This window comes from Theobroma umbraticum, unplaced genomic scaffold (genome assembly GCF_002168275.2).
Source record: "Theobroma umbraticum cultivar Fairchild unplaced genomic scaffold, ASM216827v3 scaffold_86.0, whole genome shotgun sequence".
NCBI lineage: Eukaryota > Viridiplantae > Streptophyta > Magnoliopsida > Malvales > Malvaceae > Theobroma > Theobroma umbraticum.
This window is the reverse complement of record NW_018397263.1, coordinates 932,038-1,063,370: the sequence shown is the minus strand read 5'-3', so window position 1 is coordinate 1,063,370 and position 131,333 is coordinate 932,038. Positions and strand designations below refer to the sequence as shown.

Here is a 131,333-nt window from a genome sequence, read left to right as displayed (position 1 = left end):
GGAGACTGCTTTGGAACTGAAAGGTATCCCTTTTGAGTATATAGAAGAGGATGTCTCTGACGACAAGTTTTAAGAGTCCTTTGCTTCTGAAATACAATCCAATTCACAAGAAAGTACCTGTGTTCCTGCACAACGGAAAACCAATCCTGGAGTCTCTTATTATTCTTGAATACGTTGATGAAACTTGGAAAGACAATCCCATTTTGCCTGAAGATCCTCAGGAAAGAGCCATGGCCCGTTTCTGGGCTAGGTTCATAGATGAGAAGGTAAGAAGTAAGATTCAATTGTGAATTATTGGAATCACTGCTTTTAAATTTGGTAAGTGGGAGATAAATCTGGATTTTTGGTTTCTTATTTGCTTGTGTGTTTGTGTTTGTGTTTTAGTGCATGCCTTCAGTGTGGAAAGCTCTTTTAGGCACAGGGGAAGAGCGAGAGAAGGCCCTGGAAGAAGTAAGGGAGTGTCTGAAAACACTTGAAAGTGTACTCAATGGAAAGAGATTCTTTGGAGGAGAGACAATCGGACTGCTTGACATTGCTGCCAACTTCATCGCCTTTTGGCTTAGGGTCATTCATGAAGTTTCAGGACTAGAGTTTCTGACAGCAGACAAATGCCCTGCGTTGATCAAATGGTGTGACGAGTTTGTAAGCTGCAATCCTGTTAAGGAACACCTGCCTCCTAGAGATAAACTGATTGCCTTTATGAAAAACTGGCTATCTGGTGATGGATGGACAGATTAATGCTATCCCAAATCAACCATTTTCCATATGATTTTATGGCAAAAATAGTTCTTGATCAGCTCATGCTTTTGTTCTAGAATCTGTTTTCTTCACTCTGTGTGTTGTAATCTCTCTGCAGTTTGCAACTTCTAAGAATAAAATTAGAGCTTGTTTGACTTAATTTTTCTTTTAACTTAAAAGTTATGAAGTTTTTATGGAAGATAATAGTTTTTAAAATTAAGTTAAAATTATTTGATAAAATATTTGATAAAATAAATTATATAAATTTTAAATTTAGTTAAAATTACTATAACGAGTATCCATGTCATCTTTAATTATTTAATAAATCAAAACAAAACGAGTGTATTTCGTATTTATATACAATATTAAGTAAAAAAATCTAATAAATTCATAAAAAAAATGGAACAACTCTTAAAGTTATATAGTACTAATAATATTATATTTTTTAGTGAAGAAAAGAGAAAATTTTTAAATAATATTTGAATATAACTTTAAATTTTGGGTTTTTTATATTTTTATGAGAATAAAAAAAATTAAAATTTTGCTATTTGGTTGTTGGGCTTTCAATTTTTTTTAATAGTTTTTATAAAGAGAAATAGAGAAGAAAGAGATCATGATTTTGTGTTGAAAAAAGATAGATTTACAGAAAAAGGAAAAAAGGAGAGGGATATTGATTGAAGAGTAGAGATATTTTTTGAAAAATTGATATATTTTTAAAAGAAAACGAAAAAAGGTTTTTATTAGAGTTTTTTAATTTTTTATTAATTTTATTTTTTTAAAAAAATATTTAAATTCTTATTTGATCTGATTTTTATTTTAAAAAATAGATAAATTGAAAATCAGACCAGGTTTCTGCATTTAATATCAAAGCATATATTATTGCATTCTACAGTTCTGATAAGGGCTGGCTGTCAAGACTCAAGATAGGGTTGGACTTGGATATCCCAAGAAAAAAGAGCACCGAAGGCCCAATTTTTAAGTCTTCAAGCTGACGCACCATCTTGCCTCATGCTTTATCTTAATTTACTATTAGCACAATTGAACTTTCTTCGATGTTTCATTGCGTTGACTTGCTGTTCCGACGACTTTGCTCTCAGTCGACGGTCACTGATTAAATAACGATGTTGACAGCAAGCCTGCCTTCCTCCCTAAGAAAACTAGGAAATCCTCCCTCTATAAGTAGCATCAAACCAAAGTATCCTTCCAAGTGCAGAAGACGTAAAAAGTTCCATAATGGCTGAAGAAGTGAAGGTTTTTGGAGCTTGGGGAAGCCCTTTTAGCCGCAGGGTAGAGCTTGCTTTGCAATTGAAAGGTGTTCAATATGAGTACATAGAGGAGGATGTCCCTAAAAACAAGAGCCCTTTGCTTTTGAAATACAATCCTGTTCACAAAAAAGTTCCTGTCCTCCTCCACAATGGAAAACCAATTGCTGAGTCGCTCGTTATACTTGAATATATTGAGGAAACTTGGAAGGGCAATCCCATTCTGCCAGAGGATCCTTACGATAAAGCCATGGCTCGTTTCTGGGCTAAGTTCATCGATGAGAAGGTAAGACTTTGATCATTTAACTACTCTTTTGGTCTACTTTTTTTAAGATTTCAAACAGCTCAGATTCAGAAATAGGTCTGGTCACCTGGCAAAACTTATATTTGGGTTGAATTGACCCATTCAAACTTACATAACGACCAAGTAAGGGCACTAAATGAGAACAGAAGATTTCTATTCTCGAAACCGTAGGATCTATCAGCTTTGGTCTCACTGTTTTAGTTCTTTTTGTGGCGTGCATGTAGTGCTTGCCTGCGATATGGAAAGCAGGGTGGAGCCCAGAGAGTGAGCGAGAAAAGCCATTGGAAGAAAGCTTGCGAGTGTCTAAAAACGCTTGAAAGTGCGCTGGGTGAAAGAGATTCTTTGGGGAGATACAGTCGGAATGGTAGACATTGCTGCCAACTTTATTGGCTACTGGCTCAGGCTCATCCAAGAAGCCACAGGGATGGAGTTGCTGTCAGCTGAGAAATTTCCCGGGTTGTTCAAATGGACCGACGAGTTCGTGAGCTGCAGCGTTGTCAAGGGCAGCCTGCCTCCCAGAGATAAACTGTTGGCCTTCTTCAAAGCTCGCATTGCTGCAGCCATGGATCAAGCTCAAACCAATGCCTCCAAATGAACCTGTTTTTCCCTTTTCCCCCAATAATTGTCGCGTGCTTGCCCCTGTTTCTATCACCTGGTTTTGTGTCGTGATCTTAGTTTACTCCAAATGTTCCAAGACCGCATCAGTAGCGTGTTCATCGTTTGTTGTTCTTGTTTTCGAGTCAGATATCAAGTACACTTTAGAGATATAGTGTTATACTGAACATCTCACATATGTGAATATGATCACTATTAATAATTTGAGTTTAAATTTTTGTAAGTCACGTTATTTCAGTTTAAAAAGTTATTGAGTCAGTATTTAGTTTTGGATCGTTATAAATAGTATCAAAATCTACGTTAGTTTAATATGAACTTTTTGATATGAACTTTTAATTTGATATGAACTTTCACATTGCTGAAAAAATTTTAATCTTGTAAATGCCATGTGTAACTTTAATAAAGACATCAAAGATAAAAATTTAAGTGAATAAGATTATGATACTTAACATTTAACATTTGATGTGATGTGTGATTTTAATAAAAATATCAAAAATAAATATTTAAATAAATAAAATTATAATATGTAATATTTCACATATAATATGACTTATATAACCATTCAAATCTATCGCTATATATCTACCACGGCTAGTAATTTAAATTTAAATTTTTAAAAATTACGTGATTTATATTTAAAAAATTATTCAATACTTGAATCGTTACATATATTATCATTTAAATGTTGAGTTTCTCAATGTCTTTTTTTTTTTTCATAATTTACGCCATATTCAGAAAACAGAGCAGCTTCACAGCTGACAAAATCATGCGCTAGATGAAGGATAATTCAATTAAAAACAGAACAAAAAAAATGTAAATGGTTGGCAATGTAGGCAGTGTGGCAGGTGGCACAAGTTCATGGATCTAGATCTTTCCATCAGCCCATGTGATATGGCGGAAATTAGTAAAGAAAAAGCAAAGTATCTGAACGTTTGAAAAAGAGTTCATAATGTGGGCAAAGACAAAACCTTTTATTATTAAATTCCATGCCTTGAGAAGTTTTTCAGCACCATGAAGGGCTATGATTTCATTTGTAGGAACACAAAATCAATACCAAAGGAATAGATTAACCGACAAAGTACCACATTCAAGAATTTGGTAACACAACCTTTAACTCCTTAAGCTACTAGAAAACATGATCAACCAGATAGGAACAGCACATCGAGCCGATTCAAAGCATACACTCGGAAGGAACAGCCGTTCATCAGATTATTTTTCGTAAATGAAAGACGAAATATATGAACTTATCAGTGCTTCTTGGAGCTTGATTCCTTAACGATGGTAACAGGGCAAGGAGCATGTGTCATAACGTAGTTGCTCACACTCCCCAAGATGATCCTGTTTTTCCCATCAAGCCAACCCAAAGCTCAAAACATCAGTGACAACTGAGACAATGAAAGGAACATAAAAACAGATGGCCATTTTCTTACCTTTGAACGGTTCCAAGTCCTCTGTTTCCCATGACCAAAGAGTCAAGTTTCAGATCCTCAACAGCATCAAGAATTTTTTCCCTAGAATCTCCTCCCCAGAACAGTTTCGTTACAATGTGTATCTGCAATAGCAAACATGTACATCAGCCTCAGACAGGATAAAATGATGATCAACAAGAGGACTTAATTTGAAAGGTTAAAAAAAAAGGGGAGAAGTGAACCTCTTTTTGTCTTGAAGCAGTGTCAAGCATGTCAAGAATTTCAATATCAGTTTTAACATCGTACTTCTTCATAATCTCTGGCTCTCTAAACTCTGTCAAAGGAATAAGAGCTGCAAGAATCGGAAAACAACCCAAGGTTTAGATCAGATCAGAACATATATAAAAAAAAAAAGAAGAAGAAGAAGCTGCATCTATGTCAGAAAAAGAAAGAAACTTACGAGAACCGGATTTAGCCCAGAGAGCGTTGTGAGACTCGTCGAGAGATTTGGGGTTGATGTGGATGATGTAAAGGGTGTCTCCCTTGTCAGCCAAGTTATCTACAGCCCATTGTAGAGCGCTCTTGCTGCTCGGTGAGAAGTCCATAGCCACCCCAATCTTCCTATCTTTCGCCATTCTCTTTCTTCGCAAGAAGAATCAACAAGTTTCCTGTCTGAACGTTGATGATAAAAGCCAAAAAAAAAAACAAAGTTCTGCAATGCTGAAGGACGGTTTCAAGACTGAGTTGGTCGAAAGCGCATGAATTTATATGGAAAGACAAAAAGGGCGATGGGGAAGGAGAAAGGTTTAATCTGGGCCGTCAACGTGTAAATCAAGCCTTGTGATGGATGGTATGATGACAGTAAGCTTGCTTGGCGTCCATTGGATGATGGCGTGAAGATATTCTTTTTCTTAGTTATTTACGTTGAATATTTTTGCACGCAAGTATTCAACGGTTGCCTCTAGGATTTCCATGTGATCAAGATATGAATGGAAATATTCCTCTTATCTGTACACTGTACAGTGTCAATGACCTTCTTTATTGGCAAACTTTGCTCATATATAAAAAAATTATTAAGCTTAAAACCCTAAAAATGGATCATCAAATCAAATATCAATTGATTTTTTTTGTCACATGACATATAACCTCGTCATGTAACAATCGACATGATCAAACGCATTAGATATTCTAGTCTTGTCAACAGGTTAATTCGTACATCACGTGAGTGAAAAAAATTAAACTGTGATTAAATTTTTATTATCGAAATATATTAAAAAATAAAATGATATTCTTGTTCTTTTGGGAAGAAATGCTAACACCAATACTGTTTTGAGTATGACCCTGTAACTCAGGCCTGTAAAAGAATTGCAAGTGGGGTTGCAGTGGGAATTCTGAAGGAAAAAATGGCTCACTCTTCTTGCTTAATAAGTCAAATTCCAATGAGCAAACTAATGATGGAAAAGCCCATGGACGATGAAATTTTGTTCAAACTGTGCTGCTGCAGTAAATTGCTTGGATTGTTGAGGGCTAGCAGGCTAGATAAGGGACTATAAAAAGTTAATTCTGATAGAATTGTTGTTTTGAGACATGAAGTTTTGTGATTGATATTTGCTCAAACTAGCAAAGTTTCTATCGCAGATCAATGGCATCCTGGTAATTAGATGGTCTAGGTTTGGGGTGGCAGGAAGCTACTTCGAACCTTCCCTTGTCAAAGCTGTCATACTCCTCATGCCTTATCCAAAAATAAAATAAAATAAAAACATTGTCTTCAATAATGCATTGGAAGAAGGCAAGTAGGTGAAATTTAGGGTTTAGAATAATGCCATTTGATTTGGTTTAAAACTCAGTCCTCAAGGCCTAGGAAAAGTATTGTTGGGGGTGATGTATATGATAAACATTAGGCTTATAGTTATAGACATGAAGATAAGTTTGATTAGAGGAGGCAGAAGTGGTCAACTTAAGCAGTTGGGTGTAATAATCTAATCAATTTGAAATTGACTGGAAAAATCAAAACAAACGATCAAGAATCTGACCCAAGTTAACTGGTCGAAACTAATTTTTTGGGAGCTCCCAACTGCCGGTCAGCTCTGTGTGTGTCCCAGGTTTTGTATAAAAGTCCAGGAAGCCTGGGGCTAGGAGCCAGGGGCTGAGGGACACGCCTTTGGCCCATAGTATAAGATCTCCTGCCCGAACCCTGGGCCAGAAAACCGAACGCAAATGATCGGCTCATATGCTGTGATCTGCTTAACACAAGTATTCCCATGCAGGGTTTTGCTTTGATAATGGGCCGTGCTCACCATCCCAGATCAGCATTCTAAATATGGTTCGGGTGTCTTCTGATGCTCATGAAGAAGCCCAAAATTGGCATTCCCCCATTGCAATTGTGCATCAACAGAGTTCTTGTGAATCAGTCATGAAAGCTGGGTGAAGATTCTTGTCGATGTGGCCATCAAAGATGAAGCTACTTCCACAGCTTTCTGTTATTCCTGACCATGAAGGGGAAGCTTTTGCAATGCCTGGAGCTACTTCATTCCTCCAGGCTAATGAAACAATCGCTCTGAAACAAGATGCAAATCCTGTGCTAATTGGAATTCAACAAGTGTGCTCCCAAGGACTGAATCATGTTGTGTTTTTTATCAGGCAGATGCCTCATCGTGTCCTCGATTTGAACTTCAGCTGTAGGAAGTGGTCACCCAAGCCTTGAAACCCAAGTAATTGGAGCCAACATATCGTCCTTTTTTTCATATACAACAAGGAGAAAAGGCTCAAAACAAAGAAGGAAACAAAAACAAACACAAGAGTTGAATAATGACACATTGGATAAGCAATCTAAAGTTAGCTTTGCCCAGTTGAAAACGAAGAAATGATCCCCTCCCCCTTCAAAAAAATATCTACAGTAATTAAATCGGTAGAAAAGTAATATTTTTTATATTTAAAATTAAAAAAATATTTAAATTTTACTTTTTAAACAGAAAAATTATATACTAATCAATAAATTAAATATTTAAATTTTAAAAAAATAATGTTATTATCACTGTCATTATCATCTGCAGTAGACCTAAGAAGACTGAGGCATTACTGTTTGTTGATGTTAATTAGTTCTAATGATTGTGCCAAGGTTCGGTTACAAACTTTGATCCTTGGCCCCATTTTGCATGATTTGGAATGTACCCCACCAGTAGATTTTGATGATTTTATTATCAAAAAATTGGATAAAGGGGATTACCTTGCTTTTTAACAATTAAGCTGGATTCCCTTCTGTTTCCCACTTAAATCAGCAGGTTTGGTAGAGGTGCTAGCGGATTGTGTGCTTGGGGGGGTTAGTCAAAGTGGTAGCTGCAAATGCCTAGCCAAGGAGACAGATGGTCAACGTTTTGGCTTAAAAAGAATCCCCCCTCTCCCCCAAGAGTTAACACTCCCAACCAAAAAAAAAAAGAGGGAAACGACAAGCTTCAGACACAAAACACATTCCTCCCCGCTAATCAAGGTGACATGTTCCTCGATATTCTCCTCTCTCCACACCTTGGAAAAACCCTTTCGAGGGGTTCCATTATCCAACTCTGTTTTCCTGTTAATTTTTTTTCATTAATGATTGATTACCAGGTAATCAGACATGTTTAGGCTCATACAGCTGGTCTCCGACACGCGCCAGTCACTGCACTTAAACCGGCCATTTTGTTGTTAACCAACCTTTTTGGTTTTGTTTTTTTATATATTTCCATGGTGCTTTGTTTGCTTAACATTTCTCCTCAAAATCTGCCACGCCCCAAGTGCCCCCAACAACATAGATCTTTCAGAATTTTTACTCTACTGCTTCTGGATTTAGTGGATTGGATTATATGCATATTCCTATTCTTGCCTTTCTTTTAGAAAGTGCTCTAAGCTGAACCTCACTGTTTCAATCACAAGACAAAATCTTTTTCCAATTGTCATCCCGTGACATACTAAAGTTGGAGAAACAAATATGAATTTGGGGAAACAAGACTGATGAAACTGAAAACAGTGTTTCCCATTCGATAAAAAGCAATGGTGGAAACCAAGATAGCTTATCAGAGGGGAACTTGTTCAAGGAAATCAGGCTTTGAAGAGAAATGGGGTCTTCCAGCTTCTACATTTCCTTTCATTTTTTTCTGTCTCTATTAGGTGACACTTAAGGCATAAAAAAACTTGCATTATCACTCTCTGATCATCCATGAACTGTTCCATTCATTTAACTAAAATCTGCTAACAACCCATCGTAGGGCATTTGGCAGGTGAAATTGTTCCCTGCCACGTTCTCCCCTATCTTTTTTACAAGCAATGGGCGATGCCCCCCTGATTTCAAAAGACCCCGAGACCCCCATCTCTCTCACTTTTCTTTCTTTCTTTTTCTTCTATCCCAGGTACGCATGCGAGAGAGCTACGAAAAAAGAAAAGGAATTTATTTTGATTAGTGATAAGATCAAGTGACTTTCCGTAGAGGCCAAATTTATTACTAATTGAAGATCCCATGTGCAATTTCTGCTCATCCCAATTTGGTCCCTGACGATTCAAATTTGGATATACAGCCTAACGTGTCTGTCGGAAGCATCAGGAAGATCAATCCTTTTTTTATTTTGTGGATATGAGCTTGCAAAACTGAAAAGGAACCGTGTCAGGATCTTCCCACCAATAAGAATTCAAGGGAAAAAGTTTAAAGAAAACGTAAGCAGGATGTATCTGTACCTTTAATTAAAGAAAAAGAAATGGCCATGGGGTCTTCTTCTACTCTTCTTCGATTGATTTGAGTTCGATCGATCAATCCCTGTATCTGTTACTTTATCTTTTCTTTATGGTACTTAGGTTTGACTCAAGGGTAGCCCTCCTTTTGCACCCCCACTAAGCTTATCTCGTCCCATAATCTTTATTTTATTTTACTTTCTAAGATTTGGGTTTTTGATCATTCTGCCGATGATGGGTGTTTGTTGACATTGATCACGCCATTAAGACCAGCTTGGAAAGTGGAAACCATGGTTCATGCTAGGATTTGAGCTGCTCCATTATTTTGCTTCCGACCCTCCCTCGATAGTCATTAAGTCTCTCCAAGCATGTGAAGAATTGGGACCTACATATATACATTTATTCATTTATGTCAAGTGAGTTGGACTAATCAAAGTGTCATATATAAGGCGAGTACTGGACAACAACATGTAGAGCTTATCATTGTGATATAACATAATTATAGCTAGGCAAATAGGTGTAAAAGAATCAGCTCGACTTAGATGTAGAATAGACTTATACCAGCAAAGTTTTAGGAATTATAAACCAGGTTAACTAGTGAGTAAGAGATGGTTCGGTACAGAGTATAGAGGGTGACCTACCGTAACATGTCCAGCCTTGAAAAGCAAAAAAAAAAAAAGAAGGAAAAGGGGGAGACAAGGGAAGGAGGGAGGGGAATAATGCAGGCAAGCTTAAGGGTCACTCAATGAAATCCATAAACAAATTAGGATAGGATACACCTATTCATTATTGATTGTTTGCACCGCCCTCCCTCCATGCCCTGTCATTGAGAACCCCGATAGTCCCCACCTCCCTACCTGGACTCCACTCACTCACTACCACCACCACCACTCACGGCTTCAATTATATGATCCTTCAACATAACATGTTTGACAAATTATCACCAAATCAGCTCATGAAAATGACATTTGCTTTTCTTCTCTAATGTTTGCATACTCTCCTTTTGGTTTGTTTAACTACTAGTACCATGTTTATTCAATACATTTGAGTATAAACGACACCAACTGGTTCTTAATATTAGAGTCATGATAAAGTTATTTTACGCCTGTTAAGTTACGGATATCTTAAACATATAAATATAATAAAAATTATTTTACTTATTAGTACCATGTTAATTCAACATGATATCAACACAATATATTATCCATCTCGTTATTTTTCTTTTCCTAATATATTGTCATGTGATAAATTAATTATTTGTACATGTGATGAGAAGTATTAAAATAAGTGATAAAAAAATTTTACATCTATTGAGTTAAGGGTTTTGTGTTAATTAATTTTAAATTAAATTTTTAACTAAGGGAGTTGGGAATTTATAAATGGTCAAGAACAGCATGCAACCAAATAAATGAGTGATGGTAGTATTAGTTAAGAATTAAAGATTGTGATTGAAAAATTGATGGAAAGGGAAAAAAGAGTAAATGCATAGTTAGAGAAAGAGCAAGACATTCATTTGTCAACTAGATCCTTTGGTCTACCTTCTTTAGGGTAGCCGTTTTGGGTCCCATTTAATGTTGGATAAAAAGAAAAATGGAGTTATTTGTGGGTCCTGTTCCTGGGATCTGCATAACCCGACCACATGCCATAAGTGTGTCACCATTATGACTCAAAAATATTTGGGTTACTATGATTTTCCTTTTCTTTTTTTAATTTGATCCACTCTAGATTTATAATATTTATATTTTTCACTTAGTCATAAAATATCCTTCTACAAATTTATAAAAAAGTAAAAACTTTTTTTAAAATAAATATTTTTAAAATTATGAGTATTTATATGTTTAAAATTTTTAATTTTTATTTCAAATTTAAGGGTTCGTTTGTTTTGCAGTAAAATATTTTTCAAAAAACGTTTTCAAAACTTATACTTGTTTGACAGACAAAAAATTAATTCAAAATGTAAGACATTTTTCAGAGAACAATAGAAATACTTTTTTACTAAATTTATAACTATAAGTTTGATTAATATTAATATTTAATTTTAAAATATTTATATTTAAATTATACAATACTATTAAAATTAAAAAATATTATTTTAATGAAACCATTCAATACAATTAAATTTTTTATTTATAAATGAAATAAAACTTACTAATAATTATAATAAAAAATATTTCAATAATCATCATTTGATGAATATACATTTATAATAGGCTTGAATGTTACTAATAAGTAAAATAAAAAATATTTCAATAATTGTTATTTAATGAATACATATTTATAAGTATAGATTTTGGATATCTAATACAATTGATGAATATTTTTATTTTTATAGTTATTATAAAAAAGTGATAAGATGAAATTTTTTTTGAAAATTAGAATTTATTTTCATTACAGATTTATGCTTTAACATTTCGAGAAATATCATTATTGATTTTATCCATTTTCATTTTCATTCTTAATTTTGATCCAAAATTAGTGAAAATCAAATATCAATATTGTTTTATTAACTCTTATTTATTATTTTAACACCTAAATAACTTTACCAGGTTGGAAAATATTTTTCATAAAATGATCAAAACAACGAAAAATATTTTTAATAGTTTATCAAAATAACAGAAAACATTAAATTTTTCTATAAAATATTTTACTAAAAAAAAAATTCTTTTAATAAGTCATTTTTCTATTACCAAACGGATCCTAATTATTAACCTAATTCAAGACATTGTATGAATGCGCTTTAATCATTCCTAATATAGGTATGATGATACAGAAAATTAGGAGTGCAACATTAATCATTACTTATTGACACTAATTAAGGTGATATTTAAAGTCTATATATAATTAATGCATTATTTGTTTATGAATTAATGAAAATAGTACATTAAATGTAAAAATATTCACTAAAATTATATGTAAACTATTTTTAGTGTTTGTAGGCAACCATTAACCGAACCTTAAAAAGAAAAAATACAAATTTTGGAGGCAAAGAATATTTATTGCATTCCTCCGAAATAATAAATGAATTTAAACCGCTAGCGGTTGACAGTTTTTTAATTTATGGAAAATACAAATCCTAGGGCCCACTACATGCTAGATAATTGTTCCCCCTCCAAGAGGTTGGAGAGTACTCTATTTATAATTAAGAATTTGAGCCTTTTGGGCAAAAAAAAAAAAGAATAAATATGCACTACTCCGATTGTTGATTAGAAAACTACCAAGTACTTTTTTTTTTCTTAGGAGTTAGGACCAATTTCTTAAATTTAATGAAAAAATCAAGTGAGTTTTCTTAAATTATAAAAAAATTAAATAAATTTTTATATTTTTATTACGAACGGATAAATATAAAAACCTTAATTCAGTGTTTGACAAGATTCAAGAGGATAAGAATAAATATTGAAACCCTAATAGATAAAAGATGAATAGAAAACGTGGATTCGATAATTGATAAGCTTTGAGAAAATGTGGGACAAATATCAGAGCCTCCATTGGTGTCGAAATGAAATTTAATAAAATTTTATATTTATATTTAAATTAAATTAATTTTTAATTAATTATTATTAATTAAAATTATATTTATTATTTTTACTTTATGTAATGATAAATTTACCGCATTCTCTTTCCCGAAGAAAATCGGTTCAAAACTCATATGGCTTCCTTTTGCACCATCACGTGTTCCCTTTGTCTAAATTCTTTTATAATACTTTCTTCGTCTAAAGAGTTTTAAAGTCTAAATTCTAAATTATAATACTTTCTTTCTCTTTGTCTCTTTCTTTTTTTTTTTTTTGTTCACATCAGACAAAAGGAAAAACATGTTACCTACATTTTACGAACATGATGAAGAAGGGTGCACGCCTCATTTTTATTGCAAATTTTCTATGATTGAATCTATCTTCTATATTTGTTTTATTAATTAAAGTTATATTCCCCTAATCACTTATCCAAAAAGTGAAAAGAAAGGAAAGAAAATGCTTGTAAGTAAAAAGCACAGTTACTTTCACATACAACTAGAACAAAGAGAGAGAAAGTAAAGATTCCAATTAATCAAGATTCAACAGCTATAATTAATTTATAAATTTGAGATCAATTAAGATAGAATTTAACAAGTAATTTATGGGTTTCTTGTACAATTTCAAACTTGTCTAATAATTTAATCGGTTGGATTTTATAAATTCTAAAAGTCAAATTAATCAAATTTTTGTAAAAAAAAATAAATTTATCTCGATCAATTATTTCTATTTGAATGGTAAGTATTTTTAGATATGTTTGAAAATATTAATGATATATACGTATAATATATTTAATAATCATATTTTTCAATTTATTCAATTATAAATTTTAAGTAAAACAAAAATAAATAAAAAACTATTTCTCGTATTTATTAATATTGAAATAAAAAAAGTTAGATATCAATTAATTGAATTTAATTAATTTGATGTCGTTTTCTTATTTATATTTTCAATGCTACTCCTTATAACCTATAGAGATCTTTTCGTAGGGTTTGCATGCTGCTGCCGCCGCCGCCTATTGAAAAGATCTGTTCCACCGCACTTTGGAGAAAAGAGCTTGCCTTTGCTTGGGAATTTTAACCTTCTAATCCAAGAATAACCCAAAAGCGGTGGTGCATGTGGTTTTGGCGACGGATGCGCACGTATGATAATTTTATTTCCCACGAATCCACATCCCAACAAGCCTTTTCCCATTTGCTTAAGGGTGAAGACTTGAACCACCAATCACAAAAGAATTGGGGACGGAAAAAGATTTTTGCCGTCGGTTAAATTGCAATTTCCTTATGAACAATTTGTCACTACCTTTTGCTCTCTTTTTGTTTTAGGCATGTTTTTCAAGCTTTAATTAGCTGGACATGGCCTACTTCGATGTGAATAATCGGTGGCGAATTTGAGGCAACACTCAAACCCAAATCTTCCCATTTGAAAAATAAGAAACTAAACAATCTATGGTGACGAATCAGTCAAAGAGACTGTTACTAATAGTATGAAAACAACGTTCCTCCATTATCTTTCGGCGGAAAAGTTCAAATTACTTTCTTCCTCTTTATTATTTTCAATTTTTTTTGAAATAATTTTGAAAATTAATATTTTTTACATTATGAAAAAATTTAAAATTTAATATAAATTTCATTAAAATCTAAATTAAAAAATAAATAAATAACGTGGGATTACGGGAACAGGAAAAGTTCACGTCCAGTCACGCCGATCCATTAGAGAGTTTTTCAATATCACGCGCTACACTAGGGAGGTAAAGGCCACGAAACCTTTGATTCAGTTTTCCTGCCAACCAATGAACGGTGAGGATGGCGAGTAGTCTGACTTCCAAACATTGATCGAGATTGAAGGTGTACGGTCTATGAGTAGGTCATGAGCTGTCCCTTTTCGCAGGTGAGGATGTCCCTACCACAAATTTTAGGGGACGGATTTGAAAAGGCCTTATGAAATGGAGTTGATGGAAAAGATGGTGTTGCGTCCACGAGAGGGAGCGCCGTCTAACGCCGGCGAATAGCCGGGGTGGGGAGAAGGGGAAGAGGACACGCCGTAATGATGCGTACAGACAACGACTCACGTTCAAACAAAACGGAGGGAAGGAAAAAGCCAAATAAAAAAAAAAGGTTTGACCAAAGACAGATCAGACAGTTAAAAACTGCCGAATCAAATGAACAGATGCATCTTCGCCACGTCAGATTCTTTCGGTTGGGTTACTCATACTTTTTAGTGGATACTACATTATTTATAGTTAAGATGTAAATTACATTTTAATCTATCATTGCAAAACTAAATATAATTAAGGAGAATGCTAATAAAATGTTTATTGCATCGGTTTAAAGTGACTTTCAAGAAAAAATTTATAATTAATACATTAATTTTATATTCTATTCTCGTGTGGCTTTTATATTAAACAAAATAATAATTTTAATAATTTGATAATTATGATATTAAATTGTTAATTGCTTTTTCTTTAGAGGCATTACACATTAATTGATCTTGTAAATGGTGTACTTAATATTAATAACATTAAAAATTAGAGTTTAGGATTAAAACTAAAACAAAGAAAAATATATGTCATTGTCAAATTGTTTGAATTGCACTTTGATCATCAACCATAAAAAAAATGTGCATTAATTCTTAGTCCATTTTAATGATATCGGGACCAATAATTTATCGATCAAAATATGAATTTAATTTTTGTAATATATGAAAATGTTGAATTTAATCAATTTTTAATTATTTGTACAATTTTAAAATTTATTAACCTTTATTCAATTATTATATCATTAAGGTTCATTGCAATAAATATTAATGTGACATTGATTATATATTATGATATTGACACGGTTGATGTTGATATGATAAACCCCTATCCAGATGTGGTATCGACATGCGTTTACATATTTTCACGTTCTTAATTCAACTAACCTAATTGTACTCCGCTTTAATTTCTTTTGCCAATTTCTTTCATGTCTCTAGCTTTCTCCCATTAGAACATGGAACAAGGATCTTAAAGATTCTTCAATCCTTAAGAGCCTTGCGTTTCCAATACACCCATCTAGTTGTCATTTTCTCTCATTTTCCTTTGGCTTGTAGTTTTCAATGCAAGCACTTTTTTTCTCTTTCTTTCTAAAACCATGACCACTACAATAAGCATTTGAGAGGGTTTCCATGTTCATTGGCAGAAGCATCAATGTAACAAAAAGGGTAAGGGCCAAATCATAAAAATAGGGTGGGAATAAAGCATAACTTGAAGGTGAAGGATGAAGGTTCCTCCTCTGTCATCGTTTCACATGCAATAACCTATTACACATTGCATGCCTTTTTACACCCTTGGAATTCAAGAATTCACATCGACCAACATACTTGTGCTAAACATTACAATCATGCTTTAAAGACAAAAAAAAAAAAACTTAAGGTGGCATATTTTATCAACATTGTTATACTTTATTGATTTCAGTTTGAACCAAAACTTAATTAAAAAAATTAAACCGTTATCATTAAATTTTATATAAACAGTAATTAAACAGTAATTACATAAAATCATAAATCGAGTCAACTTTGATTTGATTTAAAGTAAAAATTAATGATAAACCGCCATCTCTTGCCCTCACATTTGATTTGTCTCTGGGCTGATGTTGAATGATTCTTTTTTGCTTGCATGATGTATGATACAGTGAGCTAACATGACCCGAGTGCTAGAGTTTTTGACTACGTCAATTACCAACGCAAATACGTTATCTTTGTTAGGTCATACGTTGCACAGGCAAAAATACTAATTGAAATTTTTGTTAAAAATTAAGGGTTTGTTTGATTTTAAACAGAAAACAAAAAATAATTGAGGAGTTTTTTATTGTTTATATAAAAGGGATTGCGAATACCCTACTCCACCTGTCTCTATCCACCGTGCTAAAGATCTTCTTGCTGCAACGCGGAGCTGATACGGCCGTAGGCTTTAGCTGAAAACGGATGTGCTCATGCCACTTTTCTCATCTACCAAATAGGGATCAGAGAACATTATCAGCAGGGTTCTTACACAGTCCTTTTGCAGGCAGAATTAAATGGCTTAATTGCTTGTAACGTGAACCAGGTCAATATCCTAAATTGTGGAGGGCAAATGAGTAAACAATGTTCTAAGAAAATGACAAAAGTAACTTGTGTGCAGAGGTTGGTGTCCCCCGCCTGCCAAGTGGACAGTGCGGCCAGGACAAGTGTCTGCTGTGCTGCCGAGCCATAGCTATCTTGTGAATTGGGTGATTTTTGTTTAATATACCTTAGAAAAATTTGCAAAACAAAAGAATAGTTAAATTTCACTTATTAATTATGTCCACGATAATGTACTTGTTGTTTTTAATATATTAGTACCTGAATTTTATTATTTGATATTGAAACTCTGGGTATCGAAATTAAAAGAGAATGGACAAAATCAACTTCAAGACATGTTATAATAGTCATTATTTTTGAAGTTTATTTTACTTCATTAGGTATGTAAATAATAATGTGTGAATCAATTTCAAGAATACAATACAATTAACATCTAATTTTATTTTACACTTATATGATTAGACCGTTAAACACGACCATAGAATTGTAAAGTTGTCACTGTCTTATAGTTTATTTTCTGCAACAAATAAATTATAAGGGATTTGGATCAAATTGGTAAATATTAGAAATTTAAAATGTTTATGTTTTTTTCTCAATTTTTCATTCAGATGATATAATTTCTTATTTTTCAAATTGATTGCTAGGAAGTTTTTATATAAACTGGTAAGTATCTCTTTATTAAAGACACAATCTTTCGTTGAAACACTTTTTTGGTTTTGAATGCAAAGCGTTGCAGTTATAAAATATAATTTTTGGATTATAAGTATTTTTTCAATAATCACATTGTTAAGTGACAATCTTTAATATTATAAGACATAACTTTTTCATTAAATGTGTTTTTTTAATAGTTACATTATTAAGTGACAACTTTTCATTTTAAAAATACACTAATATTTGATAACATATTCAAATTTATAAATATTCAATTAAAATTTTAAATTGTTATTCAAATTTATAAATGAATATTCTAAATATTACTCATTGAATCTTTGATTAAAATAAATTTAAAATCAATTTTTGTGAATTTTATCAATGAAAATTAAATTAATACATTAAAATTTGTTTATAAAAAGATATATTAAAGTTAAAACAATAAATAAATTTTAGTAATTATTAAATTAATTATAAAAATTTTGTAATTGATTTCTAGTAATGTGTGTTCTAAGATCACTATCCAAAACAGGTAATAATTTTACTACTTTAACTCAATTATAAGATGTCTTAATCTTACTTAATCATGTATTATAATTCAAGGTACTTGATTACATGCTACCAATTGATATCTCTATCACTTATATATACTTTTAATACTTTTGTATGATATTATGTGAATTTTTTTTAAAATTAACATCATATAAATATTTTTGTTCCCGTAAGTATTAAATTATTAATTTCATATTGCAAAAGAATTAAAATATTTGTAATTTAAAATTAATTTATTTATATTTAAAAGTAATTAATTTTTTAATTTTATTAAATAAAATTAACCATCTAATCTCTTAACGTGTTGCGATAGAAATTATTCGGGACGACGCTCGTGAAGGAAAAATATCGTTAAAGTGTTAAGTAAAGAAAAAAATCCTAAAAATCCTTATGAAAAAAGTTTAAAATAGAAATAAAAAAATTGAGGCCCTGTCACATGCTGTCCAAGTGCTCTCTATACCTCAATCGGGTCCCACTCTCTTCTACTCTCTCTCTCTCGCTCTAAACGCTTACCTGGCTGCAACTCGCCCCATGGGCCCCACACAAAGACCCGGGCCGTGTGATCACCTTAGTCTAGGAGCGAGTGGGGGACTCGGTCCCGCTTTTTCTGCAATCCTCTCTGTTTCTTTGCTTTTTCTCACTCTATAAACACAAATGCATTTCCGTGGCTACCTCTCTTGCTCGTTGACAGTTACTACTCTCTCAACACTGAGTTAATTTTTTTCTTTTTTAAACAAAATTTTTGAAGAATCAGAGCTTCGTTTTCCTGTTTGATTTTTAGCTCTTTTGCTTTGGCTGGGGCCCGGAGTCTGCCATAGCCAGCAAAACCCAACAGGGAGGCACTGCTTGTTATTAAATCTTAACGAAGCAGCAAACGCCCATTACCCTCTACTCGTCAATTCCCCACCCTCCCTTCCCCATTCCATCCTTTTCTCCTTACCTGATATTTTTCCTTGTTACTCTAAAGCTTCTTTTCTTTACTTTTTCTTCTTCTTGTTTTCTCATGGCGGATGTTTTAGACGATGGGGAGTTTTGGCTTCCACCTGAGTTTTTAACCGACGATGACTTGTTCTTGGACAAGAGTAAAGCTGAGAACAATCACAAGAATCCCAAGGATGGGTTTGGATTAGAGCTTGACGGTTCCAAGTCTTGGTTTCCGTACGAGTTTCGTCACGGGTTTGGGTCTTTTGGGTTCTCTTCGGATCTGAGTTCCCCGATTGAGTCCGTCGTGGGTTCTACCGAAACAGAGAGTGACGAAGAAGATTACCTCGCTGGCTTAACTCGCCAAATGGCTCACTCCACTCTCGAAGACGACCCTCGCCGAAACGACCGCGTGTTTGCCTCTGAAAACTCGAAGGTATGTTGAAGAAGCAAAAGCGAAGCTTCTCCACTAAGTTTTCAGTTTTAAGGATTCATTTCTTATTTCTGTTCGTTGTTCTGTTTTTGGTTTTTAGGGTTGGGTCTTGTCCCGTTCGCCGCAGTCGACGCTCTGTGCGATAGGGAGCGGTTGCGGTTGCAAGCAAGGGTCCAGCCGTGGAAGCCCGAACTGTCAATCTCGAGTTTCGTCGCCGCCGGGAACATGGGATCTGCTGTATGCGGCTGCAGGGGAAGTAGCAAGGATGCGAATGAATGAAGAATCATACGGTGGATTCAACAACAGGGGTCTATTGGGTCCACCAGCCAGGAAACCTTCTCCAAACCTCGATGTTTCGGGCTATTACCCTCCTCACCAGTCACTTTCTCACCAGAAGTTGCAGGCCGCTCAAGTAAAACACCTAAAAAATTGACTTGAAAATGCTTTGTCCAGATTCTTCTTTTTCCTCTGCAGGGTATTAATTCGGTTTGTTTTATTTTTGTTGTTTTGCAGTTTCAGCAACTGAAGCAACAGCAGCTAATGAAACAACAGAACGCTTCGGTTTGGGGGGTACAGAAGCAGCAGCATCAGCACCACCACCATGTGGTCCAAAACAGAGGGAGGAATAGTAATAGTAATAGGCCTTTGGGTTTGTCCCCATCTGCATGGCCCCCTCTGCAGCAGCCGCAGCAGCAGCAGCAGCAACCCCAGCCACAAAACGGGTCGGGTATGAGGGCTGTTTTCTTGGGTAACCCAACTGCCAAAAGGGAATGTGCTGGAACTGGCGTTTTCTTGCCTCGCCGTATAGGCACCCCTGGTGAAACCCGCAAGAAGCCAGGTCCATACTCTTTTTTCTTTTTGTTGTTATTTCAATGTATTGCTGTCTTTGAATTTTGTGGATCTGATTTGCTTTTCTTTGTTTCTTGTCAGCTTGCTCTACTGTGTTGCTTCCAGCTAGAGTGGTTCAAGCCTTGAACTTGAATCTCGATGAGATTGGTGCTCAACCCCAGCTTCATCCTCGGTTCAACGCAAGTTTCACTGCTGATAGTGGTAAAAATCTCTTTCTCAAATCTGTTTTTCTAATTCAAGTTACTTTTGAGTTTTGGTTTTTGACAAATATTTCTATTTCATAGATGCTGCTTTGAGGCTTCGAAGTGGTGGGAATGTCTTTTCAAATCACAAGCAACGCAATTTCAGGCCACAGCAAGGGATGAGCCAAGAAGTCCGGTTACCGCAGGAGTGGACATATTGACTCATCTATGCTTCTGCTGGTTTTTTTTTCTTTTTTGGGAGTTTTGTTTGGGAAATGGGAAGGAATTTTAAGGTTAGAAGAAAGGAAGAGAAATGGAAATTATTAGTTTGCTATAGGGAAATAGTAGGAGTATAGAGGTATAGGATTAAGAAAGAAAATTTGGTTGTCATGAAGATGAAAATGAAATGGTTTTTTGGGTTAGGCTTAGGTGAAAATAAAGGGTTTTTTGCCAAGGATATGCCTAGTTTCAGGGAAAAAGGTAATGGTGCAGTACAGCAGCAGCAAGCAGCTTTTGTTTATTCAGTTGGGCTGGGGAAAACAGGAAAAGTTTGGGGAACAAATATACAAATGGGTTACTCTTTTTGTAATCTGGGTTGCAGTCAATAAGTCTCAATTTTGTTGAAATTGAAATGTTAATGAAAGGAATGGGGCACAATATCCCCTCCAGGGTAGCTCCCCATCTTTTGCAGAACATGACTCTACTCTCTTGAGCACATGAATTGATCTTATTCCTTACTGTTTTTCATGTTGTTATCATTCTGAGCTTGTAGAATTTTCCCCTTCACCATCCTTTCCCACCCACTCAATGCCCGTGAAAGTAATAATAAAAAAGAGAATGGATTTGTTTGTCCCTTTGCTTCGTGATATTTAATTGAGGGTCAAAGCAGCAATTGGAAAAATTTGCCTCACTGTGTTCTTAGCACTAGATTCTCTCTTTCTAGAGCAACGTGCATTCTTTGAACTAATGGTCTCTAAGGTCTTTACTTAGTGCATTGCATGTTTAATTAATTAAAGAAAATGGTGTCTGGTAAGTGTACTAATTGTCTATGGAAGCTGGAACTTCATCTTCTATTAACAGGATCTTTCTTTGCTTTCCCCAAGGCACCTGCAGCTGGATTTTCACTTTCTTCTGTACAAATCAGATTCTTTCTTCTATGTAAATTCTAAAATGAAATACCCAATGCTCCATTGATGCGAAACTGAAAAAGGTTTCTACTCATACACAGTAAAAATGATGAATTTTTTCCTTAAGAGGGAAGCATGCATGATAATTGGCACTGTGGGGCGGTATAAGCCCCGTAAGGGCTTAAGCTGTAGTTGAGTGGATGGACCGGACCAAGGCCTAAGGTGACCTTTTACACGTGTCGGACATTAAGTTTACCTTCTCTCCTTTATGATCTTCCCCATATCCTTTCTCTTTATTGAAGAGGAGCCAGTGATCTTTTATTTCTTTCTAGTTTTACTCCCCCAACCCGCACCACCCTGCACCGTATAGCCAGCATGCACCAGCTGCTGTACAAGGTGCTCGACCACGTCCCAAGCCAAGCACCTTCGTGGCTAAAGTGCGCACCCACCTCTTTTTCACGCGCCCAAGTTTCGCGTATGTTGCGTGTGTGTGTGAAGGTCGGTTGATGTGTCCTTAGTGGTGGTAGAGTAGTGCTGGGTTCTGACTCGAGTGTATATGCGTGTGTGGGTTACATGTTCGTGTGCTTTGGGTCTCAATTTGACTTCGTCTGCCACGCCCCCCACCCCCCCTCCTCACCGTTCGTATCTCGTTTTGCCCTTTCCTTTCAATATATTTGCCATGGATTCATTGATTATGGGATCTTACCAGATTTTTGATTTGGGAAAACCCCAACAGAAAGCAACGACGACCTTCATCCTTGCCTTTTTTATCAAAAGCCAAATTTGGGGTACAATTTTAATGGCTTTCACATCCCACTCTGTCTATTCCTGGCTTCGCTACTCACATCTAAACAGGGCCTAAAATCAATCGGGGCAGCATTTCAAGGACGTTTTTACCCATTCCTTTAATCCTTTTCTCTGAAAATGAATGAATCTCTCAGTACTTTGGAACTATCTCCACCTTAAGCTTTCATATTGCATTAGCAAAAGGCATGGCTTTCTGACCCACGGCTGATGGAACAGAAACCAACCCCCTGTCATGTTATCCCACAGTAAAATAATGAAATAAAAATAACTATAATCCTCTACAAGGCATTTATTCTGACATCGAGAGAGACTAATGTAAGGGCACCTCCTTTATGGTAAAATTTTTTTCTATGAATAAAGAGTCAATATTATAAAACGTTGTACAATTGCGTGACTTAAAGTAAATTTTTAATATATAAATATGATTTTTTTTTATTTATCAAGTGTCACAAATTTTATATTAATAAGAATAACATAAATAATAATCTTTAATTCATGGAGATTTGACTTACGTACAAACATGGTTTTCTTTTCCAATGTCAAATTTATATTACAAAGGCTTGAATTGGGTTTTCAGCAGTTAGCACTTGGACTTCCCTTCCTGGTAAACTTTGATTGGAATTTTGTGGGGGAATCGTCCTCTGAATTTTCTTGCTTGCAAGCTCGACCAGGTTTCTTCCACTTGGGTGGAAAGTAAATGGCTAAAAGAATATCTTAATTCTCCCTGGATATCATGTGTGAGCAACAGGGTCGAAGGCAGGGCCACTCCTTGCCAATGGAAAAAGCAATTTTAACAAAATTCAAAGGGTTGCTCAACCAACCAACCAACCTGTCATTAGGGAGCTCCTCGGACAGCATTAAAAACAGAACAAAAAGAGAAAAAAAAAAGGAAAAGAGAAAATAATGGAGTCTGGGTGATGTTGATGGTAGGTTATTGCTGACAGAGAAGGTAGTTTGAACCTTTCAAACAATCAAAAAGCCTTTAATATTTAGCGTACAGTTTTGTTTCATAGCACAGAACATGGGGGTTGGGCTTACGTATGTATTCCATTACGTACATGTTTGATGAAGAAAAATTCTATTAACCTAATGCTACGGCCTAGTAATGATGTTTCATGCTTGGTTTAACTTACCAATATTAATGGAGGCTGATGTGGCTTTAGCTTCTTGAAATGGGAAATCTAATTCACTTGATTTTTAATATTCAAGTACTGATTCAAGATGGGTGCATAATATTTTTATTATCATAGTAGGATTTAAATCTTACGTTTCTTTAAAAATAAAATTTAATATATTTTCGTTTATTAGGTTTTATCGTGACTCATGATATAGATTATATCAAATCCCATATTTAAGTTTAAAAGTGTAAAAATTAAAATTCGGTTTCATTCGTATTAACAAGACAAACGAGATTTTCTATCTTCAAGTTTTGATTCAGTGATATGTGCATAATACTTTTTATATTTTGAATAAGATTTGAATTCATCCACTTTTAAGAATTAAAAAAAATCAAATTACATTTATGTTGATAAGATGAACCATTTTAAATGATTTCTTATAGTCGAATTTTCATTTAGTAATTGATGCGTAATGCTTTTTATTATTTAGCACGATAAGATCAGTTGATTTCTTTTGTGGACGTCGAATCCAATATCTAGGCCCAAAGGCCCAAAAAAAATCTAAGACGAACAGTTTTTTAGGCCTGGGTTGGGTGGACCGAAACTAGACGCCCTAGGCTGGCGGCTGAGTGCTGGCAAACAGTATAGCGCCAAATACGTGCGCCATATCACGTGCATTGATCAACACCGCATCATGATCAGGACTCTGCGGAATTTCAACAACATCAACCGCTACTATTGGTCATGATCTTTTCATTTCTTTTTTTGTAATAGATCAGAGCCCAAATATCAGCAGCCGGATTTGGTCGTGCAATCCATCCGGACGCTTGGAAATATCGACAACGACAATTGGTCAATCGCTCTTCAACATTCAAATTTCAGGTAATTAATTTTATTTTATTTCATTTTTTGTTTTTAGAAAGTTTGCATGTCAATCCAAAGTCGCAAGGCTTTCCGTTCTTAAGTTTAGTTTCTTTGCTCACTGAGAAGAGGGAATTGAAAATTTTCGAACTGTTAATTGGTGATATCGAAGCTCAATTGAATATAACTATTTTACTTGAAATTAAGCTTAATTTGAAGTTTGTAGTAAAATCTTGGTCAAATTCTTGAGTTAACGATGGCGGTAGAGGAAGATGCTGAGCAGAGCTATTTACCGCAGAAGAAGAAATCGGAATCTGACGAAGACAAGAGGTAACTTATATTGTTCTTTTTTTTATTTCCTTTATATTTTAAAGTGTTTTTGAGAAAAATTTTACGATTTTGAATTTGGATGTGGGAATTAATAGGAGAAAGAAAATTATTCCTGGAAGCTTAATGAAAGCTTTGATGAGACCTGGAGGAGGTGAATCAAATCCTTCAGATGGTGATCAGGTTTTTTATCCTTTAGTTCTATCTGTTTCTGTTTCAACTGTGCATAATTGGACAGCGAAATGTGGGATTGTTTGTGGTGTTTGGAAAGCAACGCAAAGGGCTGAGTGGTGAATTTGGAGTTCATATCGTGATGTTTTGTAGGTTATTTATCATTGCACGGTTAGGACATTGGATGGAGTTGTCGTCGAGTCTACGAGATCAGAATATGGAGGTGAATATACTGTAAGAATTTGAGTGGATTTAACTTTTGATTGATATGTTAGGGTGAGTGAAAATTATGTATGCTTGGCCTTCTGGTGAATGGTGGAATGTTAAGTTTGATAAGTAAGCCTTAAGTAAAGGATTGTGTACGGTAAATTGTCTAATGTTATATGCTTTTTCATATTGAATTGACATTTGTTTATGTATCAGGGAAAGGTATTCCGGTAAGAGATGTATTGGGCAAGAGCAAAATGATATTGGGGTTGTTGGAAGGAATTCCATCAATGTTGAAGGGTGAAGTGTCAATGGTATCATGTTCATGGTTTTTTGAACTATATTTGTGTTTGTTGGTCCAAAATATGTAAATAAAATTGAAAATAAAGGAACTATTTTGGAATTTCCTTTATTTCTTAAAATCTGGGGATATCTCTTGTTTCAGTTCAAAATGAAACCTCAAATGCACTATGCTGAGGATGACTGTCCAGTTCCAGTTCCAAGTAATTTCCCAAAAGATGATGACCTCCATTTCGAGATTGAGTTGATAGATTTCTCCAAAGTCAAGGCAAGAATGCTGCAAATTCTATAATTGTCGTTTTGTTATAACCTTTTAGCATCACAATTTTGATTCCTCTACACAAAGTTAGTGTTCTCATACATGCTTTCTAAGTAATTTCAGTAGTATTCATCAGAATTCTTTCTGATGTTTGAGGTGCTGCTGATGTCTAGCTGTCATTCATTGATTTTCGTGTAACCTCTCTTTGTAGTTCTAATGTCATGTTATTTTTATGCCCATTTTCAGGTCGTTTGTGATGATTTGGGAGTTTTGAAGAAGGTATAGTGGCACAGTACCGCTTAATGTTGGCTAGAAATATCATGGTAGTTGGAATTATGTACGGGGGATTGGAAATTTTTGTACTGTTTGACACGCTTTGATATTGCGAATGTACAGACTAATCTTTAATTCTTTCTGCAACAAGAATTGGTGCCATCAACATCATCATTTTTGGTTTACTCTACTCTGTTGCTACATGAACTTTTATTCTTGCTCCCATATTTGCACCCCATTTGTTTTAGTCTGAAAGATATCCTGTAACTAGTAGTTATGTAATATTGGTAGGTAGTAGATGAAGGACAGGGTTGGGAATCACCGAGGGAACCATATGAAGTAAAAGCTTGGTAATAATTTATTCTCAAGCCTTTTGCATGTTCTTTTGTGGGCATTGCACTAAATTTCGTGAATGTTTTGATCATTTGTCAGATGTATCATATAATATTTTTTCAGGATTTCTGCAAAGACAGGTGACGGGGAGTTGATTTTGTCACACACAGAAGGAGAACCATATTTCTTTACTTTTGGGAAATCTGAGGTAGGAAATTTGTCTTCTATTTTGGATTTTGTTTTTACTTGGTCATCCTGGTTTTCTGTATGTTATAATGTGCTCTATCAGAGTTTGCGATAAGTAGCAATCGCACCAGAAATTTGATAGTTTTGGTTCCTGCTCATTTGACCCAACATGATGTAGTGAGTTGTTGTGAATACTGAACTTAGGCATATAAGTTTTTGTTTGGTGGAAATTTGTGTTTGGTTTCATAGGCAGTTGGATACTACCCTTTTCATGTTGTCATGCTTAAGCTCCTTTTGATATAGGATTTGTCCTTGATCTCATAAAATTTAGGTACCTAAAGGTCTGGAGATAGGAATAGGAACCATGGCACGGAAAGAGAAGGCGGTAATTTATGTTAGAAATCAATACTTAACTCCATCTCCCCTTCTGCCTGAGATAGAAGGTTATGAAGAAGTTCATTTTGAGGTGGAGCTTGACCATTTCATCCAGGTAAGTCATTGCTCTCATATTGCTCATAAATGTTTTATCATAATGTAACCGACTTGGTGAATGTAATTGAACTCTCAAATGTTGGGATTTATAGGTGAGAGACATGCTGGGAGATGGGCGCCTAATTAAACGACGGCTACAGGATGGAAAAGGTGCTATATTTGGTCAAACTTTGGCTCAGAGAGATATCTTTGTTCTTTTCTCTTCACTTTTCTCAACCTTGTGCTACACTATAGCTATGTTTTATTGATGCAATGTGAGAATTACACAAGGAAAAATCTGTTGTCAACATATTGTTAATTCTTGCTCCTATAGCTTTCAATTCTTGTGACATTGTCAATTTATATATCCATTCTTGTGAGAGCTTTATTTTGAAAATATACATTTAACAATTTTCACACTCATTCTTTGTTGACAGAAAGATTCATAGGATGATGCTTTGCTAGCTATGCACTTTATTTGCTAGTTACTGCCTCCATTTCAAATTTCCTTTAATTGAGTCTCTTTTTTGAATGATTAAGATCCTGTTTATTGGCTGGATAGATGGTGATTTTCTTTGTTCTTTGAAATGACCAGGGGAGTTTCCTATGGATTGCCCACTTCATGATAGTCTTTTACGTGTCCATTATAGGGGCATACTTCTGAATGAAGAAAAGACAGTCTTCTATGATACAAGAGCTGATAACCAGGGTGACCCTTTGGAGTTTAGTTCCGGAGAAGGGATGGTGAGTTCACCCTTCTAAAGTTGAAAAGATATCTTGAAAGATATTCTTTTTGTCTGTGTATTTCATTTTGTGCTGGTTGAAATAAATTGATATAACAATGCCCATGACCTACAAGTTGTTTTGATCCTGACAATTATGCTAAGACTCTGATTTTACTTTAATCTAGTAAGCTTTTATTTTGCCTTACAGGTGCCTGAGGGATTTGAAATGTGTGTCCGCCTGATGCTCCCGGGAGAGATTGCACTTGTCACATGCCCTCCTGATTATGCATATGACAAATTTTCAAGGTTGCTCTTTTCTTTATTTTATTAAAAAATTTTTGCTGTGTTATTTTATTTGTGCGCGACTTGAATGCCTCTCTTCCTATTTGGTTAGGCCACCTAATGTTCCTGAAGGTGCTCACGTTCAGTGGGAAATTGAGCTTCTTGGTTTTGAGATGCCAAAGGTAACGAAGTCATACCTTTTGAGAATGTCATTCTGAAATAGGTTGCTTTCAAATATGACTTTCAATATAATATGGTTGTTAAATTGTCAATATGCACCAAGACACTGTTATAAGAATGGAGTGTCCTGGTTTTTTTTCTTTTACCTCTCTTAGTGCCTAACTTAAATATCTATTACAGGATTGGACTGGTTTGAACTTTCAGAGTATAATGGATGAAGCAGAAAAAATTAGAGTCACGGTATGTGGCTTATTATATGTTGCATTCTGCCTCAATGAGCCATTTTTCATTTATTGGATGTCTGGTGATGGACTTTAGGTTCCCATGTCCATGTGTATGCTTGCAAGCTGTTGCAGTGATGCAATATCCTTCTGTTTGTTGTGCTGTGTGGCCATTAATATGCCATTGCCAGGAATATTTAACTGTCATGCTATCATTTTTCTACAGGGTAACAGACTCTACAAAGAAGGAAAATTTGAACTTGCCAAGGCAAAGTACGAAAAGGTTGTATGGTTACCATGTTTCATAGATCTTAGATCACCTTTGTGATGGTAGACTATTTGTTCTATCATTTGGTTGATGTATTAAGCATCTAACCGAAGACACAAGCCCAATACTAACAATTATAACAAATACAGAAAACAAGTATGGTAATAAATGATAAAAAACAAATTACAAATGGAGTACTAAATAACCCAGGATTGATTACCACACTTAACATCCACTCCAAATTGAATTGGTAATGGATCGAGAATCTGAGCCTAAATAAGCTTGCAGATGTTCATGTGAAACCAGTTACAATGTTTCTACTATGTTACATTTAAGTGCACAATGAATTAAATTCCATGTGTTGCTTTATATGTAGGTGCTTCGGGAATTCAATCATGTTAATCCACAAACTGATGAGGAAGGAAAAGTGTTTTTAGACACTAGAGTAAGTGCCATCCTGCCTCATGTAACTGAAAATTTATTCTATTCTATGATTTGTCAGCTGTTAAATGATGTTAAATAGCATGATTTCCAAGTTTGTTAATTTCCTTTTCCTGTTTTATTGCTGGAAGAATCTATTACATCTGAATGTGGCCTTGTGCTTCCTCAAAATGGGAGAATGCAGAAAGTCAATCGAGGCCTGTAATAAGGTGTGTAATGACTTCAAATTGGAACCTTCTCTTTTCTCTCTCTTCAATGGGAAGATGAAATTTTTTATGATTTTATTGGTCTTTATGAGAAGGGATACATCATTATGATCATAAATAACCGATGGTAAGATGTTAGCGGAAATAAGTTGTTGATTGGTTTCTGAATTTTTGCAAGGATGACTTGAATACACCAAGTTTTGAGGTTCAAAGTTGAACACAGGGAAGAAATAAAGAGAGAAACAACCAAGATAGTAGATCTGAAACTTTTACTTCAACATGAGCTGCCTTCTGTTTGACTTGTTTGCTTATCAAAACAATTGATCTTCAGGGGATTTTATTGAATTGGGATCTTGATATCTGTTGGTGGAACTATGTAGGTTTTAGATGCAACCCCTGTACACGCGAAGGCTCTATACCGTCGTGGAATGGCTTACATGGCAGCTGGTGATTTTGAGGAAGCAAGAAGTGATTTCCAAATGGTAGTGATCATGTAGTTCTTTAAGTTTAGTGGTCTAAGACTGGACTCTTGACCAATCTCTAATCCTTGTTTCTGGATACTATTAGATGATCAAAGTCGATAAGTCCGCAGAACCAGATGCAACAGCTGCTCTAGCGAAACTGAAGAAGCAAGAGCAGGTGCGTTTATCAGCCAGTACATTTTCTTTGCCATTCAAACGCATAGTGGAAATGTGGGGAATTCATTTTGTATCTCTCTACCAATTCATGAGCAGGAAGTAGAGAGGAAGGCTCGGAAACAATTCAAAGGACTATTCGACAAGAAGCCTGGAGAAATTGCAGAAGCTCAAGTTGAAGATAGAGGTGGAGATCAGGCCAGCGGTAGTGAAAACCAGAAGAACAGTGAGTCGTCATCATCATCATCAGATGGGGATGATGAGTCTCATGATGTTCATGGAGCTGCTGCTGGTCAACCTCGACTTGGCTGGCTTTACAACTTGTGGCCTACCGGTGGAAAACTACTTTCAGCTCTAGGGCTTCAAAGATGTACCATACTTTGACATTCTAAGGTCGGACCCTAAAACTTGTTTTCCTTATCCAAAAATGGCATTTTCACAAGAAAAAATAATAACAAAGTAAAGGAAGGAGACCAAGCAATGTTCAAACCCAAAAATTTTCTGAAATTCTTTAGAAATACAATTATAATTATTTTTCCGTTTATGCCCAAACTAACCGCCGTAGCGGCTGCGAGCCAAGCTGAGGCAATCCAGCCAATGCAAAATCTCGGCGTTGGGGTCCCTTTCAATCACAACATCAGAAACGGTGACCTGCAGCTTTCCTCTGTAGCAGGTGATCCTGCCCCGTACTCTGGCGACTTTCCCAATCTGGACATCGGAGGCGAAACGTTTTGCCGCCTGGGAAATAACTCGAACCGTCGCCGGTTGGCGGGATGAGAAGTAAGGGGAGGTAAGGTGGTTCAGCCAGAGGACGCAAGTGACATTGGCGGTGCCATCGTCGAGCGTGAACTTGAGAAACTTGTTGGGTTTTTGGTCCCGAGAAGTGATTACACCCAGGATTTCGGCGCGTGAGATTGGCTTGTCTTTGAGATAGAAAGTGGATGAGTTGTTGGGGGACGGAGTTAGAGACAGGAGATCGAAGCCTAGGAGCTTCACATGGGTCTTGTGCAGTACATCCATCAGTAACAAAAGGAAAAGACAACTGAGAGAAGAAGACTGGTTACTTGGTTTGGGCTCTATGGCTGGGCTTTATAAATATGGTGGGAGGGTTTAACGTTGTTCCAATTTCCGAGGACTAATTTATTTTGCACAAATTAATGGTACATATTTGCAATTGAATTAGCAAATAATGAAATTTATTGCAACAAATACTAAGTATAATCAAGGGAAGGGAACGGTGAACCCAAACAAATTGCAAACGATCATATAATTATGGATGCTAAAGTGCTTACATCGATAATCATATACTATAATTAGTTTAATCATGTCTGGTTTAACGAAATGAGGATTTTATTTATGATTCAAATTTTGGAAGAGAATTACCATTCTCTAACAAGTCTTTCGAATTTGATCAAAACAGAAATAGAAAGATTGTTTTATGTATCATTTTATCTCGAAAAACCATTTGTATAAAAGAGAGAATATAACCGACGATTCGGAAGGGTCGGATTTATAACTATGGGGAAAGAAAAGGGGATTCAGAAATTTGTATAGTTGTTCTTGCTGCTGATTTTGGGAAACGGAAATGCCCATCTACAATAAAGTTCGCGAGCTAAACGAGACTTTGGGTTATTTCAGCAAGTTGGGAATCATAATCAAAATTTTCAATTCTTGAGTCTTTTGTCCTTTTTTGGATAAATTATTTCATCATTTGACACTTGGAAGCCTGTTGGTTGTTAATCCTTGGCCATTGCCAGTCACTTGTCTCTTCTTTTAGTCCCGTGATCGTTAATCTAGAACAAAAAATAATTATTTCAACAGCTGTCAAGGGTCGCTAAAAAACAAGCATTGAAATATTCCACCGGCGACAGGGTTTTTTCTCACGGTAGATTAGCCCTATTCATACTAGGGTTGATATTAACAATGTCTTAATCCTTGGGGCAAAAACAACAAAAATTCAGATCCATCCCCATAAAGTATAACAAAGAACCCTGCAAAGAGAACATTTGGCGAATGAAAATTGCTTGAATAAATGACAGACAAAGCTACGATCAACCTGATTATATGTTCTTGATACCAAAGAGAGTATGACAAACTCGATTTGATTTACAATCTATAAGTTAAAGCTCAGGCAACATGGCTGGCATACCGTAACATCAAATCTTAGAAGCGATGCCGTCGGGAGACATGAACCGCTGCTCGGTGGTTTCCTTGGCCTGCAGAGCACGAAGCTTGACGATGAAGAACCCGATAGCATGACCAGCAACGGCGGCTATGAAGATTCCAAGATTGTAGGACATGACAGAGAGCATAACCATGTAAGCAAAGCACATTCGGACGGCATAAACACTGGCCTGAATGAAAGCTCCGAGGACAGGTTTGGTGCCAGGTATCACCGCTGGTAACATAGACAAAGTCTCGAAGGCGGCGCCTAGCAACAGCACGAAGAAGAGGGCCAGTACATACATGCCGGAGTTGCTTTCCGGCCACCCGGAGAATAGAACTATCACATCTTTACCCCAGTAGAAGCTCATATGCATATCCATTGATTTCATGCTACCGTTTGACATTGACCCTGCCGGCATAGGCATGTCCATCCCACCATGATCAGACATTTTCAGGGACAGAGGGAAGGAGAAAAACTCTGAGAAAATTGGAGAAAGTGACACGCTACTTTTCTTTTGGGAGTATCTATTTTAAATATAAAGAAGCAGGAAATAACGACGAATTAACACCTTGGAGATAATGACCAATTGGTACCCTTTGCAGATTCTTCCCTTCCCCTTTACTTAATTTTCTCAATGTTTTGTTTGTTTCTGCCACTTTGAAGTACTAGTTCATAAATGGTGGAGCACTATTTACAACAATAAATTTTTCTGTAGGTGAACTCATAATGTTATGATTCTTTCTCAAGATTATTTTAGCAAACAGTTTACAGTATATGATTCTGATACCAATTGGTGTTCACCATCACCTGGTTATCACAAATTGAAGCTACAAGGTCTACATCAAATAGCTAGTTGGGGGAGGAAAATTATCAACTTCCCCACTTCGTACGATGTTGTTTGATGGGATGTGAACTTTCTTGTCCGTTGCAGTCTCTGTTTGAAGTTGAATAAGTTGGCAGAGACGTTCTAGCTAGTAGATTATTTTTACTTAATTATTATTATTCTTGTACCACCCCATCAGCTAATAATGTTGCATACAAGTTGATCTTTCCTCCAAATTTCTGCATTAAATATGAATTAAAGAGATAGATAGTACTATGTAGATTTGACTAATGTGAAGCTTTTAACCCAATCCTATCTTCTTCTTTTTTAGGTTTGGTAAAGAACCAAACTCTGTATATTTATGAGTAATTATTTTAATCTATAGCAACTTAATTGGGCCCTCTCCCTGTAGATTTGGGAAGAGATCAGCATGTCCAAGAAAGCTGTGGCCCTTAATAGAAGGGCCCTAATACAAGCTGATGCCCCTTCCACTCTTCCTCTTCCTTCCTAATCTTTCTTCAATCCTTTTGGTCAATCATTTGTTTTACCACTGGAGGAAGAATGTAAATATTTCTCCTTTATTTTTTCTTTTTGGATGAATAAACATCAAATGTTAAATACTATAATTTTTGGTTCGGGAAAAGTACAATTAAATGCACAAGATGAGTATATGTCATAAACCATTTTAAATTGATACCAAATACGTGAAAGTGCACCTTCAATTCTCATGTTCTTGTACTTTGTTTGCAACTTATAATTGTATAGAAATTTCATATTTTTAAAGGTAATTATTTTGATAATTGACTTAATTGTGATTAATTACACCAAATATCACATACAGTAATATAATTAATTTAACAATGGGTTCTTATAATCACATAAAGAACAATATGAACTGCTATTTGACCTTGGATGGCCATGGATTGCATAAGGTTTATTTGGTCTTCTGCTTATAGCATTAACATGGTTTATTTTCATGGAAATTGTGCACTCCCAGTGTTTCAAACAAAACCCTTTTCTCCATATGTTAAGTTTGAAAACAAAATCTTAAGTGAAATCATCAATGGTGAAGAATTTGGTGGAGACGACACCAATTTCACAAAGCTTAATCACATCAATGTTCTTGTTATCCAGTGCTGAAGAAAAAGGGGTTTCTCGGATGATATCCTGGCAACTTCTCGTGGCATTAGCAGCGTTGTTCAGATCATCGACCATGCTGTCGATGGAATCGGAGTTCAAGTCATCGTTAGCCGACGAAAGCTCCCGGATCGTCTTGTTGTTATCAAGCTGACATCTCTGGAGAAGCCGGCGGTCGGTGGAGCTGGAAGAATTCTTGAGCAGCAGGCTAGCTATGAGGACTCGGGCGTCGGTTGCTTTGACTTGTGCAAAACGCAAGGCGGTATTAGCGATCTCCCCCGCCGTCGCCGACGGGGCAGATGCTGCGCTCGGAAATAGAGTGTCCACACAGAATTTGTAGTCCGAGGTGTGGTTGCAGACCTCGTTCACAAGGTCTTTTCCACGCAAAGGTTCATCTGCATATGAAGGATGGATGATGATCATAAAGATCAGTAGCAACAATGGAGAGAGAATCTGACAGAGGAGAGTTAGAGAAATAGATTGAAATCGGACCATTTCTTGGAGAAAGATGAGACAATGGAGGCACGCAGATTGCGTTTTTTATTTTGCTTTCTTCATTTCAGGCTTTCAACTTGCACGAGTATAGAGCCATTAAATTCTTTAAATAGTCTGAAAACGTGGTTCGGAGGCCCACACAAATTTCAGGCAACACATGTGATCTTAACCCTAGTTAAACTCACTATCAATTATCGTAGTCGTGACACATATATACTATACGGCTATACCTATATACATTCACTCTATACATATGATCACTTGATCTCATGATGAGGAATTAAGTTGATCATCCCAACAACTTAAACTTGTTTAATTATTTAATTCTTGTAACTGCTTTCGGAATCAATGGGTTGCAAGTTTTCATGGTTGTAAAAGAAGGGAGATTATCATCCTATAATAGTAGGGAATTCTCTTATTAATTGTAAATTAAAGGAATTAATATTTAATTACAATAATAAATTTACCTTTTTGGGTTGCATAGAAACTTGACAAGCTTATCAATTTTGACACCATCATCCCCATATAGGATTATAATCTTGATTATAGAGGTTGGTTTGATCATGTTTTCTTAAGTTTTGATTTTGATTTTTGAGCGTTATAACCTTAATTTATACTAAAAAATGAGAAAAAATTGACTAAATTTCCCTAAAGGTTAAACAATGTATAAAAGTAAATATTGGTTTTTTATTAAATAATAATTTGCAAGATCATACCCAATATAAAATAAAGCGAGCTATATCTTCATCTCAAAATCTTTATATTATTGACACATCTAAAATATAAAATAAAATTATTTTAAATTCAAATCTACTTAATTCCGTGTCATATTTAAATTTATCAAATTTAGTATAATCGAGGAAGATCAAATATTTTGTTCATTTTGTAACCCTTAAATCCAAATTACCAACTTAGTATTGAAACTTTTTTTTCCCTAACATTAAAAGAAAAGTGGCATTTAATTTTTTTTTTATAACAATTCATGAGAGAAAATGAATGCAAAATTCTTATGAGGTTGTTCAAAACGGCATAAAATATTAAAGATGAGGAACCAAAATCCAGGTAATCCCAAATTACAAGAAATTAACTTCTCTCAATCAAAACACACGCACACTAAGTAAAGAGTAAACACACGGAAAATCAATAACCCCCTCAATTTCCACTCACACTCAGCATTTTCCTACTTCCTGGGAGGAAGGTCCGGCTTCTTCTCCGACCCGCCGGACTTTCTAAAAGCCCGACTCCCGAAAACCAAGAACCCCACCGCGTGTCCGAAAACGGCCGCGAGGAAAACGCCGCCATTAAACGACATGATAGCCAGCATCACCATGTAGCTGAGCCCTGCACGCACGGTGTGCATCGCCGTCTGAAAGAACCCAGCGGCGACCTTGTTGGCTCCAGGCTTGATGATGCTGCAGTAAGAGAGCCACTCCACGGTCACTGCCAAGGCGAACACGAACATCAAGGCCAACGCGTACATGCCCGAATTGGAACCAGGCCAACCCGAGAAGAGGATTTCGGATTTGTGTCCCCAGTAGAAACTCATGTGCAACAGCGACTTCCGATGCACGTGGAGTCCCGTTGTGTTCCAAGCCGATGTCGTTTCCACCATGTTCACCATCGACTTCATTTACTTCCTTTTCCTCTGTTTTTTCTTATTGTTTTGTATTTGGGAAAGAAGAGAAGCAGGGTTTTAAAGAGGGAACAGAAGAAAATACAGATTCTTTCTTCTTTTTTTCTTCATTTCTAAAGCTGGGTTTATTGAGTTTGCATGGTTCCACGCTCATTTCCAGGGCAGGTCGCTTACTCTTCCATGGTTATAATCTTCCAGGGGGATGTTGATTTGTCATGTTTTTGGCTTGTACGTGCTTGGAAGGGGCGTGGGGGAAGGATTGAAGGAGAAAAAGAGAAGTGTACTTTAGAATCCTGCAAAACTCGATCCCAAGCAATCCCCCTGGAACTGACATTTTCCAAGTTCGCACGGACCGAATGACTGCCATGGCAGAGATAGGAAGCTACTTTATCTTTTTGTAATAATCTCCAGCTTAAACAATTCCAGCCAATGACGCATTGAAGCAGAGATTTTAGATTTTATTCTGTCTTTATCAACTAATTTCCCTGCTTTATGATTAATTAACTAAAACCTGTGAAGTGCATGTCTATCTGTGGGTCGCCAATGGAAGGCAAAGAGAACAGATGGGCATGGTGTTGGTACATGGGCTCTGGTCCTTTTTGAGTTTTAGCCAGTGTAAACACTGTAGAAATTTCTCAGCCAGGGCCCAAGGCAGGAACATCATCTTCTTCTTCTGTTTGATTTTCAAGATAGTCGGCTCACTGAGAAAATGTAATGGAGTACATGGTTATTATATTCCCAATAGTAATAGTCTAACATGCATGTAATGGAAGTTATAATTACAACATCTAGAATACAATTTATTAACAGAAAATAGAAAAGAAAACCATAGCATTTAGTATATAATTTGGCTAGAATTATGAGAGTTTATGTAATGTAATAGCATTTAGTATAGTATCTATACATTATTATTTTATATAATTTAAAATAAATATTTTTAAAATTAGGGATATTTATTCTTTTTAAGATTTGTATTTTTTTAAATTTATTTATTAACAAAAAATGATATTGATTAATTCACTCGTTGTGTACTAATAATGTATCATTTTTTAGTTAATTGACAGTGTGCAATACATCAAACATAAATTCTATACTTAATTGCCTTCATAAACTCAATGATGTTTTTGTCGCTAACAAGTTGAATTCAAATAAATTTTGCATATAGTAAATCCATCATAACCCTAATATTAAACTAGAGATTAGCTAATAATTAGAGGAACATTACTAGTATTTATTAATTATATTTATTTTAATAATAATATATAAGAGCAATATACATGCACACTCAGATCACATTTCTTTATTTTATATGATCATGAAGACTTAATAGTCGGGCTTTAACTCTCAAATCTCTCATTTCCCTCATGAAATTCTTAAAGCAGAAGCAGAATCTCTCACACTAGCCAAGGATCTGAATGGTTCTTCTCTGATTGCCTTTCCTGGCTTCCTTTTTAGGAACTGTCACTGTGAGCACCCCGTTCTCCAAATATGCCGTCAGCTTATCAACCTTTGCATCCTCAGGCAACCTGAACCGCCTCACGAACGAGCCGCTGCTCCGTTCCACGCGGTGCCAATTGTCGCTCTTCACTTCTTTCTCCGAGCTCTTCTCCCCGCTGATGCAGAGGATCCTTCCGTCCTCCAATTCCAACTTCACTTCGTTCCTGTTCAGCCCTGGAAGATCCGCTTTGAACACGTGAGCTTCTGGGGTCTCTTTCCAGTCCAGGTTCGCCAGCGCGAACGGTGACCCGGACGAGAAAGCAGGACGAGGCGCAACCAGAGCGCCCCCGAAGTTAAATTCCTGGAACGGATCCCAGGCTTGCTGGTAGAAAGGCTCGTGCAAATAGCAACTCGGAACCTTCGACATCTTTGTGAAACAACTAGCTAAGGAGACGTCTAGGTACTAAGGTGACAGTTAACCCTTGAAATGAAACAAATTAATGATATAAATGTTGATGCTATATTGCTATGAAAGGCTAAGATATTGGGATCAGTATTTATAAGGGAACAATGGAATTCTAAATGTACAACAATCTATGGTATAATGCTAATTGTGTGTCCATGATATTTCGAGAGAGGAATCCTCTTTTAAAGAAGATGGAAATGATGCCTGGCCAGAATAGAATTTATGGATGAAAGGATGTAGACGAATATGGCATCCGAATATATGTTGCCCCCTCAATGTTAACTGGAGTTCCTGTTCGCGAGAGGATAACCCTTTTTAGAACAGAATATGTTGCTAAATTGGCCCGAGGGTAAGGCTGATGCAAGGAACATTGACGCCATGTTATATGCGTAACTTTAGGACCGACTTAACCCATACTAATTGGGTTTGAAAGACACTGAAAAGCGACAAAAGAGAAGACCGATGAGCCATGGCAGGGATCTTAAGTTGCTTTGGAAGTCCAAGCTTTCTAGAGGTAGTAAGTAAGCCCGTAGGTGTTAGCACATGAAATAAATCATAGCCAGGCCCTGGTCCATGAGCCAAACCTTCTCGTCTGCCCTGTGAATGGAATGGCCACGCAAAGAGGAAGATTGTAGATGTAACTTGGTGGAAGATTTCAGAAGACACATGAAGAATGGCCCCGGAATCCTACAAGCCAAACTCTATATATTTAATCGCATCCAAGCTTTTTTTTCTCTCATTCAGTGAAAGAACTAGCATTAAGAGTTCTCTAAAATCTTTTTTGTATCACTACTTCCGAAACAACGAAGAAAATGTTCCTAATTTAATCTATTTTTGGCAACAGGATTGTCTTCGATCCATTCTCTTCAGATATCTGGGCATCTTTAAATTCCAACGATGAGATATCAACATTTGCCAATGCCCAAATCGATTGGAAAGAGACCCAGAGGCTCATGTAATCAAGGCTGATCTTCCTGGACTGAAAAAAGAAGAAGTGAAATTGGAAATCGATGAAGGAAAGGTTCTTCAGTTAAGTGGAGAAAGAAGACAAGAATGAAAAGTAGCGCCGTATTAAGAAGTGGTGCCGTATAGAGAGGGGACGCGGAAAGTTCCTTAGGAGATTCAGGTTACCAGAAAATGCAAAAGTTGATGAAGTGAAAGTAATAATGGAAAATGGAGTGCTGACTCTGACAATACCAAAGGTGGAAAAAAAGAAGTCAGAGCTCAAATGCAATGATATCAGCAACTAGATTAGGAAAGCTTTCCAGCATATGAAAAAAATAAATAAGTAATGGAGTGATTGTGTTTATATCATTTGTTTAGTTTGTTTTTTTTTGCCAAAGCAGCTCTTATGCTAATGGGTAAATTCTTTATGTTTTTTAATGTTTCGCCTGTCACTGATTTGATGATAATGATCTATGATGGTTTTCAGTTCATTTCTACTTTTCCTTTTAGTATGGGAGATGTTTTTCTTAGTTTTAATATGGAAGATGGATATTCATTTTGAGGTTTTTTTGAAAGCAGGTGGGCATGAATATTTTCTACCCCTTCACCTGGCTGAATGTGTTGCCACTTCACCTTTTTTATTGTGTTATGTGCCTGAAATGTGTTGCCACTTCACCTTTTTTCTTGTGTTCTGTGGCTGAAATGTATTACCATTTAAGACCCAGGGACTAATTGCTTTTTTTTTGGCTGTATTGTGTGAACCATTTGGGATTAGCAGCTGAAGGGATTTCTCTTTACCTATCTGCCTTTTTCTGGCAAAACCCCTTTGCAAGCTTTTTCAATAAAATATTCATGCCCGTCAAGAAAAAAAGTGTATTAAGTCTTCTGCTTAACAATGGTTTTCCTGGTTTTCCATTGATTGCATGTCTTCAGACACTTCACAAGCCGAAGGAATCATTGATCCTATATGACTTCTATCAACTTTTCCAAGTTTTTTTTTTGAAAAATAGACATTTCATTTCAACACAACAGAGATTTAAATCAAATTCCTGTAAGAGTACAATAACAGCACCAGATTTTAAGTTGTTAATAGACCCATATCAATTTAAATCCAGGCTTTACAAGAAAACCACACAGCAAAAGTATCCCTTTGCCAACATTACGAAGATCCATCTTACACTATTTTAAGGCTGCTTGGTAATCTTTTGCTAGCAACATTACGTAGGAATGAGTGACCGTATATCAGTAATCAACCGCTGCAGGTTGCAATACGAAGATCCACCTTCCTGGACACTCTCTTCTGCCCGTCTTGCAATCGGATCCATTGACTTCATTATACTCCATCTCGCTTATCTTCCATTAGATCATTCACCAGTTTCTCAACCGTTGATCTGTCACATGTATCTTTCATATCAAAACCAATCCTCCATAATGCACTCACACATCTGCTGTTGACTTGCTGGTCAGCACCCGTGGGCCAACAAATCATGGGCACCCTCGCGTATATGCTCTCCAGGGTTGAATTCCATCCGCTATGGGTCAAGAACCCTCCGACGGCCGGATGGGCTAAGACCATTTCTTGAGGCACCCAACTCACTATCAACCCTTTCTCCGGCGACATGTTTTCAAGCTCCATTAGGATTTGTCCTGGACTTGAATCATCTTCTTGTTGTCCAACAATGGGGTTGGGTCGAATGACCCACAAGAAAGGCCTGCAGCTATTGAGTAAACCCTGCCCAATCTCAAGGATTTGGCTGCGAGATAAACTTGCCAAACTCCCAAAGCTAACAAAAATGACTGATCCCGATGGTTGAGCATCCAGCCATGTAATGCAGCTTGTGTCTTCTTTGCAGATGGTAACATTGATTGAATGTAAAGGATTTGAATTCTTAATACAATAGTTATTAAGCAGACCATGCAAAGGACCAGTGGTGTAAATTTTAAAAGGCAAAAAGGAGCTAAGTTTAGAGATTACTGGGGCTTCGAGTTTGTCAAAGGTGTTAAGTATCAGACCATATGCCTGAGACACAGCTGAGGATCCATAATTAGTACTGATTTCTATGACTTGTTTGCAAGCTGCGTCAAGCCTGCAAAAACCTGATAGATCCCGGCGTCGAACAGACATTCCCAATCCTGGAATGGAAGTGACCGGCTTGTCCATATCTTTATCTGTTAAACAGAATATGATTTAATTTCTCACTCTTCACACAATTAAAATTAAAAGTCAAGAGATTTAGATGGTCGCAGCAACTATATGCATGCCTATAACCTCGTAATGGAACTTCCCCTTCTTCGATGAGCTTCAAGAGATGAAAGTCCATCCACATGTAGTGAGCACACCCTACTTGATAGGCGAAGACAGGAATATTCCCAAACTCCTTGGTAACATCCAGGGCGGAAGAACACATGATTAGCCAATCTGCTATGATGCACGTGGGAGGCCGCCGCCCTGTTTTTGGCTCCAACAACTCACTCAAAGCTGGCTTCGCCGCAGCTTTTATAGAGAGCAAACAGTCAACAAAACCTTGTTCGGACAGTCTGTGTTGATCAAGACCGAGTGGGACATTATCAGGGTAGGACAAGAGCTGAAAATTAGGACACTGGCGACGGAATGCTGGAATGTCCAAGGAAAGAAGGAGAAGGTCGTGGTTGCGTTGAGTGTTTAGGAAGGTGACTCGGAAATTGGCATGACTGAGAAGTTCTGCTAGCCTGAACATGGGCTTGATGTGGCCCTGGAAAGGGCAGGGCAAGAAGACTACTTGAGGAACCTGGGGTTCTGGTTGCTCCATTATTTGACAATAATTTGCTTTGGGCTATTGGTTGCTCAATTCCGGATGATAACACCCAAATATACGTAGAAAACTTCTAGGAAACATCAATATCTGAACATGCAGACATGAGGCTCCACACAGTATTGTCGGCTATCTGATTATGATCCACGAGACTGGAATTGGAGGACAAACAGCAATACATTTCCTCTGGTTTTCATCTTTTAATTAAATTAAGTTGATGTAGGAATATATTATTATATTATAATTTTGTAAAAACTATAAATATAATAGAATTTTTTTATTTAATTTAATTTTAGGCTAATTTTAATTTAATGAAATTTCTAAATATTGGTGATTTACTTTAGTAGGAATTTTAATCTTATCACAGTTGATTTCTTTTACAGCATCCAAGTATCTTTCCAGCACTTCACATCATAAACATTTTCCCAACTGTTTTATTTAAAAGAGTAGGTACCAGCGTCATAAGTGCTTTCCTAACTCTCCAATATGGTTTTTATAATTTGAATATTCCACTTACAAATTCTTGACGTTGGGACATTGGATTAACATTAATTGAAGAACCTATCTGTCGAACTTGTACTCCATGGGGTGAAAAGATACTGCCAAACATCAGAAATCAAAATCTTAATAATTCTAATAGCAATTCAGCATTAATCTAATTTTGTTAATTGTAGCAAGATTCGGATAATAATTACTGGACCAGCAGTGCTTAATTCCCAGTCTGATATTTGATCAGAGCTTTCAGATACATTGACATTATTAGGTGTTCAATCAATTTCCCCAGGTTGCTATCAGAAGAGCCACCTTCCTTGACATTATCCTGAGCTTGCTTTGCAATCTCGTCCATTGATCTCATAGTTTCTTCTCTTTTATACTCTCCATGAAGCCTCTCACCAGGAATGCCTAGGTTACACGCAATTGAATATGATTAAAGCACAAGAATGGTATGTATTATCCAGCTTTGTAATACTCGATTCTAGCAGTCATATCGAGTTTTTAACCTTTTTTTTAATATTATATGTATAAAGTAAATGATGGTGGACGTATTCAGTATTTATGAAGGTGACTTGGGTGCTAGCATAACTAAGAAGCTCCGCTAGTTTGAGCATGGGTTTGACACGGCCTTGGACAGGAAAGGGCAAGAAGACAGCGTGGGGTGCTTGAAGTTCTTGCTGCTGTTGCTTCTTTTTGATAGATTTTTTACTATAGTTAAGCTCCTGGATTTTGAACTTTGGAAGAATGAACTTTATGTATACATATGCAAGATAATTGAAACCAAACTTGTACTCCATCATAACACGTTATTGAGTTTCTAGTTCTTGAATTAGCATCTCTAAGTTCCTAGAGGAAGACCCGCCATGGCTAACACGCTCTCGAGCCAGCTTCGACATTCCATCCACTGATCTCATAACCTCCACCCTTCGATCTTCCATCAATGCCCTTACCATCTTCTCCACCGTTGACCTATCACACGTGTCCTTCAAATCAAGTCCAATCTTCCACACCTCACTCACACATCTGCTGTTGACCAATTGGTCAGGTAGTTTAGGCCAACATAGCATGGGGACACCAGCCACCATGCTTTCAAGGGTCGAGTTCCAACCGCAGTGGGTCAAGAACCCACCCACCGATGGATGAGCCAAGACCTCCTCTTGGGGCGCCCAATCCACAAGCAACCCCTTTTCTTTTGACCCCAGATCGAGCTCTCGTGCAATCATTTGGTCATGGTCCTTCTCTCCTGCGATCATGTCTGGTCTAAGGACCCACAGGAACCGCTTACAGCTGTTCACCAGCCCGTGCCAGAACTCCAATAATTCTTCTCTTGTTAAAACCACATAGCTTCCGAAACTCACATAAACAACAGATCTTGGCGGTTGTGAGTCAAGCCAAGTGATGCAGTTGTGGTCTGCTTCCCTCAGGTGGCCGTTAGATGATGAATGTTGTGATAGATCTCCAAGACGAGCTTTCCAGAGAGCATGGAGAGGTCCAATAGTGTAAACCTTAGGAAGAAGGGGGATCATTTGAGAGAGAACAGGAGCTTCCAGGGAGTCAAATGTATTGAAGATAACGGCAAAAGCTCGAGTCATGGCTTGAGTCTCGCTTACAAAGAATTGAAAGTTAGGGTCTTCCAATTGTTTCAACCCGAAAGAATAAGGCCGATCATGCAGTCTTAAACTGCCTTGCATTTCTGGAACGCTGCCAACTTCCTGACTCATGTCACTATCTGTAAGAATTTTATCTTGCTAAAATTTTTCAAATATAGTACTAAAAATAAATGTAGAATTGAAGTTGAGCAGTTTAAAAGCTTACCTGAAAATTGAAGCTCTCCTTGTTGAATGAGCTTGGGAACACAAAGATAAGACCACAAGCAACAACTACTTATAGTTCCAAAGATAATAACTTTTATTTGTAACTCTTCTGCAACATCAATGGCAAAAGACAAAATCCCATCTGCTATTATGCAACTAACGGGAGGAATATCAGATTTGTGGGACAAAGAGATAAGCAAATCCCGGAGAAGTGGCTTGGTAACATTCTTGATTGAGTGCACTAAGTGCATGAAGTGTACAAGGTTACGTGGATGTTCTTCAGGGAGTCCATCGGATATAGACTGGAAATGAAGGGTGGGGAACCGAGTGGAGAGGTCTTGGAGGTTGCTTAAACGGCGGTGACTATGGTGGTTGCTGAGGAAAGCGACCCGGAGACCAGCTTGACAGAGGAGCTCTGCTAGGCAGAGCATGGGTTTGATGTGGCCTTGGGCAGGGAAGGGCAAGACCAGAACATGTGGTTGCCTCATCTCAAAGTCACGACTATTGGATAACGGTAACATGTCTTTCTATGAACACATGTAATGTTAAATTAAGCATCAAAATTTGAAAAAAAGATTAAGCATTAATGCATTATCATTTCTCTGATTAAAACATAGGTTCCAATACATTGTTTTATAATGACAATACAATGTTATTACCAGTGAAGTGATAATACCTTCAGATCACTTCTTGCCTTCAGAATTGTTGTGAGCTAAATGACTCCTTAACCGTATGTCATCAATCAATTTGTCGAGGTTGCAGAAAGAAGACCCCCCTTCCTTGACAGCTTCATGAGCCAACTTTTTAATCTCATTCACTGATTTCATGATCTCTTCTCTTTTATCCTCCATCAGATCTCTCACCAGTTTCTCAATCAATGATCTATCACACGAATCTTTCATGTCAAAACCAATTTTCCACACATCACTCACAAACCTGCTGTTCATTTGCTGGTCACCGATTGCAGGCCAACAGATCATGGGCACGCCTGCAAATATACTCTCCAAGGTTGAGTTCCATCCGCTATGAGTCAAGAACCCACCAATGGCTGGATGTGTCAAGACCTGTTCTTGAGGTGCCCAACTCACCAGCAGCCCTTTGTCTCCCGTCATGTCTTTAAGCTTCCCCAAGATTAAGCTTGGACCATCCTCTCCAATAACTGAGTCTTCTCGAATGACCCACAAAAAGGGTTTACCACAATTAACCAAGCCATGCCACAACTCGAACATCTGGTCACGCGTCAAGATGATTACACTACCAAAGCTAACAAAAATAACTGAATTTGACAGCTGAGAATCAAGCCATGTCATGCAACTTGTGTCTTCTTTCCATAGAATATTTTCACCTGATGCTAAAGGTATCAGGTCATTGATGCGGACGGTAGAAAGACCATGCAAAGGGCCGACAGTGTAGACTTTGGTAAAATGAGAACCAAGTTTAGCTATCACGGGTGCTTCAAGTTCATCAAAGGTATTGAGTATCAAACCAGATGCCCGTGGCAAGACTAAGGTTTGATCGTTGATAAAGGATTCCAAAGCTGGATCATTGGCTCTCTTGATCCTGAAAATTCCTGGAAGATCACGGCGTCGAACAACATTCTCCAGTCCCGGAATGCAAGTGACTAGCTTGTCCATGTCTTCATCGGCAACTAAAATCAAAGGTTTGATTGCAATTCAAAGAGAAATGAAACAATCTCGAAAACAAAAGGATGGCATATAAGCAACATCATTGCTTCAGTATCTCAAATTAAAAGCTGGATAAGCATTACACCAAAAAAAATTGGGTATTCAATAATTAATGCTAGGACTGGCATGTGAAATACAACAAGATTGTTAGTCATATGCTGTATATAGTTAGGATAGAACTTATCTTTTTCTTTTTACTTAATTATAGTAAATAATTAAGGTTTGTTTTCTAGTTTTAAAACTGATTCCTAGACAAAACCAATTAATCCAAAAGGAAAACATGAAATCCACTAAGAAAAAGACTGTCTAAACGTGTATTTCAAGAATCTGAACCACAAAAGCACTGATCAAAGCATAAAAAAAGTACTTATTGAAGATACTTAAGAAGATTTGATCCCCAACTAACCTTGAAAAGGAACATCCCCTTCTTCCACGAGCTTTGGTAGATTAAAGTAAGCCCAGATGCAACAAGCACTCAATGTTCGCAAAGGGAAGAAAGGAATCTCAAATTGCTCTGAAACATCAATAACAGGAGATGACAATAACCCATCTGCTATTATGCACGTTGCAGGCTGTCGCCGTCCCTTTTCCTGGTTGAAAGAAATCAAAAGCTCACCGAGCGCTGGCTTGATCACAGACCCTAAAGACAATATCTTGTCATGGAGGCTAAATAGGCCAGGGGGTGGACGATCGCGTGACGGACGAACAGGGTCAGGCATGGACAAGAACTCAAATTCCGGGTGCCGACGGTGGAATGCAGGCATATCCATGGAGAGAAGGAGACGATCGTGGATCTGCTGAGGGTTTAGGAAGGTGACTTGGAAACTGGCATGGCTGAGAAGCTCTGCCAGGCTGAGCATGGGTTTGATGTGGCCAAGAGAAGGGAAAGGCAACAAGACTACGTGTGGTACTCGGGGTTGTGTTTGCTCCATTTTGATTCTCCAAGGAATTTCGCTTTAGCTAGCTCCTGGGTTCTAATCTGCAGTAGTGTAAATGATGTTAATAGTTTAATTTGCTTCAAACCGATCGTATACAGACAAGGAGGTTCTTTCTTACAGTTACAGGAACATGATGAGGTTCTCTGACAATGGTTGGAGCTGACAGAATTTTCTAACTGCATAAAAGTAAAGCTGATAGAGTTTAGTATGGTAGTTTGGCTATTGGTGAACTGCGGGCCAGAGACTTTCTGACAGAATTTGGCCTTTTTCTGAAAGGGTAGAATGAATTTTTAAATACCAATTCACTAATCAAAGCATAACTTCTAAAGTGACTGGCCCCCTGCCTTTATGCAACTCAGTACATCTTATTTAGGATCTTCTTTGTTTCAACTGGTGAAATGCTAATGCCTTCTAATCACTTCTTGCCTTTCGAGCAAAATGACTCATGCACGTCTGGGCCGCCTCCCTCGGTGCTGTCTTCTTCCTCTCTTCTTCCTCAGCCGTTTCAGGCCATCCTCTGATCTCCCTCAGATTTACGTGATTCATAGCTGAGATATGGCAATCGAGAGTTTTGTTGATATAGATTTGGACAATATTTATAGGATGCCTACTAACGTTTATTATTTAGGATACATTGTTTTATAATTGGTGAAATGCTAATGCCTTCTATCACTTCTTTCCTTCCGAGCAAAATGACTCATAGACCAAATGTCATCAATCAATTTCTCAAGGTTGGAGAAAGAAGAGCCCCCCTCCTTGACAGTTTCATGAGCCAGCTTCTTAATCTCATTCACTGATTTCATGATCTCTTCTCTTTTATCCTCCATCAGGCTTCTCACCATTTTCTCAATCGTTGATCTGTCACAGGTATCTTTCATGTCAAGACCGATTTTCCACACATCACTCACGAACCTGCTGTTGATTTGTTGGTCACCAATTGCAGGCCAACAAATCATGGGTACACCTGCATATACACTCTCCAAGGTCGAGTTCCATCCGCTGTGGGTTAAGAACACACCGACAGCTGGGTGAGCCAAGACCTCTTCTTGAGGAGCCCAACTCACCATCAATCCTTTGTTGTCTTCTATCATGGCTTTCAGCTCCCCTAGGATCAGGCTTGGATCAGGCTCTCCTGTAATTGAGTCTGGTCGAATGACCCACAAAAATGGATAACCACTATTCACCAAGCCATGTCCGAACTCAAGCATTTTGTCTCGTGTCAAGCCTATTACACTCCCAAAGCTAACAAAAACAACTGATCTTGACGGCTGAGAATCAAGCCAAGATATGCAACCTCTATCTTCTTTCCAGAGAATACTGTTGCTTGATGCTGAAGTTGTTAGGTCCTTCGTGCAGGCATTGGAGAGACCATGTAAAGGACCGACAGTGTATATTTTGTTAAAAACAGCACCCAGTTTAGATATCATGGGTCCTTCAAGTCCATCAAAAGTGTTGATTATCAACGCAAATGCTCGTGGCATGACTAAGGTTTGGTCGTTGATAAAGAATTCCAAGCCTGGATCATGAGCTCTCTCAATCCTGAAATTTCCGGGAAGATCTTGACGTCGAACAACATTCTCTAGTCCTGGAATGCAAGTGACTGGCTTGTCCATGTCCTTATCTGCAACACCATACAAGTTAAAACCAAGGTAAATGATAATGAATCATTAAAGAGTTTTTTTTTTTCTTAATTGCATCATAGATTCTGTTAAATTCAGACTTGATGGGATACACAACATTGCTAATTATCATGTAAAGAGGGAGCTAAGTGTAAATTGGGGTCTGGGAGATAACATTTTTGTTTGATGTTCCATCTTTTCCATTGTTTGCCTGCTTCTGCAGGTTGCTTCCTCTGTAGCAGGCAATTTCCTGCTTTTCTTAGATAAATACAAATCTCAATTATCCAAACAGAGATACCACAAGAATGCCAGATCAAGGTAAGTGGTTAGCTTGCCGCTTCTTTCCTTAATTATATACAAGTAATCAAGAATCTGATTGTTTACCATTTCATTATCAGAGCGTGCATACAATTATCTTATTCTTGTTGGTGATTTATCTAGTTTTCTGCTATTCCTTAGAGAAAATCAACCTAGCAACTTAAACACGAAATCCTTTGAGAAAACAACTAGCTGAAAATGTGATGAGAATTGCTTTGATCCAACTAACCTTGTACCACTGGAACATCCCCTTCTTCAACGAGCTTAGGTACATGGAAGTAAGTCCAGATGCAACAAGCACTCGATGGACGGAAAGCGAAGACAGGAACCTGAAATTCCTCTGCAACATCAATAACAGAAGAAGACAATATCCCATCTTCTATAATGCACGTAGCGGGCTGCCACCGTCCCTTTTTCTTGCGAAGGGAAATCAAAAGCTGACGGAGCGCTGGCTTGATCACAGGACCTGTAGCCAATAAAAAATCACCCAGACTCATAGTGCCCGAGCGTGGACGATCACGTGGTACAACATCTGGGATCGTCAAGAACTGAAACTCAGGGTAGAGTGCCAGCAAGTCGGTGGAGAGGAGACGATCATGGATGTGTTGCATGTTTATGAAGGTGACTTGGAAACTGGCATGGCTGAGAAGCTCTGCTAGCTTGAGCATGGGTTTGATGTGGCCAAGTCCAGGGATGGCCAAGAACACCACGTGGGGTACTTGTGGTTCTGCTTGTGACATTTTTGATTCTTTGAAGGAATTTTGCCTTAGCTCCCTGGTTTTCACAAGAATCGTTAAGTAGATCCAGCACGTGCATTACTTAGTTTGACTTCGGCCTCGCGGCGCAAAGGCCAACGTTAATTTGGATCCACATGTTTTGGTTTGTTGCGTGGCTACGGCAAGGTATAGCTTGGCTCGACGTAAAATATTTTTCAAAAATATTTTTTTATAGGTCAATAAAAAAACTCCACTAACGATATAAAGTGTGCACCCATGAGATGATCTAAATAATAATAAATATTTTTGATTATTTATTTAAGTAACAAAAAATTTAAATTTTTAAATAAACTATATAAATTTTTTAATTTTTAGTCATAATTGTATAAAATTTATTAATTTTTAAAATAAATACTTTTTTCAAAAAAAATCTACGTGGAACATAAAAATATAATTGTTAATTATTGTCGTTAATTTTATAACTTATCAATAATGAAAAAATGATTTTATTTTTTATTAATTTTAAAAATTATAAAATTATATATATTTTATTAAAGCCTACACTACTTTCGCCAGCAGACCATTGCCCCCAGGGAGCACCAACAGCACCGATGTGGTGGCTAGTCGATAAGAAACGTCTTCAATCAATTTGAAAGAAAGAAAAGAGTAAAAAGAAGAGTATTTTAAACATTTAATGTTTAAGTATTAACATTATTTATATATTTAAATAAAATATTTATTTTAAAAATTAATAAATTTGTATAAAATTATAATTAAAAATTGAAAAGTCTATATATTTTACCTTAAAATTTTCTATAAAATATTTCATGAGGTAATTTTTCTTTGTTTTTTATTACTAAACGGACTTTAAATGTGTTGGGTTGGGCTTGCTAATCAATCAGGCTGAACCAAAATCTGAAGACCCCAAAGGAAATACGTACTCTCAAAAGGGTCAGATCAAGGTGCCAATGGTGCAGAGCTGGACTCTGGTCCTCCCACATGACACTCAGGCCTGAATTGTCCTGTCATTCAATGGGGTACCATTTGTCCTTTTTTTTTTTTTTAAGACAAAAATTTGATGAAATTCATAACATTTTACTCGGTATATATCCAATATTATAGTGGATTTTGTCGAACAAGTTGCAAAGATAGCTGCTAAAAACTAAAACCCCAAAAGAATCCATCTTAGATTTGTTACTTTGTCTTCTTATCTAACTATTTAGGATTCATGAATCCCATTCCTCACCAATTTAGAAATCTCTAAACAAAACAATTGGTTTTATATTTAATACATTATCAGAACATAATATCAACAACACATCAAAGGCAAAAATTTAAAAAATTAAAAAAAAATAAAAAGACAATAATTAATCATTTCATAAGTAACAATTTTGGCTTTAACCCACCAATTCCAACAAAAGAATTTGTAATAATGAAAGATCTGATTTCTCAAATTGGTGAGACAAAAGGAATTTTATTTTATTTTTGGATAGGAATAAGTTAGAATGAATATTTTTCACTATTAATCTTTAATAAAGTGTGTTAAATCGCCTACAATGCCTTTATTTTTTTTTTCCCATTAAAGGTGAAAGGTTGAATGCATGCCAAGATTGGAATAAGACAATCCTAAAAGAGGGACAGAGAAAGAAAAGAATTGCGAACAAAGATTCCCATTAAAGATACTTCCCAGAATTTTCCCCACAATTTTATTATTTTTTTTTAATTTTTGTGGGGCTAAGCTTGCCTTGGGCTTTTTGAAAAAAAAAAAATTAAAGTCTATATAGTTAGTAAGCCTTTGTTGAATATTTCGACCATTTTATTTTATTTTATTTTTTCTGTCTCATGATGATTGTCAACACTCTTTTTATCTTATAACTTTTTAATCAAGATGACTTTTTTAATCTTAGTTTTGTGTTATCAAAAGAAAAAAAATCATTTATGCATTAACAACTATTAAAAAAGAAATTAAATTGTTACGGAATTAACGAGATTTAAAACTCCGAATACATGAAAATGTTAGAGTTTATTTATATCAAGAAAATTATTTTTTTAATTTTTAATTTTTGTTTATATTCTAAATACAAGGACTTGGAAAATAAAAAGAAATAAAATTTTTTAATGCGATAAAAAAAGTTGAAAAATAATTCAAATAATCAATCATTTCATTTACTTCATGAAATCATTTATTATAATGTAAAAAAAAAGAAAAATTAAGAATATAATTTGTAAACTCCAATTACATTTCTTATTATTTTAATTATTTTTCTCACACAATATTTTATGTTAATTCTGTGAGTAAGTTCTACTATTAAAAAAAGGTAAATTATTAATTTGAAATAAAATTACCATAAATATAACTAAATATATTAATTTTTAAATTAAGAATATTTTGATAATTTTATTAAATAAAATTAATAAACATAATTGTTTACAAAAATAAAATACAATTTATTTATAAAAAATAATTAAAAAATTTTGAAATCATGACGAGTATGGTTAAAGTTTTTTTTATATATATAATTAGTGAAGCCCCAAATTTGTTTAAAAAACCGTGCAACGTAATTTAAGGGAACCAAGAGTCAGAGGAGGAACAAAATCACAACTATGGAAGGCAGTAAAGACAAATACTAAGAGTCAGTAATCCAAGACTTTCAGCCTATCCAATTGGGCGCCTAAGCCTCTCTAATCGGTGCATGCAAGCCATCTCATCATAATAATTAAACGCAATAATAAAGAGAAGGGAGCCCGCTGATGTAGACCCACCCCGCGGGGTGGCGCGTAGGACCCACACAAGTCCATCGGGATTCGTCCCCACGGTGAAGAATTGGTCTTTAAAGTCACGGCTAGCGGGTCCCACATTTCTCGCCAAATCCCCCGCCATCTTTGATTGTCCCCCTCCCCGCCTTTTAACCGTTCGATCTACAAATATATAGTCAAATCAAAGACACGCTGATATAACGCCAAACGTTATTACTCCCTACTCTCTCTTTCTCTCGCTCAGTCACTCGCTCACTCTGTCTCCTCTTCCAACCCCGGTTTTTTTCTCTGGCAGTGATTGTTTGCCGCTTTTTCCTTCTGTATTTTGTTGTTTGGATGGAGTGAAAGAAGAAAGGAAAATCGGCGATTGCTTTGGACAAGAGGATTGTTTTGTTCTTTGTTTTGAGTTGGCGGTAATTGTTAATTCTTTACTTTGCTTAGAATCTACGTCGAGTTTGTTTGTTTTGTTTTTCTTTTTTTTTGGCGTTCGGGATTATCGCCGACTTGCTTTTCTTTCTGTAATCGAGATCGGCGAGTTTTTCGAGACTCGCGTCACTCTCTTCAACCTGCATTGCCTCCATTTCTAGCTGGTAACGATTCCATTTTTCTTTTTTGCTTGATTAACTTCGCTTTGTTTTTTCTTTTCTTGTTAGTTTAATGCTCCGTTTGATTGCTGAGAAACAAGAAAGAAAATCAAGAGTAATGAAGAAGGAGTATTTTTATTTATTTATTTTATTCATTTGTTTCAGATGGACATTATAAGATTAAGAAATGGATGCTTGTTGCTAGCTGCTGGTTTGGAAGAGTGGAAAACTTTATTTCTTGTTTTCTGTTGCATTTTCCGTTATTTTCTCAACTGCCAAACATATGCTGGATTTGGTGATCCTTGATTAATATTCTTTTTTTGGATCTGTGAGATTCTTTTTGTTTTCCACGGGAATCGAATGCGGATGGTTGTGTTTGGTTGTTTGGAGAATGAATATTGATCAGAGCTTTAAATATGCTGTAGATTAAAGAGAGAAAATAAAGCGTCGATATAAATTAGTATCTTTCTTGTTTTCTTTTCTGTACTGTAAGAATTACTGGACCAATGATTGACTTTCTTGTAAATGGGAGGAAAAAAAATTCAACTTTGGGACCTTTTTTAACTGTGATTGCTAATGACATTAGTAGTGTTACAGCTGGAATCCCCTAAGTCATTTCGTTTGATCGTTTGATGTGCTCTCAAGTTACCGAAGGTTTTGTAATGTTACTTTTGTTATCTTTGAATGGAATTTTATTTTTCTTAGTTCCTTTGATTTTGTGTTTATGTGTTTTGCCATAGGGAAAATGGACCTATGGGCAGTTAAAAATGATGAGCTAGGATTTGTTTGACCACAGATGATTAGAATAAGTTTTTTTGCTGCATTTGTTGACCACAGATGATTAGGACAAGTTTTTGTTCAAATAGGTGTGGGGAGGAAATTTGACATGTTTTGCTAATGTGACTTTCAAGATGAGCAATAATGTAGTATATTATAGCATATATTATATTCAGCTATAAACCAGGTTATTCAATCAAATTGTTAAACTGCTTATGTGAGATCCTCTCTTCCTTTGCACTCTTGCAGCTAAAATGTCTTCATGAAGCACAATAATATTTGATTTCATGCCATTTGATAGAAGAACCTCTGAGGGACATGGGATTTGGTTCAGAGTCAAAAAGGAGTTCAAACCTGCAGCAAAACTCAAAGATAGTGAAGGAGAAAACTCAGTTGCCTCAAGCGAACCTGAGGTTGAAGAATCAAGGGAAGTTAAAAGGAAAGAATGGTATTGCTCTTCCATATGGTAATCTGCCAGGTGAACGAGGACAAAACCAAATCCACAGCACCTTGGTTGAAACAAAATCCTTAGGGGATTGCCAGGGGCAGCCTCACAAGGGTAAGCCAACAAAGGAGGATGAGCTTGTCAAGTACATGTCAAACTTGCCGGGTTACCTACAGCGTGTAGACATTGGAGAAAACCTTCAAGAGAAGGCATTGAATGTTGGGGTTCTAGATTGGGCACGTCTAGAGAAATGGAAGCACCACCAAAAGCGTATCCCTAAAGTAACTGGCAATGATGTATCATCCACAAGCACAATTTCATCGATGAAAACAAATACCAAGTCATCTGTCCTTTCTAGTGCAGTTCCCAAGGATACTGCAGCCAATAAAAGCAAGCAACACCAACAAACTTGCTCCAGTCTTAACTCATCTCACAAAGAAGGCCTTCCTCGAAGTGCAAAACCATCTACTCAGAAGGTTAGACACTTCCAAGATATTGAAACTGCTTCCAAGAGCACCTTGGATCAGCAGAAGAAGACATCCAAGATATATAAATCCTCTGGCACAACTTATTCACATGCAATTCTTGACAAGGGGAAGAAAAAAGAGTTAAATCAGAAAATAACTTTGGAAATGGGAAATATGTCATCAAACATGAGAAACCATGGGGTTTCACCTCTGCCAAAGGAAACTGTTAATGTTTGTGATGGTGGAGCCAAAAACAGAGTAGAGCAGAGGCAGGAAATTGATGTAAATAAAAAGGATTTGGATCCGAAGAATACTTCAGACGTGGAGGCTTCTTCATCCAAATTCAGAGATTATGCTGTTTTACTCGGTTCTAGGAAAAAGCTGGATGCTGCAGGTGACAAAACTAAGGAGACACAGGACTCAAAAATTGATCTTGCTCATCAAATTTCTCCTGGTGAACACAAGAATATCGTTCTTCTTCGACCAAGATCCGCCCGAAATAGCTTTTTTGAAGAACCCCCAGAACTATATGATGGGACTTTGAATGAAGCAAACCGGAATAGTTTTTCGTGTGACTTCCTTCAGAAGGTTCGCTGTGGGGAATTATGTTCTGAAGTTCCTCATTCTTATCCATTGCCTTCTGGAGTTGAGATGAATCCTGCAACTGACATCATGGCACAGGGTCTGGAGCCTTCATCTAATGCATCTCATGGGTCTGCATGCTCAAATAACTCAGGAAATTTAAGATCTGAAGGCAAGCATTCAGCAGAGAACAAGATTAAATCTCAGGATGCTGATGTTGAAACTTTAAAGATACTGGAAGAAGAAATGGCTGAGCTGGCAACGAGAAAAAGTAGAAGTAGTTCACCAAATCGCCGTTTTAGTTTCAGCTTAAGTCGTATGAGTAGAAGTTTCAGTTTTAAGGAAGGTTCTACTGCCCCACAATTGAGCTCCACTTATGTTTCTGTCAAGTCTGGTCCAGTGAGTTCTGATTCTTCTGGTATTTTGGACGATACAATCAGAGAGAAGGTGAATGGCCATAATAGAGCTAGGTCCAGCCCCTTAAGAAGGATGCTAGACCCGCTACTGAAGTCCAGAGGCTTGCATTCTTTTCGTCTCACTGACACTGTTCAACCTTCAAAAGGAAGCTTGAATTCCTCTAGTGCAAGGCCAGTTAATACTAACAAATCCCTTCAGGAAGAAAAGTTTGAGTCATCAATGATTCAAGCCCTTCTACAGCTTACAATAAAGAATGGACTACCACTGTTTAGATTTGTTGTGGACAATGGCAGTAACATGCTTGCAACTACCATGAAAAGTCTAGCATCATCTGCAAAGGGGGGATCTGATCAGAGTTACATATTCTCTTCTGTTAGCGAAATTAAGAAGAAGAGTGGCAGCTGGATAAGTCAAGGAAACAAGGAAAAAAGTTGTGGCTACATCTGTAATATCATCGGACAAATGAAGATTTCCAACTCTCATATTTCAGACTTGACAGCAGAGGACTCTTGTAATCAGTATCCAGTGGTAAGAGAATCTGTTCTGTTTAGTGCGGAGCAAAGACAGGCAGATCAAGCAGCAGCAAAATTTACACCAAATGCAGAGCTCGCTGCTGTCGTCATCAAAATGCCTGGTGAAAGCACTGATGTACAGCAGGGTGATAAAGACATAACCAAGAAGGGCTCTACAGATTGTTTGGCTACAGATGGGTCCTTTTGCAACCCTGCAGAAAATGCAAGCTTTAATAGTACTACTGTCATACTTCCTGGTGGTGTCCACAGCTTGCCAAAGAAAGGAATACCTTCCCCGTTGATTGACCGATGGAAATCTGGTGGATTATGTGACTGTGGAGGTTGGGATGTTGGTTGCAAATTACGTATTCTCTCCAACCAGAAGAGAAGATGCTGTAAGACTTCAAGGACATGTCAAGTATGCCTGAATCCCAATCGTCTTGATCTCTATGCCCAGGTATTCTCTTTTTCTCTAATACCTTTTGGTCCTGCACTATATTATAATGTTTCCTGCTTATCTGAATTAGTTCTTGTTTTGTACTTATTGCAGGGAGAAGCACAACAGAACAGGCCTATCTTCAGCTTGGTTCCACATAAGAATGGAATCTACGCGATTGAGTTCAGTTCATCAATCACTGCACTACAAGCCTTCTTTATTTCTGTAACAGCTATAAGCTGTCAGAAATCCTCTGATCTGCCAGAATTCAGCAACCTGCCTGAAGGAAAAGTTATAAAGGAGACCGTACTGAATGGCAACCATGGAATGGAGAACAAACCAATCAATGTACTCAGGAACATGCCTGCAAAATATGCTCCAAACCCACCTCATTCCCCTGTCGGGAGAGTCTAGATTCGAACGGGAGAGTCTAGATTCGAACGCGGGACCTGGTTTGCTTTTCAGGTATAGCTTTCTCAAGTCTTTAAAGGTGGGAAGCCAGGTTAAGTCTTTGGTTAGTGACACATACAGGGAATCGGGGTGTAGGCCGGCCTGTTAGACATTACGAGTAGATCACTTGTATAAAAGAAATAATGGCATTCAATATACCACTCACTGTTTTAATCGAGTGAGTTTTTTTCTGTAAAGTGTCAGAGAACAACAAAGTCCTACATATTATTAGCAGCAATGTTCTAGTAATATGCGGCGTGGTAATAAAGTCATTCTGGGTTCTCTTCTTTCTTGTGATTGTCAGGAATGCGACCATTTTTCTTTCTTTCTTTGGAGTCAGGGAAGATAAACATGGATTGGTGATCTCAATGAGTAGGGTAGGCGTTATTTTTTAAGTATTTTAATCTGAATTTTATTATTCCATAGGAACTCAAATCTTATAATTCAAAATCATGTCCGAATATCTTAAATATTAATCATTAAATATTTGCACTCGTTAGATTTCTGATAAAAATAAATAAATTTTTATCCATATATCTGTGCATATTATTGAAATTCAATATTAAAAGTCATTATTTATAATTAAGTTAAGAGCATCTGAATTTTATCAAACTTGTATGAGATATAGTTCTATCCGAGTTTGATTATAGAATATCATAATCTAACTTAATCGGATCGGATAATATAAAATACTCAATAGATAAAATTGGCTCAAAATTATGTCAAAACTTTGGTTGTTGCAATCGTATGGTAAGTGAACCATTTCCATTTATCCCTTTCTGTTTGGGTAATATTCGTTTCATATAAAGTTTCTTTTGATAGCATAATGTATGGAATGTTACTTCAACAAATTTACATAAAAGATGAAGAAAAAGCATTGGCTTGAAACACCCACGTAGATCATCCATGTTCGAGAATGCATATCCTTTTTGGAGCAGGGAGACAACGTTGTTATTATCATAAAGCAAGCTGAATACATTAACTGAACAATGTGCACTGCAGCAGGAAAGAAACAGGGGGAAGGTTAATGGAAGTTTAAACCATTTAGAACATACTTCCAGAAATAACTTGATTTATGCTAACATCCACCCGAATTTCAGGAGTTTGAACAATCAGGCAGGTTCTACAGACCAAAATGGATATACATTGATGAATTGACTCAAAAAGTGCAGAAAATACCGATGAAGAAGCGCAGATGGTTTCACAAATCGACCAGAGAAGCATGGTGAATGCATATACACCATTGACCATTAATCTTCTCGAACACGTTTGTTACAAACTGTCCTCCCCAACTGCTACCTTTCGTCTTGACAAATTCCATGCATGTGACATATCCAACATCCCCTTTAACATGAACTTGAACGTTTTTCAGCTCTATCTCTAGTGGAAATTCGTAGTTCATCCATACGACTTCCCAACTTCCCATCACGTAATCGTAACCTGATATTCCGTTTGCCCCTGGGTGCACACAACACACATCATCTCCTTTGGCCCAAAGGTTCTGCATGGCGGCTAGATCCCCTCTCCTGAAAGCATCGTAAAACCGAGAATTTGCTGCCAGTACTGAAGCCTTGCTATCCTCATGGAGGACTCGAAGGTCATCCCTGATTCTTGCTGCTTGGGCATAGTTTTCTTCCTCAATGGCATTCTGCAGGTCCCTTTGTAAGGTTTGTTCATCCATTATGATGCTTTCACCACTTAGGGTTCCCTCGAGGTCATCACCTTTTGATTGACAAGGGATCAACGATAACATACATGAATTTTCTCTAAAAGGTGCTGCACTAAATTAATCAAGAATTAGACCTGCGTCAAACTCAAGTCCAATAATGAATTAAATTCATCCAATTAAAGACAAATTGAGGCACTCTATGGAAGCTAAATTTGGGCTCAAAATATGGATAACCTCACCAATCTACCAGAAGGAAGAGATCAACCAACTTAACAATTGATTTACAAGAACATTTTCAGAAAACTCAAAGGAAAAATTTTTGTTTAAAGCAAAAGCATGCTCAATGTGGCAACAATGTGTGAAACACACTGTGCATCCTAAAATTAGAACCAGACATTCTTCATGAACAACTGAAATTACATTAGCAGTTGATGAACAAGACATGTGATTTTCTAGAACAAAGAGGACAAAGAATTAAGTAACAGTTTTAGCAGAACATGTAAGATGAGAAGCTGCAATGATGGAGAGAAAGAGGAACACACTTTACAATGCCTTCTTTTCATACACAACCTGGGCCTGGATGAAGAAAGAACATTGCAGACAACAACAAAGCCAAGAAACTTACGAGGTCTTCCACTAGGCAACTTGGACAGACATTGACCCGCAAAAAACTCTGTTCCGTTTCCTGTTGAAGTCCTAGCTAAAACCACATGACATCGCTTTGGAGGTGATGGATAAAAGCAATGAAGACTCCTGAAACTGTTAGTGCTTGAACATGGCATGCAATTAACATTCACCTGGAACAATTAAAGAAAAATTCAGAGAAAACAGAAATATAAATAGCTGTAAGCGAAAAATTATAGCTTCCATTATTTCAAGAAGCCATTTCATCCCAAATAGATTGATATCAAAAGTGAGCTTGGAACCATATCAATAGGATTTAAATTTAAGAGCTCGAACTGGGTTTTTAACTACATTAAAAGATAAAAATTGCCCATTTATTCAAATTCAAGGAATCAATAGCAACTGAAACTTCAGCTATGGACAGAATAACAAATAAAGACACCAGGAGAAAATTAAACTTACATTGTAGCAAAAACTAGATCCCTGGAGTGCCATGAAAGGCAAGGTTATTTACATAGAAAGGTATTATAACAGAGACCAAAAATCAAAGTTTTGGGTTTTGAAGCTAAAAGGGTTTTGCTTTGATTGCTCTATCTCCTGTGAGATCACGACAGGAGGCAGAACAGAAAAAATTGCTGTCGAGAGTATTTCAGGTCAAAGAAAACAAAGGTAATGGGCTTAGTGTCCAGTTGAATGGAACTCGGACATGGGCTGAATTGACATAAGTTAGATAAGCTATGGGCCTGATGCAGAGCTGAGTTTTGGTATTCACGAAAGATTTATGAATACTCCTACTCAGAAGGAACCATCGTTCTCGTTATGGAAAAATTTATTAACAAGTAGAACCTAGCAGACGATTCAATTTTCAATGGCGCAGACAATTTAGCTTAATTTGAAGAATAGGAATTACTTAAAAAACTGCAAATTCCAGCATGCCAACAACGTTATCTGATCCGCGCGGACGTGAGAAGGTCAGTAGGTAAGTTTCATGAACAAATAGCCAACTAGCCCCAATCAAAAGCTGTTCCCTTGCGGAACCGGACGTCTACTCAGACTAAGTCCTCTTTGATTTCACGTCTCCATTTCATTTTTTAAATCTTTTCAAGTACTTTTGGTTTCAACCGCAATGAACTCCAATGCAAGTTGACATTAGTGTTTCTATGTAATTTACTCAATCGCTATATAAAAGAGTTAAGAGATGGTAACGCAGGATATAGCCGGCCAAATTTAACCAGACAGGGCAATATGGTTTTTTCAGAATCAATTATCAGTCCATGTTTCCCTGAAGAAAATTGGGTGGTGGAAATAAAGGACATCCTGGAGAACAACGGAGAAGCTAAAGAAGTTGTTGTGTCTGTCTTCGAAGTGCCTGAACAGCTACGTGCTGCCAATCCTGTAGCTTATGCTCCACAGCTGTTAGCCTTTGGACCGTATCACCATTTCCGGCCTAAGCTCTATCAGATGCAGAGGTTCAAAGTAGCTGCGGCGGTGAAAGCAGAAAAGGATTGGCTTGTTGTTGATTTTCAACAGCTGGTTGCTCAAATTGAAGGACTGGAGTTTCTTATCCGGACCTGTTACCAAAGACATTTAAACATCCACGCCGATACTTTGGCATGGGTATTGGCCATTGATGGTTTGTCCCTGCTCAAAGTGCTTCATTCTGCCCTATATTACTACAAAAACCTGCCTGGTTCATTCGGGAAGAACCCTTTTGCTGAATTTTCAAAAAGGACTCCAGACCTTGATATGATCCTCAGAGATATGCTAATGCTTGAGAACCAAATTCCAATGATAGTGTTGAAAGCAATAGCAGAAAAGAGGCCTGGGTCTGATAACCTCCTGCTTTTGGTTGACTTTTGTGAGACTCTCTCTCCGCTTCAATTAACCTTCAAACCTTCAGCTTCAGAAGTCGTCAAGCATAAGCATTTGTTAGATCTCTTCTACCAAATGATCATTTGTCCCAAAGAAGTCATAAACACTTCTTTCAAGGAAGAGAAAGAGGATGAGCTGCAGGATTCAACAATGGAGATCACTAGTAACCCGGATTGTAATGTCTTCAAGAAGCTCCTAGCTACGTTATCTAAGCTACAATTCCGCTTCGCAGCACTTCCTGAAAAGCTCATGACATTACTTCTCAGTTCGCTTGAACTACTTGGAATAACCCCTCACGATTTTTTCGATAAGGACAGATCTTGGATTCCCACAGCCTCACAGCTAAATGATGCAGGATTGAAATTCTCCACCTGTGAAAGCATCAATCACATCAAATACGACAACCAAACTCTCTACCTTCCTGTCATCACTTTGAACTCAGCGCCTGACCCAGAAAACATTCTCAGCTCGAAGCTTACTTCAGAAGTGATACTGAGAAACCTAGTGGCATATGAGAGCCTGTCAAAGGATAAATCAGAGTCCTTGCCTTTCACTCGATACACCCAATTAATGAATGGGATCATAGACAATGATGAGGATGTGAATTTGCTGAAGAAAGCAAACGTTATCAAAGGTGATTTGAACAGAGTCGAGATTGCCGGACTGTTTAATGGGTTGAGTGAATCCATCGAGCCAAAAGACAGGGACATAAACATAGATGAAGCTATTACAAAAGTCAACCGATACTATGATAACACACTGAGAGTGAAGACAAACAAAATCCTGAAGAAGTACATATATTCCTCCTGGAGGTTTCTCACTTTTCTCGCCTCCTTCTTGCTCTTGGCTCTGCTTGCTCTGGAAACATTCTGTGACTTCTACACCTGTCGGGTTATGAGGTTTAAGGCAGCCTGAGTTTTGGTCCAGGACGGTTTTTTCTCCATTGTCTTGGATGTGGTCTTGCTTTGTTTCTTTTCCTTGTTCAAAATTCCAAAGAATTCCTGTGCTTCATGGTCCTTTTTATTTACTTAACTAAGTTCTTGATTTAGTCTTTGAAACCCCCCAAAAACAAAGGAAGAAGAAGTAGTTAATGGTGGTCTTGCTTATGTTTCTTTTATAGAATCCTGTACTTCCCTATTTGTTCCCTTAGACGTTTCAAACAAGAAACAGATCATGTATTTGATTTTCTATGTGATTATATATATATATGTATATATTTCTTGTTGATTACTTGCACCTTTCTCACAAATCAAACTTGGCTTAATTTAAGAACAATTGGGGAAGAAATAATCTTTTAAAACAGAAGATAAGAGAATCATATGTCACTTGCACTGTCAGGGTTTGAGTTATTAGCATTGATGAACTAAAGGTCAATTTTGTAGGCCGAAATATTATTTGCATGTTTTTTCAGAGAGAAAATTTGATTAAATATCTTTTTGTTTATTTCTTGACGAAGTCTCTTATCTTTTTTTTCTCGTCCAAACGAGTTTTTAAATTTTAATTTGTATTCAAATAAACTCTAATTGCAATCAAATTCAATGTCAACTATCATATCATGTTAATATGACATACGAACTTGTCAAATTAACAAATGATTAAGTGTGTGAATCATGTTATATATTATATGGATAGGAAATATCAATTGACATTAAATTTAACAATGAACTAATTTTACAATAAGATTAAGAACTTATTTGAAAACAAATAAAAAAATTATGAGTTCATATCGGTTGCGATAAAAGATTAGAGTTTTTAGTTCAAGAAATTATTGTAGTACAGAGACTTTTTTGCTATTTAAGCTTGTCTTTTTGTTATAATACTTTTGGTTGATTATACCTAATCACATGTTCAAAGATAGTCGTATACTATATTATAATGTCTAGTAAGACCACCACAGTCAACATAAAACCTTTTTCCTCAACAATTTTATAACTTCCAAAAACAATTAATTTTACTTAAATGAAACAAAGGGTATCTTTTAAATCAATTGATATGGAAGAAAGGACAAGAGCTTCAAAGAATTCAAGCCCAATGTGATTCTTTTGGGCTCAAATTCAAGCCTGATTGATTCAGTTTTGGCCCTTTTGGGTGTTTGTTTAGAAGCTTCTCTCCCCTCTTTCCTCCCTGGGAAAGATATGGAAAAATCTCCAGACAGATAAGATATTCCTAGAAGTTTCCTACCCTTTGAAATCTACATCAATTTCCTAAGCAGTTTCCTATTTTTAAAATGCAAAATGCACCAATGCTTCTAACTGAGACAATCAGGATGTTATTTGAAAGTAACATTAGTGTTTCTTTCTTTGATTTCATTTTGACAAGTTTTGTTCTTATTTTAATGGAATAATAATGATGAAAACAATAAGAATATGATATAATGGATGGCGCGACGAAAGAAAATTAAAAAAACCCATTAATATATGACAAGAAAATTTAAAAAATAAAAATAAAAAAACCAATACTAAAATTGAATTATTCTTTTTGTTTCTAATTATTTATTTTTTAAAACAATGAATAAAGAAAATGAAATGAAAACCGTATCGATTACGATGTACATATGCAAAGAAAGAAAATCCTTCACCCAACCTTACACCTTACTAAACCTTAGTTGTATGGAAGGTGTAGCATGTGCTTGAAAGCCTGGAGAGACTTTGGAGTTAAGTTTCTCCATCTTATTTCAATTCCCATAGTCATAAGTTTAGAAGATCTTCTAGAAAATGGAAAAATTCAACATAAAAAAAAAACCCAAAAAGATGTGGAAATTTATTCTATATAATATGTACAAAAATCCCAAGATTTTCAATTTCTTTAGTGGAAATAAACTTGACAATTCATGGCATGATCATGTCAATCCTTTCTATAATAAGATGATGTATTATGTGGCTCTAATTTGACTAGGTAATTAACAGAAACACCCTAGCAAATTGTAAACCCCAGGTGGATGATGCTGACATTGTGTTAGGTGCTTGAAAGGTGCTGCTCATGTATTGGGAATTTGGTACCACACCCTGCAAACACCAGAAGCTGAAAGGTTCAAAGGCAAGAAACAAATTAGCCACACCCGGCTAGGTCAGGTCCCTTCCTTTGAGTTTCCAAGGGTGACAGGGTCCCCCTCCCGGACCTAACCTAACCATATGATAGGCTGCTGTTGGATTCTTTCCAGAATGCAAGTTTAATTTGGCTTTGGGTTTTAATTTACGAAAATTTTGCCGTATAGTGGACTTACGAGAATTTATAAATTATTAATATATCAAATATAATTTTTATTTTGAATTATTAACTAATAATTTAAATGTCAATCCTTTTCACAAAAGAACCCAAAGTATTTAATAACAAAAAACAATTATCCAAAAAAGTCGACGATAAATAAAGAAAATAATGCGACTATTATATTCCTAACAAAAACGTAGAGATTGATTCAATTGATAAATTTATATATCAATGTTTGAATTCGATTGTAAAGTATTTTAATTTTATTTAAATAATACCGAATATTCATATACGTGTTATCCATTTTTTGTTTTTATTTTAATTTTTTTGAGGTTTCGGAACTGTTTGTTACATTTTTGCCCCTTTGAATAGGGGACGGGTCGGCCCGTCGGCAATAAGGACCATTGACTATTGACTGATTGAAATCCACGAGGCATGCCCGCACTCCTTGATCCTTGCCGCTGTCTGCTTTCTGTTTTCATTCATTTCATTTATCCAAGAATTTGGTTGACAAAAGGACTAATTTCTAATTGAATTGGCATAACTGCCCTTTACTGTCACCCAAAGCACTAGTCTGACCTTTTCATCTTTTAATTGCCCGAAAATAAGAAAAAAACATATTCCTTCCCTTTCTAAATATTTATCCGTTTAATTTTTATAAAAGTTGAAAAAATTGATTTTGATGTATTTTGCATTAAAGTTTGAAATTTTTTAGAATTTGGTGTTGGTAAAAAGAAAAATGACTTTATGTTGAAACTTTTTAAAAGGAAAAAAAAGGGATAAAGAAAACACTTGAAGTTACTATTTGAACCGTAATTCTTTTACAATAAAGTTAGATTTGAAAACTATACATGAACTATGAGTCTATGGGACTATGACTTAAAAAGGCATATAACCCACCAATTATAGTAGTGTTTTCTTTTTTTCTTCCCTATCTTTTGGATGCCTAGCATGAAAGATTAGTTTTCCAACCATTTTCCATCATAGTTGATTCAATTTTTGTACCTCCTACATGCAATTTGGTGTACCATGGGGAAGGGGGAATTATTCAATGAACCTAGGGCAAAAGAAAAAAAAAACCCAAAATTTATTATTAATACCAAAAATAAGAAATAATTTCCTTCGTATCAAACCATGGGAAAAAAGTGGTTTCACCTAAGAGCAATTATAACTTCATTAATGGATGCAAGAAAAGCATGTCCTACTAAAGAAAAAACAAAGCTTATAATTTTCAAATATCTTTGAAATAGTGGCCCTCTAAGCCATTTCAAATATATAAATAATATTGATGACAAAGTGGGTCCAAATATTATTCAAATCCCACTAATGTAAAAGATAGAAAAAAGTTTGACTTTGATTTCAGGCAAATTCTAAAGCAAAATCATAGTATATGCTTGATAGAGAGATTGTTGTTTATTTTTTGGGGGGTCAAGATTCTTGTTCCTATTAAACAAGATTTGGGATTATGTAATTCCCCACTAATTTTCATTCTCATTTGTTATGAGTGTAAAAAAAAATCAATTGAACATGAATATTATAATTTTTTTCTAACTTTAACATAAAATGCATAAAAAATCAGCACCTTTTGTTTTAATTTCAAGGGAAGTCAAAAAGATTAAACATTTTGGGATGGAAAGGTTAATTGAAAATAATTTTAAAGATAATAAACAAATAAAGCTGTTCAAATAGTTGTTTAATTATAAAAAAAAGTATAATTAGATTCGTTTGAGTCGAAGAAGACGCGTTTAAAACAAGTAATTTTAAAATAATTTTTTTAATTCATAAAATAAATAAATCACGAAAAGTAATATATAACAACATAAATGTCAAACAAATTCTACTATAAAGTATTCAAAACTTTCACATTATCAATTAGGTAAGGTAATATTAGTTCAAGAAGAAGGCTATGGAATCTGAATTTTCCATTTTTCTTAATAAACTTTTCTTATTTCTAGTAAGCTGAAAAGTAAACCAACAACCCAACTTTGCATTATTAGCTTTTCTAAGTCATAAATTCTTGGGAAATATATTCACGTTTTAATTAATGAGGTTTGAAATTGGGTCAAGACAATTCAATAAGAAATTTCTAAATTATTATACGATTTTGTAAAATTCATCGGAGGTACAAGTTTGATTAAAAGAAATAATTTCACATTTTTTTAATCAACACGTTTTTTATATCCCTAAAAACCTTAAAAAATAAATATTTATATTAAAAATCTTTACGTGTTTATAAAATGATACTCTATAATTAAATGATTGTATGTAAATATTATATTATGTATTAACGGTCGAGAAAATTAGACCATTGTGTCACTTCATGATTTTTTTTTTTTACTTAAGAAATAGTACTACAATCAATTGAGAAGGAAAAACAAAGGTACAATCAATTATTCCAATCTATTTTTCACTTTGTTTTTTTCTCAATTCACTTGTAAGTTGATAATAGCAACTTTTTCTTATCCATTCCTTTTTCACCTTAAATACTTGATACTTGGAAGTCCTTTTCCACTAGTAATTAAAGGTGAGTATGTGGTAGATGTCAATATTTAACACATGGACAACATACAAACTATATGTACCTTGAATGAAATAATAGTACTAATATTAATGATCCTTATTAATAAATGTCCGAAAATTTTTATTTTTGATTAAAAATAAAACTCAAATTTATTGTTTTATTTAAAATGATGGATTGAATTCATCACTCGTCTTCGAAAAACCGTAATTTAATCATATTGATTTCTAATCTAGTCCGTAAATAATTAAAATTTTAATTTTTAACTAATTTTATCAATATTTATGAGAAAAATGACAAGTTTAGATCTTAATCCATAGATTAAGTAACTTGTTTATTAAGTAGGAGTACTCATTATAAATTAATACTATTTTTTTTATATAATATGTAGTAAGAAAAAGTAGCATGTGACATTGGGTAAAGGTTAACCAAGTAATGACAAATTGACAGACATACTGGCATATAAGAAATCTGAGTATTTGCATATGGGCACATGAAAAGAAATATTAACCCATCAATCAAACCTGAGGTGGTGCCTTCAACATGCGTCTCCCACGTGGCTTTGTCCCCTCATCCCCCCATCCGCCCCGCCGCGCCCTCCATCTCCTAATCATTACCCTCCCACTCATGACTTTAGCTTAATCACCCTCTAAATTTCCAATCATCCATCCTCCATTTATATTTAATACACTGTCATTTTATAAAGTTTAAACACTAATTAAATATAATTTGAAAAATATAATTTTATTACTCTTAATCAAATTAAAGTAATCGAATTTGGAATAGTTGTAAGTCTTTAAACTAATCACTATTGTCGATGTATAATATTTTTATATTATCACATAATTAAAGAATGTCATCTTATAAATATATAACTATACAGTTAATATGTATTAAATATAAATTCATTTGCAAATTAAATAGTCATAATCATAAAGTATTTATTTTTTAAATAATTTTAAATTTTTATTTTTGTAATATTTATAGAATTACAACCCGATAATTAAGTGATAATATATAACAAGAAGTGTGCATCATACAAACCTAATTCACTCCTTTAATTTATAAATTTTTATTTTGATAAAACATTTTTTTTAATTGTCCATCATTTGGTCAACCTTTTATCCTCCGCCGCCTCAAAACTTTCAAAATTTGAAAATCAAGACGAGGGACGAAGAAAAGAAAAAGGGATCTGTTCATTTTCTCGTAAGCCGAGACGCTCGTGACTGTCGCACCCACCACCCTCCCAAAGGGTATTTTAGTAAATCAATTGGACATGGACTCCAAAGTTGACGAATATTTTTTACCCGGGATTCGCAGGCCGAGGCCGGGGGAACATGAAAAAACAAAAATATTTACCGCATCACGTAACTCCCAATCCCAAAAGTAAAAAAGTAAAAAAAAAAAGTACTGCTGTTTCTCTTTAATTTTTCACCTTTAATTGAATTGAATTAAGGAATTAGAAAATCTAGCTTCTAGAAGTCTCCGCCTTTCACTTTCACATTAATAGTCGAATGAGATACAATGGCAATATAGTAAAAAAGAAAACAAAATATATATTTAACTGATTTGATAAAATTGAATTAATTTTTTATAATTTTTAAAAATATATTTATTATAATTTAAAATTTATTTTATTTTTTATTGACATAATTGCAACTTGTATTAACTTATTTATCAACACAGAAAGATCTTATCTAGCTTGTGTCTACTTCGATTTCGATTTTATATTAATAAATAATTGAGTAAATTTTGATATCATATATCAGGAATTTATAATATATAATTTAAATATACGAATTTATTCTATTTAAACTGTGTAATTCGAGTAATAATAATTTAGATTAAATAGCGGCTACGTTATTTTTATTTTTTTTTAATTCGAACGAAGAGTAAAAATGGTCTCTTTATATGCTTCCTATTCGGCTCCTTGTCCCAATTCTCATATCTCAACTGTCTCTCCGTGTTGAACTCGCGTTTTCAAGCAGAGAAAAGAAGGGAATAACAACACCCCCGCCCCCAAAACACAGAGAGAGAGAGAGAGACCGAGAAACAGAATCTCACAGACTTTTTCTTTTCTTTTATTTATTTATTTATTATTATTATTGGAGAAAAACCCAAATTTTCTTCATTTATATCGACAGCCGAAGAAGCCTGAATTCAACCCTTTTCTGCACATTCCTTCTTCTTTAGTCTTCCTGGGTTTCTCGATCTTGATCGTGGATAGTCGAGTCTGTGATCGCTTGGAGAATCGATTAAGCAGGCTGTGTTTTCTGAGTTGTGGTGGATTGAAGTTGGTTAGCGGAGGAAGGAAAGAGAGAAAACATAAACAAATTTTTTTCGTTTTAAGTTCTTTTTTTTTAAAAATCTTTGGGGTGGTTAAGGTTTGGTGCAAGGGGGTTTTGGAGAAGATTGAGCGGTTTTGTTTTTGATTTATAAATGATGTGGACCTTAACTGGTGGGTTTTGAAGTACTATGGAACTGGTTGTTACACGACAACAAGATGACGCTTTACATTGGTCGCGAAGCTTCAAAGGTTTTTTTACTTCTCTTTTCTTGTTCTTTGTTCACGAGAATTGGGTAATTTATGGGGTTTTGGATTTGGTTTTTGAGGTTTTAATTCTTTTGTTCTTTCTTGCAGTTATGGAAGAGAATTTGTGCAGAGATAACTACAGAGATCAACCTTCTTCTAGACAATTGGAAATACCTTCTTGCCGGTCTCATTTTTCAGGTTTTCATTTTGTTTTTCCATATTTATTCATATTAAACCATTTCTATTTTTCAATACCTATTTCGTTTGAATAATTCCAAACATTGATTTCATTCCCAATTTTTTTTAACATGTTAAGTAGTGAATTTAGCACTGAAAAGAGTTTACCTTGGGTCCTAGTTTTTGGATTGAGAGGAGTTGATGGAAAAAAGTAGGATCTGGTAAACTGTAACGATCGTGGTTTCTTATACTTGTAACTTAGAGAAATGAAGCTTATTCTTTAACCGTAAGATAAATCTCTATCATGCTCACACAGATAACATTGCTGTAGCAATGAAAATTTTGACATGGATGTCATTGTCGTTTGTTTGAACTTTAGTATGTTATTTTTCATTGCTTCTCGAAAGATGTTCTGGTCATCCAAGCTTGTGCAGTGCTTGCATTTTCCAAATTCAAGTATATGTTTAATTTCTGGGCATATTTCATTGGTTGTGGGTCTGAAATGTGCATTCTTCTCTGCAGTACATTCATGGTCTAGCTGCCCGAGGAGTTCATTATCTTCACCAGCCAGGTCCAACACTCCAGGATCTTGGGTTCGTTCTGCTTCCAGTAAGAACAAACCTCTTTTGTTTTTGCTCTTTGCTTATTTCTATCATGTTCCAACTATTTGATGAAATGCTTTCTTACATTTAACATTTTTGTATATTTAGGAGCTTGGGCAAGATAAAGCTTACATTAGTGAGACGGTGTTCACCTTTATCTTTTTATCATTTGTTTTGGTAAAGTTATTCCCCTGTTGTTGGATTTTTTTTTAATCTTATTTCCTTCTTTGTTGATAATTGCATTCAATAGTTTTATTAAGTTCTCACATGTTTAGTACAGGATATTGCAGTTCTCTTATTTCAGTTGTATTGATATCTTTGTGTCTTCACTTCTAACATGTGAATTACTATTTGCAGTGGACTTTCCATCCTTTCATCTTCAAGAGCAAAAAAATCTACACAGTTCTAGTTTGGTGCAGGGTGCTAGCATTTTTAGTTGTAAGTAATATTGCTTACTCTATATCTTTGTTCTGATTACACATGCACACGATATAGGCATTTGTTGTGGGACTAATGTTTAGGTTCTTCCGTCTGTCAAATTTCACCAATATATGTTACCATGGTTAAGATAGAATCAACTGAAGCGTTGTTGGATTCTCCTATTAAATATTGGATGAATAATTGTCCTTTTCTTCTAGCTAGTAATTTGTTGAGCTGCTTATTCAACCCTTGTGCGATAGCAGTCCAGACTCAAATGAACTCATATTGGTTTTAATAGTATATTATTACAAAAAGGAAGATTATCTTTCCTTTCCTGCGTTTTTCTTTATGACCAAAGGTGTCCATCAATTCAAAGTACAATTTTCATGAATAACCTGTCCAGTAAAACTGAACTCAATGCTGAAGTTGTTCAACTAACTTTACTAATTTGATAAATACTGGTGGATCATGAAACGTTAAGCATTTCCACAGTATTTCACTTACAGTTGTTTGTTTTCTTTGTTTATTTATTTGCTGCAGGCTTCTCAGATACTCCGAATCATCACATTCTATTCAACTCAGCTTCCGGGTCCAAATTATCATTGCCGAGAGGTAGAGTCTTGAACTTCTGTGTGTATATGCTCTCAACATTATGTTTTCGTTTTGAAATGATATTCTTTTATTAATTCTTTTCTGCATTGAACATTTGTTCTCTGTGGGTTAATGTAAGAAATGAAATTTGATTTTAAGAACATTTTAGTAACTAACTAATGTTTTTTACAGGGTTCGAAACTTGCTAGGTTGCCAAAACCTAAGAGTGTGCTAGAAGTCCTCTTAATTAATTGTATGTAGTCTTCTTTTATTGAAAATTTCAATTTGTTGCTTTTAAATATTTAGTTGATATGTTGTGTTCTATAAATATTTTGGCTTATTTGCTTGTCAAATTTGCAGTTCCTCGAGGTGTAATATATGGTTGTGGTGACTTGATTTTTTCATCACACATGATCTTCACCCTGGTCTTTGTGCTCACCTATCAGAAATATGGCACACGAAGGTAAACATGTCTTATTCATATTACTTGATTTTAGCCATTAACTCTGAAGATAAAGGGGGCAAAAAAACCATAACTATTGGGAACATCAAGAGATTATGTTGAGTACCATGCTTATAAGATTTTTGCAATCAAAATGTTTGGATCAGGGGCAATGCATTCTAGTTTGATGTATTGACACACATAAGAGTAGCCAACTGATTGGTTTCTGATTGTATTGTTGTGTGATTGCAGGTGTATAAAGCAGTTTGCTTGGTTGGTAGCAATTATTCAAAGTTTCTTGATTGTAGCATCCCGCAAACATTACACAGTTGACGTAGTTGTTGCATGGTATGAATTGCACTTTCAAAATTTCTATTTATCATTAATATTTTTTTTTTCATTTTAATTTTGCATTACAATTTTTCTGCAGGTATACTGTTAATTTAGTGGTATTCTTCATAGACAAGAAACTGCCAGGTTAGAATGTTTTGATCGTATCTAATTTGGTCTAACTATCTTTTAATTCTTCTCCCACTGGTTTAGTCATAACCTTAGTCAGTGAATCTAACACTAAAATATTGCTGCAGAGTTGCCCGACAGATCCAATGGAAGTTTACCTCTGTTGCTACCATTGAGCACCAAAGACAAGGATAGCAAGACCAAAGAAGAGAATCACAAGCTGCTGAATGGGAATTCTATAGACCCTGCTGATTGGGTATAGTAATTTTATTGGTCAAAGTTTTCTTCCTCTTTGAATATCTTCATGGTGATATCTAATTTAGATTTGCGTTTCTGTTTTCTTTTATCTGTTCAGAGGCCGAGAACGCAAGTTAATGGCAAGACTCTAGAAGATGCCAATGGGATCCATGTTGATACTGCAATGAATGGTGCATAGATGATGGAAGCTGCTGCTATCATTGTAATGGGGCTGCTTGATTTCCTATAATCTTGGATTAAAGGCTTAGCTTCTTCCAAGCCTGGTAATTTGATTTGTATTCTTAAGAAAAAAAAAAGAAAGAGAGAACTTGAGTGGTGCACTTGTACACTGCAGTCCTCCAATGTCGTTGGTTTAGAAACCATCAAAGTCATCATCAGCATCGACATGTATAATGGAATTTTCCAAGTTCCTATTTGCTGTTGTCATTCTCTTTTTTCATGTTGATAGTACCCTCATTTACTGTAGCTGTTGGAATACTCTGCTGTTTTCTGCCAACAATGTCAAATGGTGAAATATAATTGTCTCTGAATGCCGAAGGCCATTGAGATATAAAACTACTTTTAAGTGACTATTAAATCTCTTTATATATATATATTTCATTTGAATACAGGATTGCAGGGTGGGGACTTGAATCTTGAATAGAACTGAAAAAACCCAACTAAAAAAAGCTGGAAAAGTATGATGCAAGATCACAGAATTTAGAGTATTAGTTAAAAAAGTGGACGAAACTGTGGCCCCCTTGATAGTCAGATGGTTGTGGTTGCCAGGCTTTAAAAACTCTGATTCCTGCAACTAAAATGGCAGATGGTGCATTGACAGAAGGGAAGCACGTGATATTCCATTTCCTTACTGTTTGCATGTGCTGGTGATGTAAGCGAATGCATATTGTCCATGTTCTTGTGCGCCAGTTGTCCGTTCGATGGGTGCCATTATGTGCAGGGAAAGCTTCTTTTTCATTGCGTCACTAAGCCAGGCTGCCTCACCTTTCGTGGTCGTTGGATACACTTGTCTTGAACTGTTCCAATTACACTTTCGGTTATGTCTTAACTGCTGCACATTTCAGCCAACAAATCTTATGAAACTTATGAGTTAAGTACCATGAAAGGCATTTAAGATCTGTGGAAAACTCTCTGAAATCAAAATTTAGTTGATGAATGAGGGGCATTCAAGATGAAGACCAAAAGGTTTAAGGATTGATCTCTTCTGATGAAATGCCTTATTTTGTACTATAGCAAGAACTTGGAAAATATGTCGGAAAAACTAACGGTAACAATGAATTTGCTGACCATTTCCAACACATTGAAGAGAATGTGAAACCAAGAACAATTTGTCCGCCTAAAGAATCCAACAGAAGCAGCGTGGCCATGTTGAAGAACACAAATGCAACATGGCTGTGGTTCAGATACGAAGACATACCTTATTTAAGTAATTGTCGGTACCAGGGAGGGACCGGGACAAGTCGATATGACTGCCAAGTTCCAATAGGGAAGATCATGTGGGCGTGAATGGGGGATGCATAAAGATTGAATACTTAAAAACATTTTGGAATACCCTTTTGGAAAAAGGAGCTCTTAGATCACAAACCGTGTCAGAACAAGGTATAATTTGAATAGGATCCATCTAATCTTATCTCGAACATCACCGGAAAGGATTCAAACAAAAGCAGGGTATGTCTTTAAGTCTATCTTTATATTCTTTATTTGTATTAGTATCATTTTGTTTCGTATCAATGTTAAAATTTCAAGGACATGGGCTGTCCAACAGCTAGCCTTGCTTTGCCTATGTGGGCTCTCTTTGGAGTGTGCTTGTGTCGACAATATGACAGCAAAGAGGCCCCATATTTCTTCGGGGATCTTGTAAGCAAGGGTGAGTGAGTGGTTGATGGCGCCCACCTGTGGTGGGATGACCAGAAAAGCGGTGCCCGGCGCAATTTAAGCTGTAAAAAAAAGTTGGTCAATAAAGAGAAGAGGTGGGAGAACAATGGCAATGTCTGATTGAGAGGGCTGAGGCCAGCCTGAGAGAAAGGAGATGCAATTTCCATCATTGTTTCATGTCTGCATAACGACCACCTTTCTCCTTTTGCATGCCCCTCTCCTTCCCCCATTTTTTTCCCTGTAAAAAGCCAAAAGGGGTCCTCTTGAACCCTAAGTGGGTGGTACTAATTATGTCACCACCTGCCAGACAAGGACTCTCTCTCTTGATTTCTTTTGTTTCTTGTTATCCCTTGATGGATGAGAGTGTGACCAGAGCATGCTTAATTTGCAGCAGGGATCTCTAGGTTTTTTTTGTTCTATCTTTGGGTCCATTTCTTGATGGCAACATATACTTGTAACCAGATTTCATATTTTGTTTCCTCAGTGACCACTGGTTAAATATATGTGCAGTAAACAGATTGAAATTCTGAAGTTTTTTTTTTAAGTTGCATTTCATTCTGATAGGTTTCAGAAAAGGGCATTGGGAAAGGCCTTTGCTCAATCAGTTTTGAGAAAAGCCATCTGCCTTTTCTTCCATTGATTAAGGTTTCTTGGATTGACATTATTGGAATTCCATCCTGTTTATTGCAAAATAAAATAAAAAGAAAAGTTTGACAGAGTCAAAAGCCGAATGACAACTTGCTTCATTGTCAATGATCACATGGTTTTCCCACTAATTCCCTACAACCTGCTACCATTCCCATTCCATGCCCTCAGTTCTCAACAAGACATCTTCCTGAAAAGGCTTTTATGCTCTGTTTTTTCTTTTTCTTAACGACAAGATGAGTACCAATCTGTTTCCACATGATCATGCTGAATGCTCATAGTCAGAAAACACGATTCTTGTTTCACGGTGAATTTGTCATGCAAAACGTGATAATTAAAGAACCCAAATCGCAGAATTACATATTCATTTCCCTCACTTCCACTTAAATTATCCCATTTTCAACAAATCAAGTGTGAACTTTTGAACCCAATTTGCATGTTTTTGCGCCAAAAGAAATGGCCGATTGGTCTCTGTCAAGGAATATGATTCAGCAGAATAATCTGATGAGGATATAACACAAGTGAGAGTGAGTTACTTAAAGATAACAAAAAACTTCTTAATGCAACTTCGCCAAATCTAAGACCAGAACTGACAGACAATCGTGTAAATTAGCTTTCCACGTCATTGTTTTTGCATGATTTTTGACTAAACCAAACCTAATACCACCCCTTGATTCGATTCCACTTCCTCCACTTCGTCGCCTACGCGGTATTGATACCTCCAAAAGGGCCAAAAAGCCCTCAAACCCATAGCATGTTTTTCCCAAAAAAACCATCCGGAGAATTGAAAAGAGGCTGAAAGAGGGAAGTAAATGATGAGATTGTGGAAAAAAAGCTGAAACCCATAAACAAAAAAGGAGCTTTTTTGGAATTGGTTGGATAATTGAGTAAATTTCAACAAGTTTTAAGCAATAAAAATGTCGGATTTTTATAGTAAAGAGAGGGAAAAAAAGTACTACTAAAGCTGAACCAACACAGAGAGAGAGAAAAGAAAGAACTTTGGATTCAAGACGATCAGAGTTCGGGATTGTAGCAGCAATGCACAGAGTCTGATCATTGCACTTGTCGTTGATTCTCCGTCGTTTGATCGTTTGACTAGAACAATGGGAGCTCGTTGTTCTAAATTCTCTATTTGCTGGTTTCAGTCTCACCTTAAAGCTTCCGTCCTCGAATCCTCCGATCTCGGTACCCTTTCGTCTTCTATTCCTCTGTTTGTCTTTCTCTTCTTACAATTTTTTTTAGTAGAGAAAAGATTGTAATTTTCATGCAGAGAATGGAGGCAAAGGTGAGAAGAACACATGGCCGAGGTTCGGTGAGTTCAGCTTGGAGCAACTGAAAGCTGCCACGTGTGGGTTCTCTTCCGAAAACATAGTGTCGGAACACGGTGAAAAAGCTCCTAACGTTGTGTTCAAAGGGAAGCTCGACAATGACCGTTGGGTCGCCGTTAAACGGTTTAACAAGTTCGCCTGGCCCGATTCTCGCCAATTCCTTGTCCGTTTTCAATCCCATTCCTTTTGTTTTGTAATCGATTAATTATGAAACCAAGTGAAGATTAAATGATCAAAATGTGTTTTAGGAGGAAGCCAGAGCTGTTGGGAGTTTAAGGAGTGAGCGGTTGGCGAATCTGATTGGTTGTTGTTATGAAGGCGAGGAGAGGCTGTTGGTGGCCGAGTTTATGCCCAATGAAACGCTGGCAAAGCATCTTTTTCACTGTAAGTTAGTACGTTTTTGTTTTTTTCCAGTGTGAAAATGAAGGTTGCAGTTAAAAGTAAAAGAAAGTTACTGGGCTGAATTGTCAGGGGAAAATCAGCCGATGAAATGGGCTATGAGGTTGAGGGTGGCATTGTACCTGGCGCAAGCTTTGGAGTATTGTAGCAGTAAAGGAAGAGCTTTGTACCATGATCTCAATGCTTACAGGATTTTGTTTGATAATGTAAACTTAATGGAGATTTTGCTTGTCAAACCACCCTTTTTAGCCATCTTGGCTTTCGATTCTGAGTTGGGTCTTTTGTTGACAGGATGGTAATCCCAGGTTGTCTTGCTTTGGCCTCATGAAGAACAGCAGAGATGGCAAGAGTTATAGCACCAACTTAGCTTTCACACCTCCAGAATACCTGAGAACGGGTTAAGTGTTCAAACGGTTCATTTCATCTACATGTTAAGAAATGCATTACTTTGGAATCTCAACTCAAGGTCTGGATGTGCTTCTTTGGCAGGTAGAGTGACTCCAGAAAGTGTTGTGTATAGCTTTGGGACCTTGCTGCTAGATCTCATGAGTGGCAAACATATTCCTCCCAGCCATGTAAGTTCTCTCTGTCTCATAATAATTCTTGTTTCTTCTCAAAACAAAGCTTGATAATTAGTGTTCCATTCATATTCCGAATCTGGATGTACCAACATGTAATGTGATTGATTGGTTAGAAAATTAGTATTTGCATGATTTGGATTCTTAAGGAGTTAGCACTTTCCTATGTGAATGGTGCTGTAGTAACTGCCTGCTGCAGTAACTTCATGAGACGTTGAAGTTTTAAATTTCAAAAAGTTTTCCAAGTTTTGAAAATGAAAATGTGATGCCATCGTTTGGATGCTGTTGATTTCAGTGTATCTGAGTTAAAATAGTCCATGGTAATTTGAGTGTCGGTGTGCTTTATTTGTAGGCACTTGACTTGATTCGAAGCAAGAACTTTCTCATGTTGATGGATTCTGCTTTGGAGGGCCATTTCTCTAATGATGATGGAACAGAGTTAGTGCGGTTAGCTTCTCGCTGTTTGCAGTATGAAGCTCGTGAGAGGCCAAATGCAAAGTCCCTTGTCACATCTCTCTTGTCACTCCAGAAGGAAGCAGAGGTACATAAAACTTTGCTTATTGAATTGACTACTGCAAGTTCATATCTCTCTAGCTGTTATTTTCTGTATTTTGGTATCTTCCAAACTTTTGAACTCTTCCTCATAACATCATTTATTCATTTCAATGACATAATTGTACTTTGTACCTATGTATGTTTCTTCTCCATGTCCTTCATTATTTTGGGTTGTCTTTTGTAAAACACCATTGAATTTTCTCATTAAATGGAGTTTTGCTAGGTACCATCATATGTTTTGATGAGTATTCCACAAGGAACTGCTTCTTCAAAACAGCCATTGTCATTGACACCTTTTGGGGAGGCTTGCCTGAGGTTGGATCTGACTGCTATACATGAAATATTGGAGAAGATGGGATACAAAGACGATGAGGGGATCGCTAATGAGGTTCGCTACTCCATCCTTGATTTTCTATTTTCATGAGGGCTGAAAATATGTTCTGTAACTCATTTTCTGAATATAAACACACATTAGCGGCAAGCAAACTAATGTTGATATGACTTTCTTTATCTTGAACTGACCGGGGAAGGGATAGCTCTCCTCAACCTGCCACAAACTCATGTTGTGGGAGGAGGACAAGATAACAAATGAAAAAAAAATGCTATGGAATTGCAGAATTAGTCCATGAGTCATAACCAATTGACTGCAAAATGCCCAATTATTTTGTGAAATCCATATTTTGTGGCTTAAAGAGCACAGGATCATTTCCCATCTGCCTAGTTAAAGTTACTTCAGCAATCATGTAATATCTGTCTAATTCATTTTGTCTTTTTTTTTTTCTGTCCTTTTTCAGCTTTCTTTTCAAATGTGGACCAGCCAAATGCAGGAAACCTTGAATTCAAAGAAACATGGAGATACTGCTTTTCGGGCTAAGGATTTTGCAAGTGCAGTTGATTGCTACACACAGGTGAGTTTCCCATGTGCAAAATCCGTACCTCTTGTGATTGTTGCAGATAGACATCATGTTACAAAAGCATGGAAAGGAAGAAAATCTGGGTTTCTTTTATATACATACAGGGCTAAGCTTATTTGGTTTGCCACATGTGCAGTACCTAATTTTCTTCTGAAAATTTATTGCTAGTAGGCCATGAACTCACTCACTCACTCGTTAACATACGACCATTGTCAATTCGACCCCTTGTGCATTAATATACCATACGGGAAAGATAGACTCAAGATCTTGTCTGTCTTATGTAGTTCATTGATGGCGGGACCATGGTGTCACCAACCGTTTATGCCAGACGCTGCTTGTCTTACTTGATGAATGATAGGCCACAAGAGGCCCTTGGGGATGCTATGCAAGCGCAGGTGGTGTCCCCAGAGTGGCCCACAGCTTTGTATCTACAAGCCGCTTGCCTGTTTAGCCTAGGGATGGAGAGTGACGGCCAAGAAACGCTCAAAGACAGCACCAGCTTGGAAGCCAAAAGAAACAAAAACTAATAAAATTTGTATAGGTTTTTTCCAATTGTTTTATTTTTTTTCTTTTCTCTCCCCCATAGTTTTCTTTAGGCTCTTGTATTTATGATTCTGGGCTTTTGCTGCTTTGCAGAATTCTTCAATATTTATTGTTGGTTTTGATTATTTCATGGTTGTTCAATCTCTTACCGGGGTCTGTCTTGAGACTTCAAGCATCATATAGAAGAATGAATTTAACCCTTTGAACAGAGGATTGCCTATATCTTTGATTAGGCAACTACTAATACAAAACAAAAGTTGTTTCAAGTATTAATTTGGGTGCCCGAAAACAAGAACGTAAACCATTTACCAAGTAATCACGGCTCTAGACCTTCTCACTCTCCCTGAATTTGCCAGAAAAAGATAGAATTTTGTTTAGGTATTTCTTTGCAAGTTTGATTCATTTTCCCCCCAAGAAGACAATCTTTGCAATGACCAAAGTTGTCCTGATGGACAGGACCAAAAATGGTAGTGTGCTACTAGCTGTGACAACCAGCTAATGCACCGGCATTTCAAGATGGTTAGGTTAAGTTAGGTTAGGCTCTAAATGACAGCTGCTTCAGTACTTTTGATGGCAATGGCAATTGCAAGTTGCAATGCCTTCTGCCAAGTGAAAAACAACGGCCAGAATAGAAAAGAAAATTTTCTACATGCTTTTCTTAATAGCATCTCACTTATCAAAAGGAAAATTTTGTTAAAATTTCCCATCAAATAAATACTTTACAAGGTAATTTCTTGAAATCGCAATCTGAGGAGAAAATTCACATGGACAACATGCATGGAAACAATTACACAGACCAACCATCGAAAACTCTTCTAAAGCCAGATATAGTGATTCCCTACTTTATGAGTACAAAAGCAAGACACAGTTTTGATAATTATGATGAATGTGCATATATTGGATATAACAAACTTTCTCTACATGAATGGAGAAGAAGCGGGCGTGTGTAAAATACCTATTGACCATCACAAGACCCTCGACTATCCAATTACTCATCGTCATAGCAACAAATTCTCCAGGCTCCTTTACAGTAATTCAGTTTCTTTATTTTCATTCTTTCAATTTTGTTCAAGAACTGTGCTACAGGATTTTACGATGATGGCACATTGAAGTGAAAGAGCCATGATATGACAAATGCAAATACCATGCAAGCAAGGAGAAAGTTGAGGAAGCGATGGCCATGCCAGAAGCTTCGAGAGTCTGAATGAGGTGCCGCTCCTGAGACTGCAGCTGTTGTCGTGGAACTGTTGGCCTCATTTGATTGCTCTGTCGACTCAATCTCAGTCACGCCAACAACATTGCGTGCAATAGAATGACAAATCTCACAGGTCCTAAAAGAATTAAGCAGACTTGAGTGAGTCTAGGGAGAGGTATGATATATCACAAAAGAAAAAATTTTCAGTAGTGATGAAACTCAAAATGAGGGGCTAAAGACCATTGGAGGCAAGGATATTGTTTAATGGTGTTCAATGAGTAATGGACCACGCAGCATTCTAGATTTAATGACACAACATAAAATCATTACACCCTGCATTTTGGTGAAAAGGAAAAGCTACCACTTCCAACCTTGAATATATTACACATGAATAAAAGAATCTATTTATCAGATAAATTATCATTATGTTCAGTCTTACATTATGAATCATGCTCTTCTGTAATGATAACAAAACTTATGCATGGTTTCAAAACTTGCACATTAACTCAGATATCACAGCTTGCATCTAGCTGGCATATTTTTCGCCAATTCCAAATGTGAGTCTCTCTTTGTATATGATGACATCAGAAAACACTTGGTAGCATATGAGCTTAATGAGAACGGTATCTAAGATGGATTCCATGTGAATTCGTCATCAAAACTAGTAAATTTAATTAATGTGGACCTTCTGTTTGGCTTTCAAGTCAGAAATAAGTAAGAAGATCAGTATAATGTGTAGTATTTCAAGCATGATCATATTAATTGTTACAGTTTCACATCCTAATCTGATCAATACAATATCCAGGTCAACGATGAGGGCCAATCAACCACTGAACTGGAATGTTAGATAGCACAATAGCTAGCAAACACCAATAGGTCCACCATGGTTATGGTATTTATCGTATCAACAATCCTTTCACCAAAACATGGAACCCAATCTAAATATGCATGGAGTGTGGAACATGCCAAATGCAAAATCTGCTGAAAGTTTAGAATCACAGCTAGAATCAGGGAACTTCTTGCGCCAGTGGTTTGGCATCTAAAATTATCAGCACTCTCTAATCATGCCAAGTAAGAAATCTGGAATCTGCAACTACAAATTAAAAAACTCCAAAGTGGTGCACCAGAAAGCAATGATCTTCAACCAAGACCAGAGCAATACATCAATAAAGGTCAAATCCCCACTTTGCTACAAGGAAAGAGAACCAGAGGAAAAGAAAGAGAGATTCCTAAACCTCTAAAAAAGCACATAACAGCAAAGAATTGTTGGCCTAGTTAGACATATCATGAGGAGTTTTTAATGCTTTAGCTTTTAGCTTTACTTTAATTTCTATCAACATCCTTTATACACGTAATATCCTTCCCATTTTCTTTTCCATTAAGCAAATTTCTCCTTTCCACATGCGTCTTTTCAACTGATAACTTAATTTAACCAAGGATAGCACAACTAACACCCCTAATAATCAACTTTTTAACTTTTTGTTGGCTTTTGTGTAGTTAGTACAATCACTCCCTCAAGTCTAACAAATGGTAAACTGTAAAACACTAACAAGAAAGAGTAATCCCAAGTCTAAGCAATCATCATATGACCAATACATACAAAAGTTACAATTATGACTGCATCAACTATACATCTATAATTTTACCCAAAAGCCAAAAGTATGCACAAAATGAGGGAGAAAAAATGGCAAGAATTCTTTTGCTTACTTATTTCCTCTGATCTTAAACCATGCCTCGGCACACTGTTTATGAGCAGCAGCCAGATCATCCTTACAAGAACAACCCAATTCAATAGGAACACCAGATTCATGGCTGTTGCTTTCCAAACCCAAGTGGCAAATTCGACAATCTTTCTCGACTTTCGCCAAATGCACCTTGATTTCAGGAACTCCCCTCGGAATCTCTACCTCCACAGAACAATCCGAGACTGAAGACACCCTCCTGGAATCCGATACGTCGCCAATCTCTCCATCAGAAGCGCAAGCGAAGCTGTACTCATCGTAAGAACCACCTGTAGTGGAATAAAACTGAGAGTAGCAAGAACCCTCGTCGGCGTCGGAGAAGCAGACGCTAGCGTCCCCGGCGCTGACGTCACTCCCGTTCCGGCTGTGAGTCCCTTGCTCTAAATCAATTTGGGACATCTCTAAAGATGACATTTTGAAAGGAAGCTAAAACTTGGAGTTAAGGCTTTGTAATCAAACAGACTTAAAACTTATAAAGGTTTTGAGGATCAAATACTCAACAGGCTCAAAGTTTCAAGCTTTGAGTTCGGTTTGAACAAAGCTTGGAAGAAATGTGAGAATTTAAAGAAGCTATTATTGGATTAGGTGACCCTTTACCTCCATTAACGATTCAGTAACAAAGAAAACTTAAAAAATTTGGAACAACCCAAAACAAGAGTGACCCAGAGAATCAAAAGGCGAAAACAAGATAAAGAGTTAAGAAAGTCGTGGCTTTGTACTCAACAAGAAGAAATGCATAGGAAATAGCAGACGAAAAAGAAGAGGAGTTTAAAGACAAAGAACTGATGCTCCGCAAGAAGTGTTGAGACTCGGACACGCACTGCAAAGATGAACAGAAACGTGCAGCGAGTGCACAGAGAACTGAGGAGAGATTTCTTTTCTTTTCTTTTCTTTTACATATATAAATTAAAAGAAAGACAGAGAAACAAAGTTGCCGGAAGATTTGGTGCTGGTACTTTGGGATCTTTGTCTTAAGCAGATTCTGTACGTCCGATGGTATCAGTTTAGTGATGTGTGAATCTTTAAGATTATCCGACGGTTGAGATTTGAGGTACGCATACTCCTTAGAAGAGCACGATCCTTTCATGACACCAGAAATTTTGAGGTTTAACAAATTTATGTCCGCAAATAGTTTTCGTTTTGTCGTTTCTGTCTTTTGTACTCAATAACATGACATGTTTATCCTCGGCTTTTAGCCGATGGAATTAAGTCCTTTAATTTTATTATGGACAAAACTCGTTAACACGATATTAAATTAAATCGATGATATGTTTAAGGTACGATAATATATTTTTAATGAGTTGAACTCGTTTAACTTGCACATAATACGTTTAATTTTTTAATTAATTATGCTATTATGTCAATTCATATAATATATTTTATTTAATCTATTTATAATATTCATTTTAATAAGTTATTTGAATTAGTAGTTAAATAAATTTATTATGTCACAACTATATTACTCATATAAAATTTAATTTAACTTGTTTAATAAACATATAAATTTAACACATTTTTTTACGTATTCAAAATTTTGATCTATTTATTTAATTATATTGTATTTATATTTACTTATATTCTCTATTTATGTTAAATAAAATCGGAAGTGGTGAAAAAAGTTTTTAAGGGTAGTTTTGGCAGTGAAATATTGGAGGTGGCCCTAACGGAGTTTGGCTTGTCTTCAATTAAACAAAGAGTTCTTTTAGCATTTAATTATTGATTTAAGCTGAAAGCTTTCAGTTAACCGATACACTAATCGGGTGCGCTAAGCGCCCGTGTTATTATAGAAACCGCAAAACATTATTCAATGCATTGCAGCCTCAGCTTGTTAAGTTACTATTATTTGTTAATCGGCCTCATCATAAATTGTGTTGTGACGTTGTAATCGTTATAATGTCATTAATGTCGAGTTTAAGTACAATATTAATAAATATATAAATAAGTACAAACACAATCCAATATGATTTATTAAACATATTTTATGTAAATTAAATAAATTCAGTTTATTTAAGATATAAAATTATTATTAAATATGTTTAAAATGCAAAACAGGATAACTCTAAATTTAAAACTGTTTAACTCCGCACCATTGTTATCCTATCTAACATTAAATGACCTAAATATTTATAATTGTAAACACTCATTAATCAAATCGTTATTGATCTTAATTACTTGATTAGCCAATTGATCAAGTTGAAACATTATTGAACGTATGATTGCACTTAGCTTGGTCACATAAGGTAAGGGAAACAGTGAGGATGAATCGATGTATCAATGGGTAGATTCATGATTAGATGGATATACAAATAAGTGGTGTCCGATGACATTACTAAAGTGTTAAATTTTTTTATTATTTATGTTAAGAGTTTGATGTAATTAATGATGTTAATAAATTTATTAATTTATTAAAAAAATTCTTAAATCCTAGGTAAATTAGGGTAGTGTGCATGGAAAGAGATAAGCAAGCGAAGCATGTGATAAAAGTAAGAAGCATCTGGGGGAGTTCGAAGCGGGTTTGACCGGAGGTGGACCACCTCAAAGCTCCAGTAACGTTTGCGTGAACAACACAAAAGCCACGAAATTTATAATTAATTAATTAATTAATTAATTATTTATTTATAATATTAAAAAGAAAGAAAGAAAATACCAAAAGCAAAGAGGTGCTATAAAGCCAACTCCTTAATGTAATGACAACAGCTAAATTATGATTAAAGATAGGACTATGAACGGGCCGTTTACCTATATTCTGATTCATGCATTTATTTTTATTGTTTTTGTGGTCTTCTTTCTTTTTAATTATTTTTCAGAAAATATAAAAAAAAATTATAACTATTATTTCACTTTAATTATATATTTTTCATTTCGTGTTTAATTAAATATTTATATTTTTATTTTAATTAATTATTATTTATCAAAACTACTTATTTTACTAAAAAGATAAAATTATTGTGTGATCATGTCATTATTATTATTATTATTAATTATAATAAATTAACATATCATATGATATATAATAATATATATATTTTTAATTAATATTAATTAATTATGAAAGGATTGAGAATCCGTTTTAAATGGACCGCTGCCTGCTATGGATCCAAGGCCGCATGTTTCTTTGCCATATAAAGCAAATTGCTCACTACCACATTGCTACTACTTTACCCTTTGGGTATCATTAATACTTCCAATTAATGCTGTTAAATTCTACCACTAGTTAAAAATAATCATAACCCTTGAAGAAGAATCCAAGAATGAATTAATAATCGATCGAAATAATTAAATAAATAGTGACTCTTAAATTATTAAAATCGAATTCGAATTCAATTTGTATGAAAAATTTAGTAGTAGTTTGAAGGCTAAAGCCAACTCCAACTCCATAATAATGGAGTAATGTCTTTGGAAATATGTTTGGCAGCTCCATTATGAAGCTAAAGTAGGTTGTAAAGAAGCTTGTCATTTGTCATCGAGGAACTATAAATAGATAAGCATGGAAATTGTTTGCAACCAACAACCCCAAATGAACAAAGGAAAAACCGTTTTGGATCGCTTTCACATGGCAAAGGTGGAACCCATCCTACTTCCTCAGATTCCCAATCTCCCATCAAGGAGCAGAGAGGGAGGAGCAAGTGAACCTGTGGTGATGGGGCTGGTAAGCACCGTTTTTGTTGAATCTTCCCTGATATTTCCCTTTTTATCTTTCTCTTCTTTTCAAGAAAAAAGGTTTCTCTGAGCTGTTGATAGAAGACAAGCCTCTAACTTGGGATCAAATGCAATGTTCTCTCTTATCTTTAAAACTTTTTAATTTAATAGGAGCATATTTTGATTTGTAGAATAAAATTGATATTTTATAAAAATAGAATAGAGTAGAAATAATTATTATATATATATTATAATTTAATTAATATAATTCTGTTACAATATAATATGATTACGATATTATTACAAGAATAGTTTTGTTTTCAAGAAAAGTTTCTGAACTGTTGAAAGAAGACAAGCCTCTGACTTGGGATCAATCTTAACAATTGATGCAGAGTTTTTTCGTATACTTAAAAAGCTTAGTGCACTCAATTTTAATCAAAATAAAACTCCTTAATTCAATAAAGAGACATTTAATGTGTGAAATGAAATAAAAGAAATATAGAATGAATATTCTGTAAGAATAACATAAAATAAAAAAAACTATTATGTACAAAAAAAATTAATAAATGAAGAGTTGTTTCTTATATTTAAAGCTCGATCATCTTGTACAAGTTGAGAGCAAATCTTACGTATTTCTGCCAGTATGAACATTACTTTGTTTTGGGCTATCAATTGGCAGTAAAATAAACTTGAAGATAAGAGGATGACTTGAATGTTATCATTGCTTCTCTAATCTCTTATTATTATTTTTTTTAAGTTTTCTTGTTGCGTTTCGGTTCAGACTCAACAGAGTGCGTAATCCAATCAAGCCTATGGGGTCCTACTTGGGGTTTGTTTACCAAATATGATATCTTCAGATTGGTACTTTTCTATGTGAAATTTCCAGGGTCTCTGCCCAAAGATAACGTTCAAGTCATCCTGGTTAAACACGCCAACACACAATACACTAAAAAGAAAAAGAAAAAAAGAAAGATCCATTCGGTGTGTAAAGTTGAATCTTTCTATTCATAAACCAACAGAATTGGCACGAAAATGGGACTGATGGGAATTCAGAGCTAGGTAGGTACCACAGTCTGATATGTGTCTCTTTCAGGATTTGTATCCAGGAGAAAGAGTAAAAGCAGTTTTTCTTTCTTTGTAGAACCTCGGGAGAAAGGGTTTTAGGATCACTGAAACCTGAAAAGGATACATCAGCATGTTTCCGTCACAAGCCTTGGGCACTCATTATTTGTGAGACCAGATGTCTTCCACTTTCTATCAGCACCATCAACGGCTTTCAGGCTTTCACTCTGGTTTGCTAGCAAAAGAAAAGAAGGATAATAGCCCTGATTATCTGCCTGAATCTAATAGAACTAAATATCAAGGAAGCTGCCATTCTACTCCTGAATCAAATACACCAAACCTACATTAAGCCTTTTTTCCACGTTACTCTTTGGCATCAATGCCATTCAAGCACTAAACACGACCAATTCATCCAGGTACCAACTTCTTATCCCATGTTCTCTTTAACTTTCCCTACTAGGCTACGCTCTACCATAGGCCATACCTTTCCCACTAGCTATTCAGCCAATCATGAGTGTAACAAGATATTTCTCCTTTACAGGCAAATGCCAGTACTCTGTATTGTTAAAATCATCCCTTATATCGGTCAATTTGGATACTGGGGAAGACATTCTTGAGCCCAACAAAGTTAGTGAAAACTTCAATATAAACGAGAACAAATACATACACAACAAAAAAGACGAAGAATAGTAATCAGAATGTAAATCAATGTTTCCAAACTTTGTCATCAATTCAAGCTGGTACAGGGATGTTAACAGGTTATTTTGGTTTTTGTAAAATGAACATGTAAACAAGCTCCCCGGTAGCAAATTTATCAACCACTATGACCATTTAAGCATATAGGTCAACCATTGCAATGACCATGAAATAATCAAGCCTTTCTTGTAGTTCAGTACCATATGGCGTTTACTTCAAACACAGAAGAAACCAGGATCTCATTCCTGCATCAACCCCCAAGCTAATTCAGAGCTATTGTAAAGCCTCAACTACCACTCTTGATCATTTTCTGACCGCCTCTAGACATTAATACATACCAAGGTCAAGGTGATGTCTCAACCTGGAAGTACCATTGCCTCCAATTCTATGTTGACAGCAGGTTAGTCATTCTGCCCGTTAACTTGTTGTTTCTCTCTTCAATATGGAAACGATCACTCATTCTGGGCTTTTCAAAATGTCCTGTGTACACTTGAGATCTATGAGATGTTGTACCACCAGCTGCATCATCCATTGGTCTGACACTGTTATTTTCTAATCCACTTTTCAGCCAAGCAAGGTTACTTATATCAGAGGCTATTGCAGCCAATTCATAATTTGGAAAAGATGGGGGTTCTGAGAATTCCACAAACTCTGGCCCCAGCAAAGAGTTAGTATTTCCATTTCTAACATTTTGAGTCCCACAACAGCCAAGACCACATTGTAGAGGCACTATACCTTCCTTGTAAACTCCTTCATGCAATTTGCAGATCCCAACATCAGGCTTTGATGTTTGAATTAGAGGCCCTTGCATTAGAACAGGCCTTGAACAGGGCGAAACAAATTCTGGTCTATCCACATGATTATAAACATTAAATGCACTCACACGGGCTACAGGACGGAAAAGAGTAGGTGGTTCAATTGATTCATGACTAGATTGAATCCCTGTCAGTGATTTGCCCTTTAATTGAGTATCTAACTTTTCCAAAGAGCTTACATCTTTTCCTTCCGTAGATCTGAATGAACTGTCCTCCGCACAAGACAGAGTTTCTTCAGATGAAGCCTTGGTTTTGTCCAAGCTAGCATCTTCCGCCATATGTTCAGATTCTGATTTTATTCTACCAAGCTCCATGCACCGACGCCGCAATGTGGAATTCCAGTGATTTTTAATAGCATTGTCTGTTCTTCCAGGTAGAAGCCTTGCAATCACTGCCCATTTGTTCCCATGTACTGCATGTGCTGAAATTATCATCTGATCCTCCTCATCTGCATCCAACATGGTTATTAGCTCAGTTTTATCAGAAAGCACTAAATAAATCACTTAATGCACATTTTCCATTCTTGTAAGTAAGCCTAAATGCACTGACCGACTGTACAAACGCATAATTATGCGTACATCAGCCAAAAACGCTGATGAAGTGAAAGTTACAAGCTAATACTGGCTACTCTGCCCGGAACTTTAAGTATATGGATACGAGCACAATATGCTTAGAGTTAAAGATTATACAATATTATTTCTGCTCGAATGCCAACCATATGATATGAAGAAAAATTTTCCCCTTCTTGTTACTTTCTTATAACTTTATAAGCAATGACACTTCCCTAATCACAACCAGTTTCTCTAACGCTTGCCAAAATTACTCCCATTTCTTAACCACTCGACTCCTGCTCAATTTCTTCAAGGAACAGGTGAATCAATAGCAAAAGCTGGCTACTTGATTTTCACTTTCCACACTACTATCTCTGTTTCTCTCACACATGTCCCTAAAATTCCCAAAAAAAAGAAAAAAAGAGTTCAGCATTGTTGTCGTGTTGAACTACTGGGGAATCCATATCCTTGTTCACTCAAAGCACAGTACAATTAGAACAAGACCAAAACTGAAATTTTGAACAAACATGGTACTCTAAACTTCAAATTATTACATAAATCTAACATGCAAAGATAATCCAAGCAACTCCCAAAAATTAAACCAAAAAAGAAAAAAAAAGGAAAGATAGATAACCACATTGACAGATCAATCAAAATTTTAACAAAGATGTAGACTTTGTACCAGTAAACGGCTTGCGCTTAACGGCAGGGTCAAGCTGATTAAACCAACGAAGCCGACACGACTTGCCAGAACGACCGGCGATTCCTCGGGCAATCAAGCTCCAATTTCTCGCCCCGAACTTGCTCACCAGGTCACTCAGTATCGCATCTTCCTCGGGCGACCACGGTCCCTTCACTCGCTCCTTCCGCGTTCGCCCTCCGATCGCCGAACCGCCACGGCTTCCCCCATCGCCTCCTCCTTCAGCGGCTTCGCCACCTTCTAGGGCCGATGGGACGTTGATCTCGTTAACGGTCGCGTCGTTCCCGTTTTCAACGACTTCCATTTCCGTTTCCATCAGTGTGAGTGTGATGACAGTCTCTCCAGTACCCGACTTAACGGCAAAGAGTGTGTTTTACGTGAGGAACCAAGACAGGCCACTTCAATTTGGGAATCGTTCCTGTTTTGACGGTTTTATCCTCTCAGTTTTCTTCTCTTGACGGATTTGTCCTCCCTTTAAATTACTATTAAACCAGGCAATTATTTTTAAGTTTTTACTGATCAGGAGCACAAAGTAAAAATAAATAAAATAAATATTTAGTTTGACATTTTTCTATTTCAATTTAATAATTAAAAATTTCTTTTCCTGAAGATAAACAGCGAGGGCAGTTTTGTACTTTCAGCTTTGATCCTATTCCGACAATGCTTAAACAAAGTTTACCCTAGAGTTGACCGGCGACTACGGTTTAGATTGGCTTGAAATCTGTTTCTGTCTAAGTCTCAGCCGAGACGTCAGTGTTCACTTCAATGTGTTGTAACTTTTGCAACCTTGGCTGATTTATTTTTCATTTTTTTAAAAAATAAGAAATTAAAAATAATAAAAATATGAATCAAATGAAATTTTAATGTAAATTCGATTTAAATTACGTTACGCAATCACATTAAATCTAAAATATTTTATCCGCATCCATAGAAAAAAACTTTTTTAACTTTTTTTAATTTCTAATAATTAAAAATAATTTTTACAATACCGTGCCGTGTAACGAGTTGATGATAACTCTACTTTCCTTTAAAATATGAAACATAATTTTAATCAAATTGACAGTATCAAATATAAAGAATGGCATTTCCTTCAATCACATTCTAGGAAAAAGCTAGCTGTCTTGCAATAATTTTTGCCATATGATTATGTTCATGATCATAAGCTTTGGATTTTTTTATAATTTCTGCCTCAATCAGGTGAATGAAAATACTCAAAAGAGAATCAAAATCAAACTGACAATGAACACACAAAGTGTAAATGGCCGGAATTTGGGCCAGTGAGTCTAAGCCCATCTAACTTGAGTTACTTGAAAGAAGGATTAAAATTTCCTGACAAATTAATTTATTTTGTCAGAATTCCGTCGATAATTCATCTCAATCCGTTCATAATGGTATCCTATTTCCCATAAAAGCCTGGTTCATCTTGATTGAATTTCAGCTTTTGAGATGAAGATCCAGGGTCTTTCCTTATACTTACAACTTCCTGATCTAATATTCCTGAATCCATCCAAGTTAGCTAGTACTTGTCACTATGCAACAATATATTTTTCTGAAAATTGCTTCTCAACATCCCAACTCTGGGTATTCAATCATATAAGTTTCCAGGCTCTAGCTAGTGGCCTGAGGAGAGCATGTATTCAGGCCAGAATATAGAAATTCCAGGGTTTTGATTCGATTGTTCCAGGAATGTTTAGCTCGGATACAGGTTTCATTTGTTTTCTTCCACTTGGAATGTTAATTATTTGCTTCTGGGGCCTGCGTCACTGGTTGACTAATTTGGTTTGTTCATTCATTTGTTTACAGAAAAAAAAAAAAACCAAAACCAAGTCTAAGAACAAATAACATGGTGTTGATTTTACCATTTCAAACCATTTTTTCTTTTAAAATTTAAACAATTTGGATATTCTTTTGATTTGCACGCATCATCTTTGTATAGAACTATATTAATTTTTCTGTATCGTTTTAATTTCATTGAATATGTTGAACCTTTTCAACTGATTATGAAAAATTAACCTAAAGAAGTATTTGAACTTTCTACCATTAGAAATATGACAGCCAATGAGAGAGAAAGGATTCTCTTTTTCAACTCTTTGTGAGAGATGTCTAACCACTTGCAACTTATCAATTAAAACTTTGGACTGAAATATAAAGAAAGACTTAATCAAAATTAGCTCTTCTTCTTTTTTTTTTTTGGGTTTTGTTTCCCTCCTAAAATGACCTGTATATTACCAAACCTTGATCCATGCACCACCCACAAAATGTTAATTAAATAGAAGAAAATGACCAAAATTATTTGTTTAAAAATTGACTTACCTGGCTAGCTAGCTACTAATGTATTTGTTTAATACATTTTTCATATGTTAAAAACAAACAAATGAAGAATAGGACCAGTTCAAGTCATATATTTTTTTCTCATTACTCTTTAGATCAAGTCATTTTGATGAAATTTGTACTTCCTACTCGGTTAATTACTCAGCTATCTTTTAATATAGTCAAAAAGTCTTAAAACTTTTAATTTGTATTTAACAAATCTTTAATTTTAATGAAGTATCAATTACCATCAAACTCAATAGTAGTTAATTTTTTCTATTTACGTAGCATATGATGTAGTCGTGTTATCCATTTTGCATCGATTGTCATGTGGTTACATTAGTTGTTATATGGACAAAAAAAATACTAATTGACATTAAATTTGACGATTGTTAATTTATCATTTATATGTGTACAAATCAAAAGATAAAAGACTTCTTAAGATATCATAAAATGCATAAGTACCCATAATTGAAGAACTTATTTAATACTTAAACCCCCCCAAAAAAAATCAACTCAATCAATATCTGATGTTATAACTTGTTTGGAGAAACCCCATTAAGCCTCATGCACAAATTATATAGGTTAAACGGCTTACCAAATTCTAAGTAGATATATTTTAATTGATGAAAATCTTTGCTGTATTTGATCAACTATCAATTCAAGACCATGTCCAGCTGGGTGCTGCAGCAATGAAAAGAGAGGACCAAGTTGAATAACTTGATGTTAATGACGGGACAAGAAAGTTGTTCCAACAGCTAAATTAAGCTTTGAGCCCAAACAACTAGACTGCGTTTGCTTCTAGTTCAAGCCATAGTGTAGCCATAGTATAGGTAATTGCTCATTTGTTTTCCCTGCCTAGGATCACAACTGATTTTAGGCTCTTTGCTCTTTGATATTAGATCAAACTTATCAGATTCAAGGCAAAATAACGCGTGGGATTGAAGCCAAATGAAGATTATAGTAATTTTACTAATTTTTTACATCATACCAAAAATGGAAAAGAAAGAACAGGTGCATACATTGCTTGTTAGGGAGATGAGTGAAAAAAAAAAATGTTAAATCGGGCTGATTAAGGGATCTTTGTATTAATATATCAAGATAGGATGAGTTATGCTGCATTCAAAAGTTAGAGATTTAATTATAGACATAATTATTTATAAATATTTGTCATAATACATACATATTTAATCTAACACTTCTATTTATATTTTTGTTTAAAGTCAATACAAAGAAATTTAGTCTGAATTATATTTTCTTAGCAACAAGCTTCAGATATTGGGGAAACTTAATAGAAGCTTTGACTCTCTAAGGTTGATGGTCGAGGGGAGGCATATCTTTGATCCCAAGGCAAGTGACCAAACCCTCATCTATCTAGAAAACATTTTAGTCAACACTGCTGCGACCTAACACATAACCAACAAGGCAATCCCAAAACGTTTCCTACAAATCACATGAAATATTTGCCAAAAGCAAAACAGAAATCAGATGGTTTGGGACTTTTAGGAGGCTTTAGATAACAGTTTTGAAGAAGACTTGGGGCTTCAGACTCATTAAAAATAATGTTGGACTTACCTAATTCCTGATGTATCCTTCCCCAGAAGAATTTTAATTTCTTCTCTTCAAAACGGTCAAAGCCAAAATCTTGAGCTATGATTGGCTCGAAGTCGTGGAGATAAACCTTGGGTCTATTTGAGTCATGCTTATCGTCCAAGCATTCCAGTTTTGTCTTCAATTATCACTATATTTGAATCCATCAAAGAACACTTTACAAGTTTAATTACATTCATATAATCAATCTAAATTTTTAAGATGTTTAAAGTTAAAAGAAAGATCGAAGAATCGAATGTATAACCAATGGTAAGAGAAAGTAAATCGTTTAAACTTTTATACTAAGATTTTGAATTGTTCTATGTGACTGAAGATGTCGTGATTAGTATCACAAACATTTAGCAAACTTAGACATACTTTTCTTTGGATACATAGTAGGTGGCATTAAATATTAATTAATGGTGAAGATTGAGGAACGCGTTTTAACTGAGGGCCTGTTGGACTTAATCCTTTAAACCATTTCTTAAACTCTTCATCCTTTTACTTGGCCAAATACAGAAAATTATGATCAGTGAAAGTTTCAAAGAAAAGGGTTAGTTGGGATCTGCTTCATGAACAAGGAGCATGATGCTATCCTCCCATTGATAAACCATTTATTACCCTCAACAAATCTATCCATATAGATGCAAAGACTATCGAAATACAAGCTGCAACTATTAAAAGTATATATAATTAGGCGTACGATATAAGGTAGATGACTTCAATCTTTACCAATATCTAATCCCACATATTAAAGGGGACAGCTACATATATTCGGTAGAAAGAAAAATAACTAACTACAAGATTTGCTTGATTCAATGGGTGAGATTATTAACTATATTCGACCAAATTAAGAAGTTAAAGCACACTGTTATTGATTGTTACAACTTTTTGTTGAGATCTATTAATTTGATGATTTCTGTAATCGAAATGATGATCTTTTTATTTAAATTTGAAACATATGATTATAAGAAGTTAAAGGTTATAGATTGTCACAATTTTTTATCGAGATCCATTAATTTGATGATTTCCATATCGAAATATTAATTCTTTTGTTTGGGTTTGAATTATATGATTATAAGAAGTTAAAGCACACTGCTACTGATTGTACTGATGTTTTGTCAAAATTCATTAATTTGATAGATTTCATACTTAAAATGGTGATCTTTTTAATTAAGTTTGAAACATATGATTAATTGAACTTAATGCTTTTATATTAAGTAATCAATCAATAAAGTAGAACACCCTTTTGAATCATAACATAATTAAAGCATAATTAGGTATAAGTTAATGTTAAGGAATCTCATATCGGATATATAAAATAAGAGTTCGAAATTGATAAATATAGACATTACGTATTTCAATTGATTAACGTTTTAAGTAGGGAATAATTATCCCGTGACAATACTAATTCCTAGCTATGCCCTATGCATGTTCCTTCTTATGCCATCAAAGTTTAATCATTCACATATTTGTAGTTCACGGCATTTAGAGCCTGAACTAGCCATGGCCGGTCTAGCCTGAGAATGGCAAAAAACCCAGCCCTATAGGTGTTGACCAATTGCCCAACAGCTCTTCGATGTTCAAATTTAGGGCATTCGACTTCAATTTTTGCACTGTAAATAGATTTCTTGACGGAACAGCCAGCTGACTTTTACAAACCTTCAAGACCTAGATTACCCCAAAGGAAAATTCGACTTAGGCACTGATTGAAAAAGGAAGGAAGGGATCCTTTGACTACATAGGGCATTAAGGGTCCTAATCAGAACTGATATTATCAAATTCAAAGGGACTTCTTTTTTTTTTTTTTTGGTGTGTGGCTTGAACAACCAAGATTCTATCATATACGACTTCTACTCTTTTGTTTTAATATGAAAATTTGATAGCCAAACGTAATCCCCCTAGATAACGAGGGTTCGACTAACTCATTGATGGTTGGCAATACAATATTTTAAAAGGCAGAAAATATTTTCCAACCCCTTTTGGCTAGGTTGTTACGCAATTGTTGTATGCCAAATGACGCAGTTTCCACGAGGAACACTTCCCACACATTCTAATATAAATACAAGCTCCATTCGCTGCAAAGCATTCTGATATCTATCTATCTCCCTCTCGCTTTCTTCTCTTCTTTCTTGGCTCGAGTCCTTTCGAAATGGGGCGCCCTGCTTTCTTGTTTGCTTGCGCCTTGCTTCTTCTGGCTGCTTCGACAGCTTCGGCCTCAAAAATTGTGGAGCACACATTCTATGTAATCTACTTACAGAGCTTTAGCAATATTCCTATTTTCATTCCTTTTCATTGATTAAATTAACCTCTCCTTTACACTCCAGAGGGGGTAAGATTTTTTGCATTACAACTCAAGCGAGTCCATGCACAGAGACAAGGGTCTTAGAGCCTTATGATCCTCTTACTCTTAGTGGCAAACCTGCCATTGCATTCATTGTCTTACCAGTCACACCATGCACGTTATAAATACCCTTTACATTCTTTTAATGAGATCTACCCTCTTTGATTAGCTTTGAAACCATTTCTATTAGCCACCCTAATTAGCTACATAGTTCAGTCATTAATGGCGGGTTTATTGCTCAACTATAGCAGCAACCTGTAAAATTCAAACATTTCCTGGACTGTAGCTTTGAATGATATCTACCCTCTTTTTCTTTATTCTACATAGATATGCTCCTAACATAATTTATTATTTTAATTCGTTGCAGGTGCAAAATTTGACTGTCGATAGGCTATGCAACCGGCGAGTGATTAATGCTGTAAATGGTAGCCTGCCCGGCCCAACAGTCCGCGTCCGAGAGGGTGACACACTCGTTGTTCATGTCTTTAACAAGTCACCTTACAACATGACTATTCACTGGTAAATAAATCCCCGTGAAATTTGACTTTGTCAAAGAAACCTTAAGCATTTAACAAATTAAAATCTTCCTCTTTCCTGCTAGTCGTTAGCTGTGATCTATCCTCACCTTGCTTGTTCATTTGTGTAATTGTTATTGACTTATTCTTCAAAAAAGAAAATTCTCGCTATGTAGCCACGAAGAAGTCGAGTATATATATTTGGTGTGCATGTACATAAAATCCCATGCCATCCACGTTAATTAATACAGAATTGATCAACTCCAACGACCACATAGATATATTACTCTTAATTCATAACCTTCTGTTTTAAATTTGCAATTTCAATGGCTAACGGTTATGTTTGCTGGGCTTAATGATCGGTTGTGCAGGCATGGAGTGTTTCAGATCCTGAGTGCCTGGGCAGATGGACCTAGCATGGTCACTCAATGTCCAATTCTCCCCGGAAGTAAATACACCTACAAATTCAAAATCAGTAAACAGGAGGGAACCCTCTGGTGGCATGCTCATGTCTCGTGGCTTCGTGCCACCGTCCACGGTGCACTCATCATCCGTCCTAGAGCCGGCAGCTCTTACCCTTTCCCTAAGCCATACAAGGAAGTTCCCATCTTATTAGGTTGTTAAAAGCTTAACCACTCATCTTAATAGAAGCTATATATTATCAATGCATCAAATATAAAGCCTATTCAAAAACCCAATGACGAAAATAATGACATTGCAGGTGAGTGGTGGAATGCGAATGTGGTTGATGTGGAGAACCAAGCACTTGCCACCGGTGCTGCTCCTAACATTTCTGATGCTTACACGATAAATGGATGGCCTGGTGATCTCTACCCATGTTCTCAAAATCGTAAGTGAAATTAATGTCTGACATTCTCGTAAACTAATTCTTAATATATGTTAATTAATGCTTAATTGTATGGTTTCCGCATCAGAAATGTACAAACTTAAGGTGGAGCAGGGAAAGACCTATCTCTTGCGCATCATCAATGCTGCACTCAATAACCAGCTCTTCTACAAGATAGCCAATCATAAGATGACAGTTGTAGCCATTGACGCCAGCTACACCAAGCCTTACGTCACTGACGTGGTGGTCGCCGCCCCTGGCCAGACACTGGACGTTTTGCTAACCGCCGATCAGCCGGTTGGGTCGTATTACATGGCCGCTAGAGCATATGCAAGTGCAGCTGGTGTACCGTTTGATAATACTACCACAAGGGGCGTCGTTGTGTATGATGGTGCACCGTCATCCGCAACGCCTCTAATGCCAGCCCTTCCGGCGTTCAATGACACGCCCACGGCTCACAAGTTTTACTCTAACATCACCTCATTGATAGGTGGACCCCATTGGGTCCCGGTCCCACGTACGGTGGACTATAAGATGTTCGTCACCATTGGGTTGGGGCTCGAAGTCTGCCCAGCGAACACAACTTGCCAGGGTCCAATCAATGGGACAAAGCTCTCTGCCAGCATGAACAACGAATCCTTCGTGTTACCTACCAGCTTGTCTATGTTGCAAGCCTTTTTCTTCAACGTCGGTGGAGTTTACACCACTGATTTCCCTGCCAAGCCCCCGATTCAATTCGACTACACCAACTCAAGCGTCAACAACAACCTGCCGCTGCTCTTTGCTCCAAAAGGTACCAAGGTCACCAAGCTTAAGTTCAACTCGACTGTGGAGATAATCTTGCAGAACACAGCTATCCTTGGAATAGAGAATCACCCCATGCACATCCATGGCTTTGACTTTCACGTATTGGCACAAGGGTTTGGAAACTATAACCCCGCCGAGGATAGAAAGAAGCTCAATTTTTTCAACCCACAGATGCGCAACACCATTGGCGTGCCAGTTGGAGGATGGGCTGTCATCAGATTCAGAGCTAATAATCCAGGTTAACTTTCTATTACTCAACTATTTCATAAGTTAGATAGTCAAATTTTGCTAAATAATTTCAACCTGGTAATAAGAAATGCAGAGTTCATGTGAGCTTGAGAGGGAAAGGGAACAATTCCAGATCCTCTTTGACTTCTTACTGATTCTGACATATCTGGTTTAGACAAGTATTTGAGTTCCTTTCTCTAGGGCGGCGGATGGGTTATCTTTAAATTGCTAGTTGTAGGTTAACAATGGAGATGAAAGCGATAGTCCAACAGATCCTTCTTTGAAAAGCTCAAGCATTGAAAGATTGAAACTTAATCTTGTCAACTGTAACAGGTGTATGGTTAATGCATTGCCACTTAGACGCGCACTTGCCATTGGGCCTGGCCACCGCCTTCGTGGTTGAGAACGGACCAACCCCGGACACAACCTTGCCTCCACCACCGGCTGATCTACCTCAATGCTAGAAATAGTTGGATTAATGAAAAAAGTTCGTTCAATTTGATGATAATATCTTTTATTCTTGGTGTTTTTTAATATCTTTTTTAATGTAAGTTTGGGTTTCACTTTCATTGTTTCAAGGCAAGATATAATAATTGTCAGTCTACATTCATTAACCTATCCTTGTCAAACGTCAAACCTCTATTGTTGTGAGGTTCATATTCTTTGGTATGTAATAAAATTGATCCTTAACATATCATTTTCTACTGTTTTTTTTCCTTTTATTATTAGCATGTTGTTCTTTTTTCTTTTTCAATTTCTTTTCTTCCTTTATTTTTTCAATTTTTTTAAAAAATATATTTCATACATAAAAATTAAATAATAATTATATAAATATGGATTCGAATTTACTGTTATGAATTCAATTGCAGATTCGATACACTAATACGCCTCCTAAATAACTCTCCCAGTTTGTCCTAATCTCCTCTTTCTTCTTCCATATTCCCCCTCTCCTCTCCCTCCTTTTCTTTTTCTTTTATTGCTGTTTAATTTTTTTTGCCCTTAGTCTAAAAAAAATTAAAAATATATCACGTATGAATAAATATTTTATTTATTTATTCATTTGGCTTTTTTTTTAATATTTTGAATTCTTTAAAAATTGTATGAATTTTATACTAACTCCTGTCTTTCTCATCTCAAAGAAGAAATGTGAATATTTTATTTATTTTTTTCCATTATTGTTTTCTAAGTCAGTGAGTAGTGAGTATTGAGTCCCCATCATAGAAACTTCAATAATAATTTAACAAATTATTCTTTTCTAAGCTGACTGGCTTGATCAAATTAATACTAGTGTAATATTTATCATTCAAATTAATTAATTAATGAAATGTTGTTTTGTGGTAAATTTAGGAAGGTGGGAACATTGAAATCCTGACTTTTAAGAGGTCAAAATAAACTCAAAAAAGAGTTAATTGTGGAAGAATATATTTCCCAATGTAAAACAAATGAAAGATTTCATTAAAGAAAGATTTATTAAAAAAGAATCCTACAAAATAGTTGTAGAATAAGACTGCATAAGAATAGATATAAACCCCTTTCTTTGTTGTCTTGCATATAATTAAAAAATAAAATATTTTTATTTTTTAAATTTTTATTAAAATTATATAAAAATTTATTAATTTTTGAAATAGACATTTCACTCTAAAAATACAAACATTATTAATTAAAATGATAAAAAAACTAAAATATTTCTTTTTTTATTAATCTTAAAAAAAATTATTATACTTTTAAAAATAAAAAATAAAAAAAGAAAGACGATGCTCCCAGGTCTCCAAGAAAAGGGTGCATAGGGCGTCGGTGCTCCTAAGAGAGGGGAGTACCTTTTTTTTTAATTAATAAAAAATAATAAAATTAGAAAATAATAAGTATAAAAATTAATCAAAAATAAGTATGAAATTATTAATAATTGATTAATGATTAAATTAATGTATTTAATAAAAAATATTTTTTTGAATGAGGTGTCTATTTTAAAAATTAATAAATTTTTATATAATTTTAATCAAAATTTAAAAAATAAAAATATTTTATCTTATAATAAAAACAAAATCAAAGCAATGTGATCGTAAAGAGATCAGATAGCAACTTAAGGTAGAATTTACACAATATTCCCAACACAAGAGGACAAGAGCTCAAGTTAAATGACAAAATCAGTACCACCAAAGCAAAAATCTGCTCCGTCGTTTACAACACATCATAACCAGCATCAAGCCCCCATACATTCATGTCAGACCCACTCAAATCAACCATCCGGAAGTACCATGTAGGCACAAGACAGAGATCTGCATATCCCAAGCACCATGGAGACGACCTCTTCCCCTGGCTCACGAAGAACACAGACCAAAACACACCATGCTCCCTATCAACATGAACAGCATTCCCAATAACAATTTCAAAAGTTTTACACATATGGGTCTCATGAATTAGCATTCCTATGAACATGAACAGCATTGAACTATCTTTATCTTTTCCTGATAATTCTCTTCTAGCTAGCACATGATCAATTGCAATCAATTGTCTGTAATCTTAGCAATGTGTTGGTGTTGCATAAAAAAGAAAGGTAGTTAATAGAATCAAGTTGTATGCAGAAAAAGAAAAGCATTGGACTAGACATAGGGGCTCTCTCTCCATTGACGAACCCTGACAAATTCTGGTATCGAAACAGTATTTTATTAAAAGGTTTGAGACAATTTGTTGGTTGGGTATGAATGTCAAGAATGTGGATGGAGATGCCGCGTGGACTTATTTTAAAGCACATATTGATGCCAAGTGCCATACGCAAAACATGTACAGAATCATTTGGCAACGACCTATCCATCCAAGCAAGCAACGTTAGCTGAAGCCGCTCTCCCATGGAGGTAAGTTTCATGATTCAGTCAATTACTGCAATTTGCCAGAAAGGCTTCCAGTTTACCATTTGGCGTACAAATTTCGAGACTTCGCAAAAGGACAAACGTTGGATGGAAGAATAGAAGAAACCATATTCGATCAGAACAAAATCTTTCTGGAAACCATTTTCAGTCATATGGTACATAGAAACAATCCAGAAGGAAACATTTAGAACCTAACTATAAATTAATAAGGAACAAACGAAAAGGAATCAGATCTTTGGAGCTTTTTCTAGGCACATAAGTACATGTGAAAAGACAGGAAGAATTATATTTATAAAGTTAATTAAGAATATTAAACATTGACAGACAGACAAAGGAGACAAAATTACAAAAATAAGTTAAAATTTCTAACTCTGAGAGACTCTGTTTTAGCTAACCCATTTGATTGGATGTTCATGATTGAAGGGCTATGCCTATCCTGCTAACATAAGGTCTTCCCTTCTACATTTTGGGTTTTTATTTTAATATCTCAAATTCTAAAAATTCTTATATATTGATCAAGTTGAAGCCATGAAGGTACATTAATTTGCTAATGCCTTAGAAAATTATTAAGGTAGTCAGGGAAAATTATTTATTTAAATCCTGAAAACAGTATTTAATTTCTAATCCCAAAGAGATGAGATTCGAGATGACGAAAGAAACGTATAAAAGTAGCAAAATCTTGACATATACTCCATGTCTTTGAATTATTTGTTATGTTAATTAAGGAATATGTTGAATGGGTCCATTCGGAAACAGCCTAATTATTAGAATGAAATTTTGTTGATAAGAAACTTTTCTTTGAAGGAAAACCGAAGAGGAGGAAGGCTTTTGTTAACTTGAGTGTTGACTTGATTCAAGCAAGAGGTAACCATTTTCAGACCTCAAACATAGCCCCATGAAATTACAAATATGAAGCAAAAGGAAGGGGACCATTTAGTTTGTACAGAAAGGATATTAGGTTTCCTTGAAAGAAATTCCAAATCCTGAAAGCCGTGAGAGGACCGAAAATGTATATTATATAAGTTCTGTATTTATTTATGTATATTTTGACAGTCAGATTTAACCTGTCAGATGACCAGGGCTCTGTTACTGAATACATTGCCTGTTCAACGTTCTAAGTAGAAAAATGTTTTCGACCCCTGTTTTCTATGCTGTTAAACAAATTCTATCGAATGATGTTGAGTCTCCTGTTTGTTTAGTACATTAAATTTTATCCTTCACTGTTGATTGCGTCACACAAAAAACAGAATCAAAGGGTTTTAAATTCGGGGGGGAAAAAGGAAACAACCCCAGATCCTCAAATATATGTAAGGGTTTCAAAAATTCTTTGCACTTCATTTCGTGCAAGACTGCAAAGCGTTCTCTTCTATATTTCTTTCCCTGTGCGCCCATTCTTCGAAATGGGTCGCCCTGTTTCCTTGCTGGTATGGGCTGTAGCTCTTTTATTTGCTTCAACAGCCTCAGCTGCAGTAGTGGAACAAACATTCTATGTACTAATCTCTGCCAGATTTCCAACCTGTTCTTTGTGATCATTCATTAATCGCAACTTCAATACTTATAACTCCATGCAGAGACAGACCCTGTCGTCGCTGCATTAACACCAGGATGAATTAGAAATGTTTTCTCACTTTTGATCTTTTGATTTCGTTTGCAGGTGCAAAACTTGACTGTTTCTCGATTGTGCAATCGTCAGGTGATTACTGCAGTCAATGGTAGCCTCCCAGGCCCTGAAATCCGTGTCCGAGAGGGTGACACACTGATTGTTCATGTCTTTAATAAGTCACCTTACGATTTGACTGTTCACTGGTTAGTCCTCAACCATCATCATGAAAACATGAAGTGAACAAAAATTTATTAGTTCTGATATTAACCAAAGCTTCCACGCCTTGCTCAAAAAAACGAAAAAAAAAAAAGATAAAGCTTCCACGCCTACCATGTTTCCATCATCAGCTTTCAACTCGTTCATATTAGTTTTGAGCAGTTGTTCTTGTCTTGGATTAGTCTGCAATGGTTGTATACTTCATATTTTTTATGATAATTTAAGACTCCAAAGTATGCTTCATTCAAGCCAAGTCAGTTCTTGATTTGTTAGTTCCAAAGGGGTTTTCACTTTCCTATTTGATAACAACAGCTCGCATATAGTACTATATACTGCTCAATTCTAACCACTATGTATACTCCGAACTATATATTCTCCTTTGTTTTAATTGTTTCTTTCGATAATGTTCCACGGATTTTTCATATTATCTTAGTGTGCTGTGTCCTAGACTTTTTAAACACTTCATTATTCATACGGATACAATATTTTAATATCGATACATGTGAGACATATCCAATACCTCTATCCCCACATAACATAAAACTGTTCATATACTTTTTACTGTTGCTAAGTGTATTTTGCTTGGAAAAACGAATTTCTGAACAGGCATGGAGTGTTTCAAAAACTGAGCTGCTGGGCTGATGGTCCTAACATGATCACCCAATGTCCAATACGCCCTGGAAACAAGTACACATACAACTTCAGAATCACCGGTCAAGAAGGAACACTCTGGTGGCATGCTCATGTCTCGTGGCTACGAGCCACTGTCTATGGCGCATTGGTTATTCGTCCCAGGTCAGGCCGCTCGTATCCATTCCCCAAGCCCCACAGGGAAGTCCCCATCTTGTTAGGTATAGTCAACCAATCCTTATCTCATGAAACACTCATTAAATTTATTGATTCCAAAAATATTAATTGATTCATTGCTTTGACATGAGGTGATGAATGTGCTAAAGGCACATCCTAACGAACAATGTGATTAATTTATAAATGGAAATTAAAATAATATTTGTGATTGCAGGCGAATGGTGGAATGCTAATGTCATTGATGTTGAGCGGCAGGCAGTTGCTACTGGGGTTGCTCCTAATCTTTCCGATGCTTACACCATTAATGGAAGGCCGGGCGATCTCTATCCCTGCTCTCAAAACCGTAAGTCATAATCAGTGTTTGATTACTCCAATCATCTAAGTTCTGATGGTATTATTTTTTCATGTTATGATTGTTCCATCAGATACGTACAAGCTCCGGGTGGAGACAGGGAAGACCTATCTCTTACGCATTGTTAACGCTGCACTCAACAACCAGCTCTTCTACAAGATAGCCAAACACAAACTGAGAGTTGTCGCTGTCGATGCCGCCTACACCAAACCCTACGTTACGGACGTTGTCGTTATAGCCCCTGGCCAGACGGTTGACGTTTTGCTAGCCGCGGATCAGCGTGTTGGGTCATTTTTCATGGCCGCTACACCATATGCTAGCGCAGCTGGTGTACAGTTTGATAATACCACCACGAGGGGCGTCGTCGTGTATGATGGTACACCGTCATCCGCAACGCCGGTAATGCCGGACCTTCCGGCGTTCAATGACACCCCCACGGCGCACAAGTTTTTCAGTAATTTAACAGGGTTGAAGGGTGGGCCTAACTGGGTCGAGGTCCCTCGAAAGGTGGACCACAAAATGTTTGTGACGATCGGACTGGGCCTCGAAGCCTGTCCAGCAAACACCACATGTCTGGGTCCAAATGGAGCAAGGCTCTCTGCCAGTATGAACAACCAATCCTTCGCGCTACCCACGACTGTGTCTATGCTGCAAGCCCTGTTTTCCAACTTGGGCGGGGTTTACACCACTGATTTCCCCGCCAAGCCCCCAATTCAATTTGACTACACAAACGCTACCAGCGTCGGCAACAACCCGACGCTGTTCTTTGCTCCAAAGGTAACCAAGGTGACGAAGCTGAAGTTCAACTCAACGGTGGAGATGATCTTGCAGAACACAGCTATCCTTGGAGTGGAGAATCATCCCATGCACATCCATGGCTTCAACTTTCACGTACTGGCGCAAGGATTCGGGAACTACAACCCTGCCACGGATAGGAAGAAGTTCAACCTCGTCGACCCGCAAATGCGTAACACCATTGGCGTTCCGGTTGGAGGATGGGCTGTCATCAGATTCACAGCCAATAATCCAGGTTCATTTCCTATTACCAATTCAACTAGATAGTCAATCTTTTCTTGATTTGTACTCTAAAATCTCTTCAATCTAATCCTATGTAGGTGTCTGGATCATGCACTGTCACTTGGACGTGCATTTGGGTTGGGGCCTGGCCACTGCTTTCGTGGTTGAAAACGGCCCAACTCCTGCGACAACTTTGCCCCCACCTCCGGCGGACCTACCAAAATGCTAGAAGTTTTCAGTTGCAGAAAAAACATGGCTGAAAGTTTCTCAAAATTAATACCGACCCACAATTGTTTTGTGTTCGTAAATGAATTTGGATTTGCTTCCATGGTTCCATTCCAACAGAAATTCTATTTCCAATAAAGGATATTCATTATACACTAGCCTGTTCTGGTCAAAACCAAACTGTATTTAGCTCAAATACCTCCATGGATATAGTACAAAATTATTCCCATGCTTGTTTGCTTTAATTTCCATTTTTCTTTCCATTGGATCTTTCTTCTTGTTCTTTCTCCCTATGTTTTGGTTCTTTCATTATACAATTCTAGTATTGTAAGTTCAAAAAAACCAAAAAATAAAAAAGAAACAAAAGGAATAATTCTTTTACAACAATATCACGAATTTTTGTTTATTTTAATTACTTTTGTAAGTTATATATTTTTTTGGTAAATGGTAATCATGTAGTTTGAAATTTTCTTTGTCTTCAAGAATCAACCATAAACCCTAATCAAATAAGTTAATAACCTTAAAATTTGCTAGAAACAGCCAAGCTATCTCCTTTGTCTACCAACAATGATGTCCTCTATAATTTCTTTTCTTTATTTTGATAAGTTAAAACCTTAAAATTTGATAGAGACAGCCAAACTATATACTTTGTCTATCAACAATAATGTTCTCTATGATTTTTTTTCTCGATTTGGATCTCCATCCTCTACTTAGATACATGGCTATAAACTATGTCAAATTATACAAAGAACACAAACCCTCAAACCCTTAATTCTAATAAAAAAAATTAAAAAGTCATCAAATTCAATGTTATTTGACCATTGATGTTGTACATCATATGTCACGTCCATTGTCATATTAGTCGCATTGTGATATAGTTCAACAATTTTTTTACAAATTAAGTATAATAATAATAATAATCATCATTAGATGGGCTTTATAATAATGTTGATCCTTTGTCAAATTGGGTGACGAATTGATGGTATAAATGCAGCAAAGGATCCTTACTTTAGAGGCTGACCATTTCTTTCAACTCTTGTTGGGCTTTGTAGAAGAAAACAACCTTTTGATACCCATTTATTGAATTCAGGAACAAAACTTAACCCACCTAGCTCAAGAATTAGTGAAAATTCAAAAGTAAGTGCCTAAATGGCATTGCAAAGGGAGAAAAAAGGCACCCAGAAAGGAAAAAGGAAAATATCCATGATGGTAAATTCCCAAAGTTTAGCCCACACTTCTTCCACTAATCCCTCTATTAATATGGAAAAAATTGGTAATTTTCAAAAAAGACAAAGGAAAAAATTTGTATTCTATATCAATACCAATAATAATGGGCTGTAATGATAGAGAATGGCCACCTTTGTTTATTATTTTTGAGTAATTCTTTTTGAGTTTACATCTTATTGTTACTATCACTCCATCTTATCATGACATGACAAATTTTCATTAAATAATTTAAATGTGATAATCTATCTATTTATGACTCATTAAATAATTTATATATGAAATCAAAAAGCATAGACTTAAGAAGCAAGATCCCATCATCATAAGGAAAGTAATCAATAAATTTGCTATAGAAAGAGTTATCATTTATTGAGAGAGAATAGTATTAATTTATAATGAATGGGAACACATATGTTTGTTTTGAAGAGAAGAACAGGAAAAAGGCAACACCATAGCACTCACCAAACTCCACTCATATAAACAAAACCCGAATTCTCTCCTCTTCTCTCTAAAATTCTCTTAGATTATTCTCCTCAATCAAATTTACATCTCGAAGCAATGTAATTCTGAAGAAACCATTGAAAACAGACTAGTTAAATTGATCACAGGGGAGCAGGGGCAGGGGCTTCACCGACCAATGATCCTGGTTCACTGGAAACAGGGCCAGGAGCAGCGCCAGAGCTCAAAAGCTCGAACATGGTACGCCGAGGGTTGGTGCGCTGAGCGTCGCAGAGATCAGGCAAAAATACTCCTGCAGGAGGGAGAATTGTATGTCATTTTAACTTTATTCCAAAGCAGGGTATCAAACAATGCTTTGATTGAATCACAAGGTACAACGCCAGAAGCAAAGTATCCTGACAGTTATCACGTGTGGAAGCAAAAAGGACTCGAGAAAAAGTAGAAAAAACATGCATGAAAAGGGGATATTGTTAAAGCCTTTAATCAGGGATATTGGGTTGTGGAAAACGTAAAGATTAAACAAAGAAACAGAGGAGATTTCATATCTTCAAGAAACAAAAGTTCTGGGATTTGTAATTGAATAAAAATCCTCCTCTTCTTTCCCTTGAAATCATGCTGGGCAGTCTTTTCAATACTAACCAACGTTAACTTGACAGGCTACCATATTTTGCAAATGGAACCTCCCTCCTAACCCTCTTGTTTTGTTAACCTTGAAAAAGGGTGTTGATTCTTACCTTCACCGGCGGCCAAATTGAAGTAAAGGTCAACAATGTTGGGGCACTTTTGGTAGCAAGGGGGAGCGCAGAGCTTGGCGGTGAGTTGTGGCTCGAGAAGGGAATCGGAGGAGATGCCGATGGAGTTTCTATCAACCCCACAAGCACGCACGCACTCATCGCTCTCGATATACTCAGCCATTCTCTCCACGACCACCTCCGACGTCCTGCATTGGTACTCTACGTTCCCATCTCTCTGCACCGCCGTTTCCAAAAGACATCTCTTTCCTGAAGATGCTATGGAAAACGCGCACACATCCTTTGGCAAATCTTCACAAATAATCTCAGCTGTCACAAATGGAAAACAAAACAAAACAAAGTTAGATACATAACGTGAACAAACACGAATACTGATATGAAAATATAGAAGCTGTTTGGTTTCATTTTGACATTGACGTACCTAGAGAAGCATGGAGGAAAAGAGAGGAAATGAAGAGAAAGACGGGGAATTTGAAAGAAGCCATGTAAAAGATTGATGATCAAACTGGTTTCTAGGTTTCTTTGAACGAAATGGAGATTGACAAAACAGGCCGGGGGTTGTCTTGTTTCGTGAGGGAGAGTGATACCAGGAGGTTTGGTATATATAGAAGGAAGAAATGTGAAACGATATAAACCAAAAGGGTATCTAGAGTTTCTATATATAGGGCAAAACACCGGCTTCCCTTCGGGTACTTGGCTACAAAGCTAAGAATTGACCTTTATAGTTAAAGACGCGTTTGGCTGTTTACCAGTCATGCTAAATTTTGTTCTTTTTTCGTTTAGTTTTAGAGTCGATATACGTGCTCTCCTTGTTTGATACTTTGTTAAAGTCGTATTTGGTTGCCTGCAGGCTTAAGTTTCCATGTTCCAACCCCTGGAATTTTCTACGTCGAACCCTTTTAATGGGTTCTAGATCTTCTTTTCAACTTTGAATAACTAATTGGCTAAGCTAGTCAGCTCATCCCCATTGGCTCTAACCCTAAGATTAGTAATAAATATTCTCTTTCTTTAAAAGTCTGCCAACCAAGAAGGAAAATGGAGGAAAATATGGGCAAATAAGAATGTTCCCAATAATTTTTAGCACACTAAAATCACAGAAATTAAAGGCAATAAACCCTTTTTTTTATTGACTTTTCTGCTAAATTTTGGCACAATTTCCGTTAACAAAACAGAAAGGCATCAAGATGGGGTCAAGTTTCCTGTTAAATGGAGAATGGCAGCGTATGATATTAAAGGAGCTGATTCCCTTATTGATGAACTTGGAAAAATTGATTGGTCAACCCCTCCTAATTCTTAGAAGCTGCTGGTTCTCTTGTTCACATCGAGACCATTTTTTGTTTTGGTTTGCCGTCTGTCAACTTTGCTGCGTTGACAGTGAACGTGAACGTGATAGGAAAGTTGTTCACAAGCATTAGTCTTCCAGGGCAGTGTAGAGGCAGCTGCCATGTGTTGAAAGCCATAGAGTTTTCATATTTGTTCCTCAGTTTTGGGTCTCTGCTACGCAAATACGAAAAGTCGAAAAGATCTTGGAAGCTTTCATGGAAATTCTATGAATAATGTTGCATTTGCAAACGTCATCTCAAATTATCTTCATTTTTTTTTAAAAATTATATACCCTTTTTTTATCTTTGACTGATGGCATTGATAATCAATGGTAGTAATATACTAATCATGTTTATTAGTCTTGGTCTCCACGGATGTCTCGAGGTTCGAAAACTCCAATTCCTAAGAACATTAATCATTGGTAGACATTACCATATGTTTTAACGAAGAACTTGCCAGACATCAGTAATAGCTGGAGATGGAGATGTACTTGGCGTCTGCATGGTTAATGTTCTGCATACTTCCTCGTAATGCTAACCAAAGCACTCCGTTTTGGGCCCAACAGGGTTTTGGACTGAATTGCAATAGTTGGACTTCCGGGGTGTACAATTCCAGAGCATACGCAGCCCATATTCCATCAAATTGGAGTGCCACTTGTAAATTGTAAACACCCCAGGCTCGTTCGCATTGGACTCTTCGAACCAACCATGATCACAAAATGGATGCTGCAGAGGAGGATAAGTGGGTCCCAAATCAACAGAAATCGTTTGGCAACCTCACAATCTTTCCTTCAACGTCCACAACACAATCCCAGTCGACACTGCTCGGCTGCTGTAAGAAGGAAAGAGAATAAAAATATCGACCAGAGACAGAGAAGAAAAGAAAGAACAAGAAAGCGAAATACGAATCAAAAAAACGTTAAGATAATGGTTGCAGCAGCTGCAGCAACAGCTTCATCTCAACTCCTGTTATCAAGCTCTCGTTCTTTGTCTCGTCTTTCTCCTATACAGCTATGCGTCTTTGATTCCAAAACCCTTGTGTCATGCCCCAGCAACACTATCAAGAGAAGGCATGTTGCTGGCGGGGTTAGGTGCATGGCTGTGGAGACAGCATCAGATGCAGTAACGAAGAAAAATGGGTTTGAAATTCAGGCACTAACCAGCTGGCTGTTGAAGCAGGAACAAGCGGGTGTTATTGATGCAGAGCTCACTATTGTGATGTCCAGCATTTCAATGGCATGTAAGCAGATTGCTTCGTTGGTACAAAGGGCTAGCATTTCCAACTTGACTGGTGTCCAGGGCGCTGTCAACGTGCAAGGAGAGGACCAGAAGAAGCTTGACGTCGTTTCAAATGAGGTCTTGTTATCAACCATGAGTTCAGTTTTGTATGAATTATGTTCTGCAATCAAACAACATGGACATTCTCAAACTTATAATTGAATGACGGCGCCCTTGCTCTAAAACTAAATTAAAACATTACAATTTTGTCATTTCTTGAATAGTTCAATGACTTTGAGAATTTTTTATGTGAAGAATTCTTGAAATTGGTACTACTTTTGCTTAGAAAGCTTGGATGAAGTAGGCAACACTTATTTGAAACTAAGAATGCTTATGCTACCAGGCATCACAGAAACTGATTCTTATGCATTTACAGGTATTCTCCAACTGCTTAAGATCAAGTGGAAGAACAGGGATTATAGCATCAGAGGAAGAGGATGTGCCAGTGGCAGTAGAAGAGAGTTTCTCTGGAAACTATATTGTGGTATTTGACCCACTTGATGGATCATCCAACATTGATGCTGCTGTTTCCACAGGTTCCATTTTTGGAATATACAGCCCAAACGATGAGTGCCTGGCAGATATCGGTGATGATTCCACCGTAAGTCCATATCTACTTCACTGAATTTCCAAACTTACATGCAAAATATCCTAATTGTTTCATGTATGGAACCTGCAGCTTGATACGACTGAACAAAGATGTGTTGTGAACGTATGCCAACCAGGGAGCAATCTACTAGCTGCTGGCTACTGCATGTACTCAAGCTCTATAATCTTTGTGCTCACCTTAGGGAACGGGGTGTTTGCATTCACCTTGGATCCCATGTATGGTGAATTCGTGCTAACTCAAGAGAACATTCAGATCCCAAAAGCTGGAAAAATTTATGCATTCAATGAAGGCAATTACCAGCTGTGGGATGACAAGTTGAAGAAGTACATCGACGACCTCAAAGACCCTGGTCCTAGTGGCAAGCCTTATTCTGCTAGATACATCGGAAGCCTGGTTGGAGACTTCCACCGGACACTGCTCTATGGTGGTATCTATGGTTACCCAAGAGACAAAAAGAGCAAAAATGGCAAGCTGAGGCTCTTGTATGAGTGTGCACCAATGAGCTTCATTGTGGAACAAGCTGGTGGGAAAGGATCTGATGGACATCAAAGAATCCTTGATATTCAACCTGTTGATGTGAGAAACATTAAACCATACTGTCCAGTTTTATGATTTCTTTCTCTTGTGGGGTAATTATAATCATCAGTGTGCTGTGTTTGTGTTCTTCTAACAGATACACCAACGTGTACCACTTTATATTGGAAGCACAGAAGAGGTAGAGAAACTGGAGAAGTATTTGGCTTGATTAAGATGCAAAAGCAAAGAGGGTATTTTTGTTTATGGATATAAGGAAAAATATATTACATTGAAACTGAAAATGAAGATAAAGTCTTCCTTATTCTGTAAATTCTGTGGAATTCCTGTTGTTGATAGCAGCAAAGTCACTGAACTAAGTAACTATCTTTTGCATTTTAAGCAATCATTCATCGGACCAGAACTTTTACTAAGAACTTGTTTGTATTTTATACATGTTTAGGATGGTTAATTCCTTTAATCAAGATCTCATTTGTCCATCTCATCTGGGGGCCTACTCTGTTCAAGAAAAAGTAATGGCATCTTCTCTCAATTGTCCTTCACGTGGAGCCTTTATTGCCCTAAGAAGTAAATATGTAGTATCAATTTGTAATTAAGCAAAGACATGAAATACGATGAGAAATCTCGTGTCCCTATTTCATGTTGTGTCCTTGCCCTTTCTAAAAGGCTAATATGATATGACCCTGCTCACGAGTTATTTTATGATATTGTATCTAATCCAATTATACAATATATTTTTACTTTCACTCATAAAAAACAAGACTTTGATTCGGATCTATTTTAACCTTGATATCTCTATCAGGACAGACAATTTTTACTCATGAAACACATAATGGTTTGTAATAACCCAAACCTCGATGACCACAGACAACAAAAATCAAGAAACTTGACTTAAGTGGGTCCTGGCAGGCTATATGGTGGCTGGGACCTTCCATTTAGATTGGCCTCGGGTTAATCACGACCAAACATTGGACAGGAACAGGAAGATAATCAAAGACCTTGCAAGAAAAAGGAGAAAGGAAAACCACAAGAAAACAAGAAAGAAAGATGGTTCAAGCAATTTCAACATCGTCCTGGAACCTTCTCCTCACAATCCCATGGCTCCATCTCTACTCTTTCTCGTCTCAATCTGCATCATGCCAATCACGTACAGACTTTTGTCCACAGAATTTCCACCGGCGTTCAATGTAAAGCGGTGGAACTCCCGCTGCCTGCAGCATCAGAAACTCAAATCCAAAACAAGAAGGTAAGGAAGAGCCAGTTTGGGATTGAGAATCTAACATCTTGGCTCTTGAAGCAAGAACAAGCAGGCAATATTGACGCTGAGCTCACGGTTTTCTCTCAAGCATCTCCCTGGCTTGTAAACAGATAGCTTCACTGCTCCAAAGATCAAGCATTATCAATCTCACCGGCGGTCAGGGTACTATCAACATCCAAGGTGAGGATCAGAAGAAGCTGGACGTTATATCCAATGAGGTTAGTTTTAACTTTTATCGTTACTTTTGGTCTCAAATGCCTTGACATTTTTTATGCTGTTTAGTCAATAATTCATGGGTTTATCGTACATGAAGTTGTTCTGCAACTGCCTAAGATCAAGTGGGCGAACAGGGATTATTGCATCAGAAGAAGATGTACCTGTTGCAATTGAAGAAACTTATTCTGGAAACTACATTGTTGTCTTTGATCCTATTGATGGATCCGCCAACATTGACAGTGCATGGACTACTGGATCCATCTTTGGCATTTATGACCCTGACAAGCAATGCCTTATCGATCTCGACGACACCTCTACGGTAATCCTTTCATCTGCAATGTCTAATTCAACCCAAGAACATGAAAGATACTCAGAAAGCTCAGTTCCAAATCCCTTTTTTGGTCTCCCAAGTTCTTATTTTCTAGCTGCAAAATGACTTAAAGACAGTTGTGAACCAGGCTCCAATTTGATAGAATAAGCAACTGTTGCAGCTACCCTTAGTCCCCTGAAATTGAGAAAGAGATGCAACATACTATTTTACAGTATCCACCCGTTTTTTCTCCTCTACCTGAACATTTTTCAACTCTCTTGCAACACACAGCTTGATCAAGCAAGAGAAGTGCATCATCAACGTTTGCCAGCCAGGGAGCAATTTGTTGGCTGCTGGCTATTGTCTATATTCAAGCTCTGTGGTTTTCACCTTCTCCAAAGGGAAGGGGGTGTTTGCATTCACCCTAGATCCCGCTTATGGAGAATGTGTTGACACATGAGAATATCAAAATACCAGAGTCGGGCAAAATTTACTCTTTCAATGAAGGGAATTATGACCTCTGGGATGAAAAACTGAAGCAATATCTCGACCACCTTAGCCAACCAGGAACCGATGGCAAACCATATTCTGGCCGCTATATAGGCTGCCTTGTTGGTGAAATCCATCGAATGCTTCTCTGTGGAGGTAACTACGGCAATCCTAAGAACAAGAAGAGCAAAAATGGAAATCTAAGGCTACTGTATGAGTGTGCACCGATGAGCTTTATAGTAGAACAAGCCCGTGGCATTGCAACAGATGGTGTTCAAAGAATTCTTGACATCAAACCCCAGCAGGTAATAGCTTAACCAAGAGGATATAGGTCCAATATTAGCAGAAATATTTCCTTGCTCTAGACAAACAAACAAAAACCATTCATGGTTTCACCATGCCATATTGGCAGGTACACCAGCGTTCACCTATTTTCATTGGAAGCCCAGCTGAAGTTGTGAAATTAGAAAGCACTTGGCTTGAGTCCTGGCGTATAACTTTCCAACTCTGTTCCTTGTTATGAGCATTTTTCCGAGCATAAAATGATGATATGCAAGAGAAAATAATCATCAATTAAAGAATTACGATATTACACAATCAAAGTGCTAAAAGCATCCTCCACGGGCAGCCTAGATGATTAATTTAGAAAACACTGAATTCAGTTAACCATTTCTTATGTAGAGCAAGGGCACATTAATAGTGGATCATCTCAAGCATAACTTGACCCTTACAAAGAAATTAGTTTTGTGCCACGTTAAAACCCGAAAAAGGTTTTAGAAATTGTTAATTAAAACAATATTGTGTTGTTAAACTTTGCTTCCAGTGAGTGCTGCACTGGGACATGTCAGCCAAAGGGTCATCTTGATGATAAAACCAGTCAGTTCTTAGAAGAACAATTTTGTTGCTCTGAAGAACTCCTTCGACCTTTAGCTGCAATTTCAAAAAAAAAAAAAAAGAGAAACATGAGCAAAGCCATATAATAAATCTCAAAATGATGGCGGTGAAGTATATAGAGTGTTACCAGGGCTTAATATTTTTACGCATTTTGTTATAGACTTCACTGAAGTCACACTGTCGGGACCTGCAACCATAGCACACGCACATTTAAGCGTACACATATATTGCGATTTGGATGCATTCAGATTATGCAGCAATAAGCTTTATTACCTTGTGCATTCATGTCTTTCTCTGAAAACACTTTCGTGACAGTAGATGAAAACTCTGACATGACTTGAGGGGCCCCCAGGTTGCCATCCCCCGATTCATGGGATGACCTGTACAGAATGCACAGAATGACAGAATAAAACGTCAGATAAGAATAACTAAACTGAAAATAGTAAAGAAACAAGTGGATAAAGTATGGTCAATAGAATATGCAATAATAATGAAGTAGCACCAATACCCTGAAAGAGCATCTGCAGAAGGACCCAATGTTGGTTGGCAAGGATAGCCAATTCCTTCACATCCAAGATCAAGATCCACTAACAGTTCAGAGAAGGAGAAATTGGCTCCAAAAGCATCTAAACTAGGCAAATCCAGGTCAAAGATATCTGCATCCATTTCAGACTCAGATGTTGAAGTCTCATTGGTTATTGGTTTGTCCACATTCACTGTTGCATCAGAACCATCAAAATCCAGCCGGCCCTTTACATGATCCCTCTTGCCAAGCCTCTTCAAGCTTGTCCTAACCGGTGAACAAGAAGAAATGCAACGGTTCCTCTCAATGGTGTAACATGTCATTTGTTTTAAGGGACTAACTGTAACTCTCTCGGTTGAAATTATAGTGCAGTTGGTAGGAGTGATCTCTTGAGGGGTATTGTTGTGGCTGCAATTAGCAGTAGAAGATACACCCAGTGGAGTCATTGATTTATCACTCTGAGGGGAAACTGCTTGTGGGGGTGTCTTAGGACCTGATGAATTGGTTGGAGGGGACAGATGTGGCCGATTGAACAAACACTTTGCAACGCTAGATACATGCATTGTCGAAATATTGGCTGTGTTATCGGGTGGTGATGATTGATTTGCAGGAATTAGCTGAGCAGCTACTTGACTATTCATTACATTCTCAGACTCTGGAAGCTTTTCTGTTCCTGCAGCCAACATATCAGGGATGTTACGGCTGTACCAAGGCATGAAATGATGTGCATAAAATGAAGATAACCTACCTTGGGTTGTCAATTTCCTAGAACTTAATTTGCTACGAGTTTTTTTTTCAGCTGCTGGGGCTTCTGTGACAGCCTCCGAGCTCCTTTTCTTTCTTGTTATTGGCTGACTTGTAACTGGCGAAGAGTAGTTATCATGCTCCATTCTGGAATTAGAAGGACCAGATACTGGAATAACAGTTGGTGTCCCATACACGGGAGGGCCTAAAGCTAGAGCACCAAGAAAAATAATACAAAAATTGCTTAGTAAAGAGGACACATCAAGTATGCATATCAATCTTAACGATGAGTCATAAAATCTCACAAAAACCCTTTGATCAGATCCCGTGGTTTAAAATTATGATCTTGAACTTACCATCAAATAGAAATACAACAAATCAGACATCTCCCAATACTACTCTACAGCCTAATGATACCAATTTGCACTTCAAAACCTTACCAAAAACATATTGCTATTAACCACCAAAAAATCCATTTAGCCCAGCTAAACAAAACATTCAGAACAGACTACTACCATTCTAATTCTACATACATCTAAAAACTTTGATAAATTGAGAACCTGGAGTAGCAAACTTAAATGAAACGTAGCTACATCTTCATTTCAATCTCCAATTGTACCTCAAAACCTAATGTAAAGGTGGTAACACCTACCTCAAACAACAACTGACCAATTTTATTAACCACCCAGAGCTCAAGATTTGTTACCTGTAGGAGATCCGGCGCATGGATCTGATTGAGGAACCACAGATACGGATTTTGTTGCAGTAGCATGAGGGATCGTAGGCAAGGATGCGGTCGCGCTTGCATTGTAAGCGTTCATTACACTTTGCATTCCCTGCAAAAGGGTCTGAACCCTGCATTTTTCTTGCTCCAAACGAGCCTTTTCCTGCTCCAACATCACTTTCCGCTCTTTCAAACAGATGTACTCGTCCAGCATCGCTCCTAAACTCAACAAACTCTTCGGCGCCTCTCGAACGGGGGACTTGGAGATGAGAGCAGAAGCTTCGTTCCTGAAAACGGAACGGGTTCCGGGGTAGTTGTTATCGGAAAGGTAACGGTCCACGATGAATGCGACTTGGACCGGAGTGACTTTCCCTTTGCCGAGATTCTCGGGCTTCGCCTTGGATCTGCCTTGCTTCCCCATTGTCTTGCGAGAAATGAAAAAGCAACAGAGACGAAGAAGAGAAGTAGACAAGAACGGTGAGGGGATCTGAGATTGGATAAAAGAGAGATTTGCGTGAAGGGAGGGAAAGCGGGAGATGGCGCCATGTCTGAAGGAAAGTGGGGTGTTTTGACGGGCAATGAAAACGCGGGAGAATTTGAAAATATTGGTGGAAAACATTTTTCCTTTTTATTGACCTGGAGCGGTTTCAGATTTCAGTTTCCCGGGAAAATGGCATTTCACTGGCGGTAAAATGTAACAACTAATTTTTTTACTGTGATTCGAAGGTGCAAAACCACTGCCCGAACAGCGTGGTTAAAATGTAAAATATATACATACACATATATAAAATTACAAATCATTGGAATTTTCTTTCCAATTCTATTTATTTTTAATCAAGATGAATAATTTAGTGCTTTTTTTATGTAATTACGTTAAATTTCGTATTATACTTAACTCATATTTATACTCTATATAAAAATTGTTTGAAAAGAATATTATCAAGTGACATGTGGATAGTTATTTACTCGTTCCCTAATATTTGATAAACTCACTCATTTATTATTTAATTCATATTTTACTTAATTCGCATCTCATATCTATATTATATATAAAATTGTTTTGAAGGGAGATTATCAATTGACATGTGACTGAGTTATTTTCTCTTCCTTTAATAGTTAATAATCTCGCTCATTTACACTTAATTTATATCTATACTATATATAAATATTGTTTCAAAAGGAGATTATTAATTGACATGTAACAAGTCATTTTTTCGTCTACTAATAATTAATAATCTCACTTATTATACTTAATATATATTCATGTTATATATAAAAATTGTTTCAAAAGAAGATTGTCGATTGACATGTTACGATCAAGCTATTTACTCGCTTCCTACTAGTTAATAGCCTTGCTCATTTATTATTAATTCACATTATACTTAATTCATATATGTTATATACAAAAATTATTTCAAAAGGAGATTATCGGTTGATATGTGATAAGTGACCTACTCGCCTCCTAATAGTTAATAACCTTGATCGTTGTTATTTAATTTATATTGTAATTAATCCACATGCCGTATCTATACTATATATAAAAAATTGTTTTGCAAGAGATTATGGGTGACATGTGGCGAATTATTTCCTCATCGCTTTATAGATAATAACTTCACTTATTTATTATTTAATAGTATAATAATAAGTAAATATTTAACTATACTTATATTTGGTATAAAAATGTCTTTAAAAAGAGTACTTACATTTTATGTAAATATTTTTATACGTGATTAAAGTAATACGTGTTTTTTTAATCATAAATTGTTTTTTCAAGAAAAAAATTAAGAGAAGATTATGACAAGAAAAAAAAAATCATAGTGCAAGATTACTTCATCACTTTTGATGATTGGATGATAAAATAATATGTAATTTAATTCATATTTGAGAATATTTTGTTTTTCATAACATCAAAGGAAGTAATAATGTAATTAAAAAAAATTATTGGTAAATTTTCATTAAACCTTCAATACGGTTACTAATATTCAATTACTATATATAATGTATTGGTATTAACTGTCTACAATAAGATAGTCATTTTCATTTCCATAATATTATTATTTTGAAAAATAGAGAATTTCAAATAAGTAAATATGAAAAGGTGAAAAGAAATTGGGCCACGTCGGCCCATTACGAAGCCCATAACAACGAACGCATCGATCGTTAATCTGCGCTCAACGATATCGAAGAAACAACAACGTCCGCTTCATCTCCGAGGCTCGAAGAAATAATCAAAAGAGAGAAAGGAAAAAATGAAGCAGGGGCTTCTTCTATGGAGTCCTTGCTATCTTTCTCCACCGTCTTTCCACTCAGTTTCTCACAGAATTCCATCAACCAAACACGCCTCTCAACTGCCGCCAATTTCTGCCTCTATTGATTCGACTGACACCCAACAGCGGCAGCAGCAGTTATCAGCGAGAGAGAGAAGGCAACTGAGGAACGAAAGAAGAGAGAGCAAAGCAGGGTATAATTGGAGAGAACAAGTTGAGGAGAGACTTATAAAAAAACCCAAGAAGAGATACACTTCTTGGACCGAGGAACTCAATCTTGATAACTTGGCTCACTTGGGTCCTCAATGGTGGGTGGTTCGAGTCGCCCGGATTAGAGGTCTCGAGACAGCCGAAGTCCTGGCTCGGTCACTCGCTAGGAACTTCCCCGACATCGAATTTAAGGTAAACAAATTATAGTTTGTTTGTTGCTTCTTTTGTTTTTCGACTGTTGAAATATACAATGCATTGTTTTGGTTATGCGTAGCACTTTAAGTTTATATTGGGATTCATTTGAGGATTTAACTGAAATGAAATTGAGAGAACAATATTAATGATTCATCTCAAATGTTTGTTTGTGCTAAATGTTCCTAACGGGCTATGACACAACAATATAAGCTTGGACTTGGTCTAGCCATTGTTACCCTTTTGCAGGAGCCTTGGGAGCCAATTTTAGAAGCACGCTCCCCCGTTTAACTTCCTTATACGTACAAAGACATTTTAGGTGTTATTGTTTTAAGATAGAAGACTAGTTTTGGATAAGAAACTGATACATATATAGTATACTTGCATTGATTAGTTACTTTTGTCTCCAGATGTATACTCCAGCTGTTCAGGAGAAGAAGAGATTAAAAAATGGTTCAATATCAATAAAACCGAAGCCCTTATTTCCAGGGTGTGTTTTCTTAAAATGTGTATTGAACAAAGAGATTCATGACTTCATAAGAGAATGCGACGGAGTTGGAGGTTTTGTTGGTTCTAAGGTCGGAAATACGTGAGTGTTACTTTTTTGTCCTTGTTGAAAATTGCTAAATTTGCTAGAACCATATGTTCAAAATCGCGAGTTAAATTGTTATGTGTTGTTGCGTGGAATGAAGATGGCAACATCTTATTATCAACTTTTATTTTAGTTTACACAACCATATAGGATTTTTGAAGAAACTTTAGAAAGATAGTCTAAATATAATCCTTTTGGTTCAAATTAGACAGTGCTGTAAGACCTGATCAAAGAAACTTAGGGATACAAAAGCTTAGCATTTGATTGAATATCCTGTGCTTATCAGTTTTCAGTTAGTATAGCTAAGTCTACCTACATGGTTTGCAGAAAAAGACAAATAAACAAACCTAGGCCAGTGTCTGATGATGACATGGAGGCAATCTTCAAACAGGCCAAAGAAGAGCAAGAAAAAGCTGATCAAGCATTTCAGGAAGAACAGGAAGGAGAAAAAACCCTCACAGCTGATAAGCTGAATATAGAATATAATTTAGATTCCAATGGTGTTACAACATCCATTTTGGATTCTAAGCCAAAACGACAGTCTAGAAAGCGATCTGATACTGTAGCAAATAGAGAAAAGAGTTCTAAACTAGTCCCAGGTTCGATGGTTCGAGTTGTATCTGGGACTTTTGCAGAATTTTTGGGCAGCCTTAAGAAACTGAACCGGAAAACTGGAAAGGTATGACATTCATATGTTTGCACAAGTAAAGTTACTTGGTAGTACACGGGCCAGTGTTCTTGATTGCCATTTGAAAAGATTTAGAAAGCTCTAAATAATTTAAAAGGTCCTTTCCGGAAATGATTGTGGATACATATGTAATTATCTAATTAGAACGACTTTTTGAAATGAAAACATGTTTTCTTGCAGGCAACTGTGGGATTTACACTATTTGGGAAAGAAAGCTTAGTAGAGCTAGATGTCAAGGATATTGTTCTAGAAACAAAGTGATATGAATGTGCTTTCCTTATAATCATTATGGCTGAAGGGTAAGCTCATTGTGCTCATGAGTTTGTGCTATCAATTATGTGGGTATCGTTTATTCCCCATTGTATGTAGATTGTAGCATAGAAGTCATAACCCACACTCATCATTGCTTGTAAGCTTTTGTAGATCACTCTCTTACTTGCTTGCTGTTTTGAATATGCCTTACGATTATGTAATTTGTATAACCTGTGAAGTTGTTATCCTTTCATATATCACATTTTCATTCACCCCCTGGGATGTATACATTTTTGTGTACTCAGTACACACTCATAATTAACCAAGTAATTTGAAGAACATTTTGACCTTATGAATATGCTTTACAAGTTTACACACTGCAACTCTATCAAACACTTTATAGGTTAATACAACATATTTCTTGAAGAGGCAACTGTATGTAACTAGGGAATCATGCCATTAACCCTTGTCTGATCTATATAGAATTGTGTGTGCTTGCTTGTGCTTGTGTCTGAAGGTGATGTTCTGCCTATGTTATGTCCTTGCTCATTGTTTATTTGCAAGGGCTGATGCTTCGCAATTTTAAGCTTTTGTTACCTTGGAGTAATGTATCTTCACTCGTAAATTCTCGGAAAATGGTTCATGTTCTTGAGTTGTCCCCGTAATCATATTTCCTTTATTGATATGATATCCTATTTTTGGATATGCCAGTTAAGTAGTTAAGGGTTATCGGGTAGGCAATTTTGGAAGTTGATTTGACAGTAGTCCTGCAATTGATTGAAATTGCATTCATTGTAATTGAATTGAATTGAATAATAGTAAGAACATCTCACTCTCTTTGTTCGGTCAGTCAATTTATACTTTGTTTTTCACCCTTCCTTTTTTCCATCAAAGCCTGAGGCTTAATATGCGGTTGAGGGCAGCCAGAGAATTATTTTTTTGCCTTGATTGGGTCTTGAGCTACAGACCAAGGGTAGCTCTTTCCCATCTCATAACTGTCCCTCCCCCCCTACCCTTCCCTTTGGTTTGCTAGCCACAGCACTGTGTATCGTTAGCAGGCTCCTTCCTTTTTCTCTTCTCTTTGAGGATGATCTTGCTTTAAAAAGCAAATAGGATTTCAAAATTTCAGGCAGTATGCACAGTTGATAACTTGAGGAGTAGTTTGATTGACATTTAGGTGCCCCTCAATGTTAAAGCTTGGTTAAATCAAAGGCACATTGATGATACTTGCATTGAATTATTTAATTTGTAGTCTAGTGTTTATTAAGAAGTTGGTTGCCTTAAGTCATGGTTCTAACTTTTAGTTTCATTTTTTCACTCTTATAGTTTCTTAAAATTGATAGAATATACTTAATTTATACGATATCTTTTAACTGACAATTCTGTTAACTTTGGAAAATGAGGTAAAGCTGTAATGGAATCCAGTTGTTAAAGCCACCAATGTAGGATGTAGCTAACTGCCTAACTCCAGAATTGGCCTTGCTTGTTGACTGTGGGTTAAATTCTAAGAAAACAACTTTATACTTGTTAGTGTCTTTACTACAATGTTAGTGGCGAACTATAATACTAGTCTTCATATTATTCCTAAGGGCTTCTTTAAGGCCATGGAGACTTAAGATGGCTCTAACAATCTCACAAAAGAGCTGATCTGGCTAGGATTACCTGGTCCAGGTCAATTATTTTTTCAACTTTCAGTTTGGAAGTTTAGGTTGCATGGTCTGTCTCGGCTTAATGGTGGTCCCTCAGTACTCCATATCTTAAAAATTCAAAGGCTTCAGCCAATTAAATGTGCCAGCTTATAATCTATCCCTGATCTAGACAGAAAAACAATGCTAACTTTGCACCGTATTTGGTATCCAACTCATTCCCATCTTTATTTCTTTTACTGATAAGTAGCTATCTTCATTCGGCCGCTTCTTCGTCTCTGTATCTCTCCGGTTGATCGCCTTGAACATTATCAAGGCCCACTTCAACCACCATCTTCCTAGCAGATGATAAAACCCAACCCTTTCTGGGAGAGGTTATTACTCATTGGGTTGTCACTCTTTTCATGCATAATTTCTGATTTTGATCAGCTGTCTCTATAGAGACAGTGCTACATTCCCATATTTCTGCTTACTCTAGGAAATAGATGTTGGCCTGAAAAACACAAGCTGCCTTCCGATGTTTTCTGTGTCTTCAATCCATTTTGTTGATTTTTGATCTAATGCCAACCTCAGAAACTTGAGTGAAGACTTCAGGAAAACCAACCAAACCCGATAGGGTTTAAAATTGAAATCCATCTAACAGGGTCCTTGGGAAAAAAAAAAATCCAAAAGCACCAACTTAAAGTAGGGTCACAAGATTCACACCTCAAAAGCTAGTGGTCCCCTGCCATGTTTCAAATTTAATGCACAAACAAGTTGCAGTGGTTATGGTTCTAAAATTTGTCCTCTTTGTGTGTGAGGGAGTAGGGTTCCACCCAAACTTCATATGATACTCGGCAAGCAGTCTTTGTAACCTTCAGTAGTATGGCATGTGCTCTGTCCCATTTCCCATAGCCTTGTTCATTTTTCAATTATTTTGTAAATAATGAGGACAGATAACCGTTCTGTATGTCTTGCCTTTTGTGCCATCAAGCAAACTGAAAGCTTAGATAAACCACTTGATATAAGAGAAGGGCACACTTCATCAGGGAAAAGAAAAACAGAGGGCACGTTACGCTTTTTGCTCCTGGTAGGGTAGAAATTATTCCTGTCTATAATTCTTTATCTATATGAAGTTACTCGTTTATTTAGGAATAATGATAAAATTGTTCCCATATTTACCTTAAAAACTCTAATTTTTCCCTTTTCATATACATGATGATATCAAAACAGTACATTTCCATTTAGACTTTTCCTTTGATTCATATCATGTAATAGGTCCGTGATTCCTACACATGAGAAGAGTATTGAAATGATGATAAAAAAAACTCATATTTGTTAAATTAAAAATATTTTGAACATATAAATATAAAATTAATTAATTTTAAATTAAATGTTGAAATAATCTTATCAAGGTCAATTGTATCTGCCACTTGAATAAATCTAAAAACTACCCATAATTAATTATTCAATGCAAAGATTATTGTCTTAAATTTCAGAGCATGCAGATTTAACTACACCTGACATCCTGAGGCCCTGACCTACCAAAAACTCTGCAGATTCTTCTCTTCCAGGCTCACGAATTATACCACCCTAGAGTAAATATAAATACCAGTCATTGATGAAGGGTTCTTTAAAGCAACAACTGACTGCATTAACGGCCACCAACCCTTTGCTCATCCTCGAAAAGAATTGAATGCTGCTGAGAATGACTGCGAAGTGAGGACATACACCCCAGAATCACCCAAATCTTTGCTAAGGGACAAGGGTCAATTCCAAGACTCGAAGGTTCCGACCGATGTTTCAAATTCTAAAAGACTTACCTCTTGCCTTAACCAAAAAAGATAAAAGAGCACGCTGCATTAGTTTTTACCTGGAAAGAGCTTGGCTAAAGTGTTGCAGGCAGGCAGGCTGGCACGTTGCACAACAATCCTTGGGTGGGTTTATCAAAGCCCGACCCTGTTGTGCACGTTAGAAAATGGTCCCTCTCTTCAAAGAGAATCCATTTTTTTTTATCTTTTGCTCCCCACACAAACACCTCTTTTCTTTTTCTTATAAAACAAAAAGAAGATTGGAAAGGGGAAGAGCTAGTGGAGGATTTTGCTTGGAATTGATAGAGACTTGAGACTTGACTTGAGACTTGAGACTTGAGACTCCGTGTTACTCTACAGCTGTGTGCTTGTGTGTTGTATGTTTTTTTAATGCAAAAGCTTAGACCATTGTGTAGACATGAGAGTACACTTACCTAAGACATCCTTATCTTTCGTCTCTTTTCTTTATCCTCCTTTTTGTTGTGGCTAACAAACAAGTTTGGCTTGGACAACTGTAACTCTTGAACCCAATAATTTGCAAGTACCCACATTTTGTTTCATATATTTGTACTTGATACCAAGTGAAATTCTTTGGTTCTAAGTTTTTTGAAGCTCAAAGTGACAACCTTTTCTTGTGAAAAAAAGGGTTGGAGAGAACTATGGAGCCCTTGTGTTGGAGTTCAGCAAAAAGAAGTATAGTGAACTATTCATGGTGGAACTTTAATTGATGCAACAACTCAAGAGAAAAGTAGTGTACCTGTCTAGCACCATTAATTAATTTTTGTGGATAGAAATGAAAATACGAAAAAACAGAGTACATTTGAGAATTTAGAAGAAGTACAAGTGCAAAAGTGAAAAATGTCCATTATAATATTCCCTCAGTCAGCAACCACTCAGAGAAAGTGAATGAAAAAGAGTTGCAGAAACGAGTAAACGTATTTAATTTTCACAACCTCCGAGCCAGCCCAACCCTCCTATTCTTTACTTTCTTTTCTCTGGTTCTTCACCCAGAACCCTAAAAAAAAGAGAGGGAAAATTACCTAGTTGTAAATGGAATCATCACCAAGGAAATCTTAGAAGACCAAGAAAGAAAATACCAAATCCAGATTCAGCTCTAACCCACTTCAGCAATGGCCACATTCTCCATTTCCAACTACTTCACAGTCCTAACTTTTATCATTTTCCACTTCAAAATCTTAGCTGCAGACCAAAGTTCCTCTTTTTCCTTCAAAAGTTTTGGTAAAGATCCAAACTTTGTGTCCAATATTGCTTTATACGGGGATGCACGGGTTGCTAATGATGGCTCTTGGGTTCAACTTACTAACTCAGTAGGTGGGAGTGCTGGGAAAGTCATGTATAAAAAACCCATCAAGCTTGTTGAAGGTAAAGTCAGGAATTTTGCTTCTTTTTCAACTTACTTTTCCTTCTCAATGTCCCATGAAAATGGTGATGGTTTGGCTTTTGTTATGGTTCCTCGTAGTTTTAATGTTAATGTGTTAGATAATAGTTCGTTTGGGGTTTCTCTTGGATTGGAGAAAAGTAATAGAGGAGCAGTTGCTGTTGAATTCGATACCTTCAAAGATGCCAAGTATGGTGATTTGAATGGAAATCATGTGGGCGTTGATGTGGGTAGCCTTGTGTCAGTTAAAGCGAGAAATTTATCTTCCGCCAATCTGGTATTAAACAATGGAGAAAAATTACATTCGTGGATTGATTATGAGGCAAGTTCAAAGAGACTAGAGATTAGGTTGAATCAATCTAGTAGTACTAGGCCTGAAGATCCATTGCTTTCATACTCAATCGACTTGTCGAAACTATGGAATGATGAGGACTTGTTTGTGGGCTTAAGCTCTTCAAATAGGAACTCTTCACAGACATGCTTTATTTACTCGTGGAATTTTAAGCTAAGGCAGGTTCCAAATTGGATGCACTCTCAACCACTTGATCCTGAGGCCGTTGCGAAGAACCCCAAACCTATGACAACAGCGCACAAGAGTAGCAATTGTTTTTGGAGAGTTCTTGCTGTGTTCATTTTCGGTGGTGCTTGTGGAGCCTTGACAGCTTCTTGTGTTCTATACCTATGGACCATCCTTGGTGATAGGCGCCCAGTAGCACCCGAAGAGTGTGGTGTGCACCCTGTGGATTTTGAGTACAAGAAATTCAAAGTAGCAGTGGACGAAGAAGCTGTCAAAGTTGGCAAGAAGTAGATGTTAGAGTTGGGGTTCTGTTGGATGTTTAATGTTGTAAATTGATGATCTTTTTTGTAATTGTAGTCGCAGGTTTTGTGTGTGGTTGTAGCTGATGATCAATTGTGAAAAATGTAGCTCTTTGTTACCTAGTGTTTAATGATGGAAGCATTGAGATTCACCTTTAATATAAATTACAATGTTGCTTTTCAAAACCTTAATTGTAAATGCATAATGCTTAAGCAAGTTCTTCGTTTAGGAAATCTATAATTCTCACCTGATTTGAGGATAAATGCATGAATTAAGGTCTTTGACGTGCTTTGTTTTGTATTGTTAAACAATGGATGTTTAGGAAATCTATAATTCTCACCTGATTTGAGGATAAATGCATGAATTAAGGTCTTTGACGTGCTTTGTTTTGTATTGTTAAACAATGGATGCATTGAATTTACGTTTAATATATGAATTGCTATGTTGATTGTGTGTCCTCAATCACAAATGCATAAAATTCCCGAACAAGTTCTTTGTCTAAGAAATCTATTGTTGTGACCTCATTTAGGGATCAACTATCAAGGAATGAATTAACAGCTTATTCTCCTTGCTGAATTAAGCTGCCAAGTTATAGGTTATACCTGAAGTTTTAGGCCTTTATGCTGCAAATTTTGGGGTACAAAGGTCTCAATTCTTCCTTTTGTTCTTTCAGGGATACTTGCCCTGTTTTGATGAAACTTAACCTTTCAAAAAAACATATATATTAAGCTGCTTAGGTTTTCATGCTCTATGACTTGGTGTATAATTAGTGGAACTGAGAATGTTTCATGGAATTTTTGCACTAATAGTTAAGAGCTGTCAATTTGCAAGTCTTAAAGATGGTTCATGGTTTGATCTCATCTTGTAATAGACCTTAACTTTTCTTCTTTCCAATTCCATTTTTTCTGGCACAGTTTTTTGACAGAGCAACCTTCTATCAGCAAGCTCCTATGGTTCTGGTGAATTTTATCAGAACTCTACCAGAGATAAATATTGTTCTTCTTTTGGATGGCCGAAGGAATCATATCAGATTGGTTTAATTTGTATAAACATATGGAACTTAAAGTTCCAAGATTGGAAGAACAGAACTGGAATTATCAATATATTTAACATTCATATTGGCATACAGCTATCCAGATTAGTCCTTTTCTGTTGCCAGAGACTGGCAATTGGATACTTTTTTTAGCATTGTTTTACATCCCGAAATAACTAGAAGTGAATCATTCTTGATACTCCTCCTCTTCCTCCTCATACTCTTCCTCATCAGCAGTTGCATCCTGGTACTGCTGATACTCAGAAACCAGATCATTCATGTTGCTTTCTGCCTCCGTGAACTCCATCTCATCCATACCTTCACCTGTGTACCAATGCAAGAAAGCCTTCCTCCTAAACATGGCTGTGAACTGCTCACTCACCCGTCTGAACATTTCCTGGATCGAAGTCGAGTTCCCAATGAAGGTCGATGCCATTTTCAAGCCATTTGGAGGGATATCACAGACAGTTGATTTGACATTGTTTGGAATCCATTCCACAAAATAGGACGAATTCTTGTTCTGGACATTGAGCATCTGCTCATCAACTTCCTTTGTGCTCATTTTGCCTCTGAACATAGCTGAGGCTGTAAGGTACCTCCCATGGCGTGGATCAGCTGCACACATCATGTTCTTGGCATCCCACATTTGCTGGGTGAGCTCAGGCACGGTCAAGGCTCTGTACTGCTGGGAACCGCGAGAGGTAAGAGGTGCGAAACCAACCATAAAGAAGTGCAGCCTAGGGAAAGGAATGAGATTCACAGCGAGCTTCCTGAGATCAGAGTTTAGCTGACCAGGGAATCTCAAACAACATGTAACTCCAGACATTGTAGCAGATATCAAATGATTCAAATCGCCAACTGCACCCAAAAAAGCAACACAAAGAAATTAGTTCAAGTCCCATGAATGATTAGCTGAAACAGAGAAAAGAGAAACTCAAATGTGATAGATGTTCTTACAGCTTGGGGTAGTGAGCTTGAGGGTACGGAAGCAAATGTCATAGAGAGCCTCATTGTCAAGAACCATACACTCATCTGCATTTTCAACAAGCTGATGAACGGACAAAGTAGCATTGTAAGGCTCAACCACTGTATCTGAGACCTTTGGGGAAGGAAAAACAGAGAAAGTAAGCATCATCCTGTCCGGGTACTCCTCTCTGATCTTCGAAATCAGAAGGGTTCCCATACCAGATCCTGTTCCTCCTCCCAGGGAATGGCAAACCTGAAATCCTGTAGTTCAAAAAAACCCACACCAACATAAGCCCAAGGAAACATACAGGAACAATAACAAGGAAAACAAAACAGAAACAAAGAACTAACCCTGCAAGCAGTCACAATTCTCGGCTTCTTTTCGGACAACATCAAGAACAGAATCGATGAGTTCAGCGCCCTCAGTGTAATGACCTTTAGCCCAGTTGTTTCCCGCACCAGATTGTCCGAAAACGAAGTTGTCTGGTCTGAAAATCTGACCATAATGACCAGACCTAACACTGTCCATGGTACCAGGTTCAAGATCCATGAGGACAGCCCTGGGAACATACCTTCCACAACTTGCTTCATTGTAATAAACATTGATCCTCTCAAGTTGAAGATCCGAATCCCCATTGTACTTCCCTGTTGCGTCAATGCCGTGTTCGGCACAGACCACTTCCCAGAACTTGGCACCAATTTGGTTGCCGCATTGGCCTCCCTGGATGTGAAGGATTTCACGCATTTTTGGGGATTAAAACAGAGAGAAAAACAAACACCCAAAGACAGAAAGAACAGAGAGAAAACGATAGGGTTAGGGAGGAGAGCTGTGGGGACGGAGGGATCTTTATAGAAAAAGTAAAGGGCTAACGGTAGGAACAAGTGAGAGTTATATTTGAATGATGAAGCGGGATTCTTGTTGTTTTGTTTTTGAATTTGGGTGAGAATGAGTTGTTTTTCTTTTCTTTTCCTTTCCATTTTTTTTTTCTGTTTTACCAAACGGTATCCTTGTAAAGTAACGGTCAGATTGAGCTGGATGATGATGGGTGGTTCAGTTTGAATTTCGAAATAAATGAGACAAACCAGCCTGGAGTGGACTGTTAATGCCATTATTATTATTGGCGAAATGACAGAAACAGATTTGTTGATTCAAATTTTAGGCTCCTTGGGGGAAAATTTTGCCTTCCTTTGCTTCAATGGCACCATCAGAACAAGTTAACTCGGTCAAATTTAGTGTATTAGGTTTTCAAAAGGTGGACCTACACACTTTCTTTCTTTAATTTGTCCTAATCACAAAGTTTGAATTTTGTAAGATGGGTTATGATTGCAGAACATGCTTAAGCATGAAGTTAATCAAATCATGATCTTGGGGTTATCGGGGGGAATAAGAAACGGGATGCTTTCATCTTTAATGAACATGAAAATCATTAGAAAAGTAGTGATCTCATGGCAAAATGAACACACTTCATATTTAATTTCATGTTCTAGAATTAGTACTATCTGCTTCACATGGCAGCAAGTGCAACAAGCACATGGAAACCAACTTTGGCTGACGAGAATTTCTAAGACAGCCTTCATCTTTATTCTTTAGAGAACTGTACTCATTCCAGGTTTTACAGGTCATATGGTTTTCGATTGATCAAATAGCAGTTGCACATGGTGAAGAATCGAACTCAACAGAAAAGCACATCACGTATCAATCTTTGTCAACTTCTGGTGCAGCAACAGCCAGTGAGATCAACAGGATTTCTTGGTCTTTTAATATTTTGATCAAACCCTTGTTTATGCAACTGCAAATGGTTGCTAGAATTTATTCAATGAACTTGTCAACAAACCTGCAAAGCTCAATTGATCCTCCAACAGAGACATAAACAATGCAAAAGGTAGATTTCATTTAAGCATTATATTGTTCAGATGCAGATATCTAATTCAAAGTACATTACATCCTAGTCAAAGAATTGACATTCACATTTCCTAGCAACTTCTTCCAGCTGCAAGAGAAAAAGTTTTGTGGATGATGGAAAGGAGTTTAATTCAAATTCTTCATATTCCATTCCATCCTCCATCAGGTTCCTAAGCTAATAATCAATGGATAACCTTTCCCCACTTTCCCCACTTTCTCTACTCTAAATCTTAGAACGCAGCAGCTAACATATTACAGCATCTTAATGAAATGCAAATGTAAATCAAGTGTTGTAGACCACCAAATCCCCATAAACTATAATTCTGAAATCTTGTCCAGTCATGAACAAATTAATGACCAAGATTCAATATTGATATATTGTAAACTGTACAGTAAAAAGCTAGCCAATCCCTAGTTTATCCATGAAGATTAGATATGTTAACCCTCTTGTTAATGGGATAAGAGACATATTTGTTATTAACTGTACCCAATCTTCCAAGCTGCAGAGAACTTGACCTAAAGGAAACAGGGAGGACAGTGAACATGTAACTAAGACAGTAAGACTGGATCTCAGCATGGAACAGTATCTTCAATCCCACCAAAGATGAAGTTCAGATAGATAACGCAGTTTGTAAAAATAGCATCATGGATCCAATGCAAGCATCTCACAAACTCTTACAACATGAATTAACACTAAAAGGGAATCAATTAAACCAACTAATGTAACAAAAGAAAATCATCAAAGGTAACTTGATCTCAGTATGTGATTAGTGTTATCTCCATTTCCTTTCAGAGAAAGTACTATCAGATAGATAACGCAGAATAAAATAAACATCTTTGATCCAAACAAAAAAGAAGAAACCCAAAGAAGAGAGTGGTTGAAAAACGCGCATCTCAGAGAGAACATGCCCTTTTTGTTTCTTCACTGACAATCAAAGTGCAAGGATAACAATTTAATCATCTCCTCATTGATGCCCTTTTCTCTTTTACCATTGAAAAACAGAAAGCTATCAAAAACATTAAAACAAAATCATATCAATCACCTGATCGTTCTCTTAAAAGACAAGTTTTTGGCTTAAAAAACATGGTACCTTGAAAACCTTTGTTATCCTAGGTACCCAATCCTACAGAGGCGGTGTTTGATGAAAGTTGCAGGCTTGCAGCCGTTTATACGGTGACAAGAACCAACCCTAAGGGACTGTTTGGAAACTGACTGTTCTTACCCTATCTCAGGCTGAGATATGAGCACAGCACAGGGATTTGTTTGGTATCCTGTACTCAAGATATATAAGTAGGCTGAAGGACCCAAGCTTTTTCTTTTAGTATATTACTCAAGTCATGGGCTTTCACTTTCTAGGCCGAAAGGCTTTCTCTATAAGCC

General features: G+C 36.4%; 28 protein-coding genes, 1 long non-coding RNA gene, 3 other non-coding genes and 3 pseudogenes across 44 annotated transcripts in view; 16 read left to right on the top strand and 19 right to left on the bottom strand.

The window, feature by feature from the left end:
• Positions 1-769, top strand: part of LOC110420217 (glutathione S-transferase U8 pseudogene) — a 1,051-nt pseudogene extending 282 nt beyond the window's left edge. Inside the window, exons 1-2 of the transcript XR_016351466.1 lie at positions 1-266; positions 385-769. The exon at positions 1-266 is cut by the window's left edge and continues 282 nt beyond it. The product of XR_016351466.1 is annotated as a glutathione S-transferase U8 pseudogene (transcript). The remainder of the gene's footprint in view (positions 267-384) is intronic.
• A 1,140-nt stretch (positions 770-1,909) lies between these two features.
• On the top strand, positions 1,910-3,142 carry LOC110420216 (glutathione S-transferase U8-like). Its single transcript, XM_089784338.1, is given in 4 exon segments — positions 1,910-2,286; positions 2,529-2,594; positions 2,596-2,633; positions 2,635-3,142. Coding segments are annotated over 4 exon segments (684 nt in total). The 5' UTR covers positions 1,910-1,971; the 3' UTR covers positions 2,900-3,142.
• A 729-nt stretch (positions 3,143-3,871) lies between these two features.
• On the bottom strand, positions 3,872-5,077 carry LOC110420218 (Adenine nucleotide alpha hydrolases-like superfamily protein). Its single transcript, XM_021433452.2, has 4 exons — positions 4,789-5,077; positions 4,571-4,680; positions 4,350-4,471; positions 3,872-4,257 (listed from the first exon to the last, which is right to left on the bottom strand). The coding sequence occupies exons 1-4, from the start codon at positions 4,961-4,963 to the stop codon at positions 4,167-4,169; spliced, it is 498 nt and encodes a 165-aa protein (XP_021289127.1). The 5' UTR covers positions 4,964-5,077; the 3' UTR covers positions 3,872-4,166.
• A 13,435-nt stretch (positions 5,078-18,512) lies between these two features.
• On the top strand, positions 18,513-20,911 carry LOC110420335 (TIP41-like protein). Its single transcript, XM_021433611.2, has 5 exons — positions 18,513-19,190; positions 19,288-19,599; positions 19,701-20,025; positions 20,118-20,237; positions 20,321-20,911. The coding sequence occupies exons 1-5, from the start codon at positions 18,837-18,839 to the stop codon at positions 20,437-20,439; spliced, it is 1,230 nt and encodes a 409-aa protein (XP_021289286.1). The 5' UTR covers positions 18,513-18,836; the 3' UTR covers positions 20,440-20,911.
• A 3,031-nt stretch (positions 20,912-23,942) lies between these two features.
• On the top strand, positions 23,943-30,427 carry PAS1 (FKBP-type peptidyl-prolyl cis-trans isomerase family protein). 7 transcript variants are annotated; one of them, XM_021433780.2, is made up of 22 exons: positions 23,943-24,152; positions 24,382-24,461; positions 24,557-24,641; positions 24,783-24,852; positions 25,053-25,150; positions 25,282-25,404; positions 25,642-25,674; positions 25,960-26,018; positions 26,125-26,209; positions 26,519-26,677; positions 26,772-26,829; positions 27,254-27,402; positions 27,592-27,689; positions 27,778-27,847; positions 28,026-28,085; positions 28,293-28,349; positions 28,711-28,779; positions 28,907-28,984; positions 29,362-29,463; positions 29,549-29,620; positions 29,716-30,009; positions 30,290-30,427. In XM_021433780.2, exons 2-21 carry the CDS (start codon positions 24,388-24,390, stop codon positions 29,998-30,000), a joined length of 1,884 nt encoding a protein of 627 aa, XP_021289455.1. In that variant the 5' UTR covers positions 23,943-24,152; positions 24,382-24,387; the 3' UTR covers positions 30,001-30,009; positions 30,290-30,427. The 7 variants fall into 7 exon arrangements, with proteins under 7 accessions (XP_021289455.1, XP_021289451.1, XP_021289450.1 ...); XM_021433776.2 differs by having other exon boundaries at positions 24,358-24,461; XM_021433775.2 differs by having other exon boundaries at positions 24,351-24,461.
• LOC110420458 (CST complex subunit STN1) lies at positions 30,154-30,865 on the bottom strand. The gene has a single exon (XM_021433781.2). The coding sequence runs from the start codon at positions 30,634-30,636 to the stop codon at positions 30,169-30,171; it is 468 nt and encodes a 155-aa protein (XP_021289456.1). The 5' UTR covers positions 30,637-30,865; the 3' UTR covers positions 30,154-30,168.
• A 797-nt stretch (positions 30,866-31,662) lies between these two features.
• On the bottom strand, positions 31,663-32,523 carry LOC110420640 (copper transporter 6 pseudogene; annotated as a pseudogene).
• A 1,130-nt stretch (positions 32,524-33,653) lies between these two features.
• Positions 33,654-34,763, bottom strand: LOC110420686 (uncharacterized). The gene is made up of 2 exons (XM_021434061.2): positions 34,706-34,763; positions 33,654-34,138 (listed from the first exon to the last, which is right to left on the bottom strand). The coding sequence occupies exons 1-2, from the start codon at positions 34,761-34,763 to the stop codon at positions 33,654-33,656; spliced, it is 543 nt and encodes a 180-aa protein (XP_021289736.2).
• A 471-nt stretch (positions 34,764-35,234) lies between these two features.
• LOC110420545 (copper transporter 4-like) lies at positions 35,235-36,584 on the bottom strand. The gene has a single exon (XM_021433899.2). The coding sequence runs from the start codon at positions 35,866-35,868 to the stop codon at positions 35,419-35,421; it is 450 nt and encodes a 149-aa protein (XP_021289574.1). The 5' UTR covers positions 35,869-36,584; the 3' UTR covers positions 35,235-35,418.
• A 497-nt stretch (positions 36,585-37,081) lies between these two features.
• LOC110420533 (18.1 kDa class I heat shock protein-like) lies at positions 37,082-37,850 on the bottom strand. Its single transcript, XM_021433885.1, has one exon. The coding sequence runs from the start codon at positions 37,733-37,735 to the stop codon at positions 37,271-37,273; it is 465 nt and encodes a 154-aa protein (XP_021289560.1). The 5' UTR covers positions 37,736-37,850; the 3' UTR covers positions 37,082-37,270.
• Positions 37,851-38,586: 736 nt separating this feature from the next.
• LOC110420651 (17.8 kDa class I heat shock protein pseudogene) lies at positions 38,587-39,024 on the top strand (annotated as a pseudogene).
• Positions 39,025-39,654: 630 nt separating this feature from the next.
• Positions 39,655-41,675, bottom strand: LOC110420531 (7-deoxyloganetic acid glucosyltransferase-like). The gene is given in 3 exon segments (XM_021433883.2): positions 39,655-40,059; positions 40,062-40,888; positions 40,989-41,675. Coding segments are annotated over 3 exon segments (1,470 nt in total). The 5' UTR covers positions 41,509-41,675; the 3' UTR covers positions 39,655-39,936.
• A 984-nt stretch (positions 41,676-42,659) lies between these two features.
• On the bottom strand, positions 42,660-44,631 carry LOC110420532 (7-deoxyloganetic acid glucosyltransferase-like). The gene is made up of 3 exons (XM_021433884.2): positions 44,497-44,631; positions 43,822-44,347; positions 42,660-43,735 (listed from the first exon to the last, which is right to left on the bottom strand). Exons 2-3 carry the CDS (start codon positions 44,339-44,341, stop codon positions 42,813-42,815), a joined length of 1,443 nt encoding a protein of 480 aa, XP_021289559.1. The 5' UTR covers positions 44,342-44,347; positions 44,497-44,631; the 3' UTR covers positions 42,660-42,812.
• Positions 43,617-46,699, bottom strand: LOC110420528 (7-deoxyloganetic acid glucosyltransferase-like). 3 transcript variants are annotated; one of them, XM_021433881.2, is made up of 3 exons: positions 45,912-46,598; positions 44,497-45,468; positions 43,617-43,718 (listed from the first exon to the last, which is right to left on the bottom strand). In XM_021433881.2, the coding sequence occupies exons 1-2, from the start codon at positions 46,435-46,437 to the stop codon at positions 44,504-44,506; spliced, it is 1,491 nt and encodes a 496-aa protein (XP_021289556.1). In that variant the 5' UTR covers positions 46,438-46,598; the 3' UTR covers positions 43,617-43,718; positions 44,497-44,503. The 3 variants fall into 3 exon arrangements, with proteins under 3 accessions (XP_021289556.1, XP_021289554.1, XP_021289555.1); XM_021433879.1 differs by lacking the exon at positions 43,617-43,718 and adding an exon at positions 44,211-44,347; XM_021433880.2 differs by lacking the exon at positions 43,617-43,718 and having other exon boundaries at positions 44,384-45,468; positions 45,912-46,484; positions 46,562-46,699.
• A 171-nt stretch (positions 46,700-46,870) lies between these two features.
• On the bottom strand, positions 46,871-49,120 carry LOC110420529 (7-deoxyloganetic acid glucosyltransferase-like). The gene is made up of 2 exons (XM_021433882.1): positions 48,610-49,120; positions 46,871-48,064 (listed from the first exon to the last, which is right to left on the bottom strand). Exons 1-2 carry the CDS (start codon positions 49,118-49,120, stop codon positions 47,100-47,102), a joined length of 1,476 nt encoding a protein of 491 aa, XP_021289557.1. The 3' UTR covers positions 46,871-47,099.
• Positions 47,995-48,778, top strand: LOC110420534 (uncharacterized). Its single transcript, XR_002445546.2, has 3 exons — positions 47,995-48,092; positions 48,286-48,380; positions 48,649-48,778. It is a non-coding gene; the product is annotated as an uncharacterized LOC110420534 (long non-coding RNA).
• A 2,938-nt stretch (positions 49,121-52,058) lies between the features above and the next one.
• Positions 52,059-56,812, top strand: LOC110420557 (enolase, putative (DUF3527)). Its single transcript, XM_021433910.2, has 3 exons — positions 52,059-52,443; positions 53,464-56,094; positions 56,188-56,812. Exons 2-3 carry the CDS (start codon positions 53,533-53,535, stop codon positions 56,485-56,487), a joined length of 2,862 nt encoding a protein of 953 aa, XP_021289585.1. The 5' UTR covers positions 52,059-52,443; positions 53,464-53,532; the 3' UTR covers positions 56,488-56,812.
• A 659-nt stretch (positions 56,813-57,471) lies between these two features.
• Positions 57,472-59,451, bottom strand: LOC110420482 (Nuclear transport factor 2 (NTF2) family protein). 2 transcript variants are annotated; one of them, XM_021433809.2, is made up of 3 exons: positions 59,279-59,451; positions 58,818-58,989; positions 57,472-58,245 (listed from the first exon to the last, which is right to left on the bottom strand). In XM_021433809.2, exons 1-3 carry the CDS (start codon positions 59,309-59,311, stop codon positions 57,725-57,727), a joined length of 726 nt encoding a protein of 241 aa, XP_021289484.1. In that variant the 5' UTR covers positions 59,312-59,451; the 3' UTR covers positions 57,472-57,724. The 2 variants fall into 2 exon arrangements, with proteins under 2 accessions (XP_021289484.1, XP_021289482.1); XM_021433807.2 differs by having other exon boundaries at positions 57,472-58,299; positions 59,279-59,449.
• Positions 59,452-60,061: 610 nt separating this feature from the next.
• On the top strand, positions 60,062-61,603 carry LOC110420650 (putative UPF0481 protein At3g02645). Its single transcript, XM_021434030.1, has one exon. The coding sequence runs from the start codon at positions 60,062-60,064 to the stop codon at positions 61,601-61,603; it is 1,542 nt and encodes a 513-aa protein (XP_021289705.1).
• A 6,736-nt stretch (positions 61,604-68,339) lies between these two features.
• Positions 68,340-72,464, top strand: LOC110420605 (phosphatidylinositol:ceramide inositolphosphotransferase 1-like). Of its 2 annotated transcripts, none has more exons than XM_089784256.1 (12): positions 68,340-68,949; positions 69,077-69,144; positions 69,646-69,732; positions 69,834-69,902; positions 70,083-70,163; positions 70,686-70,757; positions 70,929-70,989; positions 71,097-71,199; positions 71,431-71,526; positions 71,609-71,655; positions 71,766-71,893; positions 71,993-72,464. In XM_089784256.1, exons 1-12 carry the CDS (start codon positions 68,889-68,891, stop codon positions 72,071-72,073), a joined length of 954 nt encoding a protein of 317 aa, XP_089640382.1. In that variant the 5' UTR covers positions 68,340-68,888; the 3' UTR covers positions 72,074-72,464. The 2 variants fall into 2 exon arrangements, with proteins under 2 accessions (XP_089640382.1, XP_021289657.1); XM_021433982.2 differs by having other exon boundaries at positions 68,343-68,949; positions 69,055-69,144.
• Positions 72,465-75,044: 2,580 nt separating this feature from the next.
• Positions 75,045-78,857, top strand: LOC110420164 (serine/threonine-protein kinase BSK6). Its single transcript, XM_021433370.2, has 10 exons — positions 75,045-75,600; positions 75,686-75,906; positions 75,992-76,127; positions 76,215-76,348; positions 76,434-76,539; positions 76,632-76,717; positions 77,073-77,261; positions 77,499-77,663; positions 78,070-78,183; positions 78,474-78,857. The coding sequence occupies exons 1-10, from the start codon at positions 75,519-75,521 to the stop codon at positions 78,714-78,716; spliced, it is 1,476 nt and encodes a 491-aa protein (XP_021289045.1). The 5' UTR covers positions 75,045-75,518; the 3' UTR covers positions 78,717-78,857.
• A 506-nt stretch (positions 78,858-79,363) lies between these two features.
• LOC110420341 (uncharacterized) lies at positions 79,364-82,560 on the bottom strand. Its single transcript, XM_021433618.2, has 2 exons — positions 81,635-82,560; positions 79,364-80,063 (listed from the first exon to the last, which is right to left on the bottom strand). The coding sequence occupies exons 1-2, from the start codon at positions 82,081-82,083 to the stop codon at positions 79,823-79,825; spliced, it is 690 nt and encodes a 229-aa protein (XP_021289293.1). The 5' UTR covers positions 82,084-82,560; the 3' UTR covers positions 79,364-79,822.
• Positions 82,561-86,708: 4,148 nt separating this feature from the next.
• MYB1 (myb domain protein 1) lies at positions 86,709-89,523 on the bottom strand. Its single transcript, XM_021433741.2, has 2 exons — positions 89,115-89,523; positions 86,709-88,329 (listed from the first exon to the last, which is right to left on the bottom strand). The coding sequence occupies exons 1-2, from the start codon at positions 89,446-89,448 to the stop codon at positions 87,452-87,454; spliced, it is 1,212 nt and encodes a 403-aa protein (XP_021289416.1). The 5' UTR covers positions 89,449-89,523; the 3' UTR covers positions 86,709-87,451.
• Positions 89,524-95,115: 5,592 nt separating this feature from the next.
• On the top strand, positions 95,116-98,495 carry LOC110420126 (laccase-7-like). The gene is made up of 6 exons (XM_021433310.2): positions 95,116-95,277; positions 95,744-95,895; positions 96,263-96,507; positions 96,613-96,741; positions 96,827-97,783; positions 98,107-98,495. The coding sequence occupies exons 1-6, from the start codon at positions 95,185-95,187 to the stop codon at positions 98,235-98,237; spliced, it is 1,707 nt and encodes a 568-aa protein (XP_021288985.1). The 5' UTR covers positions 95,116-95,184; the 3' UTR covers positions 98,238-98,495.
• Positions 98,496-101,898: 3,403 nt separating this feature from the next.
• Positions 101,899-105,144, top strand: LOC110420127 (laccase-7-like). 2 transcript variants are annotated; one of them, XM_021433313.1, is made up of 6 exons: positions 101,899-101,947; positions 102,295-102,446; positions 103,066-103,310; positions 103,481-103,609; positions 103,692-104,648; positions 104,734-105,144. In XM_021433313.1, the coding sequence occupies exons 3-6, from the start codon at positions 103,112-103,114 to the stop codon at positions 104,862-104,864; spliced, it is 1,416 nt and encodes a 471-aa protein (XP_021288988.1). In that variant the 5' UTR covers positions 101,899-101,947; positions 102,295-102,446; positions 103,066-103,111; the 3' UTR covers positions 104,865-105,144. The 2 variants fall into 2 exon arrangements, with proteins under 2 accessions (XP_021288988.1, XP_021288987.1); XM_021433312.1 differs by lacking the exon at positions 101,899-101,947 and adding an exon at positions 101,954-102,130.
• A 1,283-nt stretch (positions 105,145-106,427) lies between these two features.
• LOC110420551 (PAR1 protein) lies at positions 106,428-107,947 on the bottom strand. The gene is made up of 3 exons (XM_021433904.2): positions 107,717-107,947; positions 107,278-107,604; positions 106,428-106,835 (listed from the first exon to the last, which is right to left on the bottom strand). The coding sequence occupies exons 1-3, from the start codon at positions 107,778-107,780 to the stop codon at positions 106,687-106,689; spliced, it is 540 nt and encodes a 179-aa protein (XP_021289579.1). The 5' UTR covers positions 107,781-107,947; the 3' UTR covers positions 106,428-106,686.
• Positions 107,948-109,415: 1,468 nt separating this feature from the next.
• HCEF1 (high cyclic electron flow 1) lies at positions 109,416-111,534 on the top strand. The gene is made up of 4 exons (XM_021433727.2): positions 109,416-109,973; positions 110,272-110,496; positions 110,575-111,081; positions 111,179-111,534. Exons 1-4 carry the CDS (start codon positions 109,545-109,547, stop codon positions 111,248-111,250), a joined length of 1,233 nt encoding a protein of 410 aa, XP_021289402.1. The 5' UTR covers positions 109,416-109,544; the 3' UTR covers positions 111,251-111,534.
• A 363-nt stretch (positions 111,535-111,897) lies between these two features.
• On the top strand, positions 111,898-113,978 carry LOC110420933 (fructose-1,6-bisphosphatase, chloroplastic-like). The gene is given in 8 exon segments (XM_021434350.2): positions 111,898-112,112; positions 112,114-112,373; positions 112,376-112,515; positions 112,611-112,832; positions 113,115-113,125; positions 113,127-113,267; positions 113,269-113,617; positions 113,725-113,978. Coding segments are annotated over 8 exon segments (1,260 nt in total). The 5' UTR covers positions 111,898-112,086; the 3' UTR covers positions 113,836-113,978.
• Positions 113,979-114,104: 126 nt separating this feature from the next.
• LOC110420932 (myosin-M heavy protein) lies at positions 114,105-116,750 on the bottom strand. Its single transcript, XM_021434349.1, has 6 exons — positions 116,180-116,750; positions 115,478-115,684; positions 114,715-115,402; positions 114,480-114,586; positions 114,334-114,393; positions 114,105-114,242 (listed from the first exon to the last, which is right to left on the bottom strand). The coding sequence occupies exons 1-6, from the start codon at positions 116,616-116,618 to the stop codon at positions 114,190-114,192; spliced, it is 1,554 nt and encodes a 517-aa protein (XP_021290024.1). The 5' UTR covers positions 116,619-116,750; the 3' UTR covers positions 114,105-114,189.
• A 1,628-nt stretch (positions 116,751-118,378) lies between these two features.
• Positions 118,379-120,743, top strand: PTAC13 (plastid transcriptionally active 13). The gene is made up of 4 exons (XM_021433537.1): positions 118,379-118,866; positions 119,277-119,455; positions 119,786-120,137; positions 120,327-120,743. The coding sequence occupies exons 1-4, from the start codon at positions 118,447-118,449 to the stop codon at positions 120,405-120,407; spliced, it is 1,032 nt and encodes a 343-aa protein (XP_021289212.1). The 5' UTR covers positions 118,379-118,446; the 3' UTR covers positions 120,408-120,743.
• A 3,977-nt stretch (positions 120,744-124,720) lies between these two features.
• Positions 124,721-126,235, top strand: LOC110420280 (Concanavalin A-like lectin family protein). Its single transcript, XM_021433536.2, has one exon. It carries the CDS (start codon positions 124,965-124,967, stop codon positions 126,039-126,041), a length of 1,077 nt encoding a protein of 358 aa, XP_021289211.1. The 5' UTR covers positions 124,721-124,964; the 3' UTR covers positions 126,042-126,235.
• Positions 126,236-127,131: 896 nt separating this feature from the next.
• LOC110420279 (tubulin beta-2 chain) lies at positions 127,132-128,996 on the bottom strand. Its single transcript, XM_021433535.2, has 3 exons — positions 128,401-128,996; positions 128,041-128,310; positions 127,132-127,941 (listed from the first exon to the last, which is right to left on the bottom strand). Exons 1-3 carry the CDS (start codon positions 128,792-128,794, stop codon positions 127,271-127,273), a joined length of 1,335 nt encoding a protein of 444 aa, XP_021289210.1. The 5' UTR covers positions 128,795-128,996; the 3' UTR covers positions 127,132-127,270.
• Positions 128,997-130,514: 1,518 nt separating this feature from the next.
• LOC149526907 (small nucleolar RNA snoR27) lies at positions 130,515-130,608 on the bottom strand. Its single transcript, XR_016351512.1, has one exon. It is a non-coding gene; the product is annotated as a small nucleolar RNA snoR27 (small nucleolar RNA).
• Positions 130,609-130,700: 92 nt separating this feature from the next.
• LOC149526906 (small nucleolar RNA snoR27) lies at positions 130,701-130,799 on the bottom strand. The gene has a single exon (XR_016351513.1). It is a non-coding gene; the product is annotated as a small nucleolar RNA snoR27 (small nucleolar RNA).
• Positions 130,800-130,839: 40 nt separating this feature from the next.
• Positions 130,840-130,930, bottom strand: LOC149526905 (small nucleolar RNA snoR26). Its single transcript, XR_016351514.1, has one exon. It is a non-coding gene; the product is annotated as a small nucleolar RNA snoR26 (small nucleolar RNA).
• Positions 130,931-131,333: the final 403 nt, after the last annotated feature.

Bases quoted from the DNA above. Each gene is read 5' to 3' on its own strand.
- LOC110420218 (XM_021433452.2), bottom strand. From the start codon at position 4,963: ATGGCGAAAGATAGGAAGATTGGGGTGGCTATGGACTTCTCACCGAGC. The intron at 4,472-4,570 runs GTTCACTTCTCC...TTGCTATTGCAG, and splicing joins CTGCTTCAAGACAAAAAGAG to ATACACATTGTAACGAAACT. The intron at 4,258-4,349 runs GTAAGAAAATGG...TGGGAAAAACAG, and splicing joins GGACTTGGAACCGTTCAAAG to GATCATCTTGGGGAGTGTGA.
- LOC110420335 (XM_021433611.2), top strand. From the start codon at position 18,837: ATGGCGGATGTTTTAGACGATGGGGAGTTTTGGCTTCCACCTGAGTTT. The intron at 19,191-19,287 runs GTATGTTGAAGA...TTTGGTTTTTAG, and splicing joins TTGCCTCTGAAAACTCGAAG to GGTTGGGTCTTGTCCCGTTC. The intron at 20,238-20,320 runs GTAAAAATCTCT...TCTATTTCATAG, and splicing joins AAGTTTCACTGCTGATAGTG to ATGCTGCTTTGAGGCTTCGA.
- PAS1 (XM_021433780.2), top strand. From the start codon at position 24,388: ATGGCGGTAGAGGAAGATGCTGAGCAGAGCTATTTACCGCAGAAGAAG. The intron at 25,151-25,281 runs GTATCATGTTCA...CTCTTGTTTCAG, and splicing joins TGAAGGGTGAAGTGTCAATG to TTCAAAATGAAACCTCAAAT. The intron at 27,403-27,591 runs GTGAGTTCACCC...TTTGCCTTACAG, and splicing joins TTAGTTCCGGAGAAGGGATG to GTGCCTGAGGGATTTGAAAT.
- LOC110420458 (XM_021433781.2), bottom strand. From the start codon at position 30,636: ATGGATGTACTGCACAAGACCCATGTGAAGCTCCTAGGCTTCGATCTC.
- LOC110420686 (XM_021434061.2), bottom strand. From the start codon at position 34,763: ATGGGGATGATGGTGTCAAAATTGATAAGCTTGTCAAGTTTCTATGCA. The intron at 34,139-34,705 runs GTAAATTTATTA...CTTCATATGCAG, and splicing joins TTTCTATGCAACCCAAAAAG to ATGAACCTTTGCGTGGAAAA.
- LOC110420545 (XM_021433899.2), bottom strand. From the start codon at position 35,868: ATGAAGTCGATGGTGAACATGGTGGAAACGACATCGGCTTGGAACACA.
- LOC110420533 (XM_021433885.1), bottom strand. From the start codon at position 37,735: ATGTCGAAGGTTCCGAGTTGCTATTTGCACGAGCCTTTCTACCAGCAA.
- LOC110420532 (XM_021433884.2), bottom strand. From the start codon at position 44,341: ATGTTACCGTTATCCAATAGTCGTGACTTTGAGATGAGGCAACCACAT. The intron at 43,736-43,821 runs GTAAGCTTTTAA...AAATTCTTACAG, and splicing joins AGGAGAGCTTCAATTTTCAG to ATAGTGACATGAGTCAGGAA.
- LOC110420528 (XM_021433880.2), bottom strand. From the start codon at position 46,437: ATGGAGCAAACACAACCCCGAGTACCACACGTAGTCTTGTTGCCTTTC. The intron at 45,469-45,911 runs GTTAGTTGGGGA...CTTTGATTTTAG, and splicing joins AGGGGATGTTCCTTTTCAAG to TTGCCGATGAAGACATGGAC.
- LOC110420529 (XM_021433882.1), bottom strand. From the start codon at position 49,120: ATGTCACAAGCAGAACCACAAGTACCCCACGTGGTGTTCTTGGCCATC. The intron at 48,065-48,609 runs GTTAGTTGGATC...ATGGTGTTGCAG, and splicing joins GGATGTTCCAGTGGTACAAG to ATAAGGACATGGACAAGCCA.
- LOC110420557 (XM_021433910.2), top strand. From the start codon at position 53,533: ATGGGATTTGGTTCAGAGTCAAAAAGGAGTTCAAACCTGCAGCAAAAC. The intron at 56,095-56,187 runs GTATTCTCTTTT...TACTTATTGCAG, and splicing joins GTCTTGATCTCTATGCCCAG to GGAGAAGCACAACAGAACAG.
- LOC110420482 (XM_021433807.2), bottom strand. From the start codon at position 59,311: ATGGCACTCCAGGGATCTAGTTTTTGCTACAAT. The intron at 58,990-59,278 runs GTAAGTTTAATT...TAATTGTTCCAG, and splicing joins GATCTAGTTTTTGCTACAAT to GTGAATGTTAATTGCATGCC. The intron at 58,300-58,817 runs GTAAGTTTCTTG...AATTTAGTGCAG, and splicing joins GTTGCCTAGTGGAAGACCTC to CACCTTTTAGAGAAAATTCA.
- LOC110420650 (XM_021434030.1), top strand. From the start codon at position 60,062: ATGGTTTTTTCAGAATCAATTATCAGTCCATGTTTCCCTGAAGAAAAT.
- LOC110420605 (XM_089784256.1), top strand. From the start codon at position 68,889: ATGGAACTGGTTGTTACACGACAACAAGATGACGCTTTACATTGGTCG. The intron at 70,990-71,096 runs GTATGTAGTCTT...TCAAATTTGCAG, and splicing joins AGAAGTCCTCTTAATTAATT to TTCCTCGAGGTGTAATATAT. The intron at 71,200-71,430 runs GTAAACATGTCT...GTGTGATTGCAG, and splicing joins CAGAAATATGGCACACGAAG to GTGTATAAAGCAGTTTGCTT.
- LOC110420164 (XM_021433370.2), top strand. From the start codon at position 75,519: ATGGGAGCTCGTTGTTCTAAATTCTCTATTTGCTGGTTTCAGTCTCAC. The intron at 77,262-77,498 runs GTACATAAAACT...GAGTTTTGCTAG, and splicing joins CACTCCAGAAGGAAGCAGAG to GTACCATCATATGTTTTGAT. The intron at 78,184-78,473 runs GTGAGTTTCCCA...TGTCTTATGTAG, and splicing joins CAGTTGATTGCTACACACAG to TTCATTGATGGCGGGACCAT.
- LOC110420341 (XM_021433618.2), bottom strand. From the start codon at position 82,083: ATGTCATCTTTAGAGATGTCCCAAATTGATTTAGAGCAAGGGACTCAC. The intron at 80,064-81,634 runs GTAAGCAAAAGA...TAATTCTTTTAG, and splicing joins TTTAAGATCAGAGGAAATAA to GACCTGTGAGATTTGTCATT.
- MYB1 (XM_021433741.2), bottom strand. From the start codon at position 89,448: ATGGAAACGGAAATGGAAGTCGTTGAAAACGGGAACGACGCGACCGTT. The intron at 88,330-89,114 runs GTACAAAGTCTA...TGTTGGATGCAG, and splicing joins TAAGCGCAAGCCGTTTACTG to ATGAGGAGGATCAGATGATA.
- LOC110420126 (XM_021433310.2), top strand. From the start codon at position 95,185: ATGGGGCGCCCTGCTTTCTTGTTTGCTTGCGCCTTGCTTCTTCTGGCT. The intron at 95,278-95,743 runs GTAATCTACTTA...AATTCGTTGCAG, and splicing joins TTGTGGAGCACACATTCTAT to GTGCAAAATTTGACTGTCGA. The intron at 96,742-96,826 runs GTAAGTGAAATT...TTTCCGCATCAG, and splicing joins CTACCCATGTTCTCAAAATC to AAATGTACAAACTTAAGGTG.
- LOC110420127 (XM_021433312.1), top strand. From the start codon at position 102,041: ATGGGTCGCCCTGTTTCCTTGCTGGTATGGGCTGTAGCTCTTTTATTT. The intron at 102,447-103,065 runs GTTAGTCCTCAA...ATTTCTGAACAG, and splicing joins TACGATTTGACTGTTCACTG to GCATGGAGTGTTTCAAAAAC. The intron at 104,649-104,733 runs GTTCATTTCCTA...AATCCTATGTAG, and splicing joins ATTCACAGCCAATAATCCAG to GTGTCTGGATCATGCACTGT.
- LOC110420551 (XM_021433904.2), bottom strand. From the start codon at position 107,780: ATGGCTTCTTTCAAATTCCCCGTCTTTCTCTTCATTTCCTCTCTTTTC. The intron at 107,605-107,716 runs GTACGTCAATGT...CATTTGTGACAG, and splicing joins TTTCCTCCATGCTTCTCTAG to CTGAGATTATTTGTGAAGAT. The intron at 106,836-107,277 runs GTAAGAATCAAC...TCCCTCCTGCAG, and splicing joins CAATTTGGCCGCCGGTGAAG to GAGTATTTTTGCCTGATCTC.
- HCEF1 (XM_021433727.2), top strand. From the start codon at position 109,545: ATGGTTGCAGCAGCTGCAGCAACAGCTTCATCTCAACTCCTGTTATCA. The intron at 109,974-110,271 runs GTCTTGTTATCA...ATGCATTTACAG, and splicing joins TTGACGTCGTTTCAAATGAG to GTATTCTCCAACTGCTTAAG. The intron at 110,497-110,574 runs GTAAGTCCATAT...TGGAACCTGCAG, and splicing joins ATATCGGTGATGATTCCACC to CTTGATACGACTGAACAAAG.
- LOC110420932 (XM_021434349.1), bottom strand. From the start codon at position 116,618: ATGGGGAAGCAAGGCAGATCCAAGGCGAAGCCCGAGAATCTCGGCAAA. The intron at 114,587-114,714 runs GTATTGGTGCTA...CATTCTGTACAG, and splicing joins TCTGCAGATGCTCTTTCAGG to GTCATCCCATGAATCGGGGG. The intron at 114,243-114,333 runs GTAACACTCTAT...TTGAAATTGCAG, and splicing joins CGTAAAAATATTAAGCCCTG to CTAAAGGTCGAAGGAGTTCT.
- PTAC13 (XM_021433537.1), top strand. From the start codon at position 118,447: ATGAAGCAGGGGCTTCTTCTATGGAGTCCTTGCTATCTTTCTCCACCG. The intron at 118,867-119,276 runs GTAAACAAATTA...TTTTGTCTCCAG, and splicing joins TCCCCGACATCGAATTTAAG to ATGTATACTCCAGCTGTTCA. The intron at 119,456-119,785 runs GTGAGTGTTACT...CATGGTTTGCAG, and splicing joins GGTTCTAAGGTCGGAAATAC to AAAAAGACAAATAAACAAAC.
- LOC110420280 (XM_021433536.2), top strand. From the start codon at position 124,965: ATGGCCACATTCTCCATTTCCAACTACTTCACAGTCCTAACTTTTATC.
- LOC110420279 (XM_021433535.2), bottom strand. From the start codon at position 128,794: ATGCGTGAAATCCTTCACATCCAGGGAGGCCAATGCGGCAACCAAATT. The intron at 128,311-128,400 runs GTTAGTTCTTTG...TTTGAACTACAG, and splicing joins GAATTGTGACTGCTTGCAGG to GATTTCAGGTTTGCCATTCC. The intron at 127,942-128,040 runs GTAAGAACATCT...TTTTGGGTGCAG, and splicing joins CAAGCTCACTACCCCAAGCT to TTGGCGATTTGAATCATTTG.